The sequence below is a fragment of the Dryobates pubescens genome, chromosome 4, assembly GCF_014839835.1.
Source record: "Dryobates pubescens isolate bDryPub1 chromosome 4, bDryPub1.pri, whole genome shotgun sequence".
NCBI classification, from domain to species: Eukaryota; Metazoa; Chordata; class Aves; order Piciformes; family Picidae; genus Dryobates; species Dryobates pubescens.
In genome coordinates this window covers 11978463-12112969 of record NC_071615.1, presented here as the reverse complement: position 1 = coordinate 12112969, position 134507 = coordinate 11978463, and the positions used below count along the sequence as shown (strand labels likewise).

At 36.7% G+C, this 134507-nt stretch overlaps 2 protein-coding genes across 2 annotated transcripts; both read right to left on the bottom strand.

Annotated features, from left to right (window-relative positions):
- Positions 1-34984: 34984 nt before the first annotated feature.
- On the bottom strand, positions 34985-128120 carry SNX29 (sorting nexin 29). Its single transcript, XM_054180725.1, has 22 exons — positions 128090-128120; positions 127478-127852; positions 122787-122851; positions 122140-122192; positions 121545-121669; positions 120012-120192; positions 119019-119089; positions 117948-118196; positions 115602-115971; positions 114870-114988; positions 111907-111985; positions 111342-111424; positions 103191-103254; positions 101841-101969; positions 97785-97867; positions 93330-93436; positions 86067-86183; positions 84564-84619; positions 83564-83645; positions 72241-72381; positions 60891-61030; positions 34985-36717 (listed from the first exon to the last, which is right to left on the bottom strand). The coding sequence occupies exons 1-22, from the start codon at positions 128118-128120 to the stop codon at positions 36588-36590; spliced, it is 2850 nt and encodes a 949-aa protein (XP_054036700.1). The 3' UTR covers positions 34985-36587.
- Positions 128121-129436: 1316 nt separating this feature from the next.
- On the bottom strand, positions 129437-131535 carry TNFRSF17 (TNF receptor superfamily member 17). Its single transcript, XM_054180724.1, is given in 3 exon segments — positions 129437-130074; positions 130849-131086; positions 131320-131535. Coding segments are annotated over 3 exon segments (606 nt in total). The 5' UTR covers positions 131431-131535; the 3' UTR covers positions 129437-129817.
- Between the last annotated feature and the right edge of the window lie 2972 nt (positions 131536-134507).

Genomic DNA, 134507 nt, shown 5'->3' with positions numbered 1-134507 from the left:
TAGCCCATTTGTGTCCAGCATCTAATCTTGTTAGGTTTAATAGAGGCAATATTTTGATAGGACCACACCATTCAACTTCTGGGGGTTACAGACTAAATCACATTTTATGTTGGGAAGGGGCAGTAAGAGAAGTCAAGTCTCCTCTAACAGCTCTGTTTTCAGACCTATGTTCACTTTGCTTCAACAGTGCCTTTCTTACCTCAGCACAGCAACTTGTTTTCTTATGTCTCATTTTCCCAGACATTATCCTCAAGTAGCTGTTTTTATTCTGCTGTGAGAACAAATAACACCGCTGACATAAGCAAATATACAAAGTATTAAACCCTGAACATTTCACTCTTTAAAAATGCACAGCTCCTCTGTCTATGCATGTCACCGTACAAGCCACTGCGGGCTAACACATCATTGTTTCAGCTAATGTTAATGCTGTGAATAAGCCTCTTTCCTTAATGCTCTCATTAAGCCTCCCTTGCAACTGCTACTTGAGCACAGCAATATCCTTTAAAGCAAGGGAAAGGTTTACACATACATTAACTATCAGAAAGCTTGCCTGCCAGGCAAGCCCCACCATTACCTGTTATTTCGTGATAAACAGTCACCATGCAGAAATGCTGGGTTTGCGCTGGCAGCTTTTAGGAGTTTCTGCTTCACTAATATTCTACAGTTACTAGGAACTCTTCTTTCTCTTCCTACACCATGCTGTCATGTGAGGCATCACATCACTGGCAGATATGAAAATGCAATACTAGGTGGTTTAGGCTACCAGCATTTCAGTCTCAGTTACCATGAACCACTACCAAAATAACAGCCAACAGAGAGGCAAATTTCTCAGGTGAATGTGAGAAATGTACTGAAAAAAGAGCTAATAGAGGAAACCTTTTTATGGCAAAGCGTGTGAGCTCCAACATGTGAATCTGTTGCTACAGCTCCATTTCCCCCAAAACAAACAGCCACATGGCAGCTTCCACAACCTCCACGTTTATTCCAGGGGCAGCTTGAAAGAGCAAGGGATGCTGTCAGCGTCATACAACTGACAGCAGACTAACAAGGAGGTCTTAATGAGAGATTTGTAGAGGGTTTTGGAGAAGTTTTTTTAGCTTAGCTGTTTCAGCAAGACAAATTATTTCCTCTTCCCATGGAGCAAGGTCTCACGAGTCATTTGCACCCATTCTAATCCCATTTGCCCCAGCATAAAAGGGTTTTATTAATTGTTTGTTCCTCAGTCAGCTGAAGATTAGGCAATTCAAGGCTGATAAATGCAGGCACTGTGCTCCCAGACACATTTTCATTGGAAGATGCTCAGTAGAGAGCATTAGACTAGACTATCAAATTAGCCTCCAATCTAAATGAAATCCAACACCGATGCAGCAGATAGATGCACAAAAGGGAAAAAACAAAACAAAAACAACCCTATGCAAATCACAGAACTAAAGCAACAGCAACAAACCAAAAGCTTTTCAAGTAATAGAAAAACAACATACCAAACCCAGTCCTCTAAAGAAGAAAACAATCACACACACACAAAAATGAAACCAAACCAAAGAACCCACAAGTCAGAGGGCCATTACCCTTTTTTTTAAGTGACATTTTCATTTGTTTCTCTGGAAGCAATTTCCTTCCTTAGCACTTTGTCAAATGCAGGTAGTTTAGTACATTTCAACTAATAAACAGCTTTCTTTATTCCCCTCTAGGAGATCCATTAAAGCCTGATCCTATTGAAAATTAAAGTCTTCTTATGTCACTTTTGGGTAGCCAGCAATTGAAACATGCAGCTTCTAAACCAAGCCCTATCTTTCCTGAATATTGGTTAGAAAGGTATAGTGTTACAAAACACAATGTGGCCTTTTAAACAAACTGGTAAGGGCATTACTTATGTCTGCTCCAGTCTTACCCATTTCCATACAACAAAAGGCATAAAAATACAGGCAGCTGTCTCATCCTGCTCTACAGAACTGAGAGCTGCAGTCCCACCTATGGCAACCTGCCTATCCAGCCACCTTCTGAATAATTTGCCAACAGCACAGCAGCTAGGAAACCAGGGACTTGTATTTGGATACACGTGACAGACACTCCCACCACAGAACATGGCTTTTCCAACACACCACCAGGGTGTGAACAGCACATGGAGTGCAAAGACAATGAATCTTCGTTTTTCATAAGCCTAAGCTGAACAGTCTCTTACCATTCCAGCAGTTCCAAGTTTTGGGCTGTCATAACCAATGTAAAGGCTGGTGTGTCAGTCTGGACAACTTCCTTCAGATGAAGATATGTGACTCCAGTAGGTAATTCATCCTATCCTGTAATGGATGTGCAAGCTAGAATTGCCCCTGAAGAAGTGTCTGCTGACTACTGCAATAATCTAGGTGGTTTATGTACTTACGACAAGACTCCTAACCTTTACTTAAGGTTAGAGTCGCGGATAGAGGCAGTCCATGTCTCCCTCTATCCCCAACTCTACCCAACCTGTTCAATTATCAGAGCAATTTAACAGGAAAGCAGTAATGTAGCACATGAGCTTTGCAGACCAGCACTGTCATCTCCCCTCCATCCTCAACCCTTCTGTTTTGATTAAAAAGCACTTACAGGAATATGATAACTGTAAAATAGAGTAAGATTAATAAATGTGATTTCATTTTAGCCATACAGCAGGTGAAGTGTTCATCACCAAAGATAAATTCCAGCAATTACTGGCATTGCTGTACTCGATGTGCTTCAGCATATTTTGTTCAGTCTTCTTCAAGGTGTCTTACAATACCATACCATCAAAACAGAGGTAAGGAAGAAGATCTATCCTTCGTGAAAAAAAATCGTGTTTTTATGAGTACACTGCCTCAGCACAGTAATGATTAGAGTTTCAATCATTTTTTCAAGAAAGCAAGAAAAAAGAGCAAGGGAAAGAACAGAGAAGGGAGAATGATGTCTGTTACTGTGACCCAATTTGAAAGCTGAAATAGACCAATTATTGTTTAGAGAACAGCATTCCTTTTCACTCTGTAGCAATTTAACCCAGATAATAAATGCATATTTAAAATTCAATTCATTTAAAACCATAAAAGCTGCCAATCTTCCCAATCAAAGGACTTTTCTTACTCCCTTCATTTGGTACACTGCCACAATAAGATAACTGAGAATACATACTTCGTAAAGTGTATTTCTGAGCCCTGTTTTTAATAAGATTTTGTTTGCTGTGGGTAAATGCAGGGTAAATAAATACATATTTCATATGTGGGTCATTCAAAATTAATTCTAAGTTTTACAGCCTGGATTTTTTAATATAAAGTAGTTTGCATTAAAATCAGACATCAAGATAAACTAACAATTTGACCAAAAATAGGGGAACATGATATATATCAAAGAGATGAGTCTAAACACATCTGGAGAGTGATGGGACTTTGTCAAAATTCACCTTACAATAAGCTCTTCAGAGAAAGGCCATTTACACATCTGTTTCACTGCTTTTTATCTGTGCATTAGGCCATACAGGAGTTTCCTGTTTTTTCTAGAAAAGCAACTCCTAGTGTCAGATTATTTCTAAGCCCTCTGTTATCGATGCAGATATCTAACATCTCTCCTTACCCTCCTCAGAAATAAAGCAATCCTAATTTATTTCTCATTAAAGATGCATTGTACCACTAATCAGCTAAAGCTATTTTACTTGAAGCTTCTGAAGTTTATGTTTAAGTCTTCAACATTTTAATTGCTTTGCTTTGCCCTTGGGTTCCTAGAAATTAAATATAAACACAAGACTTCCTGTGGAAATAAAACGTTACCCATGAAATTTCCGTGCTCTTAAGGAACATTACACAATGCAAATTCAAGCATTTACATTTATTCTTACTATTTCCACTGGATCCCAAGCTTCTCACTCCTCTTCTTTTTATCTAATGCAACAAAGTAAATAACTCTTCCCCTTGTTGACTTCAGCAACTGCAGTTGCAACTGCAATGCTTCTGGACATTTACCTACATTTTAGTTCGTCCGTGTGCGACTACTTCCCTCTGCCCTCCTAATAGTATACACTGTAAATAAAATCCAGTTGTACAGGCTGTAAGAGCAACAGAGATGCCCTCATTAGGGCAGACTGCCTAATCAAGGTCTCAGGACCTCAAAACAGACATCTGCTATAATACATAGATGTAATCTAATTCATTGCAAAGACAAGCATTGAATTACTCAATGTCCTTTTTATCACTCTTACACATTCAGCAGCAAAGAGTCTGGTTGTTGTTTCATGGTTTGCAGATGTAGGACAGGTATTTGGTATAGAATTCAATTATGCAACCCTTATCCTGAGGTATTTGAAGCCATACTGCCCAGGAATGAACTTGCCACTATTCAGAAATTCCAGTTGTAAGGAATGCTGGCACTGCAGACTCCAGGATCTGTGATACAGGAACACTGTGCCAATGTCTCCCACAGTGCTAGAAGGCAAAAGTCACTTGACTTTGGAACAGTGACTGCAGTTAAGGCCTTAGAAACATCACAGCTACAGGAAGATCTGCTGATTAGCATTCCCAGTTTTAATTAACTCTGGTGTAGATCTGGGGACTGAAACATAGTGAAGATATTGTTCTGAAACTAGGACATAGCCCAACAGAGCCATAGCAGAGAAACTGTAATGGGCTGTAAACCACACAGTGAAAACAGAGATCTGACAGAGGCTCATATTTGGCTCCACAACCAGATCTCACTTAACCATGGCAGCAGCATGGAGGAAAGAGGCTGACTTTTTTTAAAAGCAAAGTTATTAGCCAGTATCAGAAACAGTTGTCTCCTTTACCCAGAGCAATTGGTTGTTAATTCCAAGTATTTCTTGGCTGTAAAACTGCTTGCAATGAGATCTCTATTTCTCCAGGGGCATAATCCTTCACATTACTACCAATTACTTCTCTCATTCTTCTCTGGCTGTCTTCACTTTCTTCCTCAAAGATGAGCAAAACTAGAGCTTCAAGCACACTTCCAGTGCAAAACTTCACCTGTCAGGTACAGTGTGAATTCTATATCATCTGCCCACGCAGCTTGCTGGTGGCTTCTTACCATTTCAACTACCACCATACAAAGGATATTTAATTATTCCTCCCATTAACTCTGAATGAATGACATCTTAAGTAAGGTCTGTTAATGAGAGAGAGAGAGATCAAACTGCTGCTTGATGGCAGCACTCAACATTTTCCAGAATAATACCAAAAATATGTCCTAGTTCAGTGACAGTATTGTGTTAGTACACACTAAGGGTGTACTTCCAGACTAACTAGTGACTATTACTGCTTATTACAAAATAATAAATGAATTTAGAGGGAATGATTTGGCAAACATAAACCATTTTTAATTCTAATGAATCTTTAACACCATTTAAAAGAGATAAATCTCTTCTTACTCTGAGATCTAGGTATTGAGATCTGATATCTAGAACTGTACCCCAATGAAGAAAAACATAGTTCTGGAAGTATAAATCCTTAATGTAATAATTAATGATAAGGTTTGTTTCTTACCTTCTGAACTTACAGCCTCATGGGCTGCAAGAAAATGTAGCAATTTTCTTTTAAAGTTCTCCATATACATGTAACAACTGGAAGACAACTGCTGCAATTTACTTTGGTCTTAGATACCTGTTTCTGGGGTGTCTCAATTCACTGTTTTATTGCTTTCTTTTCCAGTGTTTATCTCTTTTTCCCCTAATGGGAAGCTGTAGAAATATTCTATTGCAAGAAGTTTCTATACTACTACAGCAGATAATGTAGATGTAGAAATTAACTCTAAACATGCAAGCAAAATATTTGGAAATGCTATTGTTAAAAAAAAAATCCATAACTGGCAGGCTTGGGGTTTGGCTTTTTGGTATGACTTTGACTGTATGGATAAATGCCATTCAGATCTTTATGACTCTGCACTGACCGGTCAGCCCATCTGTGGCTTTAAACACGAGCTGTTTCCTCTGTAGAAAAATGCTGGAGTAGCCTGATATATTACAAGGAAAGAGTTTGCCTAAACAAATCATAACCACTCATTTTATTATAAAATGTGTGTCTGTTTGCAAGGTGAGGGCAAGGTGAGGAAAAGGGCTTCACTGAGAAGCCTCCCAGTTAGCAACAACAGTCAAGCTAAAAGAAAAAGGTCGTGAGTTCAAGCCTGCAGTGGGCACTAGTGTCCTCCCTACTCTAGTCATGAGGTCTGTGGTGACAGGTTGGACTCGATGATCTTTGAGGTCTCTTCCAACCTTAGTGATACTGAATACTGAATACTGAATACTGAAAAATAATTGAAATCCGATTTCTTTATCACAATAAAAACCTCACAAATACAGAGCCATTTCTTTCTGTGCTGAGGAACTAAGACAACCTTTTCCTCATCATTTATGCTCATCTTTGACTCACTACTTTAATGCTACCATAAAACTAAATTATGTCCAGCATTTGCACTGCAGAAACCTAACAGGGCCTCCAACTGTGCATAGGATTTGTTACAGTACGAAACACCGAACAGGGAACAGGATAAGCTGCATTTCCAGGAGGCTCTTGTGAATTCAGACACTGATGGTGTCAGCTGAGATTCAATTAAATTATTTTAAATTAACACCTATGCCCAGAAATAGTCAAGGGAATTGTCAAGCCAGCTGTCAACGTTCTGGCTCCTAGAAAAAAAAAAAAGAATAGAATGGTAGATTTATTTTTTTCCACAGACCTAACTTCCTTTGACTGAGCTTTCCCTGAAAACTGGTACCATGACAGCAAGTCATGTACTACTGAGTAGTCAAGTGCATTGCACCTTTTTATCACCTCAGCCCTGAGTAGCTAATATTTCAGTGATGAGTACTGAACAAGACATGTGACTAATGCATTTTAATGCACTTAGAAGTCTTGATAAAAATAACCATTTATCAAAGAAAGCTTTTTAGTAAAAAAGTTTGAATAGTCTTACAGCTTTTGCAAATTCAAACCAAGTTTCACTCAAATTAAGACTCTAAAAGCCTTCAGAAACATTATTCAACAACATTTTGATGTGCTGGAATTGTTAGCCACTTTCTAAGTGACATCAAAGGAGGAGGAAATTAAAATCTTAGTAATCCTCCAAAATATCCTGATTTCATTACTTGACCTGGTATCAAACTGTTTGGAAGGGAAACGTCAACCTGTCATCATCCCTGCTCCTGACCATTAAATTTTACTAAGCGCAGTGTTAAAAGCAGCAAAGGTGCTGGGGAAATTTAATACCTAGTATTTAGCATCAACCAGATGATTTTATTTCCTTACCCTATTTGTAAATTAGGACATTACTGCTCTGAGCTAAGGCAAATCAAATGCTATTTTATTGAACACATTTCAGAGTACGCTTTGGATAAACTGCTGAATAAGTTATTTGCATACAAAGCAATCCTACTTCATTTCAGAAAGGGTAATACACTCTTCAGCTAATCATGTTGTGAATTTTGGGGTGTCAACTAATTAATTAAAACATTTTCACCTGCAATTGGTCAAAAAGTATGACCACTTCCTTTAGCCCATAGTTATGTCACTAGGTACCACTGTCAGCCAAAATCATGCAAGCTCCTTTGTTTGGCTGACAAGCAGCTAAGGTGCCAGCTTTTCTCGGTAGCGGAAGCCATTCAAGCAGCAAAAAGGTTAAAGTCCTAAGCTCAAAGTAGGGTGTCCAGGTCTGGGAAGTTGGTTCCTCAGTCTCTGTGTACTTCAAAATTTTCAGCTACAGTACTATTTAGAGACAGTTGGGAAAATAAGGAATACTCACCTCTAAAACCAAGAACTAGAGTAAGACAGCAAGGCTTGTCTTATGTGAGCTACAGAATAGTGATAAAAGGATAATAACTTTATCCTTTATCAAGAAAATGTATTTGCTTTTATATCCTTTCTTATATATCCTTTCTATCCTTCCTTTATAAAGGATCTATTTTCTGCATTTATGTTTATATGTCTGGTTAGTGAATTAAATTGCTGAACTTTTCCAAAAGCTCTTATGCTTACTCTAATGGAATTGGTGCATGAGGAAACGAGTCAACACTGAACCCTCTAAAGTTCGGGTGTGCTTTTCATTAAATGCTACTGAAAACAGAATCTACATAAGGTTACATACAAAGGCATGTATTTGAAATTTGTATTTGGTTACAAAAAGCCTTTGAATGCTGAACGAGTTTGGAAGTTTCTAATCAGCTGTCAATGATCTTATAATGTGCCATAATCAGTAATGCATAATTAGAACTCTCCCTCATCTTTACACATTAATTACACTGTGTGTTAAAGAGAAACTCCCAGTGAGGTATGCTTCAGATTGTGGTTGCACTCATGATACGCTTTTGATTTCATGCTCAAGAGCATATTTTCCACTTTCTGATGGATGATAATGTTTAAGGGAAATTGAGAGCAAGAAAGCAAAATACTGCTTTGAGACACCAAATATACTATATAGATCGCCATAATTTCTTATGCTTAAGACAGAGTAGATAGTAAGTTTGGTTCCCAGGCTTCTTTTAAAAGACAAAGAAGTCTCCACCTTTCAAGAATGCTCCACAACTGGTCAGATCGTAATGCATATTGATCACCTGGTGGGACTAAGTGTGAGACTGATCACTGTTCTCTCTGTCACTGCCACACAACACAGACCACTCTACGCCTAAAAGCAGTGGAGATCTCATTCAAAAATGTATGCATGTGGCAGAAGAGAGCATGAGAAAAAGCCCTGTTCATACTTATGCTCAACACAGCCATTTTTTTAAACTTATCAGAGTCCACTTTAAGACACAGAGAGCCTCTACAACACTGCCATCTAGCACGACACACACCAGAGAGATCTCCATCAGCTATCACACTGAACGATCTTTGCGGAAAGGTCTAGCTGAAAGCCTCCACACTGGTATTGATTAAACCTGTCAATAAGCTACAAATTGTTAAAATCTTTACAAAACTCTCTTCAATATTTGTCTCAAGAAAAGTGGATCTGATAATTCACCTCCAGCAGATTGCAATTTTCAGTAAACATCTCCTTTTCTTTCCATTCCAGGCGGTATGATATGACTAAAGAAATTCGGATGACTGAGTTGCAGAGCAAAAGCATTTGTTCAGAAGACTGAAGCCCACAGTCAAAATGAGGCACAGATTTTAAAAGCAACAGGAAGCATTACCAATTCTCTGCTGCAGAGTACATCTCAATCATACAGAGGAATTGTACAAGCTTTGTTCCTATTTAAGAAAACCTATTTTTCACCACAATTCCGGATGTAAGAATTTGTAGCCTGACACATTTATTTTTGTGCCAATAGCCAATGTCAGTCCCCCTGCAACTCCATGCAGCTGAAGGCTGGAGAGAGATAACAAGGCAGCACCTCTGGAAGACAGTGTTCCAGAAAGGACAGCAGAATATCCTGGCTGGGGCAGGATGTTTGCACCATTTTTTTTTTTTTACAAGTTCATGTTTGTAAGTGTTTTTCAAACTTACAAACCCTCACTTTTAGTCCACCACACAAGTTACCTAAATTCTGGGAGGACCATTGGTAGAAGATGGTTTCCTATCTTAGGGGGAAAAAAATGACATTTGCCAACTGTTTTTACAGCAGTTTTTGAAATCCTGAATACCAAGATGATTTTTGGTTTTTTTGTTGTTCCTTCTGTTGCAGTAAACAACTGATCAGATTTTCAAAGCCAGTTGAGTGCCACCATATTTAAGTGCTTCAGTCAAAGCAGGACTCTGGGAAAAAGTCTCAGCAAACAATGCTGTTATGTAGCATGAAAAACTGAGATGACTTGAAAAGCTACTGCAGGCTCTAAGCTCTACTGTAAATGCCAGGAGAGCTGCAGAGTGTCAGAATAATGCCTTTCATGATGGTCAATTGCTACAACCACCATGTTGTGCTTTAGAGCAAAGGAACAGGAATGAAAGTGATTAACTGCTGGTTATTTTGTCTGCAGATTACAGCTTACTTAAGTCCTACAATAATGTACCTGCAATTCTTTAAGACTGGTTATTTTTACATTGGAAGAAGAGAGAACAAAATGGATGTGCAGATGAAAGGTAGCACTTCTGAAAGCAAATGCTGGCAGAGAAACTTACACGCTTCAAAAATATTTACATATCCCTGCTTTCAGATGTCCATCTTCAGACAGTGTGGTTTTTCATTTCAACACAGACTGACCTGCAGCATTACAGAGTTCATGGAGAATTACAGGGCACCAAATCAGGGAAAAGTAATTTTGGCAACCATCCATTAGGAGGAACCTAATAACTGCCCTCCAAAGTGCTTTCTCCTTTGTATATACAAGGAATGTCAGCACATAGTGCTATCAGAACTGAATATGGAAAAAAGAAGCTGCTGAAGGGACGCTGGACACTGGAACTTCACTTCTGATCCAGTTGAAAGTCTGCTTATGATCACAACAAAATTAACAAAATTCCTGGGAATTTTTAGGTTGGATTCTGGAAAAAGGAGGTTAGGACAGTATTCCCAAGCCTTGTTTTGATATGACCTCACTGATCCAAATTACTGTTAATTTTAAATAATGACAATTTCTCTTGGCTTCCTAGAAGCTAAAATTCAAACGGAATTATTGTCTTTGTTACAACCATTACAGGAAACATAGATTAAGGTGGACAAATTACCTTGCTGCAGATAAAGGAATACATTTGATAGGTTCATATGCTAGACTATCATCCAACTAATTATACTTCTACAATATTGCTCATTGACTGTGAAACCTCTTTCATGACTATCAGTGACACTTTTCTTTTGTAAAAATACAAATGTCATGTGTGTTACTTTTACTGTCAGCTCAGGTTTTCAACCAACAGTGGTTGAAAAATAACAGTAAGCAAGAGAATAATACTATAAGTTGAACACATTAAATCCTGGTATCCTGTGGAGACATAATCACATTAGAGCTCTAAGCACATGTAATACTTCTATTTATTGATGTACTAGAGAAAAAGAAGTAACCTCAGCTCACTGACATATTTTCATATTCATATGCCAACTAGAGAACTATGTCACATGGTGGCTAGTTATACCATCCTTCACACTGCTCTATGGTAAAATATTCACAGGCATACAAATCTCGAGTAAGCAAAGAGTTTGCCAGTCACTTCATTGGACTGAATTTCATGAGAAACAAACCAAAACCAACCAACCAATCCACAACCCACCCTACACACACACACACACAAGACAGACTGTCAAAGATAAATTATGATAAAACTCATTCCAGACTCACATGCTCTGTGACAATTTCTTCAGTAAGCAAGGGCTTGCAAGCGCCATCAATTACCAAGGCACAGTTTATCAAATCCCCACAGCAGGGGCAGCCCATCTACTTGAGCATAGTGTTGTCTGCAAAGGTATCAGAGACACCATTTCACTTTGTTTCATACATACAGATACTCTTTGTTGATACATCAAGCACAGAGGAAACAGAGGAAATTTTATTTTGAAAGGCACCTCTGGAGGTCATCTGTCCAAAGCCTGTTCAAAACATGTACTTAAGCTGAAATAAGCACATAACCTCTTCCCTTGACACTTGGCATCAAATATTTATGAAAAATAAAATCTTATTTTGGCACCCTCTGATCTCAGTTCTGCTTACTGTTCCATTTTTGTTAAAGAAAACACAGTGACAATAAAAGGCTCACCAAACTGGTTTCACACTCTGGCTAGCCATGCTGCTTGGCAGCCATTTGCTTACTGGTCTTTAAGCTGGCAAACTGGAACAAAATGTCACGCAACAACGTCAATAACCTGGAATTCTGCTCTAAAAATTCCACTCTGCTTGAAAACAGAACTTTTAAGTCCTTTGTTACAAATGGGGACAAGGTTATTTTGTAAGAATCGACTTGCTAGCAAGTTATTTTTATTCATATCATTAAAAGCTGTCTGTCTTGCTTGTTTTCAAAGAGAATGTCTTTCTGATCTACTGATCACAGTGTATCCATGGGCTTCAACTTTTTAAATACATAGATTTATGCACTCTAAAAGAGCTGTGCTTTTCTATTTCTTTTTGTCAACATTAGATTTGGGGTTTATATCCACCATGTCACTACAGCTAGAATCAAATTCCACTGAGTGTATGCATGAGGCAAACCTTAAGAAATTCTGATTTATTTTCTTCACTAATAAGTTTGTCAGAAACAAAACATATGCACAGATAAATGGAAGAGCTCTGGAGATTTTTTCTTATTTATTTGTTTTCCTCTTTCACATAAACTACACAATCATGGAGAAGGAAGCCCCAGGAAAATGGTAGTATTTAACAGTGTGCCTGGCCACATCTAAGGTACTAACATCCCTGATATCAACCCAGATTTATAGCTGAGATTCCAAAACCTTGTTCCTTGACACACTCTCCCCAGAGGTTCAAAACAAAACAAAGAAGATTTGGGGGGGGGGGGGGGAAATGTTTGAGTACTATAATGTGGATGAAGAAACAACATTAGCCTAAGTTGTAGGCTATAAAAAGGAAAAAGAGCCAGCCACTGCTAACCAATATGCACACATCAAGATTTGTTCTTTTGGAGGGGATCCTTAACATGTTTCTTTGTAAGAATATCAGGGGGTTTTTTGTTTGGTTGTTTGGGTTTTTTTAATCAAAATATATTAAAATATTCAAATTAACTAAAATACCCCCACCCCCCCCCCAAAATATATCCAAAAATAACCCACAAAGATCATCTGTCAGCAGCACTTTAGCTCATATCCCCCCAAAATAAAAAAACACTGAGAACATTCTTTAAAATGTTGAATTGATCATAACTTTGGGGACCTGATCAATTTTTACATGTTTGAGTTTAGCAACGTCAAGTAATCTACATGCAAACACTCAGGCACACCATGTCACATTTAATAGAAGCAGGAAGGATATTCTTGTGCTCAATCATTTTCTAGTTCAATAAATATTTCTCACCTGCTCTATTTGCTGTCAAGGTATGTCATACACCTACTCTCTTTAGACACTAATAATTGTAGTTTTGGACTTACCCACTTAATTCTGAAATCCAGTGTGATGGATAAACACTACATAGCTGTTTAACTGAAGTCTTAACTCCAGACATGCCTCCAAGATACTCTTAAAGTACCAATAGGTACTGTCAATATAACAGGTACAGACAAATATCAACTGAATATTGGTTATGATTTCTTCTGCCTAATCAAATTTAGCATCCTGCTATCTTTACTGAGAGGAACACATTCCTAGTTAATAACACAGTGCCATCCATGCATTTAAAAAGTCTCTCTTGCCCTGTCAAAGTCAGCCTATGTCTAATGTAGTACTTGTGCTATGTCTGTTCTTAGAAACTGTGCATTCAGAAGTCAAGGAGCTTGAGCAATTTATTAAAATTAAGCATAATTAATGTAGGAGTACTACTTCAATAAAAATTAGCTGCAAACGTAGAGAGTTACAAACTACAAAAGCTATAGCACTGACTGCAGTACTGGCTTATGTACAAGTACTAACATATATAGAATTCTAAAACTTACATAAAAACTTCTTTTACTGAGTAATGACACAAATACACAATTTCATAGCACTGCATTTCTAAAGCCTTAATTTTTGATCATCCCATTAAAGATAAAATGTGGTCCAATATAATATTCAAGACTGTTACTTTTAGATCTGAATTGTGCTCTTTCCTACTTTTTTCCACTTTACCCTGTTCCATTAACAATGATTCTAAAGTCAGTGCTGTCTTTTAACAACCAGGAACTCAAACAGAGCAAACCAGAAAGCTTAAGAGTAAGCACAGTGTATATCCCTTTTGTCTTCCTTGTGCTATCCTCATTAAATTATTCTAGCAATCAATAAGCTACTTATTATTATTAGGTAATACATTCCTGAATGCTTTCCCAGAGAAATTCTTCCACCAGGTTTTAAACTAAGAGATATGGTCCACATACTCATACTGTACTAGTTCAACATGTTCCCTAATGCCTGCTTGCACAAACTTGCAGTATCAAGCCAGACTGCACAGTGCTCCATAGATGTCACTCTGCATTGGCAAAAGCCCATCTCTGTCTGGTAAGATCTATATTCATTTTCTGGCATTTATTAGTCGTAGTGAATGCTGCATACTTCAGATAATAAAAACATTTCTATACTTTATGTAGAAGAGAGATACTTTTCCAAGTTAAAAAGCCTGGAGAGTGCACACACATGCAGACACATGAAGGCTCATGCAAATAATACCGTTGCTTTCAAGGCTAGGATGATAGTCCTGAAGATGAATATGAAGATCACATCAGGCATGTATGTTCTTTGTGGAGTTACTACTGCTACCAAGTACCAGCAGCTATCAGCTGTAGTATTAGGCAATGCCATAACCAATCCCTTCTTACAGGACAATGGTGGCACTATAGGTTAAGCAACTTCTGAAACAGGCGTCTATTAGACTGGGACATGAATATTACGATAACAGACTGGTGTTTCTCTCAAAACAGGAGGCTTGGAAAAGGTTGCCTTTACTTTTTTCCACACCATATGGTGTGTAGCAGTGTGGACATGGAGATGCCAGGTAAGTGCTGGCCCCTGAAATTTACTTCGCTACAAATGGGTGACCAAAGTATCCATGTCTTTTGGTAGACCTCTCCCAGCAGTATAAGTATCAGTACTGGGAATTCCTGAAACCTATAGCAAACCTATCACTGCAGTTCTTGCTCCACTTGCACACGTCCTGGATTCATTAGATTTCTTTTTAAGACAATGCCCTTGCCATGGGTAATTCAATCCAGTGGCATTACAAAATTATTATGAGCCAAAGACTTCTATGTGTTTAAAGGCTCTTATCACTCTCTTAAATTCACAAGTTACAGGGGACAACTGTCAGGATTAGCTTCAATAATTTACAGTACATCAGATTCTGATGACCATATGATACCGATGCTAAATCTCAGCCACACTAGTGTGCTATCAAGTGTGCTTTATCTGCCTTCATCCTTTCTGGATGCAGCAAGTACTTTTTATAAGGATTGTGTTGGGTTGATGCTGACTTTATTTTACACTCTTTCAACAACAGAAATAATTAACAACAACCTGAATACATATAAATCACAAGGTTGCAAGGTTATAATAGAGTGGAAGAAGGGTATTCAATACATATTTTACGGACCTTTCATTGAGTGTTTCCATATCCATGTATGAGTTTGGATACTGTTTTCTAAAGAACACCAAGTAGGAAGAGAGGCAAAACCCATAATTTCTAAGATAGCAAGAGCTATCAAATCTGGAGGGAATACTTTGAGGATGGTTCTCTAGAAGATACTATTTGAAAAATGCAGCATTTGGAAAGGCATCAAACCAGCAATTGTTGCAGAAATAAGATTCTGCATAAGGCACCATCTGGAAAACATCCCCCGTCAGTTATAACATTAGTTTATTCACAGTCCTGCTCCTCATTGTCATAATGTAATAAATACGCAAATTCAGTAGTTGTTAATGACAGCAGTCATTTCCCACTTTTGCTTTAAAACCCATCAGGAAAGAGCTGCTGCTATATATGTATCTGTTGTTCAGCAGGCACATAAGACCCACCAGAAGATTACAAATATTCTGATTTTCCTGGATTTCTTCATCCGGTTATGAATTTGTTCCTCATAAATGAGTACCAGATCAGTGCCATGGGATTCTTAACATAAGCACAGCAACTGTAGCAAAAATCAGGATCTACTTCTCTTCTGCAGGACTCCCTGAGGAACTATATCTGATGACTCAGACACTTTACTACTTGTTTATAGTGTTTGTATGCATGGAGCTGTGGGAAATGATAAAAGCTGGCACCTGGGGGTAAAGGAAGAAGAAAATAGAAAGATGACTGATCAAAGCAAACGTTTCTGCCTGCCTGATTAAAAAAGGCACAGAAGCAAACAAAGGAAAAAAGAGTTCTAGGTCAGCTGCAACAACACTTATGTGACTGGTTGAGTATTCATTGTATGGCAACGCACTTTGTCCAATGAAAGACCAGACTCTTACCACCTTTCACACCCATGCTTTTAGGTCAAATCCTGCTGACCCCATCTGCAGCAGCCAAAATTTCTGATTGGATTGACAGATGCAGGTGGTCCCTTTCCACCTGAAAGGAGAAAGATGTTAATGTGAAGTCTGCAGGTAATGCAAAGATCAGAATGGAATTATCCTCCCCTTACCCTCACACTGAGGCAGAGCTTGCTTAGCTGTTACAGGCATACTCTGCTACATGTCAATGATGCTTTCCAGAAAAATGCAGCAGTTAAGAGATTCAGTGAGCAGTGAAGCCATCTTCCCCATAGGAATTCGTTTAGCAGAGGAGGATTGCATGCAGATGCTTAAGAAAAACACAAAGCACAGTGCAGCATAAGATCCTCCCATTCAAATCACTCAAGCTTTAATTTGGAGAAGGTTGCTAGAGAAGGACACCCAGCAGGAAGAAAGTATGGGAAGACTTTAGATTGATGACTAAGGAAAAGTTTGCACAGAAACCCTGATCAGCAGCCAGCAGTGGTGGCTGGAAGCTGAGGTGACCTTTCAGAGGAGAAAAACTCTCTGAAGCGAAGAAGCTGGCAGATGCTTTGTGCAAAGAGGAAAGCTTGTTGACAAAGCCTGAAACTTTGATTTTGACTGGAAAAGAGAGCGGCTGAAGGGCACATGAACCTCCTTCAGATGCCTGAGGGAGGGCTCAGCTGCCTGCGGGGTCCACGGCGGGAAGGAGATCACCCATCTGTGTGCACTCCTGGCTCCACACCAGCCAAATGCCACCTGTGCCTGGGCAGCAACAGCTCAGAGCTCATCCAAAATAACTGCAAACAGGAACTCTGAAAATACTCTCCCTATCTTTTCTAACCAGCCTCAGGACTGATAGATCTATATTGCTGTTGCTGTATTTAGATTTCAGCCCCACTTAATGCCTATCTCCATGAGGCTGGGGTGGTCGACAGGTATATCCAAGAGGAGATGAAATTCAGGAGGATGACAGAAAATATGTCAGGGAAACTGGCATTACTGATCACCCCTTATCATAATGGCCTTTCCTCCTGCACCACAGAGATAACGCACACACCTGCTGTTCAGAGAGGAGACCACTCACTGTGTCTGTAATATTACATTGGAACTATTTCTTGACTACAGTCAAAGGGCTCTTTTCAGGTACTGATATCCTTGATCCAAAATACCTGTCAAATAAGATGACAGGAAAAATGTTGCAATCAATAACACTTTCAGTTTCTCTACCTTCTAGAACACTGTTCTGCTGCAAATTAGAGGGAAAAAATAAAATCCAACACAAACACCATCCTTTCTTTCTTCTTTGACCAGGCAATTTACAAAGCTCATCCTTTACTGCAGACTCCTGGAAACTGCAGATATCCAGGATGGTGAGGTAATTTGCAGATTCTGTTTTAATTCATGAACTTTCAATTTGCCTTTCACACATAAAAACCAGGAACTGATTAGAAAAAAAACCGAAGGGTGCTTGATATAAAAGGATGTATGTCACAGTTGTCTGACATTTCAGATTGATATGCAGAAAACTAAGATGTGCATGGAATTTTAAAAATAATCTAATATATACATTTGAATCATATTTAGCCAGTACCTTATCCCACTGTTACAACCAGGGAAGTACAGTACTATGTGCTGGCTCTTAACTTGTCTAGCAAGTACCATGCACAGATTTAACACTTACAATAAATATGTCAGTATCTGATTCTCATTGGTGTTTATTTACCTGTGGATTTGAAGGTAGTTGGAACAACCAGGCACTCATAAAATTGCAAAATTTGTACTCAAAGTGCGATGACTGGCTCAGAATTACCCACAACGCTGCCAGGGCTTTTGCCTCGTGAATCACACCTCTTTGTCTAAATCATGCAACATTTCAAAAAGCTTTCCATCATTTGAGAATTCTCAGAAGAGATTCTACTTTCAGAATCTGCCCCTTGCAAAGTTGCACTGTCTCTGTGAACCTTGACTGTTTGGTAAACCAGCAGTATTCACAGACTGGTTTTTTGTTGTTGTTTCCTAGACAACCACTCCAGGTTTCCCCCAGAGGTCTTGCTTTTGTGTTCCCTGATTAAGATGTGCATGCTGCTTTTGGCTGATCTTATTTGTGGGAACAGTATTCATTTCTGTAGGTGTGATATTGATTAACTTCTTGTTTTCTCAAACAGTCTTAATTCAGTATTTTATAAAGGATGATAGGATTACATTAATTTTAACTTTGCTAAATTGCAGCTTAAGCTCCCTAATGTCAAAGTTGTTCTGGAGTTTGTGCTCAAGGCAATTTTTGGTTTACACAACAGACTGATTAGTGAATTCTACAGTTCAGTTTTCCTCAATTTTTATGCAGACCAGCCATAACTGTAACATGCTCTTCTTGTCCTGAGCACTCCTAGAGCTCTCTTCTAAGTCACACAACTACGGTATTTTCTAAGTCAAGTTGTAAGTCAAATATAAATGGCACCAACGGTGGCCCTTTCACTGTGGCTACTACTGCTACTTCCAGTTTTCCTGACAATACAAAGGCCATCAAATCTACCATCTTGTCTTTTCTTGCCTTAGTCTTGGCCCTTGGGTAGATGATTAACATTTCAGCTGTGGCCACGTTTCTTTTCACTCAGTGTAAAATCATGTCAGGGGTGAGGAAAGGAGACACAGAACTGTGCTAGCACGGTGGTCTGGGTGAACCTGGCTCATTAGCTCCTCTCCTACTCCCTGGAAATAGATTCATTACTTCACCAGCCAGACAATCCCATACTGAAATTACTCCAAAATGTGGAAAAGGAACAATGCTGGATAAAAACATGGAAGTGCTACCTTAAAGTTCAAGGTTGAGTTTAAGTCCATTCTTCCATAGGAACAAAACAAACAAAACAAAAAATTTAAGAATGTGCTTAATGGGCTACAAAATCATCACCTCAAGGGAAGCTAAGATTTGGCCAGCAAGTGTAGTGTCTCCATATCTCTGCCTACCAAAATTACATTCCACTGTCTCTCTGAGCACTTACTATATTAAAATATTAATACATGCATTATCTTACTCTACTAAATCTTAATTACAGATTGAGTCTTTATTGGCACGAAGCTAGACTTCTTAACATGATTACAAAACCCTACATGTCAGAAAGTATGTATCTGCTTTGTATTTCATAATACATGAAGAACTAAACACTTTAAGCTATACCTTTTTCTAGTATATATCTTAATATTTTTACAATGTGGACTTATTTTAGTGAGATGTTTGAATCTCACAAAATGTACAGAACTGGTCAGTGTATCTAGTTTGGTTGCTAAAAACTTGTTTCAAAATAAAGTAGGCCATTTTGCTTAATATGAAGAGCAAAAAAAAAAAAACAGTTTCATGAAGCTGAAAATACAAGAATCTCAAGTAGAAACCACTGTAAGTGATTTTCACCAACACCACATGAAATAAATAATGGAGCTCACTGTTACAGATCTCCGCCAAGAAATAGTACTGTGTTAATTGTATTAATAAGGTGACTTGGGGAAAACAAAAAAAGGAATGCAAGGTAGTAGGAACTTTCTGATTTTGTTTTTCTATAGTTCTTCTTGGGCAAAAAAAGCATCTCTTTTTCACTGCTGAAGGAAAGTACGTTTTGCTTTGCACAGTTTATGAAGGCTTTTGGGTATAAATCACTATCTGAATAATATGTGAATTCACCACCTGAATAAGTGGTTTTGCAGGGGTTTAATATACCTGAAAGTAGAAAGATTACTTCTTTGAGAATAGGGGGAGACAACTCCCCCAGTTTTACTGCTTGAATGTAGTTCTGGAGCATAAGCCCTTTTGTAAATATTGGACTAAATGCACAACAGATTTTCTGTTAGTATGCTGCTTTAATATTTTTTACAATACCCTTTACAGAAGTCTTTTTTCCTCAGGTGGCTCTTTTGGGGGGAGCATTATACACAAATAGTCAGCTTTATATGTTTCAGAATTGCTTCCGATGCCTTTCTTTCACACTAAAAAGCCTCTGTAGTACATTACGCTGCTTTACAAATGAGAATCGCATACTATGTTCTCTATGTACGTATGTAAATTGCTTCCATTTCTTTATGCCAGTAGCCTCTATGCTCAAGTTGTATGACTGCTGAATAAACAACTTTTCTCCCCAATTTACTGTTTTCTTGCCATTCATGTCTGCTGCCCTGTGGTACAGGGGATATGTAACCACTCAAACAGAGGCACATTTAAACTCAGAACATGAGTTGGTTCCTAATACTCCCTGGAAATACCTTGGAAATCCTTCCTACCAACTGCCTCCTGGAGGAGAAATATGTTTGCAGAGATTTCCCCAGTGAAAGTCTCAGTCCCTCCTTTTTCAGGCACGACTTGTTACCAAAACAAAACAAGAGAAAAACCAACAGTTAAAGATGTTTGCCTCTCTTTCAAGCCATTTACTAATTGACTACTATGAGATCTCTGATATGCAAGCAAGTGAACATCACACAAGCAACAACTGTGGCTCTCCACAGACTACCCTCTTGCCATTTCCAATTAAGCAGTCCTGGAATGTTCAAGCCTACTCTCAACTGCATTTCAGTTTTCATTAGGTCAGAACTCCATCCATGAAAATCTGCTGTATCCTTTAGAATAAGAGAAAGATAACTAGCATATAGGCTCACAACAAACATACTCCTGAAGATGTGGGGTTTAATGGCCTTATTTTACTAACTTTGGGCTGTATGTCATCTATTCCATGACTTACCCATTCAGCCTCCTTTCCCTTTTCACTCCAAAACAATGTCTTCCCAAATGCCTATGTTCAGTTGTAGTCTATGGAAATCTCACTCTTACTCAGTGTCCATGTGTAAGCACATTTTCCCTTTCTTGCACTAACACAAAAAATTATAGAACCGCACAAGCATTAGTTTGATACCAATCTTCCTTTCAAATCATATAATAGCAACCACCTTTTCTGCTTCCTTCCAGAACAAGTACCTTCCAGATAACTTGCCAACCACTATACAACAAGTATGCACTGCTTCTCAGCCAGGGAGCAGGTCAGACAAATTGCTTTCCAAGCTGTGTAATGCAAGTCTGAAACAGAGGAAAATATGAGTACGGTAAGCACAAGCACAAACCAGACACCAGAGAGAGAAAAGCACTGTACAATATCCAGTTGCAAAATGAACCACGGGCACCCATGTTTGCTAGATGCGGAGAAACAAGTCTAAAACACATACAGAAATGTAAAAAGAAATTTTGACTCTGGGTATTTTTTTCACTCCAGACTAAAGGTGATCAATTACGTGGCTTTGGTGGCTTGTTTTAGATTGGGGTATTTTTGGTTTTGTTTGTCTTGAATTGTAAGTGCCTGTAAAGCTCTAAACTGCAAGCAAAAGGAAGAAAACAAATAGGAGAGAAAGAGAACTCAAAGGCCAAGAGTCATAACAGCCAGTTACCTTGGGCTATGGCCTAAACAAAGCTACACTGGCAGGTGTTTTTTCCTACAGGAGCTGTAGGCTCAGCCCATGGATAGTATTTCCTCTGTACTTGTCATCAGAACATGGCACACCTGGAGAATCCTTCTCAATGTCCCTCAATACACGGTACAGTTAATCTATAGTGGCATTGATCTCAAAATACTGTGTACTCTATCATAGCCTCAGCTAAACCACCTTTAATGGGAAAATGATCACTGTTTATCCTGTTTTATAGCTAACAGAACATAGTAACTTGAACTGGTCAGAGGACTGCCATTTATTGTAATGTCAACCTCAGCATCATTTGCTCTAGTACAAAGAAGCAAATTCTTTTTCTCTCTATTCTCTAGTGCATTGGGAAAACTCCTGTGCAATGCAAAGAACTCTTATTATAGCTAAATGCCATTATTATATCAATGTAAACAAAAGGTGCCATTCTAAATGAGTAACAGAATTTAAAACTTCTTACTGGATGTTATTACCAGCTGAGATCATAATGGACATATTAATCCATGTTGGAAGAGATGCTTTTCTACAGTGTAAAATAGTTTGGTCAAGGAAAATATTTGTATTCAAGCAAATCCCTCTCATGTAGATGAAGCATCGTGAGTAGCATGTAATGATGGAGGCAAAGGAGAGAAAAAGAGTCATGCCAACAACCACTAGAAGTTGAAGAGCCCTAAAATTTTAAAACAAGCTGTACTGTAATCTAACATACACAGGAGAGAGACTTGCTTTTAAAAAACACAGACAAGTATGAAAAATTCCTCCCACCATACATTTCCATCGTAGGTATTTATAGGAAAATGTAAAACAATTCTGTCACTTTCAAGTATTTTAGCAAAGGCAGGTACTGCATGTGAGAGCTATTATATATGGAAACATATAGCCTCAAAGAACTTCTAACTCAGTTCTTTAGGAGAAAGAGAAGAATGAAGGTCTCTATAGAATCATAAAATCATAGAGTGGTTTGGGTTGAAGGGCCCCTTAAAGACCATCTGGTTCCAATTCCCTTGACAGACGCAAGGATACCTTCTACTACAGGAGGTTGCTCAAAGACCATCTAACCTGGCCTTGAATTCTTTGAGACAGGGGGAATCCACAATTTCTCTGAGCAACCTGTTCCAGTGTTTCTCCACCCTCACAGTAAAGAATTTCTTTCCAATACCTAACCTATATCTAACCTCTTTTAGTACGAAATCATTACCCCTCATCCTACCACATTCCCTGACAGAGTCCCCCTACATCTTTTCTGTAAGCCCCCTTTAGGTACTGGAAGACCACTATAAGGTCTCCCCAGAACTTTCTCTTCTCCAAGCTGAACAATCTCAGCTCTCTGGGGCCCTTCTCTGGGATCTGCTCAAGCAGGTCCATGACTTCCTTATGCTGGAGGCCCCAGTAATGAATGCAGTACTGTAGGTGGGGGTCCCATGAGAGTGGAGTAGAGGGAGAGATAAACCTCCCTTAACCTGCTGGCCACACTGCTTTAGAATTCATGCCTTCCATTTCTCCATGAGGGAACTGATGGCAGATATGATTCAGAGGGAAAATGTTCTAGTTATCCTTAGCGCTAGAAGCAAAAGAGCTGTGACAGAATGTCCCTGAGCCATACTGCTTTAGGCATTAAACTCAGATCTCTCACAGATCATGTAGTGACACTTGATGTAGTGACTCTCCTAGTAATCCAGGACAATTCATTCCCTAATGCCCCAAATATAAAAGGAATCAACATTTATTTTCTTTCAATTGTGCTACGTAATTTATAAAATCTGTATTCTTACCTGTAGGGTTTTGCATTAGTGGTAAGGATGGCTCTTTCGTGTATCTGAGTATATATAGCTATACACATACAGATGTGCACACACATGCAGTCACACAAACTGTCTCAGTTCTCCAGTTTCAGTGTTGTTTCAGATATTCAGTTCTTTGATATGGATATAGAAGATATGTCTGTAGGTCTTCTTGTCAGTTGAGTATTTTACTGACAGTGAGTCAATACTGGATTTGGCTGTCATTTGGTATGTGTATGTTTCCTTTTCTTCCTAATTGTTCTAAATAGCCAACATTATTGTCACTGAGGAATGTTTTTACCTACCTGCAGTAAGGAGGCATCTAAGGCTCATAAAAGTAAAAGGAAAGCCTCGCAGACTTCACAGCATCCCTGACCTTTCCCTCACATCTGCTCTTCTCTTCCCACGCATGCACATACGGGAGTCAAAAGATTTACAAAGCTGGAAAACAAATGGAGTCATACAAGTCGCTCATACTGGGTCACAGCTCTGCTTTGACAAGGTACAGTTTAACCTCAGACTGAACCTGATTTTCATAGACCACTGGGAACAGTTACGTAACAATGAACAGCTGAAGCACAAATAGACAAAGACTGTACACATCAAAGCAAAGGGAAATTAAAGTTATTTCCAAAAAATACTTCCCACATTAGCTTATCTACAACTAAATGCTATGTATCTACAACCTCAGCATTACCTTTTATGCATTAGTTCTCATCTTGAGCAGATAAATTACTTGATATTTTATTGATGATCCTTATACTCTAAATAATTTAAAATGAAGGAGTCTCGAGGAAAAGCCTCAGCCTTCAGAATAGATTTCTGTGGTAGGGCTTTAAACCACTTTAGAACGGATCCGTATGTGGTTGCCCCCTGCACAGCCAGAGGAGTCTCATGTTTGACAGTTTTCTGTGGGACACTGTTGTTATTTCTTTTCCTCAATGTCACAATTAAGGATTTTTCAGACTATCCCTGATGACAGCTATAGTCAAATGTACTGCATAGTTTTTTACCTCTCTGAATGAAAGGCTTCTGTATGAGAATTTAGGATACACTGAAGACAATCTGAAAAACTAAAAATGTTACACATGTTCCTTCCTTCTCTTTCACCCTTCTCTTCCCTTATTCAGATGCTTAAAATTCACTCACATCCAGCTCAGTCACATCTAAATGGAACATTACATTCCTGGTTAACAATATGTGCAATAAGATGATAATTCATAACACAAAATCCAATCCCAATTTAATGTGGTAGTAATAGAAAACTGCTTTTATTCCCTTCGTTATATAGGCATGCTATAAGCCTTTACAGTGTCATATGTAATGCAATTTGGCAGTTACAGAGGAACACAAATGCAATAGAGAAGAGTAATCAGAAAGGAGAAAGACTGTCAGGATCTGTGTGGTACTGGAGACTTGGTTATTCATGAGCTTTTTATGAAACTCCATCCTGTAGGAGAAATCCAGTGGCAGGAGGGATCTGAAGTGAAATTGAGAGCACATAAAGAGCACAAAGTGGGATAATCATTCTTCTCTGTAAATGTGTTGGACATTACACAGCTTGCAGACTTTCTTCCCTATAATTTGACTCTCTTACTCATTTTACTCTATTTCAGTAAATGAAGAGCTGACTCACAGAAAAACAGAATCCAGTCACAACAGATATACCATATAACAAGTCATTTGTTTATACTGGGAGTGTTGGCAAACACAGGTGTATATATGCTGACTGCTCTCCTGAGTACTTAGTTAAGCTTTTGACTGATGGATAATCTCATTCTACCCTCATGAATTGCACTGTGACATTAGATTTTAAAATAGGCTAGGTTTCTTATGGTAATAATGCCATACAGCTTGACTCAAGAACAATTATTAAGAGTAAAATTGAAATTAAAGATAAATGCCTATTGCCCAGTTTACTCATGTTTCCTATGAACTATTTATTTCTTAAGGAATGATTTCAGTCAGACTAATAACAAGCAACATTTCTGCCTATACCATGCACATTCAAAAAAATGGGCAATTGCATTTTACTTCTAAATCCAGTATTTGAGATTATGTATCAGATTTAAGCCTAAGATGGCAGAAGCATTAATAAAAAAAAAATCTTTTACAAATTTGAGAGAGCTCAACTATCACCTGGTTGACATCTCCTAACCCCTTACACCTGTAGTCAAAACACCCTGCGGTGTTTTTTGTCCTCTCTATGCTGGGCACAAATACAGCCAGTACAGCCAACATGGGTGCAGACTCCTTTCTTTCGAAATTGTTCTGAAATTGAGCCTGAATGCAGGTTGAATGTTTCACAATGACTCCTTCTTCAGTCAACAACTCAGTGTAGCAGTAAAAGAGCTGCCTCCACCCATCTGATCATATTATTACATATATTAGCACCTCTAACACCACTGTCTTCCTCCCTGGTGTTGCCTGGCCATTATACACAAACTAGAAGTGGGTCAAGGACATACTGAAGAATTTTACAAGTCAAATCAATATTTGAATCAAAGAAACAGAGTGCTACTGCATAAAGAATTCATTTGGCACGGTAAATTGCAGTCAATATATAAACAAACAAACAAAGTGCTTAAGCATGTAGCAGAATTTCATGCTTTAGCACAAACAGGCCATGAGCAGAGGGTGAGTTTCTAATTAAGAGAGAATTGCTATGGTAACCAAAGGTGGTCACACATAATTGGGTGTGAAACCACATGAGGCTTCATGACAGAGGTGTCTGCATATATTATCCAGCACATTTCTGTTTCTTAAATAGAATTACATTGTCAGGTCAGACAATGTTTTCCCTATTTTTTGTGTCTCTTTTTTGAGCAACCAAAAATGCATCTCTGTGGGCTTCAGTAACAAGTTCAGCTCTTCAGCTTCCTTCTTACAGTCAAGGTAACAGAAGTCTAGATGTAACTCCAAGAGCTCACAAGCAACAAGAGAGAATGACATTTACAGTATATTGACATGAAACTCAGGAAAGGATCCTGTTCTTTAAACAACATCGGAACAGTCTACATGCAACAACAAATTTGGAGAGAGGATTTTCAGACTTCACTCTTGGTCATGGGTCAAAACCAATGGGAGGTGTTTGTCTACATGCTTCCAGACCAAATTGAATGGGAGCGAAGCAAAGTAATTCCTTGTGTTGGCAAAGCAAAGTAGTCAAGGATGAAGTGAAGAACACTGTTCTCAAAATGGGATTGAGCTCCTTGATCATAGAATCATAGAAGGTTGGAAAAGACCTCAAAGATCAACAGACTTGATATTATTGTGTCAGTTACTGTTTAAACTTGGTGTTTTGTTTTTACAATTAGTTGGAGAGAAAAAAGTTATCATCTTGGGAGACTGAATTATTCCATGCAGACCAGGCTAGTAGGAGCAGAGGGGCTGCTTAAAAGTCATACTTCATCAGCACAGTGACACTTGAAGTAGCAACCAATTGTGATTAAACAATCTTACTTAAATTTATGAAAATTGTTTACCAATTTAAGCACCTCCTATTAAAGACTTTCGAGCATTATCTTACCTAATTAGATTATGCATTATCTATGTAATGAATCATACATTATCTGTGTAATGAATCCTAATGAAGATTAAAGAAAAATCTCATTACTTCAAGTAGTTCTGGCACAAGATGTCTAAGATTTCTATTAAAACCCTTTCTTGAACATGTGGATAGGAACGAAAGGTCAGATGTCTGACTTTCAAATCCCCATTTCTCCCTACCAGCTGCACATAAAGGGCACAGAGCTACTTCAATGCACCCGCTGGTCTGGAGGAATCCTGTAACATTCTCAGGATGGAACGGACTTTGAAGTGGGGAGGACAAATAGATTAGCTCCTGCAGACATCCACTACTATTGCAACTGAGGGGAAAATTGAGACTTGATTCTTTTAATTTCTTCAGGATACTAAATTTCCTTTTTCAGTTTATCTTATATTGGTGCTGGTTCTCAAGGTGCATTGTTTTTGATAGTTTCTCTGTATCCAAGGAGCCAGTTAACAAGTTCTAACAACACACTTTTGTTCCTGTTGTCTGCAAAACAAGAACATCTCTGTTCTACATCCTTAAATGGTGCTATGGGCTATGAGGCTGTCTGCCTATCTGAAACAGTTCCTCAACCACTCTGAAAGTGGAATCTCTATACACAGTAGGGCATTAAGGCAGTCAGGAAAAGCATATGACTCAAATTAGTCAAAGGTAAATCAAAACTCTCAGTCAGCACTGCACTGCCAGTCTAGCTGTGTCCTGCTGTTTCTGCATGTCCAGATTTGCCATTAATTACCTCTCAGCAGGAATTCTGCATGAAGAATTTCTCAGTCACTAAGGGAAAGCAGAATATCATAGTCTACCTCTGTCATGTAGGGAGGAGAATCTTGCCCATGCTGATTAAGTACAGCAGTTGACAACAGATGTTATTTGTTAATTATTGACATATCCAAAGGGTCCTATGGCTTGACAGAATCTGTAACAGTTATATTATCTATTTTGTTGTATCTCATCATGGACCATATGGTAAAAGTTTGATGTGGTACAATTCTTCATTATTTTTTTGATGTATTACTACGCTGAACTCCTCACGCCTTTTTCCGTTGCTAATTGATACATCAGAATGTGTGCTTTCTTCTCTCCCTTTGTTTCTAGTACCCAATTACTATTTTGTGATAAAGCAGAATTACTCAGAGGTAGTGATGTAGCTTGTTTGCCAATTCACACTTCCCCCCCCCCTTAAAAAAATATCAACCAGATGGTTTCCAAAAATGCCAGTTATATCTCAAATATTGTTTGAAATTAAAGTATCACCACAAAATGCCTCTCCTCTTATTATCTGCTTGTAAGTTATATCTATTACTCTGGATGCACAAAGAACTGTGTGTTCCATCACTATATTAAACAAAAGCCTACTGAGATTTTGAGCTCCTTCAAGATAAATTTGAGTGAATGGCTAAATTGTATGCTACAAAATACTAATGTGCACCTAAAGCTCAGGTCTGAAAAGCACAGTATAAAGGACATACTAATTGTTTATTTAGTCGTACAGTTAAGAAATAGACTTGCTTATGTACATATGGAGACAAGATACATATTTCTGATGACAAATGTCTGAAGCATTACCTGCTTTGACTTGTAGCTGGAGTTCCCCCACAAACTGTCTAAGTGTCTGGTTGCAGGGAGCATATGAGCATTGGCACTGGTACAAGAGGACAGCAGAAAGGACACCTGTGTGCAGTATGAGCAGGCCAGTGATCTGCTCAGCCAGGTGGCAGAGCTGGAAGAGAAATTGGAAAAGTTGAGGAGCATCAGGAAGTGTGAAAGAGAAAGAAGTGTGAAAGAGAAAGAGACATCACAATCTCTGGCAAAGGCAGTGGACAGAGGTTTGTCAAGAGGCAGAAGTTCCACTTCTCCTCTGGCCACCAGGCAATAGGAGACCTAAAACACAGGGAGGAGTGGAAACAGGTCCCTGCTTGGGGAGGCAGGTGAATCCCCTCCCAGCCTCCATCACCTTTCCAGCTGCACTTTACACAGCAGGTATGGGACTCCACAACTGAAAGACCAGGGTACAGAGGAAGTAGACAAAGCTCCATGCAGGGGGTTGCCTGGGGTGACTCAGCCAGCCCCACACTAGGATTACTGGTGTTAAGAAAAAATGGAGAGCAATTGTCGCAGGTGAGTCCCTTCTGAGGGGAACAGAGGGCCCCATAAGGTGACAAGACCCATCCCCCAGGGAAATCTGTGAGAGATGTTCCCAGAAAACTCTCCAGTCTCGTACAGCCCTCTGATTATTATCCATCACTGGTCTTACAGGTTGGAAGTGATGAGGCTGAGTACAGAAGTGCAAAAGCAATTAAAGAGGATGGTCCTGGAGCATGTCTGGAGAAGAGCAATGAGGCTGGTGAGGGGTTTGGAGGGCATGTCATAAGAGGAGTTGCTGAGGGCACTGAGGTTGTTTAGACCAGAGAAAAGAAGGCTAAGGAGAGATCTCGTTGCTCTCTACAGCTACCTGAAAGGAGGTTGCAATGAAGCTGGTGTTGGTCTCTTCCCCCAAGTAACCAGCAATAGGACAAGAGGAAATCGTTTTAAGTTGTGCCAGGGAAGGTTCAGATTGGACATTAGGAAAAACTTTACTGAGAGTGGTGAGGCACTGGAAAAGGCTGCCCAGGGAGGTAGTGGAGTCACCATCACTGGAGGTGTTCAAGAAGAGTGTAGATGTGTGGCTTCAGGATATGGTTTAATGGTCATGGTAGCTGGGTTATGGTTGGACTTGATAATCTTAAAGGTCTTTTCCAACCTTAACGATCCTATAATTCTGTGATTCTATGAAAGTTACTTAACTGTAACAATCTCATTTCCTACTTCTCTATAAGCCTACACTCCCACTTTGGAAGGCACCTGGGATCTCCACTGCTGAAAATTGATTTTCTTATATCATATAAAATTTGGAACATTAATAATAATAATTTAGTTTCCTAGTAGAAACTGAGATGTAGAATCTGTCACTAAGCTTGACACACGTGCAAATTATTTAATTCATGGATGAATTAGCACTTCAAAAAAATCAGGGAACCAAGTAAGGGGGAAAAAAAAAATCAGTGTTTTAAAATTAGTTATAACCTGATTAACTCTCTGCTTGCTATACTAGCTTAACCTGGAAATATTTTTCAGACAGTGAAGATATATACATATTTTTATATATATATGAATATATATATATATGGAACACAGGAAGTTGTACCTCAGCATGAAGAAAACCTTCTTTACTGTAAGGGTGGGAGAGCACTGGAACAAGCTGGCCAGAGAGGTTGATTCTCCTTCTCTGGATACTTTCAAAGCCCACCTGCATCCTTTCATCTGCTCTAGGTGATCCTGCTTTAGCAGAGCGGTTGGACTTGATCTCCAGAGGTCCCTTCCAACCTCATTCTGTGATTCTATGATCCTATGAACACAAAATCTATTTTATAGTAACAGTAATGCCCAGGGAAAGGCCTTGTATTTGACAGCTCTGTCAGATAAGAGTTGGGATTCTTTATAAAGAGGCTTACGTCATACATAATTGATGACTTAGAACTCAGACACTGAGTAAAACAAAGCCTTGATGTACTTTGGCTGTTTCTGAACAACATGTAGCACCAGGAATAAAAGTAAATATTCTTAATAGGAAAATGGAGAAATTAAAGTCAGAGCTGAAGCACTACAGAAGGATGAACTACCAGAGACACAAATTTTAGAAAATGGGGGGAAGGGTGGCCTTTGTGATGCAACTGAGACTCCAAAAATATTGGAAGCAAAATACAAGAAGGTGTAAAGAGCAGAAGTCCAAGTGCACAAAAATAAGAGTCTATAAAGCTTCAGAGAGAATGAATAAGCACAAACAGCTGCATGCCTGGCATTCAGAACAACCTGCAGAAAGCGCAGAGGCTCACCCTGTTCTGTGACAGGCCCGGTGCGCACACTGCAGGACAGGGCATGGCAGCTGGCTCAAAAGTTTTTGAATGGCCTCAAGGAATGAAACAATTGTAAGCTGCACATGAGTAGAGATACAAGACCCTTTAAAAAATAAAGATTGATTAAATGCATATAATGCTTCCAATTTAAAACTTTCCTTTTCAGTTAAGCATCCAAATCTAGCAGCTTGTTTTCACAGGATATGGAAGAATCCAGTTATGAACTTGGAAAGGAAAGTGTCAGTCTGAATATCCAAATGTGTTATAATTCAATGAAAGGAAATCAAGCATACATATATGGACTCTTAAGTGTAAGAAAGACAAACACCACAAATAACAGAAGCATGTTAAATCAACTCTTACAAAAAAACCTCACTTACCATTCAAAGGATTTTTTTAGCCTATTTTTCTGTAAGATTCTGGTTTGCAGCATGGGATTTAGCTCATTGTATATGGGCAGAAACATGGGGGTAGAGGTATTTCCTGCTCTGCTCTAGCAATGAATAGAAAGCAAGTCAAGTTACCCTCCTAACTTCCCTTAGCAGTAGTATTACATCTCACACAATGAAATATTAAGACTTTAACAAATTAAAGTCTGATCTCTACATACATCATTCTAGAAACTCATTGGAAAAAAATACCATAAATTACAGAAAAAAATCATGAAACAGCTGAAAACAAACAGGGTGGAATCATCCTCTATCTCATACAGGAAGAGATGTTACTTTTTTATTTTCTACTTGGTAAAGTAGCATATTTCAACCAGATTACAACAAAATTACCACAGGATATAAAAAAAACCAAGCCAAAACAAAAAAACCAAGAAAGTATTTAGAAAATTTTATATATATATACATATACACATTTGATTTAAAATTCTATAATGTAAACATTAGCATAACAAGTTAAAATAATATTACAAATGGCTGATTAATACTTACATGAATACTGTACATATCTAATATGCTTCAGATTTAATACTTTAATACAGTTTAACAGGAACAACAAACACCTCCCTCCCCCAAGCAAAAGAGAAATCCAGCTTCTTCAGTTGTCAACAGGTTTGGTCCCACATACAGGATACTCACTTATTTAGCTCAGTGTTTAGAAAAAAAAAAGGAAGCAAGCACAGCCTCCCAGAATTAGATTTTCCACCACATTTACATTGCTATCATTTATAGCATCTTGAGTACTCCGCTCAAAAAAACAACCCAACCAAACACCAAACCCCACCAAACAGCTACCACAGTTTAACTTCTGTCATGGTATGGACATAATTTCTGAAATCTCATTAAAGAAACGGATCTCCCACATGGCAGTGCAATAAATGTGTTTCAATGCAGTAACAAACTTTTTTTTTTTTTTTTTTTTTAAAGTAAAGATGCTTGCAGCAATTTATAGATCTGGAAAATTAATCCCTATCTAAACATTTCAGTGTTGTTTTCTAGTATAAATTCATGCTGTTATTAGCCCAAAACTAAGCAGTTATTATCAATTAGAAGTATGCTCTGATTATTTTTTGAGTGACACTTTATAAATAATCTAAGTTTTCTACAACTGGGCCATAAAAGCACAGTTAGTGCAGAGTAAGAAATAATTGAAATGTACAGTGTCAGACCACTGTGCAGAACAAGTGTTCTGTCTTCCATCCAATATGTGAAATACAAAGTAGGTTAACTGATATTTTTAAACATAGTCTACATTTCATATATATAATTTCATATATTAAATGGATTCTTTCAATACATAATGCTATGAAACTACTCTAATGATTAAATAATAATCAAATTAGTGTTCTGTGTAATGCAGGGGGCTGACTGAAATATCCTAACCCACAGAAATTGAAGGGGAATATTTCTTTACTTTCTTGAGTTGCTGAACCACTTTTCCAGAAGTGCTCAAGCTCCAATACAGATAAAGAAGTATTATTGTTGTTTCCAAGGAGAAAATTGTGTTCTGATGTTAAAAATATTTACTTTCATATATATTACAGATCCAATTAGACAAGCACAGTGCTATTACCAAGATTTGCAGAATTTGGTGAAAAGTGTTTTTCTTTTAGTTCCACAGGTGTTTCAAAGTAATTCCAAGCAGGCTACTATATTTCTATCCACAGGAATTTATTATCTGTGCTAAGAATTCCAAGATACTGCACAAAACAAGTTTTGAGGTGGGGGATGGGGGTGACTGAACCTTGGAAATGGCACAAACCTTACTGCAGAACTAAGATTCCCTGTGTGCTTTGAAGCAAAAGGAACAACATCCAAATTGGAAAATACTAATCATTGATTCTGTTAATAAAATACCATAGTCTTACATCATTAATATGCCCTGAAAAAACAGGACTATTAGTTCACTTGGGGCTCATTGACTCTCATTCATTATTAGCTTGCTGCTCTGAGCCAGTCAACCCCATTTTTTAGCAGGTTCTTACTAATTATTTTGACAGCTACCATGCAGATATTGTTCCAAACAAGAAAACATTACTTCGCAAGAAAAAAATGCACCTCAGCAATAGCTCACAATTTTGAGCCAGTGATCTTTAATACCATCATGCTCTTTCTCTAAACACCTGTATTAATCCAATCATGATAGTGTACAACTTATAGTAGATTCTGTAAGATAGCATCATTTGATTACAACTATCACATCAACAATATCTTCCATAAAAAGACTGGCTTTGAAATCGTTAATCTTCCTAAGAGCATGTGATTTAATGGACATATCAATTTAAGCCTTTATAACTAAGTCAATATCCTGCCTCATATAAACCTTGGGAATTTATCATTATTATTGAGAAACTTGATTTAATGCAGAAGTCAAGTCATTTCAATGCATTCTCTGTAATTAATGACAGACTCTCTAAAGAAATGGGATTCTGAAAACCATAGTCAATATGTAATGAATACTGATGGACAATCACATCTGCGAAAAGATGGAAGAATCTTGCCTGTCCTGTGTTTTGTAGGAAATTGTCTTGCATTTGATTGGAGAATGGTACTAAAATAAAAGCAGTACCACTTACTTTTACGATTAATTTTGAATAGTCACTAAAGGTTCCAGATGAGCAGCCCTAAGAAACCTAGGATGTCTAAAGATAAAACAGAAATGGAAATTAATGATATTACAGAATCCTCTACACTGACTCACACCAGACTGTAGCCTGAGGTTTGCAGGAACAACCCTAGGGACCAGTGTGTCTCAAGTCCTCCATTTTGTGTGACAGTGGTGTCCAAAGGAACCACCAACTCACTGTGCACTGGCCACTGACCCCATATAAGGGTTTAAGAGCTGCCAGTCAGTAGCAAAGGAAATCAGATTTGCACAAATATTGTACCTACATGCATGGAAATTAGGTGACAGAAGAAACTGATCATTCAATTGATAGAATCATTGCTACACTTACAAGTATTTCATAAGAACATTATAACTATTTGGCATTCTTCATACCACTTGGTCAACCTTCTTCAAGAGCCTATGCTGATTCTGGTAAATAAGCAGAAGTGGGGTTTCTGACAGATGCACACAGTTCTCTCAAAGACAGGGCCTTTTAGAATGTCTTGAGGTGCATAAAAATTTGGCCATTCATATCACTAGGTGTTTACTTGGAATCATGCAAGTATCTTCCTGATCTTCAAAATAATCAGGTGTCTGAAGTGGTAAAGTTATCATGAGAAGAAAGGCTTTACTTATTTTCTGAGATTTTAGAGAAACCACAGATAAGCTTTTAAATGGATTAGGAATGCACTCATTATGGTACCTTGTATCACAAAGTGAACATTGCTTGCATTGTTTGTAATCTTAAGAGCTGATATAGAATTCAGCTAAAGCTAACAACAATTTGTTGGAAGTAAACAAGTTTAGTGTTTTTATGTGATTTACATACATTAAAAATTGCCAAGATAGTCAGGAACGAAATAGTTTCAAGAGCCAAATGTAGATACAAAAAAACCCCCAAAATCTCCTAAGCAACTACAATAAATAAGTTACAATTTAGTCTGTGCTAAATGAGATTTCTTACCATTCTCAACTTTCTGATTAAGGAGTATTTTAATTTGTGAATTATTTCCAGAAAATGAATACAGCTTCACAGATACATCACAAAGGTTGCCACAGGGTGTTTTCTGTCCAATTTACCTGGAATTCAGCGTTAATAGATGCAAGTTAAATTTCTATCAACTAAGCCTCCATTTTCTGAAAAATTAATTTAGAATTGTTTCAAAGTGGGACCACCATTATAGCTACTTTTTTCAACAAACTAAGCTATCAGCAGTATATCAGACTGAGGAGCCCACAGAAGCATTAACTGACAAGCCCCCACTTCCCTTTTTCTTAAACAAACTGTAGTTCACACCAACAGCAAGACTGAATTCCATTTTGCTAGTCAGTGCAATCTTTAAGCTACATATTTCAATGGTACGAATCTGGCATTTGAGGCTTATACAGAAACAAGCCCACTGATGCCAGTCTCTGTGGGTAACCCCTGCTCACTCCAGAAAAGTCACTGGAAATGAATGGACCACTTACCTGACTAAACAACACATGATGGTCACAGATTTGCAGAACAGAAGTTCCAGTTTCCTAGAACTTCAGTAAAGCACCAATGTAAAATAATCTGTTCTTAACCATCGGCTTGTTTCGTTCTGCAGGGTAATATTAGATTTCAACTGACATGAGAATTTAATATAATGAATGGATAATAAAATTACAAGATACATCCATTTAAGTAACATTATCCAAAAAAAAAAAAACTTCTGAGAAGAAAGATGTTCTTACACAAAGGAAAACCAGAATACAATTGATAGAAAATGTGAATGTATGCTGCTTAAACTTAATGAAGAGAAGAAGATAGCTAACATATAATTAACTGCCTACGGCAGTGCAGCTAATGGGTATTGAACTGGATTCCAGTTAATCCATGTCAGGACTTCCACCACTTGTAATAATTCTTGTCATTTCTTTTAGTTGCTCTTACAGTAGTAGTACAATTGCAAACTACTTTTCAATAAGAGGTGATGGGTAACAGGCACTTTCATTACAGGCAATTTTTAAGAATCACCGTGTGAAGAGTTTTACAAAATCAGAGGAGGAATTCCACACTGCCCTTTTAATGATGGACTGTTCTGCAATATCAGCAACAAATTAATAACAAAACGTGACCCAAGACTTGAAAACACTACTTTGCACCGTGCTAATTTTGTGTATGCTTCTGGTGGTTTGTAGAAATCAATACTATTGCACGCAGCCTTAGCACAAGACTGAAATGTCACTAAAAAGTTATTACATTCTCTGATTTTTAATAATCACTTCCCACAGATGAAAGCTGTTAAGAATACCTAACTAGAAATGTACAAAAGATTTTTTCCTACCTGTAATGTTTTTCCCTTGTCATCTACTTTGTTGAGATTTTTAAAAACCTTTATGAGTGTCAGAGATTTACAATTAAAAAGACCCCAGTCCTTCTATTTACAAAAGGTAATAAATTAGTGAGGTTCTTTTAAGCACATCCTTCTGACATATTAAGTAGTGATAAGCTTAACTATTCTTCCAAGGAAACAAAAAAAATTGTCTTGACATGATACCCACACCTCTCTGAAACACAAAAATGTACATGTAGAAAGAAACAGAGTACAAACACAGAATTCATAGTAACAGAAAAACTTCAGAATAACAAAGGAGACTATGTGCAATGCAGCTTTACAAAACAAAGAAAATGCCTCTCAGTTTGCTGAGCTCTGGTGAAGAGCCCTCGTATTCTTTTGAGAAAGTGATTACTGCCTTCCAAAGTAGTTAATCAGGATACGACCCTTAGTAATAAATGTCTCCTTTCAGGATTTAAGTTGATGCAGCTGTAGTCTCTTCAGGAGCTTAAATTATAAATATAGGCTAGGAAGGAATCACAGAACAACTTAAAGTATGTGGTGCCAGTATTCACAACTCTGAAAGAGGGTCAAAGATCACCACTCTGAGGTTCCAGGTTTCGTGGCTCCCTTTGATGGCCGCGAGATAGTCTGGGGAAGCGTGTAGCCACTCTTGAGCGGTTGCTTTTGCTCACTGCTTCTCCAGAAGGTGGAATATCACTAGGAAGACAAGAAATACAAGACAGAAGTAGCTAGTTTATGTTATACATAAATTATTCTCTAATTATTCCAAACATGAAAAAAGCAGATGTTATGAGAGCCTGGCACATGACTGCAAAGTACAGCACACGTCTTCAGCAACACAGAACTGCATTCTTTCTACTGGTGTCTCAAGTGTGAATTACAAAATGGGCTCTTTCAAAAATGAGAAGTAGTAGAACTTTTGATACTTTCTGGAAGATTGCAGATTACAGGATAGAAGCATATCTCTATGACTTGCAGTTCAGAAATGGTGGGCAAAGCATTTTGAAGTGATAAAAAATACAGGCAATATAGACAAGAGCTTGGATGATGCTCTACTCTACTTAACAATCCTCTAATTATGGATGGATGTATCATTACATGATGAAGTACACCGGTAATACATCCCTGTTGGGAATTCTTCAATCTCTTCTGACCCACAACAGACTCTAGTCTTACATGAATGAGCCTTTTGGAAAAGACTCCAAGAAGAAATACATTAAGTTCAAAAACAAGCAGTAACAAAAAATTCCAGCTTACCTAGTTGGTATTCAGAGGCTATAGACTCCTCGGAACACTACAGTATAAAGGGATAGCATTGTACTCGTGCCATTCTTTTAGAGGACTCCATATGGTTTTTAATTATACTGCTTACATACAGATCAATAAATAAAACTAAATTCTGCATTTTGCAACTCAGCTAAGCAATATAATGACACAGCATAGAAAGCCAAACTTATTTTTAACAGTTTTTAAAAACCCAACTTACATTACCTATCTTCAGATTGTGTTAACAAGTCCATAAGGGAGGAATTGCTCACTATACTTCTCAGATATATTTTAAGACAATGACTAACTTTATCTTGTTCCTGTTTTCATGCAGAGTGACCTTCCTCACAGGTCAGCCAGCCCTGCAAAAGCCATAGGCACACTCAGGTTAGACTCCAGCATTTTGAGCAACCACATGGGAGAGATCTTAGCAAAGCAAAGGCCTTTAACAAGTTCTGGGACTGAGTGGAAAATGCACTTGCAGAAAGCAGAGCAATTGTTACAGCAGCTGCATCACCGGTAGCCATCAGCTTTGTACCTAAAATGCACACCTTGGCCATTACTTCCTAAAACATATATTTTTTTTATGTAGTATAGAAAAAAATGTGTTCGGTTCAGATGCTAAATATCAACAAAATAAAATTAAGGAGTTTAATGACAATGTACTGTACATTTCTGCACAGGACAGTCTAACATGACCTTAGTTAAAATAATGAAGGATTCACCACAGTCCTACTATAGCATTTAGTTTTCCTAGGTAACTAGGAAGTCCTCCTCTTCTTTAATAACAAGATTAACAAGTCAGATCTTTAATTCCTTATTTTTCTTGCCACTAGAATAAAACCTCTAAAAATTAATTTAGCATACATAATTATTTCTTGGTAGCCAAGGGTAATTGGACTTCCAACTCTGGTCCTGTGATTTCTAATTTTGAAACTCAGCAATGCTATCTAAGTTGCTGTAGAGAATTCTGATCATGTGAATCCAATTTCAGCTGTGCTCATTAGCATGCATTTCTTTTAGCAACATGAATATTATTACTCATTATTTTTACACTATTTATAAAATTGCAGCTAAGCATTTGATACTCTAATGCTTGTAAAATACAGCATGGAACACTGCCTTCAGAGGGTTCAGATTTTGTCTTCAAATATGTATTTTTCAGAACATGTAAATACAAAAGCATATAAATATCAACTAGACAATGGAATAAATGTTCACCCCACTGGGTTTTTCTCAATCTAAAATAGGATAATTTACCAGCATGATGGCCTCTGCTGATAGTACTTTAGCTTTATTAGACCAACAGACAACTACTTCAGGACTATGTGGTAGTTTACATTGCAGAAGAAAGAACAGTGTTATGTGCAATTACTGTAATTTGGTGATTGCTTTATTGAAAGTACATTTTAATACACAAGCTCCTCCTGCTGGCATTTCCACAAAATGACATTAGTGCCACCCCAGTGGGAAGTCACTTAATTCTCCCTCCTGGAGGAAAACTGCCACTCAGAGAAAAAGAAGTGGGAAAGGTGCAAAATTAATTCCCCTAAAATGAGGAGATATGAATCAACATCATTCTGCCCTCACAGGCAAGGCTGAGGTAATTAGATCCTCTTAGGATAATGACATGAACACCAATGTCTGTGAATGAAGGACAAAAGTTGCCAGCTATTCTGTTAATTTAAATGATGCTACTCCAAGATATATCAGATAACCTGCACAGACAGAACTTGTCTAAAGTATCTTATTTAATTTTTATAATGACAACTGAAATTCTAAGACAAATCATTATGCTATGTAGGTTTATCTCAAGAATTAGCTCTTTGTGCATCCAGCATGGAAAAGAAAACTAGAGCTTAAATTGAATTTATCAACTTCCTCACAAACAGATGTCAGATAGCAAAAAAAAAAAAAGCAGCTTAGCATATTTTTTAAAACTCATACATTTAATATCCTAAGCCCCTTTCTATCCTCTCTCCTCCAAAACCTGGTAAGAAAACTTACCATCTCTATTGTCTCTTTCAGTTCTCTCTTTTTAGTCTACAATTAAAATGCTGACTTTCAAATAACATCGAGAAAGTTTAACTATTAAATCTGGGACTAAAATTACCAACCACCTCCAAATGCATGGTAATCAAGTAGGAAGAAAAGATTAATCTTCCATGTCTTCTGGCTCCTTTTACTAGATTTAATAGTTTATATCTGGCCTTGAGTTCCAGTCATACTTCAGAGTATGTGGCACTAAACAAGACACCTATTGACAGTTTGACTGGCCAGATATTCCATGAACTCCTGGGCAGAGGCATGAAGACTTTAAAATTATTCTGTCAGTACTTCTGGCAAATGCATACAAAAATGAAATTGAGACACGTGTTCTGAATCTATTCTAGCCAATCTGTTTAGGATTGAGGAGGGCAGAATAAGCATACCTACACACAATGCTTGCAAATCCCCACATTTGTCTTACTCAGCAAAAACAGTCCCCAGGCCACGTTTCTGGGACTGAGTTAGAGTTCACCTACAGCTGATGGGTTTATTTAGATTAAAATACAAATTTAAAATATGTAAATCTAACACAGGAAGTAGCTATTCTAGAATAACTTTTACAGAACAACTACCCCAAGTCCCTGTGATAAGCACTTACTCTTTAAGTCCACATCTGTCTGAGTTACACCTGTTCAGCTTTAATGAAATATTCTTCATTCATCCTATTACCTTCTTAGCCACTCAAGTCTTAACAGGGTTTAATTTTCTAGGCTGAGTCTGGCAGGCAGCCAGTTGCTTGCCAGGCATTACCCTGTTCAGCAGTGGAATGTCCAAGTATTAAAAGATCAAGTTCTTTTCTACATTCTAGCTTTGTCCCATTTGGAAGAAAATAGCAACCTGCTGAGGCAATCAATTCCTTCTTCCCACCAGGTCATTGTTTAGCTTTTAAGCATTCCTGATTGATCTGCCCAGCATTTGTTTGGATACCAATTCAGTTCCATCGATTTTGTCTTGGTGTCAAGTTCTGCCTGAGGTGCATCTATAGCAAACAGCTTAAAATAACTGGTCTTTTAAATCAGCTCCTAGTTTATTCATACCTTTCACTTCTTGCTGCATATCAAAACATAAACTGCATTTTGTGTGTTTTTCTTTACACACGTATGAACTGCAGTATTCTCTTAGCTGATGTTGGGAACATTTACATGAAGATATTTATTTCCCATCTCATTGTCTACCCTTCAGAGTAGAATTAGAGAGAGAAAAATCATTAGAAAATTGGAAATACTATCATGCCAGCCAGAGATCAGAAAGCTGAAGTAATACACACATCTTGGGAGTGTAGCAAAGCTCAGGATCAGGTAGTTCATATGTCGGTATCTGACATGTATCACTGGAGATATTCATTATTCTAGTTTTGCTTGAGTTGTATTAAACATAGTTCAAGAAGAACGGCATTAGCCAGCAGATAAATCTGGGGACACTTTTTTTACCAGTTTCTTCAATTAATATTTTTGTCATGAGAATAATCTAATATCTGGTTATAACCTCAACATTTAACATGGCAAACAAACTTCAGGCAGGCAGTTTCCTTAAAAAGTTGCCTATATTATACGGAGATCCTTATTAGACAAATAAGAACTAGTTCTGACTTGCTAATACAACATATCTCAGCACCTTCTGCCAATTACAATCAGCTAAAACATGTCTTGAGTGGTATTATTAAGAAAGACTCTGACTTCATCAAATCATTTTATATACTCTAGTAACTCCTGCTTTGCAGTGGTCTGGGTAAAATCCTTGTTTCCAGTTGGCAAAGTGTAAAAATAATTGAAGCCACATTCCTGCCATCACTCCCAATTTTGTAGAAATGAAATATAATTATTAATGAGAAATGGTAACCTCCACATAATAATATAAAAGACTGAGTTGGGATGTTTCAATAGTCAGCTATTAACAGAAGAGATAGAAAGATACGGTAAGATAATCCCTCTCTTTGACACTGAAAATCCTGAAGACACTACTAAAGCAATGTTGTCAGGTTAAAAACTGAGTAATTGTTTCCTATCAAGGTCAGATCTGAATTGATCAAGAAATGACAAGCATTAATTCTAATATTCTATCCAACTGCTTAATTAATACACCGCTCCTAATTCCATATACATACTGCTGCAGCATAACACAGTATTCATAATGACGTATTCAATCTCTTCTTGCTGTGAAATAATTACATATAATCATGCTTCCATTTGTTATAATTTGAATGATCCTGACTTGAATATTCTCATGCTACAAAACAGTTTCCATACCAGCATGAAGATTTACTCCACGCACTTCATCTGCATTGATATTTGAATTTTTCTGTAAACCATGACACTGTACATAATTCTGATGATCAGGTCTCTCTTTTATCCCCACTAACTTTACTTTGAAGTTAGCAGAACAAGATAGTTACTGTACTCTAAATGTTTATTAACCATTCAAAATATCCTGTAAAATGAATAATAGCTGTGATAGATTTTGGATGAGAGACGCTCATCAGGAAATGCTCAGAACCCTGTAAAAATACCTTCCATTAGTTTACATCTGAGCAACAATTACACTCGCAGTCTCGCTCCTTGCATAGTGACACCTGCACTTAGGCACTGTTACCTTCTGTCTTTGGTGGTGCCCCAGCTAGGGTAACATCATGCACAAATACACAGTGTACAACAAGTACTCACATGGATGACCCCCTCAAGACTAACTAGAAAGCCAGAAACCACTGACTACACATAAGAAAGCTCACGATTTCTTTGTAATTTATATAAAATTGTATTTCAATTACTAGTTGAGAGGCAGTATCCACCCATTCCCATCTAGAAACCACCAACATTCTACTCTGCTGGTGGTTAGGTGAATTTGTCAAAGTAGTATGGTCTACCACTTCTCAGTGATAGGTAATTTAATGAACAAATGATTTAGAAGTAGAACATGTTTCAAGGGTGTTTATATAATAATAAAATGTAGGATTTCCTTTCAGAAGAACAGTGTTGGGTGAATACCTGGATTTATTTTTTCCTGCCAGTACTGTAATTATGTTCTTTAAGGAAAGCAACGACAGATCTAGGATACATTTTTGTTGAAAATGTTGAGGTAACTAAACCCAGAAGACATGCATCAGGATTCACAAAGCATCATATATGTGAAAATAAAAGGAGTAAAACTCTTGTTTGACAAGTAGCAATTTCAATGTGCTGAGACAGCAGTGCATTACAGTGACTAGCCAGGCACTTCCTCCTCCATATTCACAAGCTGTTTGCACGCAACAATGACATGGAATGGAGACAACCTTAATTACCAAATTAGCTTTTAAACAACCCATAATCAATAGGATTGGCAGTGGAATTAACAACAGCAAGCCTGTTCTCAGACACCAGCATACGAGAAGCCAGTGAAAGGAGTTATGTATTTACATCTGTGGGCTACCCACCTCTAGTTTACACAGAGCAAAACCTGCAAAAAGCCAACTACCTTTCATGCCAAATGGCACACAACAAAAAGAATTAAAAAAATACCATCTCATCTAGTTTACCTAATTTTGTCAACATCACAGGGAAGAAAAATCTGAAATCTTAAAACATTTCTTCCTTCCTATTCATCCCTATCATTCACCAGATACTGAGCTCACCAAGACACCTACACTAATTTATGTTAAACACCTGAATATTCCTGCCTTACATCACCATGTCTGACTGTTAACCCTCAACATCACATAATTCAGCTTCATGAGTAAGGCCACACAATTACCAGTCTCCTACTCTGGACACCTGCCACCCATGTTTCATGTTGCTCTGGGAGCAAACAGCTGTTGGTGCTTTAGTTCTGAGCTGTGGTAATGGCCCGGGTGTATCTAGTCAGCTGCTGTTTCTCTATTGAGAAGCTTTGTCCCCTCCAAGCTCCCTGACTCTTCTTTGCTCCAAATTCAGCCATGGAAGTATATTTGCCCACAAGCACTAGCATTTATACTTCAATGTAGTTTAAATAGTCTCCATGGGAATAATGCAACTTAGCTGTCTTTGCTTTGAGTTTTACAAGTAAAAAACAACCTGCACAAATAATTACCATTATTAAAGAATAAAACTCTTCTTTTAAAATTACCATAAATGTAAATGGAATGATAAAGAAAAGTTGTGAGCAAAACATGGTGTTTTGATCTTCCAAGCAAGTGCTTGAGTTTTAATTGCTCCATCAAGAGGTATCAGCTGTTTCTCTCAAGTGAAGATTACAGCATGATATTAACATATGCCACAAGGCAGGAGAGAGCTGCCATGACTGTTCTCAGGGATGGATCCTGATTTGAACGGATGTCATGTTAACAGTAACAGCTATGAATGTGAAATGTAAAACCCACTCATAGAATCCTACAGAATCATAACACTTTTCTGGAAAATATGTTGGCAATAATAAAAATGAAGATCAGTGCTTTATAGCAATCACTCTGGGGTTTGTGGTTGGGGTGTTTTTTTAATACTTTACTGCACTCTAACCATAACCTAGATCCCAATAGTGATCCATTAAGGAAAACCTCCAAAATACAGGCCTTAATCTCAGTTTGTGGGAGCCTGTAGATTGCTCTTAATCATAGAATCATAGAATCAATAAGGTTGGAAAATACCTCAGAGGCCTCAAGCACAAGCCCTAGGAGGAGAGGCTAAGGGAGCTGGATTTGTTTAGCCTGGAGAAGAGGTGGCTCAGGAGAGACTTTATTGCTGTATACAACTGCCTGAAGGGAGGTTGGAGACAGGTGGCGGTTGGTCTCTTCTCCCAGGCAACCAGCACCAGAACAACAGGACACAGCCTCAAACTGCACCAGGGTAAGTTTAGGCTCAAGGTGAAGAGAAAGTTCTTCACAGAGAGAATTGTTAGCCATTGGAATGTGATGCCCAGGGAGGTGGTGGAGTCACCATCCCTGGAGGCATCCAAAAGAGGATTGGGCATGGCACTTGGTGCCATGGTTTAGTAGTCATGAGGTCTTGGGTGACAGGTTAATGTTAAGCTATTATTTTTAGTTTCCCTAAGCTAAAACCAACTCACATAGAAAATAGTACACCTGTTCCTGGAAACATAATCATAGAGAGTGAGCTGAGGCTTGGCATAGTGGAATTAAACCCATACTCTCCAAATAAACGAAAGTAATCAAGATGGGAAAATATGTAAATAAAGTACAGAACTGTCAACAGAATAACAAGGGAAATGTTGACTTTGTTCTCAGTAATGAAGACAAGCACTAATGTTTATATTTAATCCAACACAGAAAGCAAAGCTAATCACAGAAGGTATGACACTGCCCAGTAAATGACTACGGGAGCCAGCTTGGGCTGCAACATTCTTGATGGATTAGACAGAAACTAAACAAGCATCAGGCCATCCAGCAAAAGGAAGATTACAGTAATTGGCAAACAAAATCACATTTTCTGTTTAGTTAGATTTCAATTATTTTCTCTGTAAGAAAGAAAATAACAATAAAAAAATATAGCCTCATCCTTTTTTTAATTACAACTCCAAATTGGGCGAACAGGGAGAAAAATTTGTTACTGATGCCAGCAAGAGTTAAATGCACAGTACACTGCCATGAGCTCCTGAAATCTGGGGTTAGTACTCCAGGTACCATCAGATTCAGAGTATTTACAATGTTTATTATCTTGGTACCCCTCTAATGCAACTTTGCCAATGAGTTCAAAATAAAAATAAATACAATTGGCAATAAGCTTGAGAGAATATTAACAAAAAGCCAGTCCAGGACAACAGGGATCACCTGTAACTCTCACATTGCTGCCAGCCATTTAAGTGCAGCTCCAGCACTAGAGTTGCATGCCTGGCAAATGGACAGTAGCAACTTATGAGCTGCTGAATGTTCTCAGCTGCATAGAGAAGCTGGTAAATAGCTGCTGATACACAAAGTATCTGCTTCAGCAGAATTTTATCCCAGAAGTTATGGGATCACAAGGAAGGCACTTGTATCTTTTTCCTATTAATTCCCCATGAAGTTCCTTCTTTTATCATCTTTTAAAGGTTTGTGACTTGCATTCACATGAAGATTTTGGTGTGAGGAAGACTAGGCAACCCTGATAGAGGACATTTTATGGCTCTGAATAAATTTTTAACGAAATGATAACTGAAAAAGCTGCTGACCGACCCTCCCTGGTTCAGAGATAGATCAATGAAGCATCTGTAGTTAGAGGTCAATATTACACATGAATGTACACAGTACCAGAAGGTAGTAAGATGATGAGGCATTTTATCCTTGTTAGGATAAAATGTTGTACACTGCAAGCAGCAGGAGAAGTCTTAGGACACACTCTATACAGTGTATGCCTACACCACCTCCTTGCCCAGAAAGCAAAAGACTATGCTGATGTGACATGAAGACTGTTTATGGCCTACATAGGTGCGCAGGTGATACATATAAACTTGACTGCACTAATAATGGCTGACAGTTAGACATGACAGTCTTTTAATCTTACACATAGAGCTACCCTGTGCTTAGAAGAAGCTGGCCATTGGATTTTGTTGCAGTCTTCAGGATTTACATGCATTTGACTCAGCTGTAGCACTAACAGTAAAAATATGGTAAAATATTCTGTCTGCCTGACAATGCAAACCAGACCAGTTTTATTTCCCTTTGGTCACACCTAGCAATTCTCAATAGCAGGAGCTTTGGGATTTATCCCTTTTAATATGTAGGAGTCATCTACTGAAAGATTTTTAAAGGAGCCAGACATGCAGAGCTGTTCAGTATGATTTACCCAGAAACTGTTTTAAGACTAATAAACAAAATCTCTTATAAATAATTAATTTATGAGTTCTTAAAGGTTAGAACAACATTTCAGACACATTTCAGAATGAGTGGACACAGAATAGTAAGAGACAGACTCCTTGGCTCATTTTGCAGTTGCAAAATTAAGCAGGAGTTACACAATTTACAAGGTAGATTCCTAACTACAGGTAACTGCAGTCCCTGAAGACTCTCATGTTACTGGTTCTTCTATGTATCACACGTTCTATGAAACTCTTGTGTAATTCTGTTACACTTTAAAATTCTTGAAAAGAAATCATACTGCTGTTGGTATAATCACACTCTGGGGGACTGTGTAGTTCATATGAGAAGATTTGAAGAAAAATTACTCTGGTCTGCTCTTGGAGACAGTAACATCAGCCTTCTCAGTACAAATCTTTCCTGCAATTTGTCTAAACTGCATTGTTTTAGCAAAAGTAAACTGTTCCACTACAAAGCAGCTCTGCTTTAGGAACTCTGCAGATATTCTGACTACATAATCACAGACAAGAACAGCCCAATGTTACACCTAGACTGATGTTGTAAATACACAAATTACTTCGGTCACATTGTCCCTAGGTTAGTATTACACTGAATCAGTAAGGGTTACAAGTGTGAAGAGGGTTATCAGTGCAATCTCTCCAGGTGAACTGGAGCTGTGTGGTGAAGCTACCTGTATTATTTCCACATAGTTGAGGTCATTTTGCATTTCTGAACCAGCATTTGGCCCAATTTGAACCTACAGAAAATGTATTTGGAGACCTCTGAAACAGTTTAAAGCATATTCCTAAAAAACTAGCAGCAAACACTTTCTTTACTCATTAGTTAATGATGTGAAGTGATATGGCAGGTATATGCATACATACAATTAATTTTTGTTATTAATAGATGAATGCCCATAATTACAATGTTATTCTAAAATCCTTCAACTAGCTGTTCATAGATTCTGCTATCACCACAGAAGTGCCAAACATATTAAAAATACACCACAAAAATAGCAGCTGAAATACAACAGAATTGAAGGGACTATGTTTATAGCTGGCAGACTAACAAAAGCAAGGAACAAAGCTTCTGTAGGATGTTTTGAATTTCAGTGATGGCGTGTAGCTAATTCATGCTGTTTTCACATGAGAAATTGATGGCTGCTGAAATATTTTTTCAATACAAGTTCAAATGAGGGAAAGAAATAATCCACCTCCTTTTGAAAAACTGTGCAGTTAGGCATAAACAAACTTGTTATGGTCTGGATTAAAGCCAAGAGTGTGCACAAGTACAAAGATACCTCCCTTACGAAGATTATTTGCTTGCTATATTTGAATGGATGCATCCATTTATCCATTACTGACAGTGCTGCACAGAAAATGGTACAAATAAGCACTGGAAGACTGCAATATAAGGTAAGATGTAGAAACAGATTTTTCTAAACCACATTTTCATGAGTATTCCTTACTGTTTCCCATGCTGAACAAATAAAGCTCATATATCCATCCCTCAGCAAAGCCTCTTTTACTCCTCAAACTCTTTTCTATGGTGGAAAAGCAATTAAACTTATTTTTTGGGTTTATTCCCAGTGAACTAAGCATTACAGAATAGGTTTTCATCGCAATACTCCAAATCTAATGATTCCATTAAGAGAAAAATGTTGGAGTCATGTTGTTTCATTAGCAAATTTTTTTTTTTTAATCTTGCCATATTTGTAATTATGGCAAATTTACATATGGGAGTCTATTTACACACACGTTCTCATTTAAGGAACAGTGTTTTTCAACACTTGCTCTCTCTTTTCTTTTTTCCTCTCCTCCTAACAGATTTCTCAAGGGCAACTGAACTGAGACATTGACATTTCAGGAGATCTGCAGCAAACATCATAAACTCATGTTTGAGAGCTTAGCTTGCGTATTTCTGATAATGCATTACATAAATACACTGTGCCAAAACTGTTTGCAAATGCCATCCTGTGCCAAAATTGTTTGCAAATGTCACAGAGAACCACCCAATATGAAAAGGGCCCTTTCCTTAATCTAGAGTGATTACTTCTGCACAAAGGCCTGATCTAAGGGCTACAGAACACAAACATTGCTTGACTGATGCTTGCTGTGCCCCACTGTGACTCTCATCAGTAGGAAATGAAAGCATGCAGTGACTTACAGGAATTGGTCCTTGTTTTTCTGCATCAGATACCTTGAAAAAAATACCACTTCCAATTTCACAGAATGTCAGAAAGGCAATTTGGTGATAAGACAATAGATGTTTGAGAACTGAAAAGAGAACACAAGTCTATTGCCCTGACCAAAAGGAGATACCGCTAACCTGCTAGGTCATGTCACCCAGACTCTGGTTCCTAAACAACAAATCCACTAAATGTTGCTCTCACTGGAGAATGCTGCCTTCGTGTATCAAATATACACTTACTGCAAGGTGATTTCTTCCATTCTTCCATACTTTAGAAAGTCTTGGAATAAAACTGATTTTGTAGGTCATCTGCACAGTTAGCAAGGATCTTAACCAAGATGCCCTTTTAACAGGATTCAAGCTGAAAATGGCAAGTCAAAGCCTTTCTTTTGAACATATACTCTCAATTTAAGCCAATGATGTCTGGACCTGTTGTCACCCATTAAAAGCTGTGTCTATTACATTCATGACTTCTCTAAGCAGAAATTTGAACTTCTCATGGGTCTCCAGACTGAGGCTTTTCCAGTATTCTGGCGTTCAAAAAACCAAAAAGAGAATGAAATTTTGCAGCATTTGTACTATTGCTGTACACAGAAAAATAATAAATACATCATCAAAAGGGGTCTTTTCTAACACATTGTTTTGAAGATCTTGAGGGGTAACTAAGGCTTATGGATCCCAGAGCTCTCATATCCATCTGCACTTGCACACAGACTGCTCTGACTGACCAGATGGCTTCTTACAAAACAACATGTTTATATTTTCCAAAACACTTTCTGGTGGTACACTTATTTTCTGTAAGAGACCTGCAGATGGTTCCCTTCCACTATCTATAAATTCTCCAAAATATATCTCCTGAACTAGCTGTTATGCAATACTCAGCCACATATGCTGATATTTGACTGTGAATATCTGAAGCTGGCAATTTTCTTAAAATAATCTCCATAAAGAGAAATTTAACAAGCAATTATAGATCAGCTAGTTTAAGTGCAGCTGTAGAATAAATATTACAAACTGTTTTTCAGATTTCAGTAGGCCGAAAACTAATCTTTGAAAGCCCCAACTTCATTACAGGGAATTCATATAGATTTGGCCAAGTGTGGTCTTGTTTAACTTGAATTTTTTGACAAGAGTACTGCCACAGGAAACAAGGGACATAACTTCCTTTACATATCACGTGTACTTGTTTATGAAGACAAAAAGATCTGAAACTTTAATTACTGCTATCTGAAAGCAAGGAAGAGAGAAAAGCCTGTAAGATCTCTTAGCTATTCAAGTAGCAATACGTTCTGTGCTCTTATAAGAAAATTTTTATCAACCCTGTAGAGATGTCAGTCTCTTTTCAGATGTAAAAATGCCAAATGTCATCATTTTACAACTGCTAGTAATCAGATGCAGACTAGGAGGTTAACAGAAAGCAGTCTTATGTACACTGGTTTGTATTTTACTGTTTTCATTGTTATACTTTGCAACTCTTGATTATCATTTTGTACGAGATCTAAATCATGCATTTGTTTTTATTCCAGATTTAACACTAGCATTCCATCTGGAGATAATACAAATGGCACGTTAACCCACTGCAGAGCCTGCTGAACTGAGAAGACACCCACCTCAAGCTCTCAGTGAGACCTGATTTAACAAAGAAAGACTGGTAAATTGAGTTGACAGGCAGACTTTGAGGCAAGCCTGGCTGAGCTGTGCAATGTGCACAGACTGAGCAGCGCACACAATGAAATGACTGACAGAACGCCACAATGAATCAGAGATACAAATATGGTCAGAATCAACCATAATATTGCATCTGTAAGAGCTGCTGGTTATCTTACCTTGCCAGGTATTTCCATTTCCTTTATTTTCCCATTGAGTTCATACCTTAGGCCTAGAGAATGAGCACAGTAGCCTTGTACAGATAATATCACAGATGCCTGTATTTTAAACAATATTAAAATAGTCACCTAGACTTCATTTTGTATGCCCATATGCCCCACAAATGCACATTTTATATTTTATATATCACATCCACTTACAGTATATTGATAGCAATGAACAGAGACAATGGGGTTTTAGAACTCTGCAAGGCAAAAGCTTCTTAAGGAGGAAATACAGATATGTATTCTAAGGCTTCAGGATGAGTACTGTATATATGTATGCACTGGGGGGGAGGAAATTACCTCAGAATCTACTGAATGCTTTCCATGAGCTAAAACTGATTTCAAAGTATGCAGTAGTCTACTGCTCTACCTTCCAAAATATATTTTGAGAAAACTACCAGTTTAAGGCATTTTTACTACACTTCTCCAAGCTGAAAACCTCACTTGAGAGTTCTCACTGCACAAGTCACTCCAGTTAAAAGAACAACTGCAGTGAACAAGAGCCTAGCATTGCAATCTGGACTTTTCTGATTTTATGCACTGTTGTAAACTAATTTTAAATTAGAACCTACACACTGGACTGTACACCCAAACAATATATTCTGTTCCTATGTGCAATTAATTAAATACATTAACCAGTGCTGACAGACAGTAAAAAGAAGGTAAAGTGAGCATACTGGTACAAAACAGCAGTGCTTATGAGAAACAAACATTAGTTCAGTATCTGAATGGCAAGTAAAACTATCATATGTCTAAGCTTGACATGAACAACTTTGTTCCTTCATTCTCATTACAAAGAAGTTTCAAGATGGTTGTCAATATTGCTGAAAGTAAAAAAAATGTAAATTGATTGCTTGATACCGTATTCCATCACAAAATGCTTTGATGCTATGAAGAATGAGGATGGTACTTTGAAGTACTGCACACTTAATTATATTACTCCACTTTACATAACTAGGATGCAAAAATTTGTTACAAATTCAAAATTGGCACAAGGAGCTTTAAAGGCTATTGGATCTATTGTTTATGAATTAGTTATTGACAAAATAGAAGTGGGATGTGTGTGTGTGTGTGTGTGTTCATAATTAGGAACAGTTTATGACCTAGCTAACCAAATACACCTTGGCAAATACTTGCCAGTTAGGGGAATATGCAAGAAGTACACTGAAAGGAATAACGAGTTTTTGTTGATGGGCAATGGAAAATGAGTTGATTCACACTTAGACCTTAAGATACAGAACTCTGCAAAAGGCATTATATATTCTCTCAGAGTGATGGCTGGATGTCTAAAACCTTATTAGCTACCTCTTTCTACTGTGATCTCCACACTTACTTTAAATAGCTGTCTTGCTCTACTTCATACTAACTTTATATATATTATATATATGGGAATGGATGGTAGCTGTATCTTTTATTTCACAATTTACACAATTACAATTTATTGCCTTAAGCAGCAGCATTCTCAGTTACCAGGCTAATGTTTGCTGTAAAAATCCCAGCAGAGAAAATGGACAGCTAATTCAGATTTTTGAGTGGACTTGGGCTCATTTATCACTGGTGCCACTAGAAATGAGAAAAAAACAACAACCTGATCTTCATGGAACGAATAAAACTTTCCAACCACAGGAAGTAGAAAGAAACCTCTTACCCATTAATGATACAGGCAACAGAAGTAAGAAATTTCAAAGTGGTGGAGAGTGATAGAGAGTCTTAATGAGTCACAGTCACTTGAAGAAGTGAGACACAAACAACTCATTTCCTATTCCACAACATTTTTCCTAACTGTGACTACTCATTTCTGGATGTCAATAACTGGTGCTCAAATGCATCAATCTTCCAACTAACTTGTTTTTATTCAAGATAATTTACAATTTTGACTTCATTCTGAAACATAATAAAGCTTTTACTTTATTGGTGTAAATCAACCTGTACTTTTGAGTATTCAGCATTACAATTTGTTGTTATATTACTACCTCATCGACAGAAACATAAATTTAAACTAAGAACTGTAAGACAGCAAAACAGGGATGGCAGAAATTAAAACTGTATTTCTGCAAGTTTCTTTCCTAGTTTATTTTTATGTTGTATACAAAGTAAAGAGAAGAATTACAAATTGGCTCTCCCTATTTTACCCAGCCTCAAAACTGAAACTTTCTTTACTGGCTCTAGAACCCACTCTTTGCTACCAATCCCATAAACACCTGCTGCAGTACAGAATATATATATAAGGAGTTCACTTTGTAACAAGGAGTGCATATGACTTGCTTGTTACCAAGGAAACAAGGATCGCTGCTGTAATGACACAAAACTGCGTGTGCTTTTATGAGAAAATCTTAACCTTTTCTTGCACTGCTAGAAGTTAAGCATGTCAGGGACATAAACTTTAGAGTTTAGAAAAACCACCTCTTGCTAAAGACTTGCTGAGTTTATTAGCGAGCAGTAAAACAGCAGGACAAAAGGAAGAAGTAAATGCTACTAAGAAGGATGACTCTTAGACTGGTCATTCATTACTAAGTCTCTTGTTAACTGGGAGGGAAAAGACAAAAAGTGATAACACAATTCCTGGGGCCAAATAAAATTAAAAATTTAAATTAAAAAAGAATATATATATATCTCCAAAGACATTTTGATCAGACCAGTTCCTTAGCTAAGCTGACCAGCATTCCAACTCAACTCAAGTTGCCTAGACTAAGAAAAGTGGTTATGCCTTGTACAAACTGGGAAACAAGCATACTCAAGAACAATAAAAGAGATTCAAAGTGACATTAAATTATTTCTGCATGTTATAAAGGTATTAAATTTTAAAATATTAGGTAATTTGATGATTTTGTATTTTCAGGGAAGGCAACTTGGCATTTTCACTAACTCTTAGAGCCTATCAGAAAATGCACAGCACTGTTAAAAGCTCATTTTGTACAGCACTGAAGTGTGCTATAGCATTGAATGTGGCTTTGTTCAGCAATCTCCATTTGTTTCAGAGCTTCATAAAGCATGTGTTTATAGAGAAAACCAATATAAACCAGTTAGCTACCAATAGCAACACAAAGTCCCTTTTGACTGTTACTCTCAACCTGTTTGCTCTACATTTTTGTCCCCATTCCTCTGAACCATGTAATGGAGAACTTTTCTTGTACATTTCTACACATATAAAGGAAATAGCATACCATATCCTCTCCCTGATTTGTTTCACCAAGTTCAGTCACAAAATATCGGTATTGCCTGTTGTAACATTCTTCTTTCCTCAGGCAGCATTAAACAAGAATTTATTCTGAAGCAACCATAAAAGATCACAAGCCCTCAAACACTTCCAATGATGACTGAAGAATACTCAATTCGAGTACAGTATACACTGAAGTATTCTCCTCATAAGCACTGTATAGGTCACTGAATACAAAGAAACATAACAAAAATCTACCTGATGGATACAGACTCATAAACACCTATTTGTGAGGCCTGTTGAGTAATTGGTAGCAAGTAACTTTGCAGAGCAAGTCTCACTATCTTTATTGAGATGGTAACTGTTAAGAATCATACTAACTGGAAGTGAAATTGCTGGGTTTTTCAATGGCAAGACTCAATAATGAGGCAATAAATACTTAAAACCCTTGAGCATTATGAAGCAGCTGTAGGACATAACCAGTTTTATTGAGCATCACACCAAGGCGAACAAATGACAAATGCCTTTTCATCAAGGTGTCTTAGGTCCTAGAACAACACAACACTGAACAAACACCAAGGTGCTTCCTTAAGGTGAGATTAGAAGGATGTGCTTCTGTAATATGTTTGCTATTAGCCATAATCTGCAGTAGAAAATGTTTTCAGTTGTACTTCTACCGAATTCTGAAACACTTATGGCTCAGTACTGCCTTAAAAGTGAAAGACTGAGAACATAGAAGTGAGAGCAAGAAGGTATGGGCAAGGGCAAGAAAACTGTCTGGCAGGAGTCAGAGACATGCACAGAAAGTTTCTTGCATCTGAATAAAATCAAGTTACATGGGCACTGCTGGCAAATCTCCCTTAATATGACCAACTGCTGGGAAGAGAAATAGAATCTATAGAAATGCAGCTGAGAGGAATAAGAGAATTAAGAAAAATCAAACATTTTCTACTCCTTTCTATTTTTACAATTGAGAGAAGGATTGACAACTACAAGGAAAGTTTTTATAAACATCAAAGCATATATTCTGACTCCAGATTTTCACTTTGCTTAAATTTTGACTCCAGATGCAAAGGATTGTATTTACTTCACACTCCCTTATTATATGCAACCTATCTTCCTTTTACAATTAAGTGTTTTGTATGTCTCTCTCCCTACTTATTCTTGCCCTCTTTATCACTGTTTCTCCTCCTTGTATCCTCTGATACAGTTTTTTCCTTCCTTGTTTTCCTCTAACATTCATAGACCATCTTAACTCCTCAGAGCAGGGAAAGGAAAATTTATTACATTTGTAGAATGCCATGTAATACAGATCTTCAGTGTCGATATCTGCCAAACCCCAATGACAGTGTAACATCATAATATGATTCTTGCAGAAAGAAAAGAGATGAAAGTATGAATTCTCATACGCTTTGAGCAAACAATTTTTTGTCCTACTTCTTCACATTTCAGTTAGATCAAAACAGGCATGATACTTTTTTTAAGTTTGATGTCAAGCCTCATAGGTTATGAGAGACTAAAAACAAAACTGTCAGTTACAAAGTGAGGAATGCAGAAACCAAGAATAACAGTGAGACAACTATACGTTTGTTAAGGACAATCCACTCCAAGTAAGATATATTGATTCTATCATGAGCAAAAATTCCACAGAACCATACATTTCTGCACTGGAACTTCCTGCATTATCTGAATGTGCTAATCAAATTTATATATCTAAGATATTTTTACTTCAACAATCATCAGTGCTTGGCAACATATTCCATTGAAAGCTAAATATTGTGTAATGTCTCTACATAGTTTTCTGAGTAGATCAATCAATTAACATAGCAATAAATTAGTTTCATTAGCATGTTTCAGGCATTAGGAGGTGCTTTACTAATTAAAAGTCACATATTTAGGCAAATGCTATTCCCAGTTTGTTAATATAAATTATATTCCTCTTTATCAGAGTGCTTGCTTACTGTTACAGAATGCAACTCAGATCTGTGAAAGAGATACAGAAGTCATTCAGTGCTAAGTTGCTAGCACAATCTACAACTTCAAAGGATGCAGTCAGGTAAAAATTTGGCCACCAGCCACAATACATTAGCTGGATACTGTAATTTATTCTACTATAAAGCACAGCTATGTACACTAATAGCTTTAAGAACTGCCAAGCCATCACCAGCTCATGGGTTTAGAAATTAGCATATTAAAACTTCCTTATTTTGCACTGAAATTGCTGTGCAGTATTTCAGGGATAGCTTGCTTCTTTGCTTTTAATCTTACTGTTTATCTGATAATGCACAGTAGAATACTGGCACCACAGACTGCAAATTGAATGAGACCAAAAGCAGATACAGGGCTTTACATGCTGTTCAGTACTAAAGATATCTTAGAGGAACATTTCAAGGGCAGTATTTCTTTTTGAGTGGCTGACTGAGTGGTACTGAAATCTGCCTGTCAGGTGGACCTGTATCTCTCTGTTGCACTTCCCATAACTTTATCTTCCAGGAAGCAAGAAGCATTCAGAAAAAGAGAAGTACAAACAGTGACATAACTGACTACCTTTTAACTTGGTGATTCAAAGACAACTGACACAAATACCCTAAGAACACAACTTTTGCTCTCAAATATGTTGTCAGTAATGTTATGTGGTGAAATGAAGACAACATATTTTTTGAACATTACAACCCTCTAATCACCACAGAGAACTGATGATTACTCTGGTGTTCAAACACATCCCACAGACAACAGTTTCTGAGAACCTGCTCTAGCCTTTTTCCTGACAATTTACTGAGCAGATTCTCTGCTTTCTTTAAAACATATGTTTGAGCAGCTACCACAAGAGAACAAATGTCCAGCTCTGCAGCTCAGCAGAACATATAATTAATCATTATCTAGAAACTGTTGTAACACGTAGCTGCGGCCTGGAAAACGAGATGAAAAAAACCTCAGCACAGTCATCTGTGAAAATATCCACAAAATTCTGGTTGTATCATCCATGCATATATTTTAATCCAAACATTTGCATTTCCAAAGCAAAAGAGTCAATAAGTGGCAGTACTCTTATTTGAATATCATTGCATTTTGTTCACACATAACATGTGTTTGACCAGCTGTACAGTTAGCTGACACTTCTTTGCGTGGGGTTTATGTAAAACACAATTTGAGGTAAAGTTGCAGGTTGTGATCTTGGGCAATCATAGATTTATAGACTATTTTAAGTTGGAAGGCACCTCTGGAGAATACTTAGCCAATTCCACTTGCACAAGGTTGCACAGGATTGTGTCCTGTCAGGTCTTTAACATCTCTAAGGACAGAGTGATGGGCAACCTGTTGGAATGTTCTATTGCCCTAACAGTAAAAAGTATTTTCCTTTTTTCTTGCATTTCAGTTTACACCTATTATGAGGCCATTTTATATAAAGACAACAGACACAGAAAAATGGAACGTCACAACTTTTTAGTGTTTCATTTCACAACTTTTCACAGGTTTTAGCTTTTCACATACATGAATGATGTATGTAAAAGATGATTCATGTTGAATGAAACAATTATATGGTCCTAAGAACTGTGATGCTTTTGCTCTTGTTCTTAAATGCGTATTTACAAAGAGCTAATATGTGTGATTTTTTTTTTGATAGATCAGTATGTGATTAAAACCTAAGTGTATGTGTAATATCATGTTTTATTTATCTGTAATGTACCAATTGTGTATGCAAATCAATGGTAATTTAATAAGTATTAAGAGAGAGGCCTTCACCAGCTAGCAGATGGGAGTAATCCAATTCAGCAGTGCCAATTCTTGATTTAGGGTTTGCACTGCATGGACTGGAAAGTTTAAATTGTCATGTCAATTTTATTATTACAAAGAATTTGTTATTTGTCATGTACATAGGAAAATGAACAGAGACAGAATCTCTTTTTCACATTAAGACAGCAAAATGGATTATAAAGGAAAGTATTTGACCAAACCTGTGACTGAGATAATGCAGCATTAAAATAAAAATAAATTTAAAAAATATATACAAAGAGATTACAAATGATAGAGACTACAACAGAAAGAATACAACATTAATCACACTTCACAGCATAAGGTATCAAAACAAATTCCATTTCCGTGATTAACCACTAGTATTTCATAAAATAATGAAAAGAAATGCTAGCAAACTGATTCACATTATTTTACTGCAAACTGTTAACTGTATCCAAATTTCAAAAGAAAATTATTTCTGTTTAACAGTGGCAGGCTATTTCACACAGATCTTGTTTTGCCTCATCAAATTTGTGCCTGACTGTATGAATTCATTGCATTTGACAGGGAGAAATCCACAAAGGAACAACCTTTTAGGCAATATTCCTTCCAGCATTTAATATGCTGTGGGTTCAGTCTTGAAGAGGTTAATCTCATTTTCTGTTCACCATAATCATATTCTAGGATTTAAACCAGATTTTAAAAGTGATTAATTAAAATTGACCCTGCAATTTCTATCCATAGGATGCCTAATCAGCCACAACCTTTATGGGATTTTTAATTTTCACACTGAAGTGTGTCCATTTAATTTTGCACTGAGAAGAAACTCTTTAACACCAAATAATTTCTTCTTTTTTTTTTTTTTTTTTTTTTTTTTGCCTAGGAAGCAATTGCTTCCTAAATTTAATACCCCAGAGGCTTTTTATGCATATTAAGATTGCAATTCTTTCTCCTAGACTCCAAGGTATCACTACGCTCTGGAGCACAGTCCCATGACTAAACTCTTAATGTTTAGTAACTGTTAACTCTTTCATTAAGAAACATATAATCAGCAACTATTAACACATTAGTGCTATAAAAACCAAATTAAATAGTTCAGAATTATTATATAGCTACTTGACATGCTTTATATTAAAGTATTATTAAAATATTATTAAAATATCAGAATAGAAGAACTGCAGGTACAGTATAAAGTTTACAACAGATTCATGTAATAAACACTTTAGAGTCCAGCATGTTCACGACATTTTGATGAAGCTCAAAACCCACTAAGGCAGAACAATACTGGAGAAGTTGGCAATAGGAAGTAGAACTGAAATGCATTTTTATTTTAGATGCTTTTTCTTACTCACCAACAGGTCCAGGTCACGACACTCAGAAAATAAAGGACATCTAATTCAAATGATAACCTAGCAATGATGATACTTTCTAAAATGTGCTCCTTCCGTCATTGTCTGAAGGTTCTTTATACTAATTTAATACTGCTGCTCTAGCTGCAGAGGCAGAGTTTGATATCTCAGTAGAAAAATGCATTAAAACCCTACTTTGTCTGCTGCAGGTGAGGTATATATTTATTTTGCTCCACAGCCTACCTTTTCCAGAATCCCACTAATATTCCCATGGAGAACTATCTTCTCTTGCTAAGAGAAACTGCTGATATATTTATTACTTGAGAAGAAGCTCCAAGGGAGTAATTCAGAGATACATACACAAACAAAACTTTTTGCCATTGTGTCCAGATATCAAAACATATTCTCGAGTCCACTACAGTCCATTGCTTCATGCAACGTGTTCAGAAAGATGAAACTGACAAACGCAAAAACCCTCTAAAAATAGTCTTTTTGCAGCTCATTGCATAGCTACACCCAAAGGAGGTCAGCATAGATGCAGTGCATCATAGTGGTGTTTACAAATTGTTGACAAACCGTGTTGGCAAAAACAAAACCATTTTGGTTGAAGCATGTAAACACTGCACTACAGTTCAAGTTACAAACTGCTACTATGAATGCTTTCCATCGATTAGTATTTCTAACTAGAGCATCCACAGTATTTCCTAATCTACTAGTTGTGGTTGAAGATGTTGCCCATTTTTGTCACATTTTAATATTAACTGCATTGCTATCTTTATGACCACTTGTACTGCTGAAGTAATGATAATTACAAAGCAACTCAGTGTAAAGCTGAAAACCATAACCATAATTTATTAAAATATCTTATACCCCACAAAGCTTGAAATTGAATTTCTTTCATAAGCAAACTACTTGAGGAGTAAAAACTCGCTAGCCTTGACTTAACAGATGTTACTCTGCATTACTGCTTGTCGGTGTGGAACTCTGAATAATCATTTAAACAAGCCAATGAAAAGATGGGACCTTAAATAGCACACTGTTCAGAATTTATTTTCCTACTCTACATTTAAAGCAGCAAGCAATGAAATGAAATTGACAAGAAATTATTAGTTCACTACTTCACAGAGCTATACTTAACCATCTTAAAATAAAATATAATTGGACAGGAAGAGCAAAAATTATTTTAGTTGAAAACTCAAACGCAAGTGTATTTTGTATTTGTCCCTATTTTCTTTAAAAAATAAAATGAAGCACAATGTGAAGACAAATTCTTTAAAATAACTTAACAAAAAGCCACAACTGGAAGTACTTGAAACCAATTCAAACTTCAGAGCCCTTAGTCAAATTCTACTAAAGAGGTTCTTAAGGAGAAAAGGTTAAGAGACATAAGATGTTTGTCCCTGCAAACACCATTTTACCATTTATATCATCATCATCAAGATGGACTTTTACTTTTTCAGTTCCAGAAGAAATAAGAAAACATAAAAGCCACAAAATACATCTTGGCATTCTTCCATTTCCCTATTACATATTCTAACAAATATAGCTTTCTTGAAGTTAAGTTTCAATCTGAAAATTGGAAACTCTGCATAAGGCCATGCAAATAGTACAGCTAAGTATGAATGCTTCTACTGAAACTTTAAATTGGCCCCCATTCTGCAAATTAATCTGTTCCCGGATTCACAGGCATAGATGCACAATTCCTGTGCAGAGGGTTTGTGGACAGCAAATGACTTACTCTAAACATATTCAATCTATACATCATTTGTGCAAGTGTAGTACTGAAAAAATAATACACTGAAAAATTATTCGTCAAAGAAGCAAGTTAACCTTCAAAATCTAATTTTCATTAGTAGTACTTCTTAAATAGATCTAAATCTCACAATTGGCAAAGAATGATGTGAACACCAAAATGGAAAGATTTTAAGAGATTATATCCCTTGTATGACTGCATATCAAAGGCTTTTGAGCTTCCTAACAGATGACTGTTTTATACTGTTTCTGGACAAGAATTCAACATTAACATTACTGAAATCAGAACACGGGTCAGTAGATTATAAAATTCAGCTAGAAGGATTTCCACAGCTTGACAGATTTCCACAGTTGACTTCTTAATTTGATTAAAAAGTGCTATAATAGTGGCCTACCCTCAGCCTAGAAATATACTGAAAACAAAAAATACAAACCACAAAAGCAAAACTAAACTGAAAAAGACCAAATAATATTATTCCAGACCACCTGATGCTTGAAAAGTTTGTATGGATGCAGATATTGAGGTCACTTTGATATTTTTCAAAGCTTCACAAATTCACTTTTTTTTTTTGCAAAGTCACCATTGAAATAAACAAAAATTACTCCACGTCATATATTCATTTAAATATAACAAAAGCACTTGTACTTTGAAAAGGATCCTTCTATTTAAAACCAAACATTTTGCAGATGCCAGCATTGTATTTTAAGTAAAATTGTGATTTAAAAAGCCTTCGTATTTTCTTGACTACTTGACAGATACTTACACAAAAAAGGGCATCAGCTGAATAAGAGTCTCTTTTTTGGGATTGGCTGTGAATTCTGGCACGGTCTGAATAATTTTGTTCATTACATTCCTTAGGTAATTTTGTAGCTGCTTGCGTCGCTCTTCTACAAACTTTGCATCCTAAAAATGGAAAGGAAAATATAAATGCAAAGAGAATATATTTTCCAATTCTGTAACATAACAAAATGTTCTTAATAAGCATAAAATATGATGTTTTGATGAGCTATGTTTACTAAGTCTATAGAAATATGTTGGCAGTATGGAAAAAAAAGCCTTGACTCTGTCCTTCCTAGAGATAAAGGGAAAAATCCCACAACCTGATAAAATATTTGTCTCGCAAAAATATCCACCAACAGGATGCTGAACTCTCTTCTTGGCAGAATGTCTAAGGACAAGAACTATTTTCCTAATAGCAGATCTCCATAAAATACTACAGTCTTAGAATGGCAGTGCATAAGCATGGCATAGAGGAAGTGCTCAGTTCTTATCTCTCATTAGGAAAAGTTCCAAGGAACAACAATGTTTTTAGAAGACATAAGAAACTGAGAGAGATTCTGAATGGCATTTCTTAAAGGAGCAACTTAAATTTACAGAATTAAAAAAAGAAAATCAACCAAAATTAAGAGAGATGTGCAAATATTGGCAACTAATCCTGTAAAATAGCCTCATTTTTTATGATTCACATTCCAGTTTTATATTAATAGGTGTAATAGTTAAAATCAATCTGAGAATTTAAACTTTGCATTATATGGTTTGCTACCTGTTGGGCTATTTTATCAGTCACATTGGTTTTCAGCAGCATACAGCTACACATACAAATTGTGTAGCAAGCTCTTCTGGTATTAACTGATCTACTGATAAATGAAGAAATGAAGTCTGAAAACTCTTGGAAACTGATACTTGGTTTAAAAACGAAGCTGCATTGCTGACACTTCATGCAATCCACTCTGCAGTCATTCATCCAGTACTCCACAACTGAGTACAGCTACTACACAAAACAGAGCAACAGTTTGCTCCATGCCCCGCTGCACAGACTAAGTCTGGACAAATGTGTGGCACAGAAGTCTACACACACTGTTGGGAAACGTTAAAGTCAAAATTTTAATATGTGGCAGCACATAACATTAAAATAAAATTAAATGCAACTAATAAAGAGAAGTGTAGTGCAATAGTAATTTATTGACTAACTTACATGTTATTACTTTTCTTTTTCTCATTGAGTTCTTTCATAGCTTTTTTTTTACTAGCTCAAAGGACAGCCTTGTCTTCCCATGATTTAAAGCATCACATCAACACACTGGTAGGAACCCTGATTAGCCACCAGCAACTATGTGAGGCAGAAGAAATAAAAGTGTAACACATTGGAGGTCTAGGAGAAGAAGTTTTGTGTGGAACAACATTGTTTCTGAAAGCTTTAACCACATGAGTAATAGTGATGTTTAGTATGTGAGACCCAGTTATGGAGTTATTCTCTCCTGCATATAATGAAGGAAGGAGAAGCATTGCTTTCCTTTACAAGTCTGCTCCCAGTGCAGCCACAGCCTCAGCTTAGAGCCATTCCAAAGGACTGGCCTCACCCCCATTACACTCCTTGATTCTACTTTCATCACTTCTATCAATCATGTTTTCAAAATCCCTAGAAAACACCCACATTTAAAAGAACCACACTCATTAAGTTTTTCAGTTCTTAAGGGTTTTGGTCACAAATCCTCCACAACACCAATTTTGAATGAAATCACTGCAATCATGTTCAAATTTGACCTTAAGCAGAAACTTCTTTTTTTTTAGCATGACTTCTGTACTACACATGTATTTAAGCACATCTTCCTTCAGAGGCAACAAAATGCTGACTGTAGCTACTTTCTATCCCCAATGTTATTGTACAGAATCTCATTAACTACAGACAACAATGGCACAAAGTAATTTTCTAATTAAGACTGCAAAAATATGCTTTTTGCTGTTTACAGCTGATCAAATTAGTGCCTCTAATATAGCTATTTTTCTTAATTTACTCAAGCAAAATACAGAAAACCTGAAAAACTAACCTCAGCCTGAAAGCAGTTAATTGAATGTTTTTCTAGCCTGATATAAATTTGATCTCTAAAACACTGAAGGCTCTACCATGAAACTCAGGAGGCATGTACTAAGGCCCACCATCCTGACAGAAGTAATATAAGCCAAGGTCAAAATGATTCAGCTCTAGGTCTATACTTCATCATTAAATGTGCAATTTTGCAGCAGCAGGTTGGCCACACAGTTGTTACCACCACATTGTTGCAGTAATAGAGTTTTGTCACAAAACAGTAAATAATTGTTAATAGAAAAATGCAACTGGTTCAAAACCAGGCCAACTTTTTCAACCTCAAATGATAAAAAGCTAACTCTTTGCCTCTTTTCATTGGACACAAACATCTACAACTGAAATCTAGTTCACATTTTTTTAACCCAGCTCCTAAATGATACTTTTATTTACAAGCAAAAATTAAAGGGAAAGATTGTGATTAAGAGGCCACAAAACTTCCGGTAGCATGCAAAAGTGCATCAGACTGCAGAAGCATCAAAACACAGCTAGGAAACTATTTTTAACCTGAAATTAATGTCTCTCAAAATATTTTGTCAAATTATTTTAGTCTGAGAACACATCATGGGAATCTCAACAGATGATGATGTTAAGCTATAAAACTAAAAAGCAGTCTCTGATGTATCATTCTCCTGTTTGCTGTTTTGCAGGTTTTCATTACAAGTCTAACTTCATTCCAACTTGCAGTTTAAATTGTTTCACACAACTGCTGGTCTTTCCTATACACTGTTAGTATGTAACAGATGGCAAAACACCTGATATTCTTCATTATTAATGGGGCAGCTCACTTAAGATGTTTCAAATATTTTTCACAAGCTGCTGGAAATGGTAAGATTGCCATGGTTACCTGCCATGACTTAGGGTCAGATAAAACACTTTTATATTCTGTATTTGGTGCTGTTACACTCAACATAAAATGCACTGCATCTGACGTTCTAACCATTATTTATCATTTAATAACTAACTTCCTATTGTTAGTACTGAAGGAAAAGGGAAAAACAAATCAAACAACAGAACAACTCAGGACTCAATCCAGATCAATTAAAATAAAAGGAAATAGAGCTTTAGAACTTCAGTAAGAGCTGTAACAGCCTCTGATAGTACACAATGAATCTTACCCTAAGTAAAGACAACATCACATTCATTCAAAGATGAAGGTGCAAATGAAGAAATAAACTCAGGTTATTCCAGTGTAGCCTAATATTTTTCACCATCTTGGTCACTCAGTCTTAGCAAAATTATATCCTTTTTCTTCTGTTTACAAGATACCAAATCATTAATCTCAAAATGAAGATGGAAAGGAGAAGCTGAAATGGAAGCTAACTAACCATTCAATTGCTGAGGCAAGTATTAATTTCTACAGGCTAATTGACATCTTTGGAAAGGCCACAATAAAATATGTCTTGAACACACCTGACATTCAGTAACTATCACCATCAGGGAACAGTTTTACAGAGGCACAGCTTCCAACACTCAATATACCAAACACTACTGTATTATACAAAACCAATTTTGAAATTAATGAACCTACACAATGTTAAATTTTCCATCCCACTTCTACTGCCAGTTTCTGTATGGCAGAATCAGCTAGTGCTATGCAACAGAATAAGGGCATACTACACATGAAACTGCCCACTGTAATAGTCTGTAAATTTCTACACTTACTGTTCAGTGGAACAAACCGGAATTAAGAGAATAAAATACAGAGAAGGAATCAAGGCACTGTCATGCCTTGAAATGAAATCTTTCTTTAAAGGGGAATTTACTATAAAATGGGAATTATTGCTGTGTGTTTCTCTACTAAAATGGATGATGCATTTCCATCATTTCAGTGATACCACAAAGTAATACTTTTACACAATTTAAAACAGGCATTACTGAAAACCATCCAGCAGATGACGTGCTAAGGGCGCACTGTGGGCTTGTCAATGCCCTCAATCTAGCAAAAAAAATTATGTGGATAATTACAACATTTTCATTATCACTTCTAATTTTTTGAGACTTCAGGCACTTCATCTCCTGCAGTAGCACGTAGTGTTGCTTGGCTGTTCAGTAAAGAAATGGCAGCTCAGCAGCTGTGCCAACCTTTTCAGGTCACCAGAAGAGCTACAAGATCAGTCTATGGCTCACAAATGCTAATTTTTGAAAAAAGTCTTGCCTTTTCTTTTGAGTAAGAGGGTAGCATTATAGCTACTAAGGTTTATACTAATACTAAGGTTTTGTCTGTGCTTTCTTAGAGTACAATGTTGTTGTATAGCATCCTCCAATCAAGTCCAGCACCAATGTACTAACACATACATCAAAGTGTGTAGCACCTAGGCCCAATCAGAACACACAATCTCATTTTGATAAATTCTTCACTCACAGAATAAATCTCAAACTATGTCTTGTACTTCTCTAAATTGGCTGAGGCATAGACAGAATCCTGGAACCTAGTATATTCCCTAAGATACCTGGCATTTTCAAGCTAGCAGTATCATCTACCCAAAAGGCTAAACTTTCTCAAACCTCTCTCAACAGCTTCAAAGAAATTCTGAGAATAAAACTAAAACTGATCTCTTTTCAGTGTTGTGTTTAATGCCCATGTTAGAAACAGAGCTCAATTTTCAATGTTATGCTAACAAAATAAGTGTCATCTACACAGTTCATAATTTAAAGACATAAATGCCAATCATATGTCAATTTGCCAACTGGTCAGGAATCAAATGCAGGAATCAAAAAGTATCAGCAGAGAACTGCAGCCTATAGAGAGACCCCTAGAGCTCGTCTTTTGCTTGGCTATTTAACAGGGAATTTTTTTCTCCCCAGACCAAGTATAATCAGTCTACTTAATGTTTTTATTCAGGAGATTCTGGGAAACAATTCATTAAATTGAGAAGCAGTTTTTCAGTAGCCTATATTACAGCAATAACCATCAAAAATATTAGTTAAAATGTGTCTCAGTTCAGTGCTTCCCCCAACACTGCAGTTTTCTTTCTTACCAGGTTTGCAAAATACCCTAAAGAGCAATAAAAACAGACTGTAAATCTAACCCAACAAACTCCAGCCTTTACAAATGTGACACACACAGAGCTCACAGTGTACAAGCTTATACATATATGTATACATATATGCTTCCCTAAAAAAAAAATTTTCAAAAACCAGAAAACACTGAACCCATAGCAAAGAGCCAAACTCACAAACAGGTTAACAAAGACCTACAATTTCTCTTCTAACCCCTCAGCAAGTGAAAGCCATTGCTGTCAAAAACCCCTTTAAAGTTCAGTAATGACAGTTTCTCTACTACATTTCAGTAAATATTTTCCCTTCCCAAGAAAATCCTTCAAGTAGAACTTAGGCCACTTCTCTCTTTTTGGCTAGTTTCAGCAAGTCAGGAGAGGGGATGCTAAGAGAATACAGATGGGTGCAGACTGCCACAGAATTGCTGAGAGGATGGTTATGGGAAGACACAGAATAGCCCAGGTACCACTCTCCTAGCTAAGCTTGTTCTGGACAGATCTGGCTAACATTACAGCAGTCTTATGTAGTCTGCTGAGACACACCAACATCTAAGACATCTAAAGGAGATACAACAATTCTGTTTTCTAAAATAAAAACTGACTGAATGAGGAATATCAGTATCAAGTGCCTGTTATTTATAGTGCTTTCATATAAAGGTACTTCACATAGGACAATGAAGAAAATCAGCTCTTTCATGCAGGAAGCATCTTCAGTGTTTCACATGATCTCAAGTATTCAATATTTAGTTCTTGCCAGGTTTTAGACTGAACATGTTGAGTACAATCAATGGCCAAACATTCCTGGAGAGCAAGTAAGGTTAGAATTTGCCAATATCACTGACACAGACAGTGGGATCGAGGCACCCTCCACAAGCCTGCAGATGATGCCAAGGTGTGTGGTGTAGTTAACAAGCTGGAGAGAAAGCATGCCAGCCAGAGGAACCTGGACAAGTTCAAGAAGTGGGCCCTCATAAACCTTGATTCACCGAGGCCAAGTGCAAGGTCCTGCACATGGGCTGGGGCAGACCCCAGTATCAAGCACAGGCTGAGGGATGACAGGATGCAAAGCAGTCCTGCAGAGGACTTGGTGATACTGGTGGATGAAAAGTTGGACATGAGCTAGCTATGTGCACTCACAGCTCAAAAGGCCAACCATATTCTATGCTGCCTCAAAAGAAGCATTGCAGTAGGTGGAGTGAGGCAATTTTGTCCCTCTGCTCTGGTGAGACCTCATCTGCAGCCCTGTGTCCAACTGGAGTCCCCCAGTACATGAAAGATGTGGACCTGTTGGAATGGGTGATGGCTGGAGCACCTCTGCTATGAAGTCTTTGTAGCAGGGCCTGTTGTGATAGGCCAAAGGGTGATGGGTTTAAACTAAGAGGAAATATTTAGACTAGATACAAAGAAGAATTTGTTTACAGTGAGGGTGGTGAAATACTGGCACAAGCTGCCTAGAGAGGTGGGAGATGCCCCATCCATGGCAACAGATTGGATGGGGATCTGAGTGACCTGATCTATCTAGTTAAAGATCTTTCTGCTCACTGCAGGGGGTTTGGACAAGATGATCTTTAAACACCCCTTCCAGCAATATGTTGGGGGGGGAATCAACTATATTGATAGGTGCAGGAAAGGCAGAAGAATGTGAATAAAACTTAAATTTCAGAGAAAGGAGATTTTAGTTTTACTTCTGTAATCAGGTGTCCCTGCTAAGATATCTCTGAAAGGGATCCAAGTAACTTGGCAATTTAGCATCACTATCACAATAAGAAATAAAGTTAGAAAATTATTTTTGTATTTTCCTTTTATACTGGGAGACTACTAGAATACCTAAATGACGCATGAGTTGTTATAAAACTGCAATATTTTTATCTAGCAGTTGTCCAAGCAGCATGTAAATTACATGACTTTCTTTTTTTTCCCCCCCTTAATGTCATGATGTAAAGCAACACCATCTGAGCTGTTTCTACGGGCTCTAGCTTCAATATTTTTTTGGTGATAAATTCCTTTTCTTAACCGCAAGATTGCAAGACAGCAAAAATAAAAACACCTTGACAGGCAAAATTTTGTTTTGTAGACCCTGTATAGTCTGGGTTGCTTCTTCCTAAACTTCACCACCCATTAACATCAACTTTTTGATAACTTGTAAAGAAAGAGACTCAATTCACTATTTTCACCAAAAAAATCACACTTGGGCACCAAAGGAACACTTTCATTCAGTGAGACATTCTGAAAGAGATGGAGAAGTAGGAGTTGGTGAACAGTTGCCTTTTAAATTAAACCACTGAAAATGTGATACTGCTCTGCACTGTGCTGGCTTTAACCTTCATGCTGAGTTTCAGGTAACTCAAGACATTTCATACCACAGAACTTGAAGATGAAGTGTTTGCTGAAAAGTATTTGTCATATAAAAGCCAACCATTTCCTACTGACTTATTTCTCTTCTCTTAGATAGCAATATGACAAAAAAAAATGGAAATGAAGAACTGAATGCTCTTTTTCAAGTGCTGTATGCATAAAACATCAACTGCAGTCTTTTCCAGTAGAAAACCCAGAGGATCAGGATTCAAAATCTGAAATACTCTGTAGTTGCTCTTAGTGTGCAGGCAATAGTGTCACAGTGTCAGAAAAGAGGCATGCTATGACTAGCAATCTTAGTAAGTATGCCAAGTGTGAAATTATTTACTATTTTCTATTTGTATTATTTTATATCTGTGTAGAACTTAGGTGACCTATTTGCAAAATAGTGTATGAAAATAACTCAATAAACTAGTTAAGTACTAGTAAAGACAATCGAGTATAGAATTAAAACATCTATATTGCATCATCCAAAATCACAGAATTGTTTCAGTTGGAAAAGACCTCTAAGATCATTGAGTCCAACTGTCAACCTAAGATCCCCATGGCCATTAAACCATGTCCTGAAGTGACATGTCCACATATTTCCTAACCAAAGCATACTTCCAATTTTTAACATAGAATTTAAGGATTTATATTTCCAAAGCTTTTCTCCTTTAATAATGTATTCCAATTCTGAAACATCAGAGTCATAATTTTCTACTAATTCTACTTGAAGACATTGGTTATCAAAGCTTAGTACTAAGAAATATTATTTAGCCCACTGCCCCAAAGGAATTAGCCAGAAGTTTTGTTTTCTTCTCTGCTAAGTCATAGCTCCTTATAACAGTATGACTTTGACAAACTACTCTGATAAAAGGATAGTTTCTACAAGCCACTGCACCCGATAAGGTACAAAAGCACATATATCTGTACTTCTGACTTCTAAGCCTCCTTGACCTAAGCATGATGAAAAGCCTTGCAGCCTTTTCACTTGCTGCTTTCTCCAGAACTCAGAAGAGGGTTTCCATAAAAAAAACCCACCACACTTATTCCTCTCATGCTCCTTCTCCTTTTATCCCTTTCCAAGGGGAGTTTAGTACCTCCATCATCTGAAAAGAAGCTTTAAAAGGGTACTTTCCTCTGAAAAGACAAGTCCTGCTGGCCCAAAATGTAAGGAGATATAACATCAAGGGCATAATATGAAATCCTCAAGAGAAAAAATATTACAATTCTAATTTGAATGGGTTCAAATTACTTCACATATATAAACACAGACAACTCTTTACTTGATGAACAGTTAAACAAACATTATAATCAGAAAACACAATTTGCAAAAAAACCTTTACCTTTTGTATCTTTTAATCCTAAAAAAGCTATCCTGTAGACTGCCTTAAACTCTTCACTATCTTCAGCAACAGGCAAACAGACCAGACACTGATAAAAAATTGCAGCTAAGCCAGCAGGAAAAAAAATAAAATAGCCATCTCAGTGCAAAGGCAGGATTTCTACTGGCATGTATGGGTGAAGGGTAAAGTTGCTGGTGAGTAGATCACACAGGATTACAAGATACATTCCAGAAGCCACCTTCACATATGTCCTAAATGCTGTCTCAGATGTCATCATGCGTGTACATATCTATACATGTACGCACATACACAAAACCACACAACTTAGCCTGGTCACTGATATGTGAACTAAGATTTGGGCGCAAAACAAGCTATGGCTAGAGAAATGGCTTACGAACTTCAGAAGTTCCACAGGCTAAAAATGCTTCATCTCCTAAAAGTAAACTTATTTTAGATTTCTCTATTGTTCCTCCTATGCAGTTAAGAGTCACTGCAAAGTCACTCTCTTCTAATCTCAGAAAGTGCTGTGTATTCTTTCCATATAGGGTATCCAATGTTTTAAAGGAAAGCAAAGGATATCATGCAGTCAAGTCAGCATTCAGTGAAAAGCTACCTTATTCAATTTCTATACACTTGGACAATCACTGAATTCACATCTTCTGTGGAAGGAAAGAACCACTTCTATTTTGATATGTCCTCTATTGGGACAATACCCTTGCAAGAGGATACTTAATCAGATGTTTACTCAGTTACTAAGACCCATTCTGGACAGTGTGGAAGTAGCAACTGAGATTCTAAGGACACTGCAATATTTAAAAGGTTAGAATATTAAGTCCAGTAAATACTCCTACGTTATTGCTTAAACGTTAGTATGCAAGCAACGTTTTAAGTAGTGAAATGACAACATAGCACCAGCAAAGAATCAGAAGCTACCTGCAAGGGCTCATCTTAAATTTGAAAAATTAAGGTAGTGTTATTATGCAAAAGCATAGTGGAGTCCCTTTGCAATCAATATTAAGATCATATGAAGCTTCTCTTCATGAGCTTCACATTAACTCAGCACACTCTAGGTCACGGAACAAAACCAATCCTTTGGACATCAGGAACCTGAGAGGAAGGCAGCACTCACAAAGACTGTATTAATGGAAATATGAATTCTAAAGATCCAAAGTACCTTAAGGCCAATAAAAAGGCAAAACTTCAAGAAAACCATACTTTGAAATGTTAAGGTTTGGTACATATATATATATATATATGTACATATATCCTAATCTCCCTGATTTCTATTGCAGCAGGAAAATTGTGCATGCAAATTGATGGTTCTCCATTATTTTTTCTATGTTGCTCCCTACTAGTCAAGTTCCCCCCTCAGAGCTCCAATATATTGCATGGTAAAGTAGTGGATAGTATTTTAGAATTGCAACAGTGGTTCTAGATCGTGGAGTAGAACACGGTGTCCTCTTGTCTTGGAGATTAGTGCTGGTATTGAGAGGTATCAAGTGCAACAAAACTCTCTTTCAATGCCACTAGCATCTAGCATCTGAACATGAGGGAAAACTAACTTACTTTGAGGGTGACACTGCCTTGGAACAGGCTGCCCCACAGGGCTTGTGGAGTGTCCTCCCCTAGATATATTCAAAACCCATCTGGATGCAATTCTGAGCAACCTGCTCCAGGTGACACTGCTCTAGCACAGAGGTTGGACTAGATCTCTAGAGACCCTTCCCAACCCCTACCATTCTGTGACTTTATAATGTGCTGTAGAAATAAGCTTGTGTGATAACTGAAGTAAGCTCATGCAAATCTGCTGTGGAAAGCACTTTGAAAGCTATTTACAGTAGGCAGCCAGAGGTATAATCACTGGTCATTTCCAACTACATAACTGGCTTATGCCTCACTATGGGATTCTTTCAGGAGTGCAATGGATGGCACCCATTTCTTACTGTAAAGAACAGATACTTTTTCTGAGATCTGATATGACAGAAAGTGATTGTAGGTTTATACATGATTAAGGTAGAATTTTAGCCTAAAGCTAAAGCACTGAAAGGGTAAGTGATGCAAATTCTTTAATGAGTTGCTCAACTGATAATTTTCTATGCATCAATTGTGCAACCGAAGCTGTAATTCAATTACTATTTAAAGTAATTAAAGATGAAAGACTATTTTGGAAAAAAAAAAAATAAAAAAAGCTTAAAAGAAGGCTTTTGTAATTTATTGAAGTGGCTGATACTCCACCACTTCAAAAAAGAATTAGTTATGTAACAAAGAAGAAAATACATTGTTTCTATTACAAAATTTTCCACTAAAAATGAAATTTTAAATGCATCATCTTCTAATATATGAAAAACAAAACCAGGAAAGCTCTCAGAAGTACTTTCCTTTACTCTGACAGTAGGCAATGAACAACCACATTATGTCTGCACTTTATGCCCAGCAACAAGACCTACAGATTTTATTGATAATTTCCATATAAATTTTTATCATCACCTGTCTGGAAGCTGTAAAATGTATTAATGATAGTCACCTCTCTTTTCGTGAGTGTGGATACTGATACTTTGAGTTAAGTACCTTGTTTCCAATGGCCTTTTTTGGTGGAAAGTTAAAAGTCCTCACTTGTTGGTATTTATTCTGCAATTTATGATGCAAGCTTCTGAACTCCGCATATCTTCGATAAACATTCCATTCATCATCCTTTATCCTAACATAAACCTGCAAAACACAAATATGGAAGGAAATGATTTAAAGACAAACCATTGAACTAATGTATCTCTTTCACTCTTCAAAGCTTCATGGCTTAATATCTTCACATTCATGCTGCAATGGTACCTTAAGTTCCAGGATCACTTATCCATAGATACATCTCTGACTGTGTGCTATTGTACAGATCGTTTATCTTGTTCTCTCTCGTCCTCCCTCTCCTACTTTTATATTAATCAAGACAAACACAGTTTGCTCATTTTAACATGGCTCTGGGGCAACTCTGCTACCACTTGTTGTTAGCATTTATTCCAACATATTCTACCACCCAGCGACCAAAGGAAAAAAAATAATTTAATACCACTATAAAATTTATTTCTCTGTACTGAACATGGGTTTTTAACTTTGAAAATCAGCTTTGTAGCATCAGAAGTGCAAAACATTATTTCATGCAAAGCATGAAACTTAATTTACTTTCTAAAAAAAATTACACTGAAAAATAAACTAGAAATGTTATTGTTTGGAAAATAAAGAGAGTTCATTCTTTCTGCTTGTACAGGACGTTAAATGCAATTTAACACAGCTGTAGTTTTTGTGATTCTGTTTTTGTTTGCCACTTAATTATTTCATTAGCATATTACCAATTACATGCTAAGTACATTCTCTAGGAAAACTTCATGCAGAAGTGAAATATACTTACAGAAAGCTGAGATTTCACTCATTACTAGAGAATAACCCTTCCTCTACAGAAATGAACTCACTGTTTTAAAAGAACGTTGAAACGGCGCAAATCAGAAACTACAAAGCAAGCGTCAAGCCTCAAAGACACAGAGTGACCTATTCCATGGCTACTTCTGTAGAATTTGTAGCTGATTCATTCGCATGTGTGTGCTAATATTCTCAGTCATTTTGCACCACAAATTAAGCTGGAAGAGTGCTGATGCCACTGCACTGCCTTGCTTTTCCAACAAAAAAAATGGTAATTTAGTAAGTTGTAAGGCAATTATCAGAAGAAAGCTTATGCAAAAAAGTGGCACCAGCAACCATTCCACAAGGAGTGGGCAATAACAACTATATTTTTGTGAGTGCTAGAAAAAAAAATTAAATTTGGGGTTTGATGTGACCATTTCCAACACTGAGTTGTAGCTTTTCCTGATCACAGAAACATTAACATGGTCCTTCTCTAGATTCATCAAGTCCTCAGAAAAGAACCAAAAATTTCACTACATAATCATGGCATTTCAGAAGTCCAGTGCAGCCAAGTTAAATATCATCTCCCACAAATCAGCTTATGCAACCTTCCTTTGGTTTGGTCTTTTTAAAGAAGACCTCTTCTCTCTACAGACACCTAGTTTGTCAAATTTATAAGAGGATTCTGTCTTGAAGCAAAATACAATCTATCATGCAAATACTATGCAACTTCTGACAAACTGTAGTATTTCACTGTAGAAACTATTCATACATACTAATATCATCAGGTTCTATTGAATAACAAGACCATTTCTTTGTTACTAGTGTACTCCATCTTGTTTCACAATTATGACAAAACCCAAAAACTATCACTCCAAAATGATCACATCTAAGAATACAAGAGATTCAGGGTATTATGTGAGTTACATATCACAGAAAGTATCTGGTTGGAAGAGACCTCCAAGACCGTCCAGTCCAGTCTTCAATCCAGCACTGAAGAGTCAACAGTAGACCATGTCCCTAAGGGCCAGGTCCACATGCTGCTTGAACACCCCCAGGGTTGGTGACTCCACCACTGCCCTGGGCAGGTGATTCCAATATTGGATAAACCTTCCTGATATCCAGCCTGAAACTCCCCAGGACAGCTCGTAACCATTTCCCCTATTCCCATCACTTGTCATCAAGTTGAAGAGGCTGGCCCCCAACATGCATAGGTAAACAAAAATTCAACTAGTTTTGGTACCAAGAATTCAGGATAGGATGACTGTAACAGACTGCAAAAAGTATTCACATTTCTTTTTCATTTTGAAAATAAAGGCAGAATAAAGATAATAAACACCTACGAGACCATCTGTTTTAACAATTCAGTATACCTCTGAAGGAAAATTAAGGGAAACATGTAATGCAAGTATTTTGCATAATTACAATAAAACTGATTTAATGCAGCAAAACCTATATTAAATAGTCTTTACTCATCCAGCTCTAACCTCTCTCCCTGCCTATTCTCAGTTCACCCACCATATTGTTTAAAATTTTGTATATGCTCCCAAGATTCACATTTCAGCCTCACTATGAGGGACAGGGACGACAAAAAAGCTTAAACTATTTTTAACCACGTTATTTAATATGGAAATCCTAATTTAACTAAGAATTTATCTTTGCATATGTGGTTTAATGAATCATGCAGTTCAGCATTACCTGTTAAGCTCTAACCCACAGTTAACTAATTAAGGAATCCAGTACACTGTAATTTAAATTTTTAAGTACTGAAAAAACATAGCATAATTTCTTAGCTAAAACTGCCAAAGAATTTCTTCCTGTTTCTCTATCTACATAGATATTGATTTCTTTTAGACAGTAAGAAATTCAAATGCAACATTTGGAGCCCTGTGCATTATTGAATTTATTGGCAATCATATAATAGAGCATGAGAGGCATATTAGAGTTCACAGTGTAGTACACATTTAAAGCTGTATTATCTCGACAGGGAACACTATTCACAAGCCAAGGTATTTCAAGACACTTAATGCAAATTCAGTTGGGAAATCAAGGAAAGTAAATCCTGAATATAAAACTGTTACGGTAAATGTATTCTAATCTAGACCTCTAAGACATACAGTTCTCTTCATCAATCAAATACAGATCATACAACAGGAATAACAGAGAACAATTATCACAAAATCACATAGAATCGCCAAGGTTGGAAGAGACCTCAAAGATCATCAAGTCCAACGTGTCACCGCAGGCCTCATGACTAAACCATGGCACCAAGTGCCATGTCCAATCCCCTCTTGAACACCTCCAGGGATGGTGACTACCCTTCAGGTAGTTGTAGACAGCAATACGGTCTGAGCCCTGAGCTTCTTCTCCAGGCTAAACAATCCCAGCTCCCTCAGCCTCTCTTCACAGGGCTGTGCTCAAGGCCTCTCCCCAGCCTCGTTGCCCTTCTCTGGACACGTTCAAGTGTCTCAATGTCCTTCTTAAACTGTGGGCCCCAGAACTGGACACAGTACTCAAGGTGTGGCCTAACCAGTGCTGAGCACAGGGGCACAATGATTTCCCTGCTCCTGCTGGCCACACTATTCTTGAGGCATGTCAGGATGCCATTGGCCTTCTTGGCCACCTGGGCACATTTGGCATTTTAAAATTTTGTCTACAAACCAATCTTCTTGAGATGCATAGTTTGAAACTGTCTTAAAAATCATTAGGATTATTCTTATCACTTCCAATTTATCCATATTCATTCACGGTCTTTTAAGAGGAAAGCATTGAAATCTGTAGCTGCTGAATACAGTTTTGCACATGTTCATCCCAAATTATCATGCTGCACCCTACAGCAACACTAGTTTTCTACTACTGAAAATACCTTAACATATGACATATAAACACAGAACAGTATTTTAAGATCATGTTAAAGAAAGTTGGAAGCACTACTCTTAGGTTCATTCCCTGATCAACTTAAAACATTCACCACATTCTCTTTCAAATGCCCATGTTTTTCCTAACCTAATTAGGTAATTGTCAAAGAAATGCAAATATACAGACCAAAGAGAAAAAAAATTGCTAGAATGGTTATTTGATTATAGTCAAAAATTTGTGCTTTAATAAGTAACAACAGTCATGCCTGATTAGCATCTTCATCATTAATCTTATTTGTTTACTGCTCTGCAAACAAGGCAGATTTGCAAGTAGCCATTCAAATATTTATATCACTTTAAGAATCACAAAATCTTGGTTTCATTATCATAAGTGTCAGCCACTGGTAATTATAGCAATAAAAGGCATGACTAATGGCATTTGCTGCACACTTCACAGGAAAGTGGAATTCATATGTGTACAGAAAATAAAAAGACAATCTACAGTTAAGAAATGTGATAAAATAGTATTATTGCCATAATCATCTTGCTTCACAGGCACTGAAGAAATTGCAACTAACCACCACCACCTAGAGGTAAAAATGTAAACACAGGAATTTTTTTTATTCTGATCTGGATCCTCTTTTTATCCCTGTGAATACACTAGAAAAGAGAATATTTTCTAATGGTAGGCTGACTGAGCAACATCTCCCTCACAAAAAAGTTTCACCAAAAAGATTGGCATCAAACTACACAGATCACAAATAGCAGCCATCACAAGGCAAGCAGTAAACAAGAGAAGACAGGATGTTTATAAGAGAAGAGCAGACTTTTGCCAGCATGACCCTAATTTCACAAAGCTGCCTAATATTTCAACTGTCTGCTTAAAGAACTAGGTTTTCTTAACTGTTACTTTGTGTAAAATATCTTAGTTTATTCCTATATGGCTAGGTCCTGTAATGCTTAATAACTAAGCAGTTTACCACTTACTAACAGCCATCACAAACTTGGAAGAGAGTAAAATCTTTGAAGCTTCAAAGTGGATAGCTGTAATTGTTCTAATGTTCTTGCCACGTTATCACAATCTAGTCTGAGCTCCTGTCACAGCCCAGATAATTTCATTCAGTAACATCTGATTAATCCTTATGATTTGTTGATTCATAAGAAGGACATCAACTGGTCATCTTAATTAATCTTTCCACTCAGGTGCAAAATTAATTATACTAGTAATCTGTCAGAATGAACACATAGCAAGACAGTAATCAAGATGTAAACCTGAAGCAAAACAAAGCTGAGCAAGTATGAAGAAAGGAGAAGGTTAGAATGCATTTGCTATGCACAAAAGATAAATAATAGTGGAAGGAAATAGATTTCCTCATCATACCTATTATTTCCATTTTAGGACTAAAATAGTCAACCTCAGCACATTACAAACATGGGCAACTCATCTTAATCCTATGCCACAACCTCTAAGATGCTTCCACTGTACTTTTATCACAAAGCATACTGATTTCAATGGTTCAGAAAATTCTCTGGTGAATTACAAAATGTATTTTAGCAAGTACACTTAAATATGAACAAAAACAAGAGTAATACTTATCCAGAAAAGCTGTGTATCTTCTGCAATACCATTATCCAGGGATCTCCTAAGAAAGGAAATCTTTGTGTCTGGATTTATTTTCCTTCAATTTAATTGGCCCAATTATTTTCTACACTCAAGTAAACCACCTAATTTAAGTGGATCTGCGCTAGCGGGGTGGGTGGACAAGATGATCTCCAGAGGTCCCTTCCAACCCCAATCAGTCTGTGAAACATTCAATATTCACAAGCTCTGTGGCAAGACGTGCTTTACCCCCATAATGTTGTGGAGAAAAACACCCTCACTTGTTTTAAAACTGCATGCTAAGAGTTTCAATAGATGCTCCAATTTGCATTCTGAAACAGTTAAAAATCTCTCCATGTCTTTCATGATTTGAAAGACTGCTATCATGTTCGCCTCTCAGCTGTCTTTGTTGCAGGCTAAGAATTTCTAATATGCTCTCCAAATGAAAAAGCTTCATTTTTCACCCACACTCTTTCCCATTCTGATACACTTCTTTAGAGACAACTTGAACTGCACACAGATAAGATAGAGATTATACACAGCATAAGAGTTTTCTGGTTTTCTATTACTTTCCTAATGATTTCAAACAATTTTGGGTTTAGATCTCCCTAAACCCTTCAAAAATTGTCCCACTATCTACTTCAAAATCTTCTGGTATCCAAGTCAGAAGCTATTTATCAGGCAGTTTTCAACCATTTTGCCCTTGAATTCCTGGTGAACTGCATGTGAAGATTTATCCTCTATTAGCTCAGTAAGATCTTCCACAATAGATAATCTGCTATTTCTCCACAATAATCCAGAACAGGAAACCCCCAGAACACCACCATGGTGAACACAGATGTTAAAACAGGCATTTTTCCATTACTATTTTATGTTCTGAGACCTTCCTCTTCAGCTTGAGTATTTCTGTCACTTTAGCAAGTGGCCTCTTCCTGGCATGTACAAAAAAACCCATTAGATTTCATGGTTTATGGAAGTTCTTAGAGACCTGTAACACTATTTTTACTTTTTTTTTTCCTCCAGAATGTGTACACTTCCCTGTTTTTCTTTAGAAATACCTTAAATTCTTTTATATTTTTAAAATTATATCTATTTACTTCTAATAACTTTCCTTACTGTACTAGTAAGCCATCCTTCCCTTGGTTTTCCTTTCTTAAAATAGGTTATGTATTGCCTCTGAGCAATACCCAAGTTTTAAAGTGTCCACTATGCCTGCAAACCATCTTAGCTACCCCTTTTAGGTGTTATTTTTACCAGCTTTCTCACTTTTTAACTCATTTCCTTTTTATAGGTAAATACTACAGTAGTGAATTTTTGCCTTCATTGTTCTTTTTACAATAGAATTTACATTAATTTTACTTTATTTAAATTCCTATTCCCATCCCAAATATCTGCTCCTCTTTACACATGAATCTTCCTCTAGTTTTCAGTTTATAAATTCTATAATCTTCAAGTGCCAGTAACTGAGTTCTGCATTTAAAATCACCCTTCATGTGAAAAATCATAAAATCATAGAATCAACAAGCTTAGAAAAGACCTCAAAGATCATCAAGTCCAACCTGTCCCCCAAGACCTCATGCCTACTAGACCATGGCACCAAGTGCCACGTCCAATCCCCTCTTGAACACCTCCAGGGATGGCGACTCCACCACCTCCCTGGGCAGCCCATTCCAATGGCTAACAACTCTCTCTGTGAAGAACTTTCCCCTCACCTCAAGCCTATACTTCCCCTGGCATTCCCCTTGTATTCCAGAAACACGTCTAAATTCCAGTGAATAAATCCTTTATTTTTTCAACATTTTTTTCATTCATGCAGCAGAATACTAGATCTCCACCTCTCCATACTCTCCTACTGGAAATCAAATGGAAAGTATCTTCCACACTATGACTTAGTAGCTTATGTAGAAATATCAAGTCTTCCTAACTTTATACTTACCATGCCAAGTCCCATATGATATCGCAGGGCATGACAAAACTGAACTTCCCTATTCTCACAAGGCATCTTTGTCCTCAGAGCGTAAGAGAAAACAAAGACCTAAATGGCTATTTAATTTTAAATCCCCTGCATCACAACATTTATTGTTTCTCTTTATTGTAGTCACCACTTATTTATTGCAGTTATCTGAAAGTCTGTCAGTTTTGTGAAATGGTGAGATACCAGAAAAAAAGTGGGGGGAAAAAGCAATTTATTCAACCTAACTACACTTAAATGCACATCCAATTCTAAATGGCATTTTCACTAAAATTTATACACTTATTGCAGTAACATGCACAGTTGAATGATCTATATTTATGGCTCTGTTAATTTTTAAGACAGTATTCGCTAGTGCTAGATCATGAAAACTGATTAATTGGCTGCTCACAACTGTCACCTTGAACCCACAGAGTATAAAATTTGGCTGTTTCTAGACCTTGCTTTTAAATTCTTAATATTAATAACCAGTAAATTTTGCCAGTTAAACATTACTGCAAGAGCGCAGTTTAACTCTACAAATACAGAGGTCTGATTGAAATTTTAACATCTAGTGAGATTCATTATAAAACGTTGATGGCTTTCAGAGTCCACAACCTTATTTCTGAGCTTGTCCAGAATTCTTAATCTTTAAACGAACTACTGGATGGTTGAAACTATCTGACAAGTATGCTGAAGCTGCAAACTTCTCCTTCTATATTCACTGAAGAATATAACATCTGGGGTCTTTTAAGGCTGGAAAATGTACTGATTTTGAACATGACATCTGAAACATTTCAAAATATTAAAATGACACAAAAAAGAAATGCTTTACAGCATCACACATCAGCATTGAATAAAAAAAATAATTATAAATTAATTACAATTAAGCACTATAACACAACTCCTGCCTGAGTCTAGTCATGTTCTGTCTAGGTCAAGTTCTCCCGATATGAAAATGAATGGTTTTTGCTTCTTTTCCTGGTTTAAGAAGTAAAAATGCAAAATTTGCATTTATTTATAAGAGGCACAGCTACTCAGATTTACGTCTCCTAATTCATATATCCTTAATAAGCACAAAAGGATGACAGATACTATGGACCTGATAGATTCATACTTTTCCACATTATTTTGGGTGTTCTGCTATTCTTCCCAACATCTTTTGGGTCATTTCCAAGGCATGTGATATGCATGCAGTAGTTTATTATCTGCTAGAAAGTATGTATTTATGAGCAAAAAGGAACAGAAAAGGGACAAGTGTTCTAAAGTGCTTCAACAATTAATATGACATAGGAAGCCTCCACTGTCAAACTGTCTTCCTGTCTCCATCAAGCGAAATGCTGCAGAGACAGACAATTTCAAATCAGCAAAGGTTAACCAATTGGTTCATAACAATAGAGGCAAGGAGGACAATCTTCCTAGCTCTCTAATAACATAAAATGCATAAGAAACCAAACTATGTCAGAAATAGATCTATATGAACTGCATTTGGAAAACAAATATTCAAGGTCCACGCCTTTCTGTAAATCTTCATTTGGCAGCAACACCTTACCTTCAAATTATTACTCATACATCCAATTTTCATACAAGATAAGCAGCTTAAGGCTAATTTCTTATTAGCTTTAAATACAGTCATAAATATTTAGCATACCTAAAAATGATGGTTACCCAAACCTTCAAACTGCCTGTTCCAACTGGCACACTTGAGCTTTCTTCAAAGTATGCTTGACAACTTTTCTCTCAGTATTGATCAGCACAACCAGGGGCAAGTTTTTACATGTCAAGTTACAGTTACTCAAGTACTGGCAGAGAAATCTGAACTCCACTAATATCGACATTCTGCAATATTGCTACTTTCCATTGATATACAAGAAGTTTCTCATGTAGTTGATACAAAGAGTTACACATGCCTTCTAATTTTATGCCATTGGAGAAGTAAATGATAAAGCAGCAAAAATAATGTTTATTATGAATAAGAGGACTCTCAGAAACAAGCTCAGTCATTTATCCTAATTGTTACTCCCACTCCTTGTCTGTTCATTAAATACTGGTAGCCTGGTAAATATCCCTCTTCCACAATTTCAGCACTGAATCAAATTCCCTGTAATCAGGAGTACATGTTTTGGCAGAGGTTTAACAAGATAAATGTACGGTGCTGTTATTGAGGCTATTCTGAAGTTTTTACAAATCAATGCTTTCCTGGTAGCTATAGAATGCAGAATATATATTCTGCAAGCATATGATGTCATATTTGATCAGAGGTGTGGCAATCACTTCAAGTATTTTATCACAGTATTATGCTACTGTAAGTTCAAGTTGTTTGGTGTTTTTTTTCCTACATACACAATGACAGAAACCAAAGTAATTTACTAAACACATGTTCTTGCCACCCATATTCCTGTTACTGAGATTGAAAACTGTCAGGAATTCTACTGATGTATTTTTCCATAAGGAAACATCTAAGCAGGTACCAAGATCAAAGTTTAACAAGAAGTACAGAAGTTTTAGTTCCCTTCTAAAGGTAATGTTTACTTGCTTTTAAAAAATATTAAAGTTGAATTAACACACAACTGTGGATGTTACAGCAATTAGTGTATAAATTTTAGTGAAAATGCCATTCAGAATTGGATGTGCATTTAAGTGCAGTTAAGTTGAATAATTCTTTTTTCCCCACAACCTTTAATAGTATACAGTTTTTCTCCCATTCCTTCATCTGTCATAACATCTCTTACTAAAGAGCTGCCTACAGCTCATCCACAAGCAGTTGCAACAATTGTTTTGTTTCTACTTCTTGACAACCAACCAAATGTAGAGGGAAAACCTGTGCTCAACAGACCACTAGTAAACACGTCTGAGAAGGCAATAGTTTAATTTAACTTTTTATTCCCAACTTACATGGAAAATTTTGGCCTGTTTTCCTTTGCAGGAGGTCTCCCACTGCAACAATCCATGGCCATGATTTGACAGTTAGAAATTATGTTAACTTTTCATATGCAACAGCATCAGGGTAACAGAGGTGTGTTGGGGTGGAAATTGATGCATCTAAGAAAGTCTGCATTAGCAGACTGGTGTCTGGGTTTAAGAAGCTGTAGCCAGTGACAGCAAAGTGGAAGAATATGCAAGAGCCTGAAATGCAAAAAAAAAAACCCACCCTGTACTTGTCAACAAGTTATGTTTCCACAAATGCTAATGTTCCTGAATTTGACTGATTATTCAATGCTTTTGAGCAAATTACTACCTGTTCAGTATTGTTAGCTTTTCCTTCCATTAGTTGAAGTCTTATTTTTCATTGTCTTTTACTGGCCCAAAGGTAGGTGTTTCCTGTATTTTTCAACTATCTGCCAACACTTCATAAATGATTCAAAATTCTACAAAAATCAGACTGAGAGGAATGTTAAAAAGCTTCAGAAATCTTGTTCAGAGCTAAGTACACACAGTTGAAACAAATTTAGAAAATTTTTGTAGCTGCTAATAATTGACAAATAAATACAAACAGCCCGGGACAACATATTAAAGAGTGTTTAACGATTATAGTGCCATTCTATCCATGGACCGTATCATGATTCTGAAAGAAACAATTCAGGGATGAAGGAATACTTCAACGCTTCAACTACATGGCAGACTAGAGGACAAATCCCTAAATTCAGACCCAGCTGAAGCTGAACGCACCATGAACACTTCCAATGACACACAGTGAAGTCTTACTGCACCATTCAAAATGTCTTTGACTCAGTTAGTATAGTAAGCCACATCAGTCTCTGTCTAGCATCATTTCTGGTCACTGATATCCCCCCAAACTGAAATATATATATATATATATATATATATATATATGCACACTGAAGTAGACATTAGTGATTCATATCTAATTGTTGTACTCCTTGCCCAACACAACCATCTTACCAGCATGCTTTTAAAGTATGGAAAGCCAACTCTCAAAATACACTATTTGGATAATCAACACAATCCTATAGATGAATATGTACAAAGTTACTGCTGCTGTTTATTAACTGATCTTTACCAAAATTATCCTTCAATCTTTAGATTATTCAAATGTGCCATTTTATTCAGAAAGCTTTGCACAGAGCCACTTACCTGATAAACATGAAATGCATTAGCAGCTTTTCCACGCAGAAAGACTGAGGGAATCCAGACATTAATAAGAGCACGGTTTGATCTGAGAAGAGAGAAAAACTTAAAGTAGTCAAACATTTATTTATAAGAACTGCAAATCAACTACCTCCAGTGATCTAATGATCAAAGTGATCAACAAAACAACATTTCAAATAGAGCAGCAGAAACACTCTAGTTCTGACAAACTTTTATACTCGCTGTATCTGGAAGTGTGCTCTCGACTTATCACAACTGAAAAAGAGCACTAAATCAATCCCCTTTGCAGACTTTTTTTTTTCAGGCTTGGGGTTCTTTTAGAGTGTGAATTTGACAACATTTGATTATACACATGAAACAAAAGCTATTCATTTCAACAAATCAACATTTTGGTCCACAAAACTGAGTTCATTATATAACAGAAGAGCACTGTACAATTATGGAGAAGCCATTTCCATTCATTCTTTGTAATTCATCTCCAAATTGCTATGATTCAAAGAAATCACCCCCTCAAACACAAAAAGCTAGATTCATTAGTCTTACCAATAAAGACAAAACTCCAAATCACAACAGTTTGGGATCATCTGGGATGATCAGCTCCATTGTTTGTGGGTTTTTTAAGCACTACTTATATGCATTGATAAGGATTTATTATGAAAAAAATATAAAGTCCATGATATTATGAATAGCATCTATCAATCCAGAGCAACAGAAAAGAGTGCTTTGTTAAAATACCAACACAGCTCACTGAAAAGAGCACTCCAAGACAATCTCCATAAATCTCAACTTCTCACATCTGTTATTAAAAACTACACCAGGGCACGGACTGTGCAGTCCTCTGTATTTTTTTAACAACAGAACACCACAGCTGAGAATTCAGTTATTGGAAATAGTCTACAAAAAGCAAATCTTTGAACCGGTTTCCTTATTCTTCTTTCCCATAAAGACAGTATGGAGAGAAAAACATGAGTGTTATGAAACTTACATTTCGAAATCTGACAAACTCTGATCTTCAGATGTTTGACTCAAATCTCCAGGGACCTATATGCACAAAACAGGGCTCTGTGTCAGAGAACGGACATTTTTCCATCTTGCCTACAACCTGTTTCCTCTCTTTGCCTTCATCTGAAGTGACAAATCCTACCACTATATATTTTTTAATTAACTTCAGTACAATTTTTGCATAAATAAGAACAAGGATGTCATGAATTAGTTCCAGTGCTTGCACATCTATATTGGAACAGATTGGTTACTGATCTTGAGATGATTATTGAAGTATAATACAAAACACATTAATGGCCTCATACCCTTGAAAACACAGACTTTTTGTTTTAATATTCCTCTCTTGGTTGCAGAAGTTCTGGAAATATCGTTGCAAGCAATTAATTTATAAATTACAGCCACTAAAATAGATTATCAGAAAGGAAAAGAAAAGATAGTGGAAAAAGCATGGAAGATATTTTTACAACAAACTGTAAGTGATATAACTATTTTAATAATAAAATGTTAAGAATTTGGCTGTTATTTTTCAACAAGTCAAAGTGGGATCAAATATTCATATCCCCCAACTTTTGACAATTACAAACTTTACCAGCTTTGCAAGTTCTAATTAAAAGTTACTAAGTAGCAGACAGCCAGCACAGAGGTTTCTTTTACTAACATGTAACTAAAATTTATCCACTTCTCAGAATAACACAAAAATCTTTAGGTCAATGCATCATTTCAGTTTGGGCAAGAGCAGCTAGTAACAACTAACAATAACCTAGCACTTAAAAATACAGTATCCTTTCTACTTCTTAAAAAGCTTTAGGAATTAATTTTCTCTTAGGATCTGATACTAGTATCAGTATCTGATAGTATTAGTATCTAACTACTGGATTAGGATATGGAGATATGTGAGTAAAACCAAAAATCTCTGAACATGGACATACAGCCCAAAATCTCCTAGTAAGAAAGTACAGCTACAGTATGTATGGGATTTATCATTTGTCATCTCTTAACACAGCAATGTGATTGTTTCCATCTAAAAGGCTGAAAATAAAGGTGAAATCCTGCTACACTAATACACACAGAATTGTCATCAGCCACTCTACCCAAATCTTACGATAAAACAGGCATGAATGCTTCCAGCACAAACAAAAAAGTTAGGAACAAAATCACATTATCCCATGAACAAAACCTATCAAAATATGTCTCCCCCAGAAGATGGACAATTATTAGAAACATTCCTGACTCCTGTTTCTTCCCAGTTCATTTTAGATTTCAATTCAATCTTTTCTTTCAGCACAAAAAGGCAAAGTGAAGCAATAGTTGGTAGAAAACCATTTATTGTCTGAAGATCTATTTTACATTCAATTCTCCTAAACAGAATCAAACACTATCAAAAATACCAAAAAAGGTGTGCTTGACAGCTGTTATTTCTTACACATTCATTCATCCAGAGTAATGGTTTAAAGCTTATTCCAGAGTATAACAAACAAACACTTACCGGCCCTCTCAGATCAATTAGCTCTTGCCTCATCTGGGACACAAGAGCTTCTTTAGCCATCAGAGCACGGTGCAGCCTCTCATTGAATTCAATCAGTTCCCCATGCATTTCAGCTACCTGAAAAACAAAGCCAAGAGATAATTGCACTCTAAACTGAGAAAAGCAAAATCCAAAAAAAGCTGGGGGGAGCAGGGGGAAGGCAGCAGTCTTTTACTTCTTACATGCACAGCAATTTCTATTTATAATTTTTATTCCACCAAAACACAGCTAAATGAGGCCTCAAGCATGGCCTTTTGGACATGCACTCTAGCTGTGTCTGCACTCTCCATTTTTGAGTCAAAGCATTAAGAAATCAGCAGCTGACACAGGATGTTTATGAGAGTGAACAGAGCTGAATGAACAACAAGGATGAAAACTATACCAAATTACAGAGCAAACTATGTTTACATTGGTTCCCTGCCAAGAGAAGCAAGAAACAATAAAACTGAAATCAAGGTTAAAGATAATATTGAGCTCTTTAATTTTTCTTACACAAAAGTAAAGTGTAAGCCTACAGCATAAAAGGGAAGAACTCCAAAAGGGAAAAAAGTTCCTAAATAGCAAAAGTCTGAATTGTAGCAGTAATGTATTAACATCAAGAGAGCATGAGAGGAAAACCAGCAGAAATAGGGAGCAAGGCTAAGAGGAATTTGAAATGTGTAGGCTTCTGCCTACTTCTACCAGACCCAATATACAATAAAATTGAATAAAAGTTTTGATTATGATGGATGATCCACCAGTACGTAACATATCTCACAAGGGAGTTGTCCTGAACCGATAATGTCACTCAGAGCCTCAAAGAAATTTGAGCCAAAAAGGGTTTATAGAATTATTCTCATGGCAAAAGAAAGACTCTTCAGAGAACCCCACTGTCAGAAATTCCCAAGTAAATCCTCCCTATATGCCTCCTATATTAAAAAAAAAAATGGAATCCTGATGAGGGCCACTCTCAGAGGTAGAGCACCAGATCAACAGTCCCAAGGCAGAGCAAGGAAAGACAAAATTTTAACAGTAATTAGATGAAAACAGGATCAGAGACTGGCTGGTCTCCTCCAGTGAACATTGTAGGGCTACCACAACAATACTGTTGACCATGTCTTCAGGTTGCAGCAGCTGTTGAAATGTCTCCTCACACAGCCACCCAAAAGCTAGGAAAGCAGTAGAGGCAATAGGGTAGAATTATGAAAGCACAGTTGAATGAGTATTGACCTTCAAGGATAGCACAGGAACTTAGACTACTGCCAAATCTCTTAAGAGTTGATAGCTTTCCTTATGGAGGCAGTTCACTATTATCTACGAATTTTATATTTTAGTTTTCTTGAATTACCATTCTGCCTTATTCCTCTTCTCCAGGGAAGTTCCCCAAGATAAAGCAGTTTAATTCAATTTGTTTATTTTAGGCCTTATTTTTAATTCAGCGCTTTGTTCCAGACAACCTGCATCCTCCACACAATCAAAGCAAACAGAAAAAACAGCTTCAATTTGACAAGGCAGAAGCTGATGTGATGGATTGAAACTCAAAAGAACATACCCCAAAAAAATTATAACTGAGTTGAACTTCAAGTATACTTTTCCAATTTCTTTTAACATTAGAGGGAGTCCTTAAAAATCTAATGATTCATCAGTGTGGCATATGCACAAAAGCAGTTAAACTAAGCCCAGATACAATGTGTCAAGACTGACCTCTCTCATTAATTCTGAGTTTCCAAGCTAGTCTGAAATATGCAGCAAATTTCAAGCTAAACCCCAATAACAATAATGGAACAAACAACAAATTTTCCCTGTAATAGGACTTTAAGGAAGTACAAAAGCCAAAGATTTCAGAGTGATTAAACCCCCAAAAATAAAATTTTGTTAGCCTGATTAGATAAGCACTCTAAGATTAATATTGATGATGTATCTTAAACATCACAATACAAAAATCTTGCCACATATCTGAGTTAACCTTTAGTTCCACTCCTCACTTTCTGAAGTGCAAAGGTTTAACACAGTATTAAGACAGTTTCAACAATCAAAAGCTTTTTTGTTAGTACTTCTAGTGTACTAAAGCAGCTTTAATTTACTGCTTTTGATTTTGACCTTGCCAAGCCTTTTTGTTGCAGTTAATGCCATTAGAAAAAGTAAATTCCCAGTCTCATAATTACTCTTTTTCTGACTCTTTCTGACAAAAGTCCAAACATTAGGACTTCCACATTATCAACTAGTGACACTGTATTCATATCGCAACTGTTCATTCACCATCAGTCTGATAAAAAAGGTTCTTTGACGTCAAACACTTAAGAGTAATTAGTAAGCTCATTTTGAGAAACAAAAGATGTCTAAATCCATATGACTAACATAGCAGGTGCCACTTACCAAGCAGGGCTGCCTCATAAATGGCAAATGCACACCAGACGAAACTGCCAACTTTACTAGATAAAGTAATAATATAATGTCATAATTCTGGATAAATCCCATACTACTCATCCCAGTTCATAACCTGTCTCAGGTTAGTATTAGCAGTTCACTGTTAATAACAGAAAGCCAAAGCTGGGAGGCAGAACTTTTCTTGTATTTCACATACAAAAAGATGCAGTATGCTACTGGTTGCAAATGCACAGGGAAAAAAAACAAACCATAGTACTGAGTTGATTGATTGGTAATCAAAAGCAATATACACATTTATAAAACCCCAGTAGTTTATTTGAAATCATGTTTGATTTTTCAGTGCCTGTCCCTATCAAAAGGACAAAATCCAAACTCTCTGATGCAATATCTTCACAGTTTTCTCTCCCTCTAATTTGGATGTCTCTGAAATAACTTCTTACTTGCAGACTCAACGAACATGTAAATTCAACAGTTCTCTCAAAACATGGGAAGTAATACAAAGTGTCCCCAGAAAAATTAAATAATAAAAAGCAAATAAAACAGCAAATCACTTCTTACATATTATCAAACATGCAAACTGGCAAACATGGTACTTAAGAAAATCACTTTTATTAGCAACTAAGAGACTTCAGTACTCCTTGTTGAAGGAGAGTGTATTACCATCACAGTAAACCAAAAGGAGCAATAAGACATACATCTGAATATTAAGTTCCTCTAATTTTACCTGCATCAAGGTCTGTTAAAAACAATTGAGGTCTCATTATAATTATATCCTTTCAGTTATATTCTATGTCATCACATCTTCCTTTATTCATTCCACACTGAATCTTAAGCAATAATTTTCCCTACTGCAACTTCAATAATCTTTATGGTTGTTTTTCTCCCTGACAATATGTTTAAAGCAGATAATTAAAGCCCAAACAGCCCAAGACTCACTTGGCCAGATAACCATTCAGATTTGGTTCTGGCCATATCAGAAATCATACTCCAAGAGCCCAAATTCTTATCAAAAAGGGGAAGCGAGGCTAAAATAAAATACCTAGACTGGATGCAAGTGCACTATAAAGTAGGTGTCAATAAATAATATGACTGACAGAAGAGGACCAAACGAAAAAGATACAAATTGCACTCTTAATTCAATGCTAAGAGAAAAAGATTTTTTGGTTCACAAAATGCTCTTTTCCAACTCTGTCCTATGAGACAACATTGAATCTAAGCAAATAAGTGTTATTATTTAATAATAGTATTTGTAGGCAATTTAATGTCTAAGGGGGGGGGGGAATCGTTGTCTTTACATAACCCTGTCAAAAAACCACAAAACTTCATGGATTTCCAATAAAATGGGTCATGTAAATCAATAAAACACCACTCAGAGTTTTCAACCAAGTTATTAAATATCTGAGAGTTTATTTCTTAAATAAAGGTTTCTTTTTATTCTTGTCTTATGAATGTCATTAACAGCCAAGAGCACACATTATTAATACAGTAAAAGATTCTATGTTTACCACTAATATGTAGAATCACTTGGGAATCAAAAGTAATAAAAGAACAAACCAAAATGATTTTTAGAAGGAAAGCATGAGAAAAAAAAATGACAAGCAAACAATTCTTTGTAGTCAGAGGTGGGGTTTTTAAACAGGTAAGTAAGTTGCCCAGTGTCTGTCACAGCCTTTCCACATAATTGCTTCAGACATTGCCAAAATTGGTTTACTGTAAACAAGAAGGCTCCAAGGAGACTTTTTTGTGGCCTTCCAGTATCTTAAGGGGGCCTACAAGATAGCTGGCGAGGGACTTTTTAGGATCTTGGGTAGCAAAAGGACTAGGGGGAATGGAGCAAAAGTAGAAGTGGGGAGATTCAGATTGGATGTTAGGAAGAAGTTCTTCACCATGAAGGTGGTGAGACACCGGAACAAGTTACCCAGGGAGGTGGTGTGACAATGAAAGAAAATGGCCTCAAATTGTACCAGAGGAGGTTTAGGTTGGATATTAGGAAAAAATTATTTACAGAAAGAGTGGTCAGACATTGGAATAGTCTGCCCGGGTAGGTGGTGGAATCGTCCCTGGAGGTGTTCAAGAAATGTGTGCACATGGCACTTCAGGACATGGTTTAATGGCCATGGTGGTCTTAAGTTGATGACTGGACTCAATGACCTTAGAGGTCTTTTCCAACCAAAGCAATTCCATGATTTTATAACCAAAATTACCTTTTGTAGATACTGTTTCAAATTTTTGAAACACTTCAACTTCACAGAAGAGCTGCATAATTTGTCAGCAATTTAAAAAACATTAAACATAACCTTTTTGACATATGTCAGATCTCATGAATACCTAATATTCAGAAATCAACTCTCAGCTCTAATCTACTGGGTGTACTTCTTTGAACAAAGTGAGTTCATGTGATCGGCATATGCACGTTCCCAGCCTCACATACCAAATGCTCAGAGATCAATCTGTCAGGCATAAAAATACCATACTACACCTACCACACAAAAAGTTAAGTCTGTGAGCTTTAGGAAAATGCACAAGAGTATTTTCAAGTTCGTTAAAAGGCATACTGCAGGTTTCTGCAGAACTTTAAAAACTGCACAATTCCTGGTTAATTTATGCAGAAAAATTCCAACTCCTATGAAAATGTTTCTTGTACAGGTGGTGTTTTGGGGTTTTTTGAGCTGTTTTTTAAACATTTCTGCAGAACAATAAAGGACTAATAGATTGTGATACAAGCTTCAGTACATCACAAGCCAGTTATTCCTGCAGAGGGGCCAGTCTCCTCACTCCCTAGTCTGACAGGAACAGTCTATGCCAGGTGAAATGAAAATTCAGTGTCACGTATCGAGTCTTTTAACATCTCTCTCATACCTTTTAGCACATGGTGAGCATTCAACTTGGACAGAATGCAGGTTAAATACACCACTAAAATTACTCTTCAAAAGAGTACACAATTATCTAAGCCTAAAACTGCAAAGAAAGTTTGAAGCATTGTTCTCTCTAATTAGACATGTTTACTTGTTCATTACTGGTCTACAGTCACAAAGAAAGAGAATGGACTAATCCAAAACAATAGAGATAATTTATTCAAAAAATCACTAACAGTAGAAGTTTCTCTAAGTTTCTTTACTCCTTCAGAAATGTTAATTGCAATCTTTCTTTATCCACATGGTTGAATAAAGCCATTAATAGATCCTAATGTAAGAAAATCAATACATCCTTTTTTAAAGAAATCAATAAATTTGGTAAGAAATTGACAATTTCTTCAATATATTATTAAGAACAAAATTATTTCAATGGAAAAAAAAAGAGAAGAAAAAAAATCTCAGTTACTCAGCAGAGCCATTATTTTTATCCTCTTGACAGCTAGTCATTTCTCCTCAGGGAGACCTCAATATCCTGATCAGCTACCAAGGAATTCAAGGCAATCTTTGTCTTCAGCTGAAACAGTCTACTAAGCACAAAGTCACAGTAACTAAAACTGCTTAAGTCTGAACATTTTTCAGACCCAAATCTAGCTGAATGGAACTGTCAGAACAGCATTCAAGAGTGGTTTTTTTATCCTAGTCCTGAATCTGCAACACAATGCAGGCTAACCTTTGAAAATAAGATTTCACATCTTGCATCTGTGGACAGAAAAAGGAATGATATATCTGGAATGTTACAGATCCTACTTTGAGCATGCAAAGATGCTGTTACCAACTAGAAAGTAAGATTCAGATTCAACCTTTCTCTTCTGGATGTGACTTATAACAAGATTCTACAGTGGTTGGATCCATGCTGCGCCCTCAGTGCTACTCCTAACACAAAATCAGACGTGTTAGAAACAAACTCCTGAATGTGCAGCACAAACTTAGCAGAACTAAGGAAGCTGCTTTTAAAGATGAAGAGACTTTTACCTGAGTTTTTAATTAAGATATTCTTTTGTAGGTACAGAACAGAGAAAAGTACTCAGAAGAACCCAACCAAGGGAATGCATTAGAGAGAGAATTAGTTTCACATGGTCCTGTGAGAAAGGGATAACCAAGTATAAATGTTTTAGAACCACCATATTAATCTCTTTGATGTATGACTTGCATTTTTAGTCATCTTCAACATTATCAGTTAATATGAGTATCCCATTTCAGAGTATTTTGGGCAAGAGAAAGACATACAGAACTGTTTTACTTTTTATAAAAATGTTCATTTAATATTTAATAGGAGATATGGGTATTGGATATTAAATTTCATTACTTTTGTCTGGAAAATAATTCTATTTAAATTTAGGATGAAACTCTAATCTTTCTTTTTTTTTTTTTTTCCCCATTAATGAATTTTACATTAGCCTTAAAGTGAATCTTGCATTAAGAACTTTTTGTAACATGGTCACGTAACAGAACTAGTAATTTTGTAGTGCAGTGGCAATCAGAAAACAGTAAGAAAGCACAGGAACAGCTGCAGATTTCAGTAGGTTCTCATTTTAAAGCTCAACTGACAAAACAGCAATGTCTCTAAACATGTACTGTAAATTATACCACACCTTAAAACTGTTGTCTATGACACTTTCAACATCACTATCACCAGTTATAACCTTAAGGAACTTGTTCATTTATTAAAACCTTTACTTTCAAAAATCAAAGTGTAAATGCGTACTCTTGTTAGGAAAATTATTTTTAATTATCAAGTTGTTTTAAATATGCTTTGATGTTGAATAAAGAAATTTGTATTTTTACCACAGAAGTAAATCTTCCATTTTTTCTTTTTAACACATAAATCAGACTTTCTTTTACAATGGGTAAACAAATGACAACTAAGCAAAGAAACTACTTATGGCTTCAAGCATTACGTTACAGTTACAATTCTGTGAAATTTGTGTAGTACAAATTTTACCTCTATCAATTTTCTCTCATAAGAGCTGGCCAGTTCCTCAGTGTTTTCCGCTTGCTTTTGCTCTGGGATAGTAAATTCACCATCAGTGCTCCAAATATTTGGCAGAACTGAAAAAAGAGAGATCTCAAATCAAAATGCTAACTTGCATAAACATCTAAGACAAGCCTTTCAGAAGTCATAGCTCTGAAAGAAACAGTTACTACAAGTCAAAATAGGATGTAATACAAATGCTGCTTTTTTGTAACCAGTGTTAGAAAGGGACTCTCAAATGGTATGGAATGCAAACCAAAAGCATTTTCTGTTCCCTGACTCCAGCCATCTAATATCTGTAGGTAGTGACTGCAATTCCTAGCCAAAGACCTTGAAAATTAAGCCTATGCTTCTCTTTCATGCCTTTTTTCTACTTCTCTTCCAAAATATCATTTCATAGCACTTGTACAGACTACTTATATAACACAGAAACTAGAGAAAACAGGACTGAGACCGGACACTCCATACTTCATCTAGTATTTCCTGGGTTTGTGTAAAGCAGAAATAGCTGTAGTTATTTCATTCCTGACAGTCAATTGTCTAATTTATTCCTAGAAACCTCCAATAATGGAGATTTTATGCTTCCCTGCACAATCTATTTAAATTTAAATATTCTTCTCAGAAAGGTTTTCCTGATAGCTAATCAAACTTCCTTCACCTGCCATTTAAGCCCATTACTTCTTTTCTTATCCACAGTGAATTAAAACTGCAGTTTATTCCATTCCTGCTCCTAGCTATCATTTAGGTACTCGATGATTGCTTTAAGGCCTACTCCAAGTCTTCTCCAAGTTCTAATTCAACTTTTCCTCATGGATCATGAATTTCTAAAAACACAGCTTAGCAAATATAAAGTAAACAACCCCTAATAAAAGAGAGGTTTAACAAATGCTTTCACCATTTTTCAAAATCTAAATTATATATACAAGCACTATATGGTAGATAGAAGACAATTCATCTGACTAAATACTCTTGAGCCTGGGTACTGATTTTTGCTTTGAGGAAAAATATATACATTCAGAAGATTATTATTAAGTGAATTTTGAAAGCTATTTTAAGAGCTGTATCTCATAAATCTTGCTTGAATTCTTCAGCCAGAAACTTCTACGATCAGCATTTTCCTATACATAATATTATTGTACCTAAGCAGGTTTGAAAAATGGTACACATTCAACTCCTGCTGATGGCTGAGAAATCAGGGTGCTCATTTATTAAATATTTTAAAACACAGTATCAAACTACTCAGTCTACAGAGTGATCCCTCATTTTGAAAGCTGGTATGATATTCTGAACTTGGCATGGCTCTGACTAGTCACATTTGCTGAGTGGAGTTTTTGTTGTTTTTTTAAGTCACTGTGAGGCAAAGTGTTATGCTGAGTTTCAGTTATTAATTTAGGAAACTATTCAAAAGCCATACTCAATAGCATCTGATCTGATTACTGTAGCAAACATGTAGATTCTTCTCTATTTATAGTCATAAAAATAACAGCAGAAGCTCAATCTATTTTGACTCTTTCAAAAATAGTTTCACAGAAAGTATAAACATGTAGTGTTCTAAAATCTACAATACATTGCAGCCTTTTGATACCATTTGGAAGAAGATTAATCATCACTGAAATTACTCATTATGATAACAGAGAGCAGTACCGAAATTAGGTTTATGCAAGAGTTTCTCCTCCCTGTAGAAGACAATTTCCTAATATTACAGTGAAAGAGGAGAGCTTGGAGTTCTCCAAGTTTAAACAAATCAGACTTCTGTGTCCCTGTCTAGTTAGAAGCTTTAACTTAGGAGCATGCAACAAGAATTTTGACTTACAATGACAAAAGCAAAAAAATAGAAGTTTGTTCATCCTGTTTTCTTCATAAAACTGTCACAAACTCAGACCAGAGTAATAAATCAAGTCTTGCAAATATACTCTGTATTCCCTTCAAGCATGTGAGCTAATTAAGAGTAAAATCACTTAAGACCAATTGTTATGGTCACTTACTAAGTTATACCACAAGTGGAATTCAGTGACTTGCCTTAAGTTACACAGGGATATATATATTGAGAAGTACAAATAGCTCTTTCTAATAATGCATTCATTATGAAGGCTCACATCTGAAAAATATTAATGTTTACAATGAGATACTGCAAGTTATATATATAAACCATGAGGGATATTGTTTCTATAAATCTGATGGAAGGAAAAAAAATTATTTCACTCTCTTTAGTTGAAGTGTATCTAAACATCTTAGTTCTCAGGGATTATTTACATGCTGAGATACTTTTTTGAGTCAGATGCTCCAGTACTACTACAAATTTCACATAAATCTCCAGTGGCAACTAAGGGAAAATAAATATTGGTTTTATTAAAAAGACAATGCATGAAGTTAGGATATAAGAAAAATTAACTACAAATAATGCACATAGCTGAAACATATACTGGTCATTCATGATAAACATTACAGAAGATTACAGTGGATTGATTAAATATCCTCTGAGCATAAAGCATACATGTATTCATTTTTAGAATTGTTGGTACTGTTCCAACCCCCTTTTTCATGTATAAAATCTGACCATCCTACTCAGTTTCTATTCTTATCACTCACTAATTTGCATAATTTTAACATGGCAGAATATAGCTAGCCTAGAAATATTTTTTTTTCTTTTCCTATAATTACACTCATCATGGAAACTGTCAGTATCTAATGAAGGATAATTTCTGCTATTATAAGAAGCTTAAGCGATGGTTTTCGGGAATAATTCTTAATATGAATCAGTACACTCCAGCAAAGTCGGAAGTAAAAACATGTGGTCTCACTAACAAAAATCCTTTTAAGGATGAATGAAGTTTTCCAACTACAGGTAAGTACAGTAACTAGCCTTTAAGAGCAGAATTAGGGGAGTATTCATTCACATAGCCACTTATACAGCCACAATATGGACAATGAAACTAAAAAAAAAAAAATATATATATATATATATATATATATATATATATAAAGACAGATGGTGCCAGTTTCTGGAAAGCCTCCTTGACTCTCCAAACACCACCTCTAGTCAGTGGAAATACAGGTAGCACTGGAAGACCATTCAGAATCAAGATGCCAATTTATCCTGCCTATCACCACTGACCTATGAAGAAAAATGGGTAGCACTGGTGATAACATAACTCATTACCTCTCAGATACAACATAGAATACATAGAATAAACCAGGTTGGAAGAGACCTTCAAGATCATCGCGTCCAACCCATCAACCAATCCAACACCGCCCAAGCAACTAACCCACGGCACCAAGCACCCCATCAAGTCTTCTCCTGAAAACCTCCAGTGATGGCGACTCCACCACCTCCCCAGGCAGCCCATTCCAATGTGCAATCACTCTTTCTGTATAGAACTTTTTTCTAACATCCAGCCTGAAACATCAGCTCTTCAGAGTCAGAGCAAATCAGAAAAGAAAGGCACATGTCTGGTCTTCAGACAGACACTATTCCAAACTGTCTGCAAACACTCATCTCCAAAACACTCATGGTATTATGTAGAGATAAGACATTTTCTCTCCTCAAAATAATTATTCTTATATTCCAATATCACATTAATTCACATATTATTTTTTAAATTAATTTTTCATCTGATATATTCTTCTAGAAAGCTCTTTATTGAAGAAAAAAAAAAATACAAGTCAGACCACTTCATCTACCAGAAACACTCTTTAAAGTTCAGTTCAAAAATCTATCAGTATTTTTTTTCAAAAGGAAAAGACATCAAGTATGTTATTTTCACTACTAGGAGATACTAATCTATCATGGTTAGAAGAGGCAAATAATTGCAATTATCTCCTACTAACCCCACTTTCACAAAAATGAGTTCATTTGTTTTGGTGATGACTCAGTAAAGAAAGCAAAGACTTCTTGATTGTTTCTGCTCAGCACTAGCTTGACAGTATGCCACCACAAAACGTTCTTTTTGCTTGATATCAATCTGCACCACAAAACTGTTCACACAACAGCAACCATCCCAGTCAGAGATGCATCAGGGACAGTTCTCACAGAAACAGAATTTGCCATCTTTACAGATGCTAGTATTTTTCAACATGGGGAAGGTTGATATTCTCATGGGTAGCAGCACGTGGAAGCATGAACCATGTCACCAACAGCACTAGGGTTGTTCTGTGTGGCTGAAGTGCTAGCTATGGAACATGGCTTGTGCAGAATTCGGTGGTTGGATATCTACAGGGATCCACTCCAGGATTCCCGTAAACCAGAGACATGTCTGTTCACTGGTTATTGTTTCATTGTCAATTTTCATATGAGTCCAGAAGTACTTCCATCATGTGGTTACTATATCTATCCCTCCAACAAATTCTGTCTCAGTGACAGCATAAAGCAAAATAAACCCTGTGCATAGATTTCTTTTTTTTACCTTCCCTTCATTTTATCCTTACCTTCCACTGCTTGACCTTCTCTTCTGAGCATCTGGACTGCTCCTACGTACTTCTTAAGTTGCACTTTTAGCACCTCATTTTCTCTGTTGATAAAATGAACAGAATAAATAAACATTACTGCTCTCTCAAAATAGATAACATCCCCTTTCAAATGAAATAAATATACTATCTGTAGTAATAAGCTATATCTGTGTTATGTCATCTAAATAAAAAAAAAAAAACCAAAATCACTTTCACATCAACAGCAGAGTACAAGGAAAACTAGTCTTCCAGGACTATATAAACACATCAGTGAAACAGGTATCTCATAATCAGGAACTTCTCATTAATTGTGCAATTTAGATTTTCTATACTAGACTACGTTGATGGCAGAAAAATTATACAGTCTACCTAAATAAACTGGTGAGTAATAAAGATGGAATCCTAGACAAGGAAATTCAGAATGGCCAATACAATTAGTTTATACTTGGGAAGGGCTCTAACAAATTGAATTTTAATCAAAGCTGACAAGAACCAAGAAAGAGAGGAACCTGCTGGATTGGGTCCAGAGAAAGGATCACAAAATGGTCAGAGGTCTGTAAGACCTCTCCTATGAAGACAGACTTGAGAGAGTTGGAATTGTTCAGCCTGAAGAAGGCTCCAGGGGGCCCTTATTGTCACCTTTCAGTTTAAGAAAGATGGTGACAAACTTTGTTGCAATACAAGGGATGATGGGTTTAAATTAAAAGAGGGAAGACTTAGACTAGATGTAAAGAAGAAATTTTTTTAAGTGAGGGTGGTGAAACACTAGCCAAGACTGCTCAGAGAGGTGGCAGATGCTCCACCCATAGAAACATTCAATATAAGGTTGGATGATGCTCTGAGCAATCTCATCTTGGTTAAAGACTTTCCTGATGACTGCAGGGTGTTGGACTAAAGGTTCCTTTCAACCCAAACTATTCTAAGGTTCTATGAAATCATATCTGATTAGCAGACATGGTTTCATGTTAACAGATTACAGCTGTCGAAAAGCTGATACACAAAAAGGTAAGCATTTTATTTATGGGAATTTATTTAAGAATACAAAATATTCATGTTCGATGGTCCTCATCATGCATGTGCATATATACACATGTACAAACCCCCAACATATTATATATATATACACACACACACAAAATAAATTGCTGTTGTGAGAAATGCCACAATTATATATAAAAGCCCTATGCATGTCCCTATCTTCTTATTTCTACAGATATCAAATCAGCTTTCTGAATTATTAAACCTTTACTCTTTCCCTTTGTAGGAAGCTGCTAAATATTTGAGAATAAACTACAGATTACCAATCAAATTTCAACAGTCTGTGATTATTTTAGATGTTTCATGATATTTTTAATTTCCTAAACTACAATTTTTCCAGAAATGGATGCTGATATTCAGGAAAACATATAATCTATACACTACATTAAAACAAGTTTAAATAATTCATTCATGAGAAAAAAAAATTACAGCCAGACAAAAAGATTTCTCACCAGAAGTCTGTATGTGTCTGCAAGGAATACAATATCATAGCCATTACAAAAAAAGCCATTATAATACTGAAGAAGGAATAAAGATTACCACTACTTGAAACAAAAATGACCCAAGAATTTTTCTATCTTTCAAAGAGAACTTAGGAAGGTCAGGAAAATTTCTGTAAGTAAGCTAGAATTCTGCCCAGGAGGCTAAAGACTCTTTGGAGAGTCTAGAAAACCATCTGAATAAATCAATTTTGCAGATATCCAAAAGTAATAATTTCAACAATTATAAAAAAATGTACTACTATTACTATTGCAGCAGCAGCATCTCCAGTGTACAAAGTGAACCAAGGAAGGAATTCAGAAGAAAAATCTACATTTCAAAATAACTATATGTGAAGTTTCTGTGCTAGAAAATGAGCTGCAATGAATCATTAAAGAGATGCATCCAACATGATACAAGAATTTACTGTACCTAAGCAGTTTCCAACACTATTCACCATGTGATAAAGTAAACTGGCTTTTGGAAGAACAATCAACACAACATATCCAGTCTCCATAGCAATAAATTAAATAGACTTGTTTAAAATTAAAAAATTAGTCTAAGTGAGCATCTCTTTAGATCTTGTTATTAAAGCTCCTTATCTATGCTTTAAAAGGTTTTTGCATGACAAATACCTGATTCATCCACATGTCACCGCAAATTCTAAAACTGTGGGGGAAGTGAGTCAAAGAAATATGAATACAATTCCTATAACCTGAAATGTGAATATTAAATGATGAACTATTTGCATTGTCTCAATTGCCCCACATCACATGAATCACAAACCCACTTATGCTTCTCTCCTTCCCTCCAAATGAGTAGCTCGATTTGATGTGTCATCAAAAGCAGCATTAGTAACATTCTGAATACTTTTTGTTGCTGCTGCTAATTAAGAAAGCTTTATATTAGTAATTTTCAGATACTAGTTCTGTTATGCAATAAAAAGCTTATAGGAAGCTTGGCTGTGGTAGTCTACAACTGGCACATACAGGCAGGAAGAAATCACTTCTCTCTGCGATAAGGCACAGATTACTAATTTTATTCAACACGTGAGATAGGTTTGTTGTTTACTACATGTGTGAATCATCCCCAAGATCTTAGGCAGCATAGGTTACTCTAGAGCTCTAGAATTGTTAGAAGAAAATCATACTATTGCAGCAGCATTTACTGTCAAGTCTTTGCTAAGCTAAATTACATTTAGACAAAGGGGGTTAAAATTATTTTCTTTCTGAACAGCTGTGGCATAATGTCAAGCAGAGACAAATCACTACTAGAAGCAATACTATTTAACACCTTCATTGATGACCTAAACGTGCGGCAGAGTGCACCCTCAGCAAGTTTAAGTGCAATAGAAAACTGGGGAGCAGCTAATATACCAAGCCGTTTTGTTACCATTCAGAGGGACCTGGACAGCCTGGAGAACTGGCCTTAAATGAATCCCTTGAAGTTCAGCAAAGGAAAATGCAAAAATCCTGCACCAAAGGAAAACTAGTGGTAGCTATCATACATACTAGGGGCTAGAAAAGAGCTCTACAGAGGAGGATTTGGGAATCCTTGTGGACAAGCAGCTGACCAGAAGCAAGCAATGCACCCTCTGCAGCAAACAAAGTCAAAAGTACCTTGCAGTGCATTAGGAAATGCACTGCCAACAGGTCACTGCTAGCAATACTGCTCAGAGAGACTGTGGAGCCTTGCGTATATGGAGATATTCAAAACTTGACTGGAAATGGTCCTGAGCAGCCTGTTCCTTCTGACCTGCATAGAGTTAATGGGGAAAGGGTTGCACCCCCTCAGAAATTGGTACTGCTGCTATTGTTTGCCAACAACTGTTACTCACAATAAAGCAATTGGTAAAGTGGTCAGCCATGAAAATCTGACAACAGGACACAAAAAAATACATTAGCTCAAGGGAAATGAAGTCATGCTTAAATAATCAGACCAAAGGAAGATATATTGGATAGAAACATCACTGAAGAAGACAGATAATCCATTTTTCACTGCTTATTTATGTGAAGGTACATATGGAAGAGTATCCATGTCAGCAGCAGTGCTGACACTGACATTATATATAACTGAAAGCAATGAATAAAAGATATAACTATTCCTACTCAATTTGACAAGACCACCACTCAGAAAAACTTCCATTGAAGTAAGAAATAGCTGGGAGCAGAGGGGTCCTCATAATCTGAGTGTGTAACTATATAAGAGATGTACCAGAGGAAATACTGTGGGGTAAAACACACAAACACGAAAAAGTTTTACACGTGCACCAAAGCATCCACTTCTATACACTCCAATACAAAACCAACAAATCAACTACAATTGTCAGAAAATCTTTCACTGCTTTTTTTTTTCCCCATCTTAAATTCAACTAAAGTCCATAGGATTTTGAGTCCTAAATCACTTGTGTTCTTCTAAAAACTAAACTACTTGAAAGTATTTTTCACTTGTATGCAGAACCTTTTATTTCCTTGCTCCACTGCAGTCACTTTTTATGACAAATTCAGCCCTTCTTACCGTGCCAAGGCTTGGACTTTCACTGCATGTCGCTCTTCCTGTTCTGCTATTTTCCTTCTCCAGTTGTCCACTTCCTGTCTTAGGGCTGCAGAGTGCTCCATCTCTCCATCAAGCAGATTTCGCAGAGATCTGGAAGAACGCAGCAGCCTCCATTAGAACACTGCAAACACTACCTGGTAGTTAGAGGACACTGTACAAACCACAGAGGAGGTTGCCTGAATTATGCCATTAATGTTATCCTAAAATTTCATTACTTAATGTAATAAATTGACCTGATTTGATTATACAAAGTTATGAAAAGATACAAGGAAAAATGATCAAACAGAAACAATTCTAAGTGCTTACTGTTAATCTCTATTACAATATCATCAACATGCCCAAAAGACAATGTATTATGGTATGTACTGTACCACCAAGTAGAATAAATGCAGTCAGTGCTTCAGTGCAAGTCCATACATCTCAAGAATAACCTATTGCCAATATATTTACTAGCAAAAGAAGGGAAAAGGAAGGATTCTTGTCTCTCCTGAGCACTGCCATAAACCTCTGCATAAAACCTTTGGTGAGATAGCAAAGGTCAGCACGATACATAATGGTAAAATACAAAACATCCTGGTCCTTTGGCCAAGTTGAATGGGCAATAACTTGCATTTATGGGAGTGGGGAGGATAAAAGGCAGAAAAACGGGATCTGTTGGTGGTCTCAACAGTCAAAAAATAAATCAAATACAACAACTAGAAAAACATAAGTTACCAAAATACCCTTACTACAGTATACAAACAGTATGTCTTGAATACATTTGTATTTTTATTCAACAATGTACTGCAGTAGATTAACTAAAAAGTAGGCTTGATAGCATTTTGCACGAGCAACATCATTTTTACATTGTCATTTTCCTCCAAGTGGGCAGAAAGACACTCCCAGACAACAACCACTTTCAGAGTAACATTGTTAGCCATCCTACATCACTTCTGCACTGGAAGGGAAAAAAAAGGAAATTTTCTGAATGTTTGTATAAGGACAAACTTTAACTCATTTGGAACACTGTCTTAATAGACCTTATCAATCTTTTCTCTGTAAGCTCTGATTTTGAGAAAAACAACTAGCAAAAGCTCCCAATACACAGAGGTACAGATGATTCCAATTCAAAGGAAACAGTTGACCTGCAAACATTACTCTTCAGTATCAAGCACTGAATATTGAAATATTAAGCTTACTTTTCATAGAAAAATAATGTATACATATGTATAAAAAGATCACACAAAAATTAGCCACAGCTTACACAAAGAACAGTTTGTATTAGAGAACAGATATTTTTAGAGTGCCTCTTGACTAGAAAAACAAAACTACCTATTCTGTTCTTCCAGTTCATCCTTTCTATTCATCATGGCCACAATAGCTTGACGAAGTTCATCTAAAGAGAAGGGACAAAAAAGATTAACTTCTGTGTGTGCTTTTGCTCATTTCAGATCTAGAAGTCACGTACATAGTATCACTTATTCAGCAGATGATGCCAACTCCATCTGCTATTCAGCAAAACACTAAAAATGCTTTTAATCTCATCACTGATTTGAGCAGTCTTTCAAAATGGCATTATTTAACGCGGTACCATAAGTACTGATCAAATCAGATTAGTCTATGTCTGGCTTCAACACAAATGTTTACAACTTCGCCTGTGGCTGCAGCTGTTTTGTGTTCATTGCACATGTATAGGACAATGCAATGCAGCTTTTCACTATGTGCACATTAATGAGATACACTGTTAGTTTTTTAACTTCTTAAGTTTGCTTGCCTTCCCAGCTACAGATTCCAACACAGGAAGTAAAATTGTTACAGTGACACCAGAGCAGAGATAATGTCATTGCTTCTTCACAGCATTTCTTCTCAAGATCAGCGTTAAACACTGTCTTAAAGACAATGGGTTTTCTGAACATTGTCATTTCCTGTAAAAACCTCTTAATTACCTAAAAATGCCTTTAAAAAATACTTGGGCATTACTCTAAGAATAACATATTTTTCACTTTATTTTTAGAATTTTTAAAGACATCTTTGGAATTAGGTTTAACAGACAGCTGAGTAATCAAATACCATATAGTAAAGTGTTAGCTCAAAGCACTGCATCACCCAGACTCCTGCTATTGGAAAGGTTTTACCATACACCTGCACAGCTGCACTATTACTATTTACTATACATTTACAAGGGGGAAAAAAGAGGACTTAATCATATTATTAACATTCGGGCTTAATCATCTAAGATGATACAGATACTGACTTTCAGATCTTGCAGGAATCAAATTTTACAACAAAAAACAGAAGGTATTCTATGATTTGAATGGTTTCTAGCAAAAACCAGGATGTATTTATGTCCTAAAATAGATATTTATTTTTTTTAACAATTTCATGTATATTCATCAATAATTTTATGAGACTTTCTGTAGGGACACAATTATGAAACATCCCTCACAAAAGTTAAATGAAAACCTCTTATGTTTATATATAATAAATAAGCCAGTTCCACAAATATTCAAACCAGATGTTGGCAAATATTTTGTGCTTTTCCTGAAATCATGCAAACAGAACCGGCATTATTTAATTTCTTGAAGGAAGCAAAGACATTGGACAACTTTTTTTCTCCTTTACAAAACTTTCAGTTCACTGACGTACAGTTACAAAATTTCTTGCCAGTTAAAAAATACTTAACATTGTCCTTTGGACCAGATCAAATCTGTCCAACTCCACTAACAGCCAAAATGTCAAAGCTTTTACTGTGTCCACCACAACTCCCTTCTGGCATTAGTAATCTGCTGGCAAATACCCCTGTCAGCAAGGTTCTCATATCACTTGAAATCAGCCAATCCAATTCCTTCAGGCTAGACCTGTTTTTTTTTAAAAAATTATTCTTCTTTGGCCATGGACAAAGTAGACAATTATTTTCCTACCCATTCCACACTACAGCTTGTGAATTAATTGACATTAGCAAGAAACATTTCAGTAGATCATTAGAGGGATTTTGCACTCCATTAATTCAGCACAGAAAAAAATAACTATTTTCTTCAGTAGCATAGTGTCTTTATATCAGTTTTCTATACAGCTATTGGAGGGGGGAAAAAAATCACATCCAAACCTTGTAGAAAAGCCAAAAAGGGAATTTGTGACTCTTTAAATAATAATACACTTTTTTTTAAAAAATAATGCAAATTATGGAGACTTCTGCTTTCTCCCTCGATAATATTAATCACATTCAAAACCAAAGCTGTGATTACATGGCTACTTTAACCACTCTTCCTAAGGCTGTGCTTTCAGCAAATGGAACATTCCAGCTTGCCTGACCTATCATTGCTACCACCTCCCTTGTTCTGGCACTGGTGTTTATACACACACACTGTCCTAGCAGCAACCGATCCAGCTCAAAATTGAGTTTGTTAGGGTTTTTCCTTTCTGCTAGGCTACTTTTAGATAAGCAGTTACCAAGTGATCTTACTGTTGAACTTATTAATATTGCTGGCACAAGGCACATAGCAGAAAGCTGTCAGGGCAGAACAGAACACCTTCTTGGAAATAAAGGCAGAGTACCCTTTTTGGCAAGAGTGAAGTTCACACTGCAGTGAAGTTACCAGGTAACCATTAGAACTGATGCAGCAACTGTAGCAAAACTTAAGACTAGAAAGATTATATATGACAAAATATGCCATGCTCCATGATTTTCATGATCATTTTTCCAGAGATGGTCTATAATAGCTTCTTTGAGGGGAAAAACAAACAAATACCAAACCCGAGAGTATGAGTTTTAAGTATTACATCTAGCTACAAAATATCAAACTTGGTTATCAGGGAACTCAACACACTATTAGTATTCTTTTGGTTGTGATGAGATACTGCCACTTTGAGGGCAGATTGGAAAGGCTGGGGGATTTGAGGGGGTTTTGTCTGGGCCATGTTGCTAGGTTTAACAATGGAAAATTAAGGGATTACAACAGCCCTGAAATATACTATGCAGACTTGTGCAAATGGATCACAATCCAGCAGCCTATCTGCGATGTGAAAAATGGTTCTAAAGATGAGGAAAGCAAAATAATCCACTAAGTGTTCAAGCCTTGCACAAGTGTACAATACAATCAAAAATCATTCATAGTAGGCTCTCAGTATGGCAATGCTCTCTAACAAAATAAAGATCTTTAACTACAAAGCAGAATTCAGAATCCTCCTCAAGAAAGCACCAAGACAATGGCATTTTAAATAGTTCAAGAGTGTCATTAAAATGATAATGTACATTCTGAGTTAGTTGCTATTATTTCTTGGCCTCTCAAGAAATTAAAGCCATTGCTACTCAGACAAGGTATTGTGCTGCTGGCTCTGACCCTTATGCTGGGGTGACTACTCTACAATAACTGCCTGTATGCACACTCAGGCTGTTTAAATGTCTACTGATTTATTAACATTTAAACAGTGAAGCTATTACAAATTGTCTCAATCTTTCAAATATTACCAGTCTATTCAAACTGTAACCTTAACTTGCCTAATAACTTAATCTTCTTTCCCTTATTCAACCCTGAATCTTCTGCATGAGTGCTGAAATCTCATTTCCCCTTGCTCCATTCTCCAAAACATAAGTATGCAGAGCATGAAAGCAAGATTCTGTTAAAGACTATGGTTTGCATAAAAAGGAGAAGAAAAAAGCCTTTTGAAACAAAAGATGTTAAAAAGCTTTTTATTTCCATTTGCCTCATTTTTTTTTCCTGAGAATTAAGCAGAAACTCTAAATTTCATTATGACATACAGGACAAAAGCCAATGCTTAATTTAGGATCACAGAAGCAAACATACTTCATACTCAGTATTTCTTGGTAATTTAGGTCAACTACAGATGGCAGTGGAGATGTGGAAGAAAGCATCAACACAACTAGTTTTGGCTAAAAGCCCAGGATTCCAGGAAGGCTTGTATGGCCTGTGCTTACCCTAGCAACAGTATTGCTTCTCTGCTTACACCTATGTTATTTCTTCTTGGAGAGAACAGTATTAATGTGATATATTTCCTTTCAACTACTGAAAACAAACACTATATGGTTTACCATCAACACTTCTTTAACCTCTCCATCCACACTAAATATAAAGAAGTCAAACAGTCACTAGTGCAACTAAATAAATGGCAAGTTGCCCAGAAAAATCAGAAAATGTAACTTTGTGATCTTTTGATGTAACTGAACAGAACTAAAATGCCACCATCCTATTTAATTCAGCCGTAACATTTAAAACTCTAAAACCTCCTGATTTCTTACTCTCACTTATGCTTCTTGAAATATTGTAGCAGAATGTCAGAACAGTCAGCTGAATGTAAACAAAGTAAATCCAGTGATCATCAGCTGTAGTAGGTTCACTTCAAATCTGCCAGAACTTCTGCAGTTCATAAGCTTTTGTCTGTGTGTTCTGGTTGCCTCTGAGATCAGTATATAATGATAGCCTATGTTTTTATGCAGACTTATGCCTCATTCATTTCATTGGTTAGAAAAAGGAATAAATTTTAAATGAAACAAAGAAAAAGATCAGGGTGGTAGCAGCAACCATAAATTTGGCATTTTCTGACTTCTGGACTTCACAACCTCAATCTTTCCCCATCTCTTTTTTTTTTTTTTTCCTCCTCTTTCCCTCTTCTTTTTTTTTTTTTTTAAATAAAACAGTGGGAGGATGGCCAAGTATATCCACGTCAGAAAACTGTTTGAGACTTTATGTCCTACTTCTGAACTGCTTTGTGCGTTCTGTTAAGTAACATGAATGGAAAAAGGTACACTACTGTTATTAGGGATGATCATCAAACACCAACATATCTAAAATTCAAGAGATAACTTATAATATCTGTATTTATGAAACTGACTTAACTGGTGAAGTCTCTCAAAATATGCAATCTTAAGAGATATTTTTGCAACTTAAAATAATAGATTCCCATTGCAAACCAACAATTCCAAACCAAGTCTTTCTTTATGAGTAAAAAATACAACAATCAAGGAAAGAGCTAATTAGTTTTTTCATATTAAACATCACTTCTTAAAAGATCAAAAATTATCTTTGAATGTTGAAATTAATCTGTAGTGCCTAAATACTAATAGAGCAAATATTGGTCTGAAAACATTTTTTAATTCATTTGCATACTACATGCAAAAATCTAGCTTCTGTAAAGTTTTTATAAGGTCATGTTCAGAGCATGAAATATATAAAGAAGTACATGCTTTAAGAAACACCTGTCAATTTTCCAGCAACCTCCAGAAAAGTCATAAGTTTCACAACTCTTCTGCTGTTTAGCCAAAGATTGGGTAAGTATGATTTGCAATCACCTGTTATGAAGAATGAGCTCTAAGTGAAACCATCTCTCAGTACACAAGGTCATGCAGCACTCCTCTGCAATCCTGCAGATAGAATACCAGGGTGGGCTGGGAGCAGTCTACAGGAATGGGTTTTCTATTTTCCCAAGTGCAAATTTACACAGATATTTTCAGAAACAAATAAAACTTCCAGCAGACTAGCTACATCTTAAATCAGAAGTCTGACCTTTAAAGACATGCTCCCTATGCTACCTGCATGAACAATGGCTATTAAGGCCTTATTTAGTGCTCCACAGCTTGTAAATACTATCCAGTTATGTCACTGTTAATAGGGTAAATTTTAGCAGGGGACAAATTAGACAATACAGTGTTAGCCTTCTACTGTATAGAAGGGTGCTGACCAAAAAAATGTCCATAAAATGAACTGCATCTTTTCTCTCAATGATGAAAATTTTACACACCACCTTTCCACAGCTGTGCTTTCAGAGAAGTCACAAGAATATAGTAGGTGGCAGTGACCAGTGGCAACCAAGGTCAGAAACTAGAGGACAAAGTACAAAAACACTTACACAGTCCTTCAGTGATCACAAAAAAATGTGGGCTTTCTCAAGAATATGTGAAAAAATATGGACTCATGTACAATGCTACAACCCTTGCAAATCTTCGTGGCTAAGCCCAATTTTAAAAACAGAAGAAAATTATCATGGAAAAACTAAGTTCCCAATCAAAGAACCTTGTCAAGAAGAACAAAAGTAGCATCCTTCTAAAATGAAAGTTCTGAAACTTCCTTTTCTTTTTCAACAGCAAAAATAAAAGGAGGAAACTTGTGCTGGCAGGACAGATCTTTCTGCTGTAAAACAGTATGATCTTCCAATGACAATCATTGGAGCAGACATAAAGCTAATTCTGATTCAGATATGGTAAGATAAATTCAATGGTTTTTTAAAACTGAAAAACACCAAAATGGAATAGGCACACAAATATAAAACTTTGGACAAACTCAGTTCTTTATAAAATTGGTTATAAGACAACAATCAGTAAAGTAGGGCAATTTTTCAAATGATGTCTAACACACACAGTGAAACTAACTAAGGATTAGGATTTCTCTTCAGTGGCATTAGTATTTTTTTGAGATGTATCTGCTGGGACATAAATTCAGGAAAATAATTCAAAGGCGCAGCAATACTATTTTGCATCTTCCAATAACAGCTTTCTAGCCTGCCTATCAAAAGAACTGGAAAAAAACATTTGAATTATACTATTAAATTGGAAAGAAAAGCAGGAGAATAATAGATTTAAAATTTTAAAAATTCAAAAATTCAATTCAAGCTTTGTCTTCAGAAATAAGAAGCACAAAAATCCAGTCACTGGAGACCTCATAGCTTTTCTCACTGCACTACTGCATTCCATTTTTCTTGTCTGATGTGTTAGAATTAGTTGCTATGCAACCAAGCTATAAGCCTCACCATTTAATAATTCTTCTGCTAATTGCAACAGAGAAAAAGAGCTTCGGTGTCTGGCTTTGTCATAGCACTGAATTCTTCCTGTATGGAGAATCTATAACCAGTAACAACAACTTGACAAAACCATTTTTGTTTAATGTATTCAGGACCAGCTATTATAAAAGTATTAACTTATATTTATAGTCAGCTGAATTTTTAATACAATGACAACGAGATTATTTACTAAGCGTTCTACTGGCTTTAGAGATGTTTTGACACGCTTCCCCCCACTCCTTCCACCAAAACCTTCTCTGGAGTAGGAAACTAACGATAGCATGTATGCTTCTGTTGATCCTATGGTTCATTTCATTTACAAATTGTTAGTATCAAGAATTGAAAATCACAAGATTTTCTTTCTATTGTATGGCTGTCTTCACACAGGAGCTACATGAGCAACTGAAGGAGACCAATTGCGGCCCCTGCTGGTACCTACTACATCTACCAAACAATAAAATGAAGGGTTTGATAAAAACAGAAGTATTCCCATTTAAAACGCTTGCTGAAATATAAAATTAGAGTGTAAGAACAAAAGGATAATGTAGTAACAAACATGAGAATTCCTGTGACTAAAGTATCACAATGACTAACAACAGTAACTCTATCTACACCTTCAATTATGCCACTTCAAAGTCTCAAATTAGTTTCCCCCTTCCTAAACTACTTTGTAAGAAAGAATTCATCTTTGTAAATCTCAGACAGCAGACCCCTGCCAGAGCCTGAAACAGTGCCCAGGCCTACCTCCTTTAACCTACATTGACACAAATACTGTTTGAACATCACATTAGAGCATGAGATTAGAATACTTCAAGGGTTCATTCATTTTGATGATTCCATAAAGAAATCTTAGAAAAAGAATCTTGGCTGCATGACTTCTAACTTCCCAAAAGGTATAATCTAAATTTGTATATATTCAAATTTATTAAAAGGCAAACCCACACCCCAGACTTTCAGGAACCGGTTCAGTTATAAAACTCTCTGTACAGTGAGAAAAAAACAGCCATAGTGGTTTATGTGTTTAGACAGCTAGTTGGTTTAAGAATTCTTTGTTTTATAAACTTGTGTAAAGTAACAATATTAAAGATGGATTAAATAAACTGCCCGTGCTTCTGTTAAACTCTTTCCACAGCAAACGCTATTTTATCCCGTGCAGTTTAACTCTTAACACCACTGGAAATATGGCTATCCTCCACCTTAATCTTAACTGAAGTTTTTGATTATGAAAGCCCGTATTTATGTTTGGAGCAGATATCCATATCAAAACCACAGACTGAGTGTATATATAAAGAGATCCAGGCTTATTTGCATTTTTTTCCAGCTAGGCACTATTTAAAGAAGGCCAAAAAAAGTAAGATCACATCAGAACCTACAATTAGTGTTTTCAGAGCTTGTAGAGATTTCAAATGAAGTCATTACTGTTCATTTTACTACTCAATTCACATCAAGTATAAGGCTGACATCAGTTTCTCTGTAGAAAGAGAAGCTCCTGTCATACCAGCTGCAACAAACCATAACCTGGGATCAGCCAATTTTTGAAATCATTTCAGAGCAGTCATTTCTAACGTGGCCAGCATACCAGAAATGAACCGCTGTGTGTGCCTCTCTAAACAGATCTCACTGAAATAAAAATAGAAATAAAGGGTTTCAAAGTTAATTCCATCAATCTAGATATATCAAGGAAGTACTTACTAATTGTCATGGATTCTGGCACAGTGGCTGAAGGCAACATACTGCTTAAAGTATTCACTTGAGCTGGAGTACTGACTTCCACTCTAGTCATAAAAGCACAATGTCATCAATAAATGGGGAAAGAGAAAAATACAAAACTTAAGAAAAAAAGCATTCCAGAACCAGTATTGTCATCATATTCACCAATATTCAATCAATTTACATTTAATTATCCTTTAATGTTATCAGTTGTGTATCTCATTTAAGAATACACACAAAAATATCTGAATCAATAGACTAATGGAAAACACAGAAAGAGGAACATAGAAACCAACATAAAACCTATTTTCAAAAGCAGAAAACTAAGTCTCTTGTCTGACATGGCTACAAGACTCCTTCAAGATAATTACAAAATGTTCAATAAAAGAAACTATGCAAAGTGCAGGCTTTTACATTTCTTTCCAAACATTTGCAAAAGTACCCCGATGAACAATTTGTTTTCCAGCACTGAGTAGCTCTGTATTAGGTAATAAGTTGGTGGCTATAGGGTAAAGCTTTTTTCCTTTGAAATAAAACAGACACATACCTGTAAGGAAGATCAGATCTTCTTGGAACCAGTTCTACCACATGAACATGTTCATTCACCTCTCCATTCTCCAAGTTACCTAGAGTAGAATGCACAAGCATTAGCCTTCTTCAGTTAACAATATTGAAAAATAAATAAAAACAAAACCACAGGAAGTTAGTTACATTTTTAACTAGAAATACTCATCTTTACTAAAGCTTTTAAACATTTTATTTCTCCCAGGTTGGCTTCTGCACATTCACCCTGAATGTCAGCAGGATTGTCAAGCCCTTTAGGAACACAGACATCAGTTTATTAAAAAAAAAAAAAAAAAAAGACTAGTACTGCACAATTCCTAAATTATAAACTAGATGTACATTTTACATTGATAATAATGTTGCAAATCTATGTAGAGCCTTCTTACTGAAATTGTTATTTGCGAGCCCCAGGAGCTGAACCACCACAAAGCAACTGATACTTGTTACAATCCATTTGTGAATTGCAGGAAAAGAGCTTGTGATCAGTCCCCAGTACATGAAACCTTGAAAAGACTTTTATGCACTCCCAACACAGTGCCACAGCTTTCCTCTGGCTTCTTAAGCCTATGTAACCAAACATAAGGTGTGACATTTTTTTTAAAAGCATGGATAGTACAGCACCTGTCCACAGACACACAACTCTCATGACTGAAATACACACATCAGGGGGCCTATCATTAAAGTGGAAAGAAACAAAAAATCTCATTTTATTGATATTTTCTGTATTTCATGATGTAAGGGTTACAATAAAACAATCCTAAAATCATGAGCTAAAATAGCACAGAACTTAAAAAGCAGAAATTCCAGGGGAAAATAGTCAGTAAGAATTAGAGTTATGTCAGAAGGACTATGGAGGAGAAAGGTGATTTTTTTTAACATGTAGTTTACTGAAGTTCAGTTCCCAAACTGCACATTTCATTTTTGTTCCAAGCAAGTGAATTCTGACTCAGGCTTTCTCATTCTCTTGGTACATGGAGATATGGTATGCCCTGACACATGCCTGAAGCATTGCAACAGACTAAAACTGAAAACACAGATATTAACATACAACACTACAGATTATACTGCAATCCATTTTAAATATGTCTTGGTAGTTATCTGTACTGAGACCTGTAAACCAAAATATTGGGTTAAACCACATATTTTACAAGAGCTCATTAAACATGTTTTAGCAAAAATATTGTCATAATGAGCTTGCTAGTTACTGGACTGAACTGCCCTCAGGAAAAGCTAAACCACGTTAACTCTGGTATCACTCATCCAGCAAAAGTGTGACTTCCAAAGACAAGCAAACAACTGCCTAAGGCAGCTTTCAATCTCATCAAATTGTCATTCTGGCTGGGGAGAGACTGACCATACCCATGTGTATCACTCTCTCTGACTGACAATTGGGTTGCAATGATGGGCCTTTTAGTGCAGACTGCCTGCACGCTCTCAGTTCTGGACTGTACAGAAGAGTCCCATGATAACATGGAAAGCTGAAATCAGACAGCAGAATGTGGCTGTTTCCTGTAACTGATGAAGACCCTTTCACTCGCCCAGTGCCCTCTCATTGTGTTTGCATGCTGGACCATAGGGTTTACCAGAAAGAGGAGCAGAAGGAGAACTGAACATTATCTGTGTGCTGCGCCTGTCATTGATCATCTCTAGTAGTCTGAGCATTGTCTTCAAAACAGTGATGAGATGAAGCAGGATTATCAAGGAGATAAAAAACACCCTTGTTTAACAGTAAGCCTCTGTTAAGTTTACTGTTGTCATCTCCAGTGCTAAGTCTTGTCTTGCTCTCCTGACTCAGGAGCTCAGTTACAAACCCCTAGCTCTAGCTCTTGGTACGTTGTAACATTCACCTCCTATAAACAGGAGCATTTACTTGAACTCCAATTTTCAATCTACTGCAGTCAAACACTCAAAAATCTTTGGACTTCGAATTTTCTAACAGTTGTTGTATAAAATATTTTATTAAGTCACTCCTTCATAAGCTGAAGAACGTGGGAACACAAGGGGAAAAAAAAAAACAACATCAAAATGTACTTTTTTTTTTTAAACTACTGGCATTTCTTAAGCTGTACATGTCTTAAAACACAGCAGAGGGCAGTACAGCATTATCTGATGATTCACATTATTTTTCCCACCAAACTTACAGAACTAAATTGTACTTTTTCACAATCGCCTTCAATTGACAGTTAATTGTTAAGAGATAACACTTAACTCCTGGCACATACGATCTATATGCAAATGTATGACAAATTTTATAATTAAAACATTATTGGAAAGTCACTGAGAAGTTTTTAAGTGGTCACTTAATTGAGAATATCTACTCTAAGTTTTATGAAAGCAATGTTTTATAAACAGCTAGCAAAATTTAACTCAGGAAGATTGGATGGAGCTTTGCGAAACCTGATCATGGAAGGTGTCCCTGACCACAGCAGAAGGGTTGGATTACATGAAGATCCCTTTCTACCCAAATCATTCAATGATTTTATGACTCTATGATTCCTGTATCCTTCTCTGAAGAAGTATTTCTTGGCCAATCATTCCTCATCCTGTATATAAATAAGTAACAGCTTCTATTCAACTGCTTCCAGTACTGTACACTTTCTCTAATCTTTTGGAGACTCACCTGAATTCAAATTCTCACACACACTTCCAGCTTACTCATATCCAGAAAAAGGATACTTCCTATTTAACCACTAATAAAAATACCTTACAAGACCATAGCTTCATCACAACAAATTCTGGGTTTATTCTGACATGAATAAATCTTCTTAAACTAAGGATCTACTCATAAGGAGAACTGACTCAGATCTAGAATAAATTTCAATTAACTTCTCATCTCGGTTGCTCACTATCTCCTATATCCTTGCAATCCCATTATTTCCTAGAATCACCCCATGTTACAAGTTCTGTTCTAAAGTTTGCTGTAATTCAGTAAATTAAAATACCTACCTGTTTGGGAGTAAGAGCCTATGGCACTGACAGGAAATAGCACATCCGAGTCATCATTCAGGACTTGCAGAGGAGACCAACTGCATATCTGAGAATTGCATGTGCTTATTGCATGAGGCCTAGATTTAAACCAAACAAACAACACAGCCTATTTATACAGTTAATAGTCATGTTCACAATGCTTGTATTTCTTTCAGAGATATAACTGGGGGGGAATCTTCATTTTAATCTGCCTGACAATTTTTTTGTTAAGAAATATGTACATACATTAAAGGTTAGACCATTCCAAAGCAGATGAGGGCATATTGGTATTTAAGGTGATTATTATTCTCTCAGTTTTGTCTTGTTTAACTAGCTACTTTGATGATAATAGGCTTACATTCTGCTTTAAAATGTGAGCTTACCATTAAGCCAAAACAGAGTTCAGATCATACAAAGAATAAGGGAACCAAACATATCAGAACTACAATCTGGCAATACTACACAACAATTTCAACTGAGAACTTCAAGGATAGTAAGTACTGAAACACTGAAACATTGGCTTTCAATGGAACTCATAAACAAAATATCATCACTACAGTGACCCAAATGCTTTAAACAAATTTTAAAGAGGGGAAAAAAATGAGAAAAAAAATTTATACTTCAGTTAGTTACATAAATTTGCCAGTACCCATGAAGGAACAGGGGTGGAAGCATGGAACATTTACAGCTGGCTTCTGCAACATTACTTACTTTTCAGAAGCTTCACTTTCACCTTCTGTGCCTTTATTTCCTAATGTTTTCCCATACAGCTCATCCTCATCTGCATCTTCATCATCAATGCTCTTCACATCTAGTTTCTGGTACTCATATTCACCATTCATGAACACTGAATTGCTCTTCCACGAATGGTTACTCTCACTCCCATTCAAATTTTTTCCAAGAGTGCTTTCAGATGAAGGCAACACAAAAACTGAAGATCTGTCTACACTCTCTTCTGAACTTTCTCCTGTAATCAGGGCCTTTGTGGCATCCCCCAAATTTTGCTCATCATCATCTTCATCAAACGAGATAATATTTGTCACTCTCTTCTTCTTTTTTCGATCTTTTTTGTATTTCAAATCTAATAGAAACATAGAAGTTTACACAGTTTAGAGAAGAGAAACAATTTAAGAAAAACCCCTAAGTTTATTATAAGAAATGTACTAAATAAGACACTTAGATCTACAAAGCATTTCATTATCTTTTCACACACGTGAACTTTTAAATCTGTATCTACCATCTTTATTTTATATGCCATTCATAACTCAGGTTTTGAAAGCTATTTTGAAGGTGCATTCATAAGAGTTTTCAACTGGACCTGAAAAAAAAGAAAGTTCAACAAACTTATAAAATATAATTTAAAATAAGTCAGCCTTCCCATCACTTTCTCCCATGGAATATGGCTAGTGTATACTGAAGAGGACATTTACAAAACATGTAACATTTCTGGGGATTAAAAATTAAAAAGAAAAAACTCAGAACACATGCAAAATCCACAACTCGTAATCAAATAGAGTTTGTTTTGTCCATATTCCAGAAATTGAGCAGTTCATTTTCAGATGGAGAAGTTAAAACTTGCTCCCTCCCTCAGCTAATTAGCTCTTGGTCTGGAAATACACTGAAATTGTCTCTGACTACATCGCATCTATGGGCACTTACTTTTAAATTATTATCTGTTCTCATTGACTCTGATGTGCCCATGAAGCTAAATATCTTGCAAAGTTGAAGCACTCTAAGAAGTAACAAAAATTTACTCCACCACAACAACTTACATTTGGACTAAATTACTCTGTCTTAATTCAAATCCAGCTGTAAGATATCCATACAAAACATTAACATATTTTAACAGAAAGAGGATGTTAAAACCTATTCTGGATGCAAACAGAATTTCAGCAAAGAACATAGACTTTAATGAAAGCATCTGACATGCCCTAACATTCAATTTACAATGGCATTTGAGCAAACTCATTTTTTTAAAGTGGCATGTTTTTGAAAGTTGTTCATTACATGTACTGTATACACATGTACCGAACACATAATGTAAACTATGTTGTACTCATGTACAGCATATGGTCAACTATCCTGTTATTTCATCTTACAAGTCTATTCCACAATAACAAAGTTAATGTGTAAGTTTAGTATCACCTACTCTTTTAATTTCACTTAAAGTGCTAGACAACACAAGCTTTACCACAAGTTTATTTTGCAAACCATGATTTGAGACAAAGTCTATTTTAAATGCCAATAAAAAATGGAGTTTACCTCAGCTTCTACTCCTACTTGCATTCACATGTGGGATTTTTTTTTTCCTTCTTCTTGTGATCAAAACAATATAAAACCTAATCTGAAAGCTTGCTTCTTAATTGAAAAATACATAAATCCCAGAATCTTCCTCCAGTTTTGTACCTTTACAAAGCAAAACTCTCAGCTCAGCTTCTGGAAGTGAAGATGATATCATACGCCTTTGCTATTTTTGGAAATGAAAATGTATAATGAACATCACACTTTGCTCAATTAGTTCCAAATTATAAGAGATTTAAGAATTTTGGTCTTTGTTAATAACTAACATCCTACAGACTGGCTGTAACACTAACACATGTAAAAGTAAAATGAACATATGAGTAAATTTTCATTTGTTCCTATTACCTACTTCATGTAAGAATTCAGACTGTAAACATGAGTGCTACTTGAAGAAAACAACCAGCTAAGATTTTTATCTTATACATAACAACAGATGTATGGCAGTGTATTTCTGATAAAGTGCCAAAAGAAAACTCATTAAAAATGAAAAATTATGACAAGGCATAATCTTATGAGACACTGAAACTCAGGTTGCAAACAAAGCACTTCACCAGTAAGACACTTTAGCTCCCCTCCCATGGTCATGCAAGACAAAATACACAATTGTCAGTCAGTATTCACAACAGTATTTCTAAAAAATTTCACACTCAAGGCTTTTTGTTCCATAGTAGTGCATTAAATTTAATTGGAGAAGTTATTTAAATACACTTGAATATTTTGTAAGTTTCTGAAAGACACTAACAGCACAAGACTTACCAGCATTTACATTCTTTGAAAGAACAGGAAGGGGGTCAGTGTCTTGATCAGGTTTTATCAGGATCGAGACAGGAGATGACGCAGTTATCTCTCTAAGAAGGCTGCTAACACCCTGAGTGGATTCTTTCAACAATGAGGTTACATTTTGCGTTGATTCCTTTAATAAATCAGACACGGTGGGTGTGCACTTGCTCTGCCCATTTAAATCTTTATTATCAATGTTGATGGCAAAAAGAATGGAGTTCAGACCTTCAGATAAAAGAAAGGAGGAAAAAAGACCAAGTATCCACTATATCTCTCATACAAATATTACAGAGAGAGAAGGATTAACAAAGCCATGACATGTAAGACTTCCCCAAAAGACTTCCCACAGTTCTTTCTGCAGAAATTCTTATTCTTTTATGTACCATTTATTATTTTTCAGATGTTGTTCAAGCTGATGCAAACAGTTTTGAATTTATCTTGGTGGCTGTTGCACTGTAAGTACTGTGAACTAGCTTATTTATTACCTTTTATTTAAAGCCATTTCACTGCAACTTAAATATTTGTTGGTTGCTGTAGTCTCTATAAAAAGCCTCCCATAACCCTAACTTGTAAAAGGAGGCATTTAACTATGTAGCTGAGAAAAGGTAAAGGGAGTAACACAGAACAACTGTGTTTAAACTCTAGAAAAGTAAATTAGCTGTTATCGTTCCTTGCTCTTACTCTTCTTACATGTATTTACTTATAATTTGGGTCTTATGATAAACATCTATCATTGCTGTTTTCTAGTCAGGAATATCTTACTTTGTTTCCTCTGAATTATGCTATTTTTTAGGAAAAAAGTTAGCCTTGACTAAAGACTTAGAAAATTGATGTGGAAGATTTCTGATCTGGAGGAAGGCCAGATCTAATGTTTTAACAGTTCACCAGTTTATAGTATAAATTGGCATAATACCCTCACTGTGCATCTGACATACACACTTTCTCCACATAAGCAAAGAGAGTGTTAGAGAAGCTTTCCACAAACAGAAACAGATATAATGTTCCAAAATAAATTAGTTTGCCAAGAACAGCATTTAAAAGTTTTACCAGCTGCCATTGTAGGGATCATACTAGAGCGTTCTTCATCCATCATAAAAGACCAGTCTTCATAGAAGACACTATAATTGGAAAGGGGGAAAAAATGAGGAATACTGAAAATCCTGATACTGTGCAAGTATTGCAACAAGTATGACCATAATTACTGACACATGAATCCAATGATTTTTCAGATTATGTTTTTCCTTTGTTGTTTCATTCATCTTTTTTGATATAAAATCAAATATCTATCTTGCAAGAATGCTACAGGACTGAAACAGACTAAAATGAAAAGGAGGCACCAAAAAGCTAGTTCTGGCAATAATTTTATCCAGTGCAAACATTAAGTGATGCAAATTTTAAAAAAAAGGCTCTTTTCTGAGATAGAACTCAGTTAAGTAGGAATTGAAGTGCATTTTGAACATCCAAAGTACCTTAGGATTTCACAAGACATAGTCACTTATTCTCAGTAACTCTGTAACAAGAAGGTTGACAAAGTGTAACAAAATCATTTTCAAGTGATTTTCAGTAGTAGCTACCTATTGGTTGACTGATGGGAAGCTTTTCAAATACAATATGGCCACCTCCTAAAGGTAACAGGCAGTTACCAGGGATGAACTGATAAGATCAAGACTGCAATTCTGTATTATTTTAATGGAATAAGAGAGGCACCTCAAAATACGGTGTCAGAGACTCAGTGTGGAAAACCTGAAAGAATAAGGGATTGAGTTAGGAAGGAGGATGGAAATGAAATGAGGATAGAAGCATATTTTGTTGTGTGCTACAATTAAACCAGTTTCAAGGTCACATGTTGATACAGGCACAAGCCACTATCATAACAGCTGCCAAATTTCCAAAGGGAACAAAACCAAAGTAGGAGGTTAAGTGGCTTCACTAGCATAGCAACTCATATGGTGTATTACTAGAGCACAAGTTCTTGATACATTTTTTCTTTATCTCAGTATTTTGTTTGTCAATGGACTACAAAGATATCAGATACAGTACCTGAGTCGAGTCTTATCTGCAAGCAGCATATGAACATATCTTTCCAGGGAATGCTCATTTAATGCACAGCGCAACCAAGCCCGGCCTCTACCAATATCTGTAGTAATTGTCTTCAGAGAGTAAAAGCGCTGCAGTTCATGTTTATTCAGGACTTCTTTCACGTAATACCAAAACACAGGCTCTGGAATAATAATCATCATCATCACCATCCCACTAAAAAGGCTAGACTCATATCTGAATGCATTTATATGTCACTCTATAAAAGAAGCAGGTAATTATACATAAGTGTGAACAAAGGTGAATCATTTACCATCTTTGTGTAATTCCCCAGTTAAATGAGTTATTTATTTCCACAGGACTTTGGCTGTTTAAGCACTGAGAATGTCTCACTTCATTGAAAAAGCAAAACATATACCATAAAGGATTATATCTTACATTTTTTAATGGCACATTTAAGTGAGCATTTCATGAAATATGTTCAGCTGGGAATGTATTATGCAAAGAAAAAAATTCTTTGGGACTCTGTCTTACTGCTCATTCTGAAATGTTAGAAGCTAGGTCCAAAGGAATGAGTAGCTTCAGAACTTTCAGACATGCAAATGACAAATTTATCTTACTTTAAAAAAGCAGAAGTGTCACATTTAAAAGTCAACAAGATCCCATGCCACTAAAATACTTTCCTTGCCCTGTCCCCAAATATCAATAAAGGTTTTTTAGTAGTTCCCTCAAATTTCTCATTTGGGAGAAACAAAGGGACAATAAAACACCTAGTGTTTCACATATTCCTGTTTCTTAGCTGAATAAAGACGTATTTATTACAATTAACCTCTTAGCATTTGCTTAGGGTGAAAAAACAACCAAATACCACATAATTCAGCTGTAAGACTTGAATCAGTACTCTATGGCAAACTTTGGCAATCATTAGTCATTAATGTTGCAGCAAATACATATTGCTTGGAATAAGCAGAAAGCAGATGTTAAAAGATGGCTAAAAGGTTTTCTCAAACACACAGAAAAAAAATACATGCAAGAGAAAACAAATTGATCCTGCCCCTCCTTGCTTATCACTTTTCTAAATCCTTTGTAATGGAGTTAGAATTTTTCAGTTGTGAAAGTTTGAGTGTATAGCCTAAACGGCAGTATTCTAGTGTGGTAAAGAAAAAGATGACACCTGTGATTACAGGAAAGAAAAGAGTATCACTCATACCAGACTCATTTGTCTGAAAGTGATAAAAACATAAAGGTATTTTGCAACTGCTTTCAGGAAAAAACAACAACAGAATTCAGAAGACATTTACCAGCGATACTACTCATGATGGAACTGTAGGAAGTGCAGATTTCCAAACACCAACATTTCTAGAGAAATTTCATATGCAAGTTAAGCTATAGTAAGAAAGCAATAACCATTTTCCAGGCATTAAGTATTCTACCAACAGTCTGCAGCTCAGTGCATTGCTTAACATTTCCATTAGAAACTCTCTCGCTTGCACTGATCAACTGTTCAAGATAGAATAGTTACAAATAATGAATTACCAGTCTCAGTTTTACTGGAGAAACCCGCTGCCTGTTTGATCGCTGCTGCTGTTAATGCCAGCCCCCGACTCCTCCTCAGACCGTGCTGTAACACAGCTTCAAACTGAGCACACAAACAAGTGACTCTGCAACAGAATTTGAAAAGAAATCATTTGGAAAAAAACAATTAACTACATTTCTATAGAGCAGGTCTGTACCAAATCTCTAAATAGAGAATGTAAAGGTGTTTGGAAAACTTTACTAATAAAGCAGAATATCATTCAAACAATACTCAAGATGATCGTGGAGCATTTGTAATTTTTGCCCAAAAGGTTGCTGCTGTTAAAAACAGAAATTATAGCAAATACATGACCTCCCAGACAAAAAAAAAAATCTACTAGAATTTTCCACTTCATAAAAGGCAAAACAGATGCACAAGAGCTGCATTACAAGCCACCCCTTAAAGGACATGGGCTTCCCCTCTCTTTCCTTATTGCTGCTTCTTCCTCTTCTGGACTTCCTGTTGCTTACAGCTGCATGATCTTCCCCTACTCTCATCAATTCTAGCACTCGTCAGATAATCTAAGCATGTTGGAAGTTTCTTAGACTCTCTTACCTGCTATCAGAGTCTGAAGCAATTTCTTTTCTTCCTCCAAATCGTATCTGACACTGCAATAAACACATTTTAGTATCAATATTCTGAAACATTTAAGTCAGAAGAAAAAGTAGAAGCAGCACAAAATAAAGCACCAGCAAATACAGCCTGGAATCGGAAAGTGCTTTACAGCATCATGTTCCACGAAAGGACCAATCCTGCTGTTCAAATATATTCTTGATAGCCAGAACACCACACGCCCAGGTCCTTCAATTAATTCAAAATTGAGTAAAAATTAGTGCTTTTGACTTTTAAATGTATATGCACAAGAACAAACATTGCTGCTATTCAACTTAGTGCTACAATTACAAAAGAATCATTCTTTATAAAACATACTTTCGAGACATTCTTTTGCTCCCCAAGCTCTCCTAAACTGAATCCAGTCTATGAAATTCTACTCACTGAACCTCATGGTGATGCAAGATAAATACATACATAAATAAATCCTAATAGTTGTTTCCTAGCAGACACAAATTCAGGTGATACTGTGTCAAAGACAAAATTTCTTCTTCAGCTGGTAAAGAGGAGAAAAAAAGGCAAAGACTGTACCTGCAATTACTGACAACGCAGAGTAAATATATTATAGAAATACGTACTGGATTTCTCACCTGTTTAACGGCATCCAGTAGCCGTTCTAGAAGAAACTGCCTTTTAGTGTCATTGCTCTGTGAACCTGAAATTCAACAAAGTGGTATAGTTTTAAAATAAATGGGTTTTTAAAGAAAAATACATTCAGGCCAACATCAGGGCCCTGAAAACTTTCTCCCCATGTCAAATATTCCAATAAAATCTATTAATGTCTCTTCTCTAAGTAAAATAATGCAGTCTGTGTTCAGAGGTTTTAAGTAGCCTTTCTCTAATATGCAGGAATACCTTTTGAAATATCTAGAATCTGCTTTTAGTAAGGCTTTAGGTTCATGATATAAAGTACATTGCAGTAATAAGAAACATAATATAATCACAGAATGGGAGGGATTGTAAGGGACCTCTGAAGATCATTAAGTCCAACTGCTCTGCCAAATTGTGCAGTCAGCACAGTTTGCCCCTAGCTTCTTAGCACAAGCACCTGTGAGGCCAAACCTATAGATTTTCTCTATTATTTCAATACTTGTTACTTTTACAGTCCTAAGCTATCCATATACTTGTGAGAATAGGAATAATGCAACATTTCTCTTTGTATTAACAGTTTGAGGCTACCTCAGAACAAATGTCTGTAATTAATCATTTTGCAACCTGAAAAACACCTGTCAAATGAAACTACTAAGTACCTGGGTTACATCTTGCCTTTCAAACATGTCAGTGTTTAAATTCACATCTCTTTGGCATCTTTGGTTCTATTTGGTAACATAGAAGTGGTTTGCAACCAGGTACAATATAAAAATTGCATAACATACAAGAAGTCTAAAGCACCTGATACCAAACAGCCTTATATTTACACAGACTGAGCGCAGTGTAATGTGTATGTTGCCTTTATTTTACCTGTAAATTTGTGCTAATGGCAATTATGACTACAGGTGATTACAACCAATAATTTACATATGTAGTTCAGATCACCTTCACTATCAACAGGGCTATGAGACCACACAATGTCTACATTGACGCCTGGCCAAGGTTTCTGCTCAATGCATGCCATCAGAACTCTTCTATTGCTGTTTAACAGAGAAATTTTGCAGGCAGAAGAAAAAGAATATTCTCAAGTCTAACATTCTTTTAAAAATGAAAGATTAAGTTGTGTGGGTTTTCTCAAGCAGAGATTACATTTTCCTTTCAAATAAGCCTAGAAAACATAGTACATAGCCATGTTGTTTCAGGTAGATGTGAAGTAAAAATGAATCTCTACCAATTCTGTTTAAGATTTTGCTCTTTTATAGCCTTCATTTTTCAAACTAAGTCTTTACAACAATAACAACAACAACCACCAGCATATTTTTCCGACAAGAGCATCAATCAAGTGTGATCAGCTCCAGCTGACTTAAGGACTAACAGTGTATTACAAAGGACCAAAATACTCTTCTACTGATTCACAATAGTGGTGAAAACTGCAGTTACACATACACAAATACAAAACTTAGAATGCATAAAACCAACATTACTCAGGAAAAAAAAAAGGCTATATTTAGATTATTGTCATAAAAAAGGAAGTTCATACAGGAGTCTAGAAATAATTGTGAAAACATAAGTATAAAGTTGCAAAACCTAAGAAACTTAAGAGACTTCTCCCATCAACATCTACTCAGTTAAAAATTTAAAATAAGCTTACATACTGCACCTGTCTCTGTGACCCCTGTCATTTTTTGTTGTTCACAGTCACACTTTCCTATTTTTAAAACAAACTTCTCTCCACACCCTGCCAGAAATATCTGCACCTACAGCAGAAGAAAACTGACTGTGTAAGTAAAGGAAAACAGGATTGCCATCCAATTCTTTGGAGGTGCAACTCTCCTCAGGACCCCATGTAGAAAGCAGGGTAAAATAAATAAATAAATAAATAAAATCTCAGATTGCTCTTACACACTTTTTGCAATCTTGTATGCAAAATTTCAGACTGCAGTTCCTTGAGCTTGCTCTAGCACAGGTTCTGAGTGTACAAGTTCAAGATAAACCATAGGCCTAATTTAAATATTACTTTGAACTACACTGTTACGATTCTGCTGCCTCATCCTCAATTAGCTCCATTTTTATATGCTTTTTGAAACAGCTATTAAACAAGTGACAGCACTCCTAATTCTTGACAAGCACATAATTCTAGTATTCTTGTAAACTTTAAAGTTTAGCCTATTCAACACTGTCCAATAAAATAAGAGTATGTAATCAGTAAACAACATTATTAAAGTAATGCTCAAATCAACAGGATGGTACCTTCACATCCACTAGAACACACTGTAGCTACAAAAATATACATTATAATTATGTAATTACAGCTGTTAGGGAATCAATGTTTTAGGTAAAACCCTTTTACTTTTAAGTTCTAAAATTGGGCAGCGAAACAAATGTAGACAGTGTAGTTCCAGCTGCTAAAAAAGTACATGGTTGTATTTAATTATATTAATGTTACCTATCTCCTTGATCTGAAACAAGCATGATGATGATACACATTCCTCTGTCCTTTTCTGTTCCACTCACATTATTGTGGAAAAATACTATCCAGTATTGTATTGCAGTAATGGCTGGCAAGGTGCAAAACTAGTGTGATTTTGCTGTCTAATTGAAATGTTTAGAAAAGTCATACAGGTCTTGGCAAGAGCTACACATGGGTAGGTTAGGAAGTTTGGCTGTGCAAGTGACTACTAGCCTTAAAGCCACCTTAGGCATTATTACCTTCTAAGTAGCTACATGTTTATGAGGAGAGACAACATTTATCTCTTGGTTTGGAAAAAAAAATAAAGGTATTAAAAATAAATACATGATGAGGCTTTATGCCACCAGAGGTGCCACCTTGCCTTTTGAGTTACAGAATAAAAAGAGCTTGTAAAGATGAGTCTCCCAGTACAAATCTGCAGAAGGCTGGTCCCAGCCTGAATTCATCACTGAAAGGCTAATGTTTTCTATATGAAAATGCTGATGCTTACAAACTTCAGAACTGAGATTTTAGTCTATCTCGTGTCAAGATCTGAAACATTTGAGAAACTTCCTTTTTCCATGGTCTGAAAGATTTGACTGTTACTTGCATTTTTCACAATGGTAACTAGCAAGGTCCCCCATAACATTTCTTTTTGCCACTTCTCTTCATCCATAAAAATATTTTGTCTTCTTCTTACCACAAAGGCAAGAACAAAACAGAAAAATACAACTGAAGTGCATTCATTTTTGGTTTCATTCTCAGAAGTGACTGCTATCCATAAAGCATGCAGCATTTAGTTACTCCCATTAACACCACTTTTATTTTTTTTCTTACTACCTCTGGCAACAGATCTCACCTTGTATTAAATCAGAGTGGGAGAAAAACATACTGTCTAATTTTCAGGTGCAGAGTGCTGTCTACAGCTTCCATTACTGAAGTTATATAAGTAGGCCCATAAAAGCATTAGCTAAAGCACCTCTTTTTAAAAGAACCCAAATTCATCACTTTCCAATGTGTTTTAAGACATAATACATACACTTACACAAGGCACAATCTATAAAATTTCTCCTTCCATCCTACCCAGTAAATCTCCACGCTGGCCCATTCAACAGGTTAAGCTTCCTCCAGCTCCAAGGTTTATGGGTCCCAATTCTCATGCAAAGCTTTTCAGTATTTCCCCTCATAAACACCTCAAAACACTCAGTATTTTGCACACTCACAGACATGAAGGCCAGAAATTAAATCATCCACAACTGACACATCCTGGTCAAGCCTGAATTAGAGAAACACCCTACATACTAGAGCTAACCACTCTGTCCATTTGACATGCTTCTCTTCTCTCTTGCCAACTACAAGTTAGAATCATAGAATTGATAGGGTTGGAAGAGACCTCAAGGATCATCCAGTTCCAACACCCCTGCCATAGGCAGGGACACCTCACACTAGAGCAGGTTGCCCAGAGCCACATCCAGCCTGGCTTTAAAGACGTCTAGGGATGGGGCTTATACCACCATCCTGGGCAACCTATTCCAGTGTCTCATCATCACCACAGTGAAGAACTTCTTCCTAACATCCAATCTGAATCTACCCATTTCTATATTTTTTTTTCCATTCCCTCTAGTCCTATCATTTCCTGACACCCTAAAAAGCCCCTCTCCAGCTTTCTTGTAGGCCCCCTGGAGACACTGGAAGGCCACAATAAGATCTCCTCTGAGCCTTCTCTTCTCCCGACTGAATAGCCCCAGCTCTTGTATTATATTTTTTTTAATTACTTTCTCTTGGTCGTTTATTTTCTCGGGAATATTTCCTGTGATTTTGCACAGCTGAGGCAAGGGCGATCCCCTAGACCAGCATGGCTTGTGCTTTGAGCCAGTGTCACGCTCAAGAGAAGTCTTCAGGCTTGTAAATAAGGGGGGAAAAAAACACTTATGGGGGCCTTCAGGAACCAAAATGAGGAGCGGGATGTGGTGATACAGGCAAGGGCTGAGCCCCACCACACACCGCGGGACAAGAGAGGCCAAAGTCTCCTCTGCCACGCCACGACCCCAGCCCAGCCGGGGAGAAAGGCGCCTCGGCCCTCGGGGGACGGAGCCACGGCTGACTGAGCAGGCAGCGGAGCGGCAGGGTCCCCTCAGGCAAGCTTTGCCCATGCCAGCCCCGACAGTGCCCCAGAGACCCGGTGGCCCCACCGAGCGCGCCCTGGGAGCGGAGAAGGCCCCGCTCGAGCCCTCCACTCACCACTCATGGTGGCCTCGGGGCTCACACCCTTCGTCCGCCGGACCCGATCCCTCCTCCCGCACAGCCCAAAGCCGAGCCGGCCAGCGAGCACTCTCCGCCCCGGAACTCCGCCCCGCCGCCCCGGAAGGTAAACACCGATCCGTGGCGGGGTGCCGGCAGAACCCGGTTTTGGTCTGCAGTTGTATCTCGAAGAGTCTGCGGGGTGCCGCCGCTGCCGCCTCCTTCTCCTCTCGCAGGCTTCTGAGGAAAAGGCGCGAGACCGACCGTTGCCTCGGGCAGCGGAGCTCCCCGCGCAGGGGGCGCTGTAAGGCCCCGGCCCCGGCCGAAGGTCCCGTGGCAATCCCTGCCAGTTCACAGAGAGCCGAACAGTCCGACCTGTGCGGTGAAAACTGGGCAAATAGTGCGAAAAAGAGAGAGGAAATGGTCTGTACTGTTACGTGCCAAAACTCCTGAAAGGTTCATCCTTCAAAAAAAGGCAGAAAAGTTTTGAAACCTCAAATACATATTAAAATTAAAAACAAAAGTGAAAATCATGAAGTAATTTTCTTAACTTTTGTAGATATTTTTTTTAAGGCATCATCTTGCTGGTTTATATTTGCAAACTATCACTACAGTCCGGTGCAAATGTCACACTGTTGCGCATCGTGTGGAGCAGCAGAACATTGTTTTTAAACATTTTTAACATGGTTATAAAATTAAAGAGTTCCCAGATAATAAAATTCAATAGCTCTGTAGGCCTGTTTCAGATGTTTTGGCTATGTTGTGGCCAGACCGACGCAACTCATCCCTAACTGGCCCAAACTCTGTGGTCAGCCTCCTAAAGCTGCTGTAATAATGATTGTTCATAGATTTTGTGCAAGATTTTACTACTCTCAAAACATTTTCATTCGTAAGTCATGCAGGAACCTGAAATAGATTGTTATCTCAAAAGAAATAAAAGGAAAAAAAATTTGAAAGTTGTTGCTTTTGTTGCAGTTTTCCAGGAAAGAATAAACTGACCTCTTATTAGGAAAATACCATTAATGCTTAGGAAAGGTGACAAAAGTATATTCCTAATTTTAGGCCATGCAATAGCCTAGCGTGACTATATCTTAGCAGTAGTCCTTGTATGTATAACAAGGGTAAGTAAAAAAGAAATTAGTAAAATAGAAATCAATTTTTATAGAACACAGTCCTGAAAAGGACTTGGCACTTAAATGATGGGATTAAAAGTAACGAGTGTCTTTACAAAGGAAGAATTGTCTGAAGGGGGCTAGAAGAAGAAGGGAGGGGAAACAGACAGTTTCCCTTATCTATGTGTATAAACAACAAAGCAGCAGCTGCAAATGACCTTTATCTTAAATTCAAGGTAAATCAGTGGGAATCTGTCAGAGGATGACAAGATACTGAACATAGCCTAAATTTGTGAACTTTCTGACCGAGCACAGGCTTAATAGACTTCTAAATATTAACTTCTCCGCCCAAAGTCATGAAGAACCTAATTGAAATGAACATAGGATGTTATATAGTGAGGGGGGTTGCATGTGAAGGGGGACATGTAGTAGGCATTTTGGGAAAGACTGTAAATTCTGAATACCTAGCCAATGGGGACAAGGAGAGGGAAATTTGCGGCTGGGAAATGAGGATAAAAGGGGGCTGCATCTCCCAGCAGTTTAAGAGATACCACCAGGAATTGTCCTGTGGACTTTCCCTTTATTCAAAGAAAGCCTTACTAAACTTATCTGTCTTCACTGTGAAGAGGAACTTCTAAGTAGAGAGGATTTTTCTTTACATAAAGGAAAGTCTGCACCATCAGGAATACGTTGGAACTGCAGATATGGTGCTCCACAGAATCACAACCTCCCCAAGATACTACTTGAACTGGAGGAACTCCACATTCTACAAAGGAATTCTTTATTAAAACATTCCTATTCCAAGCATCACAGGGGCTATTTGAAATTATGTTTTACAAGACTGGAGATACAATATGGGTCTTTATTTCTGCTTCTTGGAACATTTTATCTGTGCCATCAAGCATTTTTTTTAGCACAAGTTTAACATTAAATATTTATTTGCAAATTTTCATATGTATCTGGCATAAGTCAATACAGTCTCCAAAGGCAGAAAATGCAGAGACTTTCAGAAATTAAAAATTCCAAAAACTAGCTTAGTACACAGGATAATGTATAAATACTTGAACAAAGACATGTTAGATATAAGAAGACAACATTAATGAAAGTTCAATGGAAGACCTGTAAGGATTATGTACTAGCCTTCTCCACTGACTGCAGTATTAAGACTAATAGCTATACTGCAATAACTACTTTATTATTATTCAGTAAAAATATACTTCTCTTACAGTCACACGACGCCCAGAATATAGTTGAAACTGTCAAAAGATTTTGTGGTAACTAGGACAGTAGCTCCTTCTTCTGTGGCTGGTAATGGAAACGAAGTTTCACAGCCAGTTTGAGGTTTTACCAAGCCACAGTCACTGCAAGTGCATTCTTCCACTGAATACATTAATGTTTCACTTTGAAGTGAGTGTCTAATTCCTTCTATAGTCACATTGCTTTCAGTATTAACCTTGAGAATATTATTCAACTCCACAGAAGAGTCTGTAAATAGACAGAAGTTAATTTAGTACATGCATCATACTGTACCAGACATAGAGTTATTGAAGATCCAAATTTCTTCATGTTCTAACTATGTTTCTACCTTTAGTGAAAAATCTTAATATATTGTGAAAGTTTTAAGATGCAGCTACATATGAGAATCTTTTGTCTATGATAATACATCCCTTATTCTTCAGGATAAGCATTTAAGTTATCTAGTATATACTTTCTAGTCATTTATTGGCTGAACATGCCACAGATACAAGTATTTGCAAAATGTAAAAATAACCTATTTCTTTTCACGTTCCCAAAATATATCACATACACTTCTTGCAGGGTGAAATATTAAGTAACTTTATTAAATATTTTTTAAGATGGAAAGCTAAAATTGAATGTGTATTTTCTACCTGCCTAGAATCCCTTTTGCACTCAGTGAGAAGAGGGTGAAACTTTTATAAAGATCTTTTGCTGTTGAGGGTTCATAAATGACTTTTCAAGCACTAGCAAGTAAGCCAGGTATGAATATGCAACAGAACAATCCTGACATGTTCCAGTACCAACAAAGAGATTGCTGCTTCTACAAGTTATAATCTGGATATTTTATTCCCTACTAACTTCAATAACTTCACTGAGACTGTTTGAGGAATGCAAAACAATCCCATAAATCCAATTTAGTCAATATTTAGAATATAAATTACATGCAAATACACACATTCTAAGCGTAGCTAAAATATACAATGATCTACAATTATTTGATAAAGAATATTAGTTATTCACCTGTGTTTTTCAGCTTTTCTTTTAAATGCTTTAGGTGCTTCCACTTAAACAAGACCATTAAGGTGAACAGAGTGAGCATTAAAATTCCTCCTAAGCCCAAGCAAATCCAAAGAACTCCACTTGAATCAGTACCTTATGAAATAAAAGAGATGCATTGAATAAATTGTAAATAATAGCCAATGAAACAGTAAAGATATCCAACACATAAAACTTCTATATCAAAGAGAGAATTCTGTTTCTGTTGAGTGAAAGCTCAAGGAAAGCTTGAGAGCTTTAAAAATTTACTCCTCTTAACAATCCTACAGGACACACTGCATAGGTCATTAATATTTTTGAGCCCATACATTATTCTGATAAACTCTGTACAAGTTTTAGATTTCTTTAAGTTTCTATGTTCACAATCCCATATAAAATACAACATGAAAATGCCCTGCCTAGCCACAAAGTATTGCAGAAACATTACTTACTCTTACCACAGTAGTTTTCACATGAAGGCGGTGGTGTACTAGAACATCGAAGATGACAAGGCTTACAAGAGATCAGCAAATTATCAAAGTATTCATTTTTGGGGCAGTGGGCCATCAGGGTCAATAATTATGGAACTGGAAAGCCACAGAAGTTGTTAAAGAGTGAAGATCATCTACAAAGGGCTTTTCAGCTCTCGGTTTTAGCAACTCTTAAGAACAGCAACCAATAATGGCTAGATTTCAGTCACAGCTCTGCTACATAGTACTATGGTAAGTAAAAAGAATTTAACTCTGTCCCTCCCAAGGAATTACTGTTCCTTTTTTAGCAATTCACAATCGTAGAAAAACTGAGCAGCTGCACAAAGATAGTTTTCAATGTAAATTTTGCCTGAAACAGAAAAGAGATATTTATAGAAGACATTTCTTGAACAGGTGCTGAAGATTACAAACTGTAAAAAAGCAAGAATATCTCCCAACAGGAGTTCATCATCATTATTCCTGTCCTTAGGATATTTTTTTCATGGTGATGGGCTGCAATAATTATGTTTTCCTGTAATAAGCAAACTATGCATTGCTTATATTTTGCTTTTCTTGCCCAGTCCATGGAGCATAAGATGAAGAAAAAGCAGCAGGAGGCACAGTAATAAGAATCACACAGAATCACCAAGGTTGGAAGAGACCTCAAAGATCATCAAGTCCAACCCGTCACCACAGACCCCATGACTAAACCAAGTGCCACATCCAATCCCCTCTTGAACACCTCCAGGGATGGTGACTCCACCACCTCCCTGGGCAGCACATTCCAATGGCAAACAACTCTCTCTGGGAAGAACTTTCTCCTCACCTCAAGCCTAAACTTCCCTGGCACAGCTTGAGACTGTGTCTTCTTGTTCTGGTGCTGGTTGCCTGGGAGAAGAGACCAACCCCCTCCTGGCTACAACCACTCTTCAGGTAGTTGTAGACAGCAAATAAGGACTCCCCTGAGCCTCCTCTTCTCCAGGCTGAACAATCCCAGCTCCCTCAGCCTCTCCTCATAGGGCTTGTGCTTGAGGCCACTCACCAGCCTCAGTGCCCTTCTCTGGACATGTTCAAGAGTCTCAATGTCCTTCTTAAACTGAGGGGCCCAGAACTGGACACAGTACTCAAGAAGATACAACCAGTTTAGTTTTTACACTTGCCACTTAATCATTCCTCAGCTTCAGACAACTTCCTTCATGCCCATTTCCCAGAATGGACAAAAATTATTTACAACACACAGATGATGAAAGAATGACCTTTTTTAATGAATGGGTTTCTGGTTTTAAATGTGATACTCCTAAAGTACACAGTCAACAATTACTTCATAATTATGTTTTACAAAATACATTCAAGACCTTAATTTATAATGGAGACATGAAATCTAGAGACTTAGCCTTACCTAATGTGATAGTTTTTGACTGGCTTTTTCGCTTAGTCCATTTTTTAGCTGTTGTGTTGGGGTTTTGTTGTTGTTCTTGTTTTTTATCATAAACATAATTGTAAAATAAATTAGGAAGATTACATTCCTGTGGTGAAAGAAGAGCAATATGAATATTTTACAATTTTCATTCAAAACATTATGTGCATTTTTCCCCTTATTTTTTGAACTATCACTGTACTAAAACTGCAGTACCCAAAATGGACGAACAGGTGGGCCACGGATTTCATTCTTGTGGTAGAATGCAAATGACACCTCAGACAGGGGATAGGGCACACTGAACAGACATAGATTTGTGTGTGTATACAATGCAGACCAAATGCCAGGGAAAAAAGCTCCAAGAACAGACTGGCACTATGAAAATAACTCACACATCTTAGTTTTATCTTGCCTTTTTCATCTGACAGAATTTAAGTACAAAATTAACCAGTAATATCTAGCAAGCTGCAATAACTGCCTCTACCCAGTATTACTGCCACAGATAGATTAGAACTACAGGCTTATTGACAGTGAAATTTCCCCTTGACATAATTAAGTTAATTATGCCTTTTTGCCCACAGAAAGAGAAGAGAAAAATATTGTATAAGGGATTGTAATTTCCTACCACATTACTATGTATGAGACTTATTTTCCCATGAAATGCACCATGTGGTAATGCACAAACTGTTTTTAGTGGAGCAGTCTGTGTTCTAGCCTCTAGCAGATGGAACCGCTTATCGTGGCTTCTGCACTTGCTTCTGTAGGCCAGGTGCACAGCTGTCAGCTTCCTGTTCCCCTTCTTCAAGACTAGTGGATAAACAAGAATTGACAAACTCTGATTTAAACGTGACAAAAGGAAATGTGAATACAGACTGGGGGTGATGCCAGAAATGTCACCAGGAAGTCAGTGCTGGTGCTCAAGTCATAGGACTGGTTCTGACTTGTTTCATACATTCACTCACTAGAGGAAGAAACCTAAGTTATCACTACAATATAATTCCTGTTTCTGATGAAGCACCATGTGGTAGCTTATGTAGAGTGATTTGAGGTTTTGCTTTAAGGTGCTGTTCAACCTTTACAATCATGGAGAGAACAATCACATTCTCAATTGTGATCTGGACAAGGCAGATATTGGTGCAAGTACCTTCATGGTATCCACAAGTAAGATAAGTGAATTTCAGGACCAACAAGCTCGGTCCAATGCTTTAATCTTTTATTAGTATAATTTCATTGACTTCAGAGAAATGCTGTCTAATTTTACTCAAACAGAATGTTTTACTGTGCCACAACTTCCCAGGGACAACAAAGACCAGGATGAAATATACTTCTTTGCTCTCCTAATGTGATTATTAACGACTGACAACTCCTCTCTGAACTTTGTTTATATCTGGAAGCAATAATACATCTACTTGTTATTTAGAAGAATAATGTTAACATATTGTCAATTCCTCTAGGATATTGAACTGCTGACTAGGACTTCCAGAAATCAAATAATTTTCACTGATGAAAGCAGTACAGGTAGGTAACCACACAGTACAGACCAGGAGGTAGTACATTGAAGCTGTACACACACACTCCAGATTTACAAGCTTCTATCATGAGCAGAAGACCTACAGTTACCTACCATATTAGCAGAGAACAGGCACTAAGCATCCTGCCAGTGCACTTCCTGCCCTGAACCCAAATTTTGACTATTGGTTCTCTTAAAACATATAGAAAAGACTTAAGACTTACAGAAATCCTTTTCAGTGCCAATT

What these genes read in the sequence shown, in the direction of transcription:
- SNX29 (XM_054180725.1), bottom strand. Translation starts at nt 128,120, where the DNA reads ATGCGCAACAGTGTGACATTTGCACCGGACT. An exon ending in TGTGACATTTGCACCGGACT is followed by an intron (nt 127,853 to 128,089) that starts GTAGTGATAGTT and finishes TTCACCGCACAG; the next exon opens with GTCGGACTGTTCGGCTCTCT. An exon ending in CTCCAGTAAAACTGAGACTG is followed by an intron (nt 120,193 to 121,544) that starts GTAATTCATTAT and finishes TTATTATTCCAG; the next exon opens with AGCCTGTGTTTTGGTATTAC.